Below are 122,084 nucleotides of genomic sequence, written 5' to 3'. Positions count from 1 at the left end.
AAAAAAATTTCATATACATACGTTGGGTTGTTTTTAAGGCTTACCGCTTCGGCTACAAACCTGTAAGTAGTGTAAGCTTCCAATCCTGCTACTGGAAAGCGTCGCGTAGGGGATTTATGAGGAAAAGTGCTAACTCTCCTGACTGTTATACGTGTTCGCGCCATAAAAGCTCCACCACTCGCCGCTCCTAGACTTGTGTGCATCGCTGCTGTCGTGGCATGCATTGGACAAGACTGCGACCCATCCTTGAAATAATTATTGTTGACATGCAATTTGACCGTTGGGCGCTTAAAAATTGGAAAGTGTGTCCCCACTGATACTGGACTGATTTCCAGTCTGGCTCTACCATACTGGTACTAATTCTAAAGTTAGCCTGATCTGGTTCTGAAATTGGAACTGGTTGCACATGAAAAAGTCCAAAAATGTCTGATTCTGGTATCTCTTGATCAACAAGTTCCGGTTTCTTAGTACCTTGTTCTGGCCCAGTTTCTCTGGTCTCTGAATAATAAAGCTTGATCTTTGCCCCATTATATACTCCTAGCAACAACAATCCAGATAAATCCTTCAATCTGACTGTGCCATTGGAGAAGGCCCAGTCTACCTCAAATGGTCCTGCCCAGGCAATCTTCAGGTTTGGCTTCTTTGGACCCAGTCTAGACTGATATAGAAACACTAAGTCTCCTTTCTGGAATTCTTGAACTTTAATTCGGCGATCATGTCAGTGCTTCCTTCGTTGTTGAACAATTTCTTGTTCCAACATAGCACTTTGCCTGAGTTCATCTAATTGCATTAGTTCATCTAGCCTCTTTTTAAGATTATAGTTGAAGTCTAACCCATACATCTTAGACTGGGGATCACAAACTCCATAGGAACCACAACTTCAGTGCCATACACCATTCTGAATGGTGTCATTCCAGTAGTTACCTTATAAGCTGTCCTATAAGCCCATAGAGCAGTTTGAAGTTTCAAATCCCATTGGTCTGGTTTCTTTTGCACCACCTTAGTGAGAATAGTCTTTATTGTCTTGTTGCTACTCTCAGCCTATCCATTGGATCTGGGATAGTAAGGAGTCGATTTCCGATGCTTGACTGAAAGTATATCCAATAGGATTTCCATAGTGTCATTGATAAAATGTGTTCCTTGATTGGTCACAATCTCTACTGGACATCCATATTGGCAGACAATATTCTCAAATAGAAACCTTGCTGTTGACTTGGCTGTGTTGTCAGGAAGAGCCTTAGCTTCAACCCACTTGGTTACATAACAAGTAGCCATAACTATGTACTTGTTCTTCCTGGGAGTAACCTTCTTTAAAGGTCCCATAAAATCTAGTCCCCATTTCATGAATACTCCCAGTGGTTGTACTGGCATCAAGGGAGTCATATCTGCAGCTATTGGTCGACCCATTCTTTGGCATATGTCACAAGTTTTACAAAAACTTCTGACATCAGCAATCAATGTTTGCCACCACAGACCAGCTTGCAGAATCTTCTTATAGGTTACTTCGTTGGAAAAGTGTCCACCAGATTCACCATTATGCGCTTCTAAAATTACTTGCATTCTTCCTTCCATAGGGACACATCGTCGAAGTATACCATCAACACCCAGTCGATAAAGTAATCCTCCTATGATAGTAAATTTCAGGCTTTTTATGATCAAAGCTTTCTTCTGATTCTGCTTCCAATCCTCTGGAAAGGCACCTGGGAAAGGAATTGATAAATATCATACCTTTCAGGATCCACTGATTCTTCTGTCTCGAACTGAAATAAATCAGCTCATTTCTTAAGGGTGATTCTGAATATCCTTCCTTACTTCTTGAAAGAAAATCAGCTCCACAATGGTTTCGGCCAGGCTTATGGAAACTTCTGAATTCAAATTCCATAAGGAACATCATCCATCTTATTAGCCTGCCTTGAATAATGACTTTATTAATCAGAAACAGAAGGGCTTGATGGTCCACATAAAAATGGAATAACTTTCCCAACAGGTAATGCCTGAACTTTGTAGCACTGAAAACCATTCCAAGGGCTTCTCTCTCAGTAGTCGTATAGCCTTGTTCAGCCTGACTGAATCTGCGACTAGCAAAATAAACCGGATAGTCTGTTCTTCCATCTGGCTGAGCTAATATTGCCCCCATTGCCAATCCCGAAGCATCGACATGTACGTGGAAAATAATATCCCAATTTGGCTGCCTAAGGTCTAGTTTGCTAGTAATGGCTTTTTTCAAATTTTGGAAACTCTCCTCACATTCAACAATCCATTTAAACTTACTGGTATACTTTGTAAGCTCATATAGTGGTACTGCTTGAGAAGCAAACTTCTGTACAAATCTTCTATAGAAATTCACATAACCCAAGAAAGAACTCAACTCTGAAGCAGTTTTGGGTGCTTTAGCCTGATGAACACATTGTATTTTGTCATTGGCGATCTCTATTCCATTGTGGGAAACTACATGTCCCAGTAGATGTCCCTTCCAGACTAGAAAAACAGATTTGAATGGATTCAAACAAATCCTCTTCTCCTGATAGCGTTTGAAAACCATTTCTAGGAATAGAAGGTCTTGTTCCTCATCTGAATAAACAATGAAGTCATCCATGAAAATGGCGAGGAACGATGAAGAAATTCATTAAACATCTCCATCATACATCGTTGAAAGATAGCTGGTGCATTGCATAGGCCAAAAGGCATGACCGGATACATGAAAGCTCCCTACTCAGTGATGAAAGTGGTCTTGGCCCTATCTTCAGGAGCGATCTGTAACTGGTTATAGCCGCTATAACCATCCATGAAACTATACATCTCATATCTTGCGATCTCATCAAGCAACATATCAATAAAAGGTAAGGGAAATGGATCCTTAATAGTTTGGGCATTTAGTTTCCTATAGTCGACACAAAATCTCAATTTTCCATTCTTCTTGGGGACGACGACTATGGGAAATAGTGTAAGGATCGGGAGGGGAAAGGGAGCTCAAGGAGGTTCAAAGTTGAAAGGCTCCATTGTTACACAGTGAGCTACACACACTTAATAAAAGATGCACTACCACTAAAGGGACAAATTGATGTACACACAAAAGTAGGATATCATATTGCATGGCCTATACTATATGTACAGCACAAGGCTTTATATAGGGCCTTGATATTACACGGCTGGCACAAATGCCTATACATGGCTTATTCTTGTGTTTACAGCAAATATGCTAAGGTGTCAACATCAACTCAAATGAGGTGTAGAGGGATGTCCCATGCCTATCTCAACAATCCTCCCCTTAGGCATGGACTATACTGAATGAAGCTAAATCGAGACCTAAGGCCACACAGGCTAATGGTCACACAGACCGAGGTAGTCGCACAGACTATAGTCACACAGACTGAGTAGTCTCATTACATGGTGTCACACAGACTGAGTAGTCTCATTACATGGTGTCACACAGACTGAGTAGTCTCATTACATGGTGTCACACAGACTAAGAAGTCCTCCCCTTAAACAGAGAAGGTGGAAGACTATCCATTTTACAGTACATCAGTATATTCGCAAAAGTAGTTGGGGGAGGCACACACATGGAGACAATTCTCTTCCTTTTCAGCTGTATCTCCGTCCTTTTCTTCTGCAAGATTGACTCTATTTTTGTTGCTTCCTTGGAACTTTGATGGTGGGTGACCTTTGATACCTCAATTGCTACAATATTTGTTCTTGTAGCAGTCCTTGGAGAAGTGTCCAGGCTTGCCACATTCATAACACTTCTTGTTATTTAATCTAGGTGATGATGATGACACCCTAGATTATGATGATGATGATGATGTGAAATAAGCTCCTCCCACTGATTCAGATTTCTTCTTATTTTTCTTTTCTTCTTCATGGATTGCCCCTGTAACATATTGCAGAGAAGGTATGGGTTCCTTTTGCTCTAAGACTGTTACTATGTTGTCAAAACTTTCAGGTAGAGCACTTAGCAGCACAACGACTTGATCTTCTTCTGGGACTTGGCACTGAATGTAAGTGAGTTGCGTGATTATGCTCATTAGTCTATTAACGAGGCTTGAAACATCCTCCTCTTGAAGCATAGTAAGTTTGTAAAGATTTTTCTTTAAGCTAATCTTACTTTTCTTTTGTTTAGCACCGAGTTATGTTCCAGAATATCCCATGCTTGGATTGCAGTGGTACAGCTATCTGTAAAATGCACATAATTATCATGCAGTGATGTGATAATTATGCCGAGTGCCTGTTCATCTTTAGCTTGTGCTTGTGTGATTTGGGCTCTAGTGAGAGTGCCTTCAGCAGAAGTGGATGGTTCACTTATTCCCGGTTTTACAACAGACCATAGTTGTTTTTTCATAAGGTATCCTCGCAGCTTGGTCTGCCAAGTGTGGAAATCGTCTCCATTGAATTTTTCAATCCCCTTCTCTCCCATGATGCAAAGTGGTTCCAAATGCAGAGGGTCTCGATCTTACCAGCAGAGAGACTCTCTCTACGGTAGTGTCTTGCCCAAAGAAAAAGTACACAACGCGGATATTTTGACCAATAGGTGAAGTCACTCTTCACTGTGTGGTTAAAAGAAAAGAATACCGTCGTGTGTAGACAAAATTAATCTGCTGCCGTGGGCTCTTGAACGGTCCGCAAGTCAATGAAAAATTGCCGTATAAATTTGATGCTTCGAGTGGCGTTGTTTAAGAAGTTGAAGTCGAGCCTTGAATTTGATGAGCCGAGCCGGGAAGACGGAAAGACGGGAAGCCGAGCCGGGAAGACGAAGCCATTTCTTGTGTGGCTTGAGAGTGAAGCCGAGCCGAGACTAAAACAACTTGAGAACCTTTTTATTTTTGAGGTTTTTAAATGAGGTTAAAGTAATCTTTAAAAGGCTAATGTAAAACCAAAAAAGTGAATGAAAAGCTTCACACAGAATGACGAGGTTGGCACAGAAATGAGCATAACCGTCCACTAGATGGGCAAATCCAGATGGCGTTGCAGCTCGATCAAGCTCCGCAGATGGAGGGCTCTAGCAGAGGCGAAATCAAGGGACACATTTCATCAATGATACTATGGAAATCCTATTGGATATGCTTTTAGTCAAGCATCGGAAATCTACTCCTTACTATCCCAGATGCAATGGATAGGCTGAAAGTAGCAATAAGACAATTAAGACTATTCTCACTAAGGTGGTGCAAAAGAAACCAGACCAGTGGGATTTGAAGCTTCAGACTGCTCTATGGGCTTATAGGACAGCTTATAAGGTAACAACTGGAATGACACCATTTAGAATGGTGTATGGTACTGAAGCTGTGGTTCCTATGGAGTTTGTAATTCCCAGTCTGAGAATGGCTATAAAGTATGGACTGGACTTCAACCATAATCTTAAGAAACGACTGGATGAACTGATGCAGTTAGATGAACTCAGGCAAAGAGCTATATTGGAACAGGAAATTGTTCAACAAAGAAGGAAGCACTGGCATGATCGCCGAATTAAAGTCCGAGAATTCCAGAAGGGAGACTTAGTGCTTCTATATCAGTCTAAATTGGGTCGAAAGAAGCCGAATTTGAAGATTGCCTGGGCAGGACTTTTTGAGGTTGATTGGGTCTTCTCCAATGGCACAGTCAGATTAAAAGACTTATCTGGACTGATGTTGCCGGGAGTATATAATGGAGCAAAGATCAAACTTTATTATTCAGAGACCAGAGAAACTGGGCTAGAAGAAGTCACTAAGGAACTGGAGCTTGTTGATCAAGAGATACCCGAATCAGATATTTTTGGTCTTTTCCATGTGCAACCAGTTCCAGCTTCAGAACCAGTACTACCAGAAGAATCAGATCAAGTTGATTTAAGAACTAGTACCAGTATGGTCCAGCCAGAGTGGGAATCAGTTCAGAACTAGTATGAACACACTTTCCAAAATTTAAGTGGCCAACGGTCAAGTGGTGTGCCAGTGATAATTATTACAAGGATGGGTTGCAGTCTTGTCCAATGCATGTTTGCCACGACAGCAACGACGCACACAAGTCTAGGAGCGGCGAGTGGTGGAGCTTTTATGGCGCGAACACGTATAACAGTCAAGAGAGTTAGCATTTTTCCTCATAAATCTCCTGCGCGACGCTTTCCTCCTGTCAACCATTCGCCATCGCCGAGCTCCGAGGTTTCTTCACTACAACCGCAAACTTCGACCTCTGACGAGACAGTTCACTGTCACACAGCCTTACCAGCGACACCAGGAAACGGCTTTAACACAAGTAAGTCCTCTTCACCTTCGTCTGTTTCATCGTCGTCGACCTCACAGTGTATGGGTAGAAGGAAACTCTCAGAGAAGATGCAGGAAACTCTTGAAGAAACCGAGGCTATAGTTGCGGAGGCAAAGGCAAGCCTTCCTGTTCTTTCATACAGTAAAATCCAAAGATATGTCTTTACTGATCATGCAATGACTCTGCTACAACTCTGGGATTTGCGAGTTGTGTTGCAAGCCACAAGGATTGCTTTTCAGGCAGATATTATTAAGCAAGTTCTTGATTCCTTTGATGCTGAAACTAGCAGTGCTGTGATAAATAATAGAAAGGTGTCAGTGACACCAGAAGCCATTGCATTTGCATTTCGGATGCCTAATGAGCCCAAACCGTCTGTGGCAACTGCACAACAAATAAGTACTGCTCTAAAGGAGGACGAAACAGCTAGAAAGAAGCGCAAGGCAAGTGCTCAAGGAGTTCCAGTAGCAGGACTGGAAGCCTCCGCTGCTTACAGGTTTGTCGCTGAAGTAGCCAGTCTTAAGAATAACCCAACGTATGTGTCCGAGAAATTATTTGCTATGCTGTTGGCCAAGATACTGGATCCACAAGTCCATATCAACCTGTGTCAAATACTCTCGCATAATGTACTCCAACAGACTGCCAAGCTGAAATCTCAAACCGTTTTCAAGGCATGGTATGTTTGGCAAGTTCTGTATTGGGCTACTGCTGCAGATGTTAATGAGCAGGTAAAGCAGGCATGGAGTGAGCAACCCATTTTTGAACCAAAGAAGATTGAACTGTCCTCAGACGACGAGGAAACGGACAGTCAAACGATTTCCAATGACCTGAAAAGGAAAGCCACTGCAGAGGAAGCTGGCAGTTCAAAGAAACCAAGAATCACACTGACAAAAAGCAGTGAATTCTTGAAGCAAATCGAAAGCCAGGTTAAGGCAGCAAGCACTGAGAAAACTGTACCTGATCAGTCAGTTGTCAAACATACAGTTGCTACTGGATCTGGGAAAGATAAGGTAAAGCCAGTCACTGAGACAAAGGTACCAGACCAGCCAGGAGATAAAGGCAAGAATCAACTGGATAAGGGGAAAGGTCCAGCGACCTCAACATTGTCTGAAATAGTTCTTGCTACTTATGGAAACCCTTTGCAACTCGTTAAAAAGGATAAGTTGCAGCAAATGAAAACTCAGCAATTGAGAGGGCATCTCTTGCTCACCAAAACTGATTATGCAACTCTACCTTATGTGGCTCTTGTGGCAATATATGAACCTGTCGATTCTGATCCAACCACGGTCCAAAGACAGATGTTCAGTACTGATACAGTCTTCTTGGAATACCATTGTCACATGTATGGGACAATTGGTGGAGGATGCTGGATCAGAAGACGAGATCAATAAGCTCAAGGCTGACTTGGCAGAAGCACAGCATCAGATTGCAACACTCCAGAAAGCCCAGGAAATGCAGAACATACAACACAGGGTATTGGAAGCTCAATCAGAAAGAGCTCAGGAGTTTTTGAACAAAAAGCTAGCCAAGGCTAAGTCTGAAATTATGATCATGAAGAGTCAAAGGAATGAGGCACTGAGAGCTAAGTTTCAATGAGTTTGGAGTTATTTTGACAAAATTAGGACCAAAAATCAATTTTATGGCCTACTTTGCGTCTTTTTGGTTTTCCTTGGGTTTTCTAACTCCAATTCTCATGATACTTGGTTCATAGGATGTGATTAACATGTGGAATGAGGCTATGCAAACAAATGTTGAAATGGATGTGAAATGCATGCTGTGAGACATCATACGCGTATGATGTCTTTTCTTGAAATGTTGGTCCTTTTGTGCAAAGAATGCTTTGTGCTAGTGCCCTAAGCCATGCTAACTAGTTTTCAACTTAAGAAGTCATCAGTTTAGCTAAAAAGCCCCCTTATAGGCATTTCAGTCTCCGAAGTCGTCTTTTTGCCTTGGAGTTGAATCTCTTTAACTTTTCTTCTCGAGAGTTGCATTTCTAGCTCATTGGATATGTTGTGAAGCCATCTATTTGGTTGAACTTGACTTTGGCTCCCCGTTCTCCATCTTTCTCCATTTGGTTGTCCGAAAGCGTCTTTTTCACCATCGATAAGTGAATCAGCTTTCTTTTGGGTTTTGCTTGCAAACATAAGTCATCAATAGTTACTTGAAGCTGCTTGTGAAGTTTCATTTCATTCGGTCGTCAATTTCAGCCGTTATGCCAAAATGACGCTTTGTGTGTCTGTCGTTGAATCGGTTTTTTTGACCCACTTTTGGTGGTCCAAACGTGGAGATACTCCATGGTTGCATTGCCCTCGATGTTGTTAAGCTTCCTGAGAAGTTTTGTGTCGTTTCGACAACTTTTTCTTGTTTGCCTCTTGCAGGCTCTGTTGACCTAGGGTTTTTCCAGTCGTTCTTTCTCGAGCTTTGAGTGTTAGAAACCCATCTTCTATACTAGGGTAACCCACCTATAAGTTCTTGCAAGGTTTGGTTAGGCTGTTGTGCCACTACCTAGCATTCTACCGCATTCCCCGTCTGCTCTTGTTTCTTGGTTTTGCTCAGTTTTCGCGACAAAAGTTAATGATAAGCATCAAAAGCTTATGGCAACGAGTCTACCTCTCATGTCTGGTGTCCTCTGAGCTCTCGTAGCAGTCGTAGAAGGCTGTAGAAGGTTGGATGCTCCTGTGTGCTCTTTGCTCTCTCCAAGTGGGTAATAGTGCAAATGAGCCTGTAAGTGAAGTCAAAAATACTTAACTTTGGACTTCCTGGATCACTTGTTACCAAATTTGACATGTGCTCCTATCTCATCGTGAAATGCACTTTAGGATTTGAAATTTCTCAATTTGGACTCCGTTTGACCTTTTTCTGAGAAATCTGTCCACTTTGCCAAAATTCTGTCATTTCGGGCTTTCCGCAACTTTTCCCGAATTGTACTCAATTTTTACCATGGTTGCCCTTGTCATTAGGATCATCACCATCTATTCTTTTCTTTTTTCTGATCTCGTTTTACCTGCTTTTTTATTTTTCTTTTACTTTTATCAAGAAAATCATAAAAAATAAAGGAAAATAGCAAATTGAAGCCAAAAAATTCCAAACATACACAATAAATAGCTGGTAACCCTGTGTATATGAATATACACTTATTTGTGATTTCTGGACTTGGATTACCACTTTTTTCCACTTTTTAGCTCCAAAAACACTCTTATTTAGTGATATTTACACGTCTAGAGACCCAAATTCATCATTTGATCTCTTCTTGTTGCAAAACAAGGTATATAAGGGCATAAATATTATCAATATCCACAATCAAACATAAAAATTGCGAAATCATGTAAGACACTGCCCTTGTAATATATTTTTTTTTTAAAAAATTTTTTTGTCGCTTGTAGCTGCTTTGTAGCTCCTGTATACCTGTATACCTCCCCCCCTCCTAGTCTGAGTCCTCCTGGACGACTATGAAGTGTCTGTGGGCGAAGCATTGTAGTTGTTTTGGTCACAAGTTCCCAATGCAATTGTAGAGCGATGATACAACAGTCTTTCCAATAAAGCTACTCTTTGTTTGATTGAAGGATTGGTGGTCGGGTTTTGGGTTGGTTTTGGCACTTCGGTAGTAGAATCAGTAGATGGATTCTTCTTTACCTTGTTGTTCTTTTTCACAATCCAAATCTGCTTCCGCTTCGCTTGTGCTTGCCACAAACTCTTTGCGACCCAAACCTGCTTTGTTCTTTGTGTTGATTTCCTCGCCTTGAAATACCTAGGAGTTTCCGTGGATTGTACTGAAGGGAGTTCCTGTTTACAAATCCTTGGGATCCAAATTTGCTTGCTATAGCTTTGTGCCGTCATGAACTTCTTTGGAATCCAGATCTGTTTCACTGTCCTTGATTGTTTGGAATCACTCTGTTGTCTGGTATTGAAGACTCCGTTTTCCACCTTTGTGTTCCCTGGCACAACCTTTTTTGGTCTCCATACCAACTTTGACTCCGTTTTTTCCCAAGGTTGAGCTGTTATATTATTGCTTGTCTTCCTTATCCAATGTTGAGAGTTCCTCGTCGAAGAGCAATCCAGTTGTATAGAAACTTTTGGTTGCCATTGCTTCTTCTTTTTCTCTGGTTGTTGTTTACCTTTGTTCTTGGATTCTTCCTTTGGAGTTGGCTCTGCTCCTTTGGTGAACTTAACTGATTGACTTTCACCTTCGTATTTGATAAGCACTAATTTAGAACTCTAGTCAATCATTGTATTGTATTGCTTCTGCCATGGTTGTCCTAGCAATAACGGATGTTGTGTAGCTTGGTCTTCAACCACGTAAAACATATGAGGATACACATACTGGTTAATCTGTATATGTAAAACTGTGCATCCGATAGTTTTGATTGAATTCTCAGAGTAACTCTTTAACTCTTGCTTGGCAGTTTGTAATTTAGTGTCATTTGTCAATTGTCTATACAAACTGAGTGAAAGTAGTTTAGTTTGAGCTCCTGAATCCAATAGTGCTCTGGCTTTGATTTGGTTGGTTCCTACTTTGCATTCAATGATGGGTTCTTCTTTGTCATTATCCATTTCTGTTATACTGACTGCGTTTATTCGTATTGCTCCTTCATTGCGCTGTTTCTCACGTAGTAGTCTTCTTTTCTCCATTCTTTCCTTCGCCTCGGCTTGCGCTTCCTCCACAATCTTTTTCTTTTTCTGGACACGCAGCTTTTCTTGATGTATTTTGAGAAGCATGTCTTGGGTTAGCGGCAAAAGATACCTTTTCACTCTGCATCCACTAATCCAATTGGGCATTTCTTCTCCGTCTAATGTAGCAAGCTTGACGGCTCCACTTGGTGATAGATCTTTAATCACCAGAGGTCCCATCCCTCGCTTTTTAAGCTTCTTAGCATGTTGTTTCAGAGTGTAAACTAGGACATAGTCCCCAACCTTAAACTCTTTAGTCCGCACATGCTTATCAAAAAATTCCTTTTGTCGCCTTTTTTGAGCGTAGATAGAAGCTACTGCTTTTAGGCGAAGCTCGTCTAGCTTTTCCAGGTCATCTATTCTATCAGAAAGCTCGTGCCCTGTCCACTCTAGATCCTTAGCCACCCTTAAGGTTGAAATCAAGAATTCTTTTGGTAAGATAGCATTTAGCCCAAAAACCATGTTATACGGGGTCGTTCCTATTGATGTTTTATATGCTACCCTATATGCCCATAATGTTGAATGCAACTTCTGGTCCCAGTCAGTTCTCGACTCAGATACAATCTTCGTAAGGACCGTGCATATGGTTTTGTTTGTTGCTTCAGCTTGTCCGTTTGCTTGTGGATGATACGGGGCTGATTTCCTATGGATTACCATGAATTCATCTAGAAGGATCTCTATCACTTCATTTATAAAATGTGTGCCTCGATCACTCACAATTTCTATTGGCAATCCATATCGTACAAAGACGTATTCATATAGAAATTGTGTCGTGGTCCTGGCATTTACTTTTTGAGTTGCCTTTGCTTCGACCCACTTTGTTAGATAGTCTGTAGCCACAACTATGTATTGTGCATGAGTCTTATATGCAGGAGGTGAAATGGGTCCGACATAATCAATCCCCCATTTTGCAAAAGCTCTTGCCCCCATCATTGGTCTAAGCGGCATATCATCTCTTTTAAGTGGTACTTTGGTCCGCTGACAGTCATCACACCGTTTAACGTATTCCTCAGCGTCCATATGTAATGTTGGCCACCATATTCCTGCGGCTAAGACAAGTTTTGTTGTCTTATCACCTGAGAAATGGCCTCCACCTACTCCTCCATGAGCTTGCTCCAGGATTATCACATACTCAGACTCTGATGCGCAAATCCTAAGCTGGTTGTCTTTACCTCTCTTATAGAGTTGATCTCCTATTAAAGCGTAATCTCTAGCTTCTGTCTCTACAGATTTCTGACGAGCTTTTGACGTTCCTTCTGGGAAAGTTCTATTTGTGAGATATTCAACAATATACTGACTCCATTCCGGAGCGATCATTATCTGATATAATGTCGAATACTCTGCTGGCGGTTTTGATGAACATACAATACATACAGTGACATATTCATGTACGCTTTCTTTCATTCCTGGCCAATAGACTCCCAATTGTAACAAATTCCTATATGTGTTCCTTCTTGAACAATGAAATGCACATTCCTGAACATGTGCTTCGCACAGATATATATTATATTCCTCAGGATTGATGCATAGTCGTAAAACATGATCATTTCCCAATTGATACAACCTTCCTGCAACCAATTGAAGATTCTTGGATTGCTGAATAGCAATATGTTTTTGGTTGTATTCTCTTCTATCAAACTCTCCTCCATAGGTTAATAGGCTAACGACATTTTGAGACCACTTCGGTATCATTTCTATGTTGAACAAGTACGCGTCTGGCATGTCGTCATCTACTCCTATAGGGTCTTCTCCATTCGTCAATCGCGAAAGATGATCAGCTCTAAGATGTGTTTTTCCTTTCTTTACTACTACCGTGAAGTCGAATTCCAGTAAGATAATGAACCATCTCACTATTCTCCCGGTATTCCATGGTTTATTCACTAGGTAGAGCAAGGCTTGGTGATCCGTAAAAAACACAAACTTGTTGGCTAGAAGATAATGCCGAAATTTCTTCACAGCATATATCATTCCTAATCCTTCTCGCTCTGTTGTGGTGTAATTCTTCTCTGCATTGTTGAGCTGTCGACTGGCGTAACAGATAGGAAAATCCATGTTTCCTTCTTCTGGCTGAGCCAGAATGCATCCTATTGCATATGTCGAAGCATCTATATGCACATGGAATATCTTCTCCCAATCTGGTGATTTCAAGACTGGAGCAGTAATGAGTGCCTCTTTCAATTTCTTGAATGATTCCTCACACTCCTCTGTCCATTCAAAGTTCACTATTAGCCTGTAAAGTGGTTGGCCTATTATAGCGTACATGTAAATGAATCGTCTATAATATCCGCAATGTCCCATAAAGCTCTGTACTTGTTTCGCATTGGTTGGTCTAGGCATATCCACTATAACTTTTATCTTCTCTAAATCCGTGGATATTCCGTTTTGTGAGACAATATGTCCCAGAATTCTGCCCTGTCGAACCATAAACACACATTTCTCAGGATTGAGACAAATGCGATATGTCCTACATTTCTCAAATACTTTTCTTAGGTGTTCTAAATGCTCATCTCTCAGAAGAGAATGTACACATAAGTCATCCATGTATATTTCTAGAAACAACCTTAAGTATTCTTTGAAAGCATGCGTCATCAGCCTCTGGAAGGTTGCGGAAGCATTGGTTAGACCAAAAGTCATAACCCGATAAGCATAAATTTCCCACTCCGTTGCAAAAGCTGTTTTATGTTGATCTGCCGGTGCTATGGCTAGCTGGTTATATCCTGAAAAACCATCAAGAAAGGAGTATGCTGTTTTCCCTGATACACGCTCTAGAACATGATCAGTTATCGGCAGGGGATAATTGTCCCTGATTGTTGCAGCATTCACTTTCTTTAAGTTGACACACACTCGGAGTTTTCCGTTCTTCTTGGGTACCACCACAATTGGAGATACCCAATCGGTGTGTTCAATCTCGTATATGAATTCAGCTTCCATTAGCTTATCTATCTCTTCTTTGATTCGCTTAGCAAACGTATCATTATATGTGTATGGTCTCTGTCTGCTAGGCTTTGCATCTTGTTTTAGTGGGATTGTGTGTTGGCATATCGATGGGTCAACTCCCTTTAAGTCCTTATAAGACCATGCAAACACATCCCTGTACTCTCTGAGAAGACTCAAAAGTCTCTCTTCCTCGCCTGGAGACAAATCTGTGGCTATGTACACCGGTCTAGGTGTCTCACCTGGAGCTGCTAAATCAACTTTTTTTGCATCCTCCGGTCCGTCATAAGATTCGTTCTCCTTTCTCTCTCGAATAGGTTGGGTTAATACCACCTTCCTATCCTCTATTGTGAATTTCCTGTAGTGAGAGGGAACATCCATGTTTTCCTTGATTTTGGCGTTTTCGTCCTCTCCACTCTCAATTTCTGTCGTCCAAACTTCTTTCAGAGTTTTCTTGAGCTCTCTGTACTTGTTTCTACGTTCTAACTTGGACTCCGTGTGTTCTCTGTTGCGCTTGTTCTTTTCTGATTTTTCTGTTTCAGTTTTCGTTTCATTCCTTTGAACTTGATTTCTTGAGCTTCTTTTGTCTTTTCGTAAGCTCTTTTGATCATTGCCTCTCATTCTTCCAGACATCTTGTCCTTAACACAATCTTCCGCCTTTACTAGCATTAGGAATTGATTTTTTCCTCTTATTCTAGGCATCGGATTGGTTCTAACCCCCTTTGTTTTTCTCTTTGCTCTATAGCGTTTCTGGCGTTGTTTAGTTTGGTTCGGAAAATCATAAAATCTGACATCCGTTATAGTTTCTTCGTTTTCGCTTGAATTGTCCGTTGACTCGTTGTCTGCTTTATTTCCCCACTCTGCATGATCGGGAATGTCGTGAAACACCTCTTCTTCATCTTCCTTTTCCAGTGTATCGTTCTTTTCAGTTTCTTTTTCGAGTACAGTTCTCAACATGAAGTACGGAACCACGTCATACCCGTCCTTGTCGCAGAATTTTGTTGTGGGACCATCCGGAATTGCACAAACATCTAGGGTTGCTAGAATGTGTGTCCATTCTAATGGTTCAAGCGTGTCCTATGGAAAGGGTTCTCCTATATAAGTTTCTTCTTCGATAGCCCTTTCTAAAACATATTCTTCTCGCCTCAGACTTCCACATTTCGAGGCTCCACACATCCATAACTCCTTGGGATTACCTAACCAAGCTGGAAATTCGGATCCCGCGAAAGTAGCTGAATCAAACTCCTCTACCGGTGTTCGGTTAACATCTTTGTAGCTATGGTCTTTCAGGTTCACACGTGTAGTGGTTTCCATATTTCTCAAGTATATGTGATCGTAGCCCCAATCCTGGACCATTTTCAATTGTCTCATGAATGGTCTTCCCAGTATGATATCATAGTTATTCTCCTTGCCAAAATCGACAATAGCAAAAGTATGTTCGTATTCAATGCCGCAAGAAGTCACTACGACTTTCTCTAATAACCCCATAGGTTTCTCCATGTGTCCATTTGCTAATTGGAGTTTCAACCTAGTCTTCCTTATTGCTGGTTTCCCCCATTTTTTCCAGATTTCTTTTGTAGCAATGGCTACCCCAGCTCCGCTGTCTAGTATTGCCATCGTGTTCACGCCTTGGAATTCAACTGGTAAGGTTGTATTCCCCTCTTCACCTTCGCAATACTCTTCGACCTTGTTTAAGGGTACAGGCTTAGCGTTCTTTTGTGGTTTGCTCAGCTCTTGTATACCCTCTTGTAGTCTCGATGTTGGGTCTTTTATCCCAAATTTCTCCAAGCATTTTCCTACAATGGTCCACATATGTGGTCTTAGCCTCAAAAGCTCAGCTAGAGTGATAGTGCATGTCATTGGTGTTGACAAGATATCTATAAATCCTTGCGAGTCCATGACTTTTTCTGATGAAATTCTTCGTGAGGGAAGTGCTCTAATCTCGGATTTTGCTTCATACTCTCCTAAGTATGAAGGTAAGGTATTCAGTGAATGAGGTTTGCTCTCCATTGTTCTAACAGCGCCCCCATCTCCCCAGTAAGATTGCAGATCCAAGTCCACTTGAGATCCTGCCTCAAATTCCACTATGGGAGGATTCCTGATGTCCTTTTCCCAATTTCTCTGATTAGCTTGGCAACTTAGCTCGTTTGTAAAGTTTGCCTCTCTCACTTGTTTCCAAAATTCATTGTAATCCTCATCTCTTCCGTAAGACCTCTGTATGACTGGATGAAAACTCTCTATCTCCTGATCGGTTGTGTTCAATACTATACGGTCATCCTTGTGTGTATTTTCAGGCTTTTGTGCACTGGGAGTCTTTTCAGCTACCCGTGAAATGATAGTCTCTTGCTGAATTGGGTTTTCCGTTCCACAATTCATTGTTTCTCTTGGTGGTTCTAATAAGGCTTGTGCAGTCTCGATCATTCTCTGGCACATTTCAAGTCTCTGCTTTTCCAATTCCACGTTTGGGTATGTCATCCACCTCTGTTCTTGTGTTTGGTTGTTCTTTAACCTAGCTTCGTAAGCTCTCATCAGTGCGTCCAATGGTTCGTGTACTTTGTCGACTAGCACTGATCCCCCTGAGCTTAAGCTCGTTGTCTCTTTGATACTCTTTTGTTTCGTTCTTTCCGGGCTCATCTCTCGTTTCTCGTTTTGACTCTCAAGTTTTTCTAATCTATCTTTAGTTTGCTTTAGTTCCTCAGCTAGAATAGGGTCTTCACGTTCTTTTCTCAACTTCATGCGTGCTTTTCTAGCTTTCCATGTGTTTCTCTGACTCCGCGGTCCTTGACTAACCACTTCAGTCGCTAACTTTCCATTCTCAGGTTCTCTAGTGGTTTTCTTAGCTTGAGCTCTAGTAACAACTTGCGTTGGTATCAGAGTTTCATTTTCAGACCCACTGCTGGTAGGAATAGTTTCTAGCATATTCAATGTCGTCTTTTGCACTTTGTTTGGATTCTTTGAACAATCCTCAATGAAGTGAGTAACCCCACACTCAGTGCAATAAGCGTTAATTCTAATGATTTCCGTATGTGGACAAACATTCATCAGATGGTCACCTCCACACTTGTAACAGGGTCCTAGTGCTGGTCTTGGTCCCACTTGATTCGTCCTTTGTGGATAGGATGGTCTTTGTCCTGTTAACCCTCCATGAGCTATGAACATCAATGTTCTTGCGTCCGAATTGTATCTCTCTTCATCAGAAGCACTTGTAACTGTTGGTGTTCCAACATTCCCAATCATGCCCCATGGTTCTGGTTGTTTGGGTTCTTCTGGTGGGTAATACACAGTTGGAGACATGTGTGCACCAGATTCTTCATAATAGGCTTGAATAGGCACTAAGGCTTGTTCTTCCTGATTCTCTAAGGTTGGTGCATATCTAATGCCCACTGGTCTTGCTCTTGGTAAAGGTGGTTGTTGTCCCAATACCGGTTGCGGTCTTTCTATCCCCATAGGTCCTGGTACATTTCCCGTTGGGTATCGAGGTACTGGATGTACCTGAGGTGGTGCTAATTGTGCAGGAGGTGCATAATGACGCTCCCTTACATACCCTTTGTTGTAATAGCACTCCTCTGTTGGATGGTTTGTCCATTTTTGTTCAATAGCACACCATTTCAATGGTTTTGGCATGGTTTTTGGTATGGTGCCATCCTTTTTAGAGCATCTTCTATCATTTGCTCTACATTTGGCATGGTTGTTGTTTGAACATTCTTTTTAGTGGTAGTCTCGCTCGCTATGGAGGAAGAGCTACTGGATGCAAAATCTGTATCCGCTGACACCTCTCCATAAACCGTACAGTTATCCACTAAGTACTTGCTCGAAACTTGTACAAGCTTTCAAGTGCAAGTCCTTCTTGAGAGTGTCGTTTCTCAATCCTTCAATAAAGAGAACAGATAGTCTGTCATCTTGTGGTCGTTCACGTACTGGACATCTCTCAATGTATTGTTTGAAGCGAAGTGAAGCTTCCTTCACTTTTTCGTGTTCTCTCTGTTTAAAAGCATATATTTGTGAGACCGTATTGTGCTTAATCCCTCGTTTTGAGAATTCCTCAGCAAACTCTCTTAGCAAATGGTCAATGTCATGGAATCCCCCTCTGTTCAGTGGTTGAAACCATGTCAATGCCGTACCTTCTAGAGTAAGACCAAATCCCTCGTATTGTGTATGGAAATCTATTATCTGCTCAGCTCTTAAGACTTGCTTAAAGAGTGACAGATGTGCATACGGATCTCCTGAACCACCATACTTCTTTGGCATACACTTGGCTACTTGAGATGGTCTCATACGTCTATGGTCTGCTACCAATCTCATTGCTCTTGTGTCCCGGCTAAAGATTTCTCTAGCATCATGGACTTCATGGGTTACCCTTGTCGGTTCCCCTGCCCTGAGTCTACTACTAGGAGGTAAATGTGATGGTTCCTCTTTGAACCTTGGACCTGGAGTGGTATACGTGGGGATTGGAACTGCACTACCTCGATTCGTATCCATTGACTCTCTGGAATGTAATGATCCCATTGGTCCGGGCTTTGAGTACTGAGGTTGACTAAAAGAGTCAGCAGCCTGAGTTCTTTGTCCTCCTGTTGTCATTGGGTTTTGCACTCCATTTGTTGGTGCTGGTCTTTGTGAGATAGTAGTAACATAATACTGATGTAGTGGTCCCCCAAAGTATGTATATCCTTCTAATTCTTTCTTGCCCATTGTTGAGTATTGCCTCCCATACTTATCGTAAGCGGAAATTTTCACTTCCGATCCCTCTGTGTAGGTAAAGACATAAAGTCTTTTTTGGTCTTTCAACTCTGGTGTAGGGTTCTTCACATCTATAATAGAGATCTTGCTCCCCATTATTATATTTGTATAGCCCCACATAGATGTTATCAGTGTTGATCCTTGTAGTTTCATTCTCTCTTCTTAACCTCGCATCAGGGAAGTTCATTATTGGTGCTTTCTCCTGAAGTTCTTCATCTACTTTGGCTTTGGTGCCCATCAATCCCCACTTGTCCACAATGTTAGGGTTTAGGACTACCAAGTACATGGTACCCTCTTCATCTAGATATCTATCTTCGCTATAGCTCACAGGCACTAAGTCCTTGAACTCACTAGGTCTATCTTCTATCTTTACACAATAGCGGTCCATTCCATCTTTGTAGATCTTGGCACCTTGCTCATTGTTGTACTGGTATTTTATGAACAATAGCTTCATTGTGGCGGAAGGGTTTGATGATCCTGCTACCATATTTTCTCTGTTGTTCAGGTTCAAGTGTTCCAAGTGTTCGGTGAAAATCTCGTAAGATCTCTCTGAAGAAGTATCGGAAACACTTCCTTCAAAGATCGGCTCTAATGGTTGCACCCAACTTTGGTTTACACTTCCCTCGGTTAATATGACACTTGCTTGTTCCCCTTGTTTTGGTTGGTTATTCTGGAGATTCCTGCCCGATCTCAAATTCATCAATTCCCCTAAAGAACTTTAACTTTTCCGTCTCAGCAATTTGTTTTCCCAAGTTTTTGTGGTCAGAATTGATCCAAACTGATTGATACTTGGTCAATTGTTTAATCTTGTTAGTTGGACAACTTCTGTTTCATCAAGTGAGAATTTTGTTGCAGTTATGCTGAAAAAGACATTATACGCGTATGATGTCTTTTTTCACAGATTTGGACTATTTTGGTTATGCTCACTCTCAGTAGTCCCCTTATGCTCTGTCCACTCACAAAATTCAGTTTGAACTATGTTTGAGCAAGTTATGGCTAATTTAGTCTTTTCTTGGCAATTTTCCGCTTTTGACTTGTTTTGGGTCAATTGTGATCCAAATGGGATGAAACTTGAAATATAACCTCTAGACAGCTATTACAATGGATCTGTGTTGGCAAAGTATCAAAATATGTCCAAAATTAGGTCAAAGACATCATACGCATATAATGTCTTTTTCATCAATTTGGGTCAATACTTGATATTTATGCTTTCTACAGTGTTTGTAACAATCTTGTCAGGTCAGATATAAAAAATAAGCAGTGGATGCGCTAAAAGACATTATACGCGTATGATGTCTTTTGTCCCAGATTTTGACTATTCTTGGTTTTAAGCCTTCTCCAATGTTTATAATTGAGTTTCAAGCGTTTTTGTCAGGTTTGAATGTAAAAACAAGATCTGAATCCAAAATTTCCTATTCTTTGCGTTTCTTGGACTCCTGCTTGTCTTTTTGGGTTTCTTTGAGTGTTAATGCTCTTGTTTTAAGTTGAAATTAGGGTATAACCCCCCTTTTGAACACTCTAGTAAAGTCAAAATTTCTGTTTTGGTCCGTGTTTGGTCATTTAGACATCATACGCGTATGATGTCTAGAGTTGCAGATTTCCAGTTTTTTGGCACAGAATCCTCCCTAAGCTTTCTCAAGTGCTCAGCAACTCCCAGATACACAAAAAATTTCTCTGAGTTTTGTTAATTGCAACTTTCACTACTAACTCGACGGTTTAGTGATCTAACATGCAATCAACCATATCAAGCAAATACTCCAATGATTACTAGCTCTAGATCAAGATCAAATGAAGTCCTACCTAAGCTATTCCTAATCATAAAATGGGATTGGTAATTGTGATTTTAAAGAGATCCACTGCCACTCGCGGACTAGCAAATTCTTCTTCTATCAACAACTACTCAACACCAACAAAACAACAAACAAATCTAAGCTAAACTAAAAATACTGTCAACACGGAAGACCCAGGAATACCCCACTTCCTAGTATCTCTCGAGATCTTCGGAGTCCACCACTCCTAGATCTTTTCTAACTAAAGTATACAAAGTAGTTTATACGACTCACCTCGTAGGATTAGTCTAAGGTCACCTACTTAGGGCTCTCGTCCCCGGCAGCGGCGCCAAATGTTAAGGCGGTTACACCGCTAGCAGAAGCTAAATAGCGAGAACTCAACCAACAACAGAATTTGTCAGACGAGGACGGAGCTTGACCCGCAGGCGCATGGAAACAACTAGGTGGGTGTCAAATCACCTCCTCGACCTTCTAATGACAATCACTACTAAGGAAATCAAATCTAAGTTCTAAAATACGCAAGTGACTGAAATCCGTACTACAAACGAATGCTATACGAAACAGGATCTAGAATCATTGAATCGATCTCAAACTCAAGGGGAAGTCTATACACTAGGTAAGAACAACACCCTAAAGACTTGAACTGCAAAATCAACCTATAACCACTCCGTGCGGTAAACGCGTATGAAGACAGGCCGAAAAATACAGGTGATTGAAACTTGACCCCGATGGTACCAATGTGTAGCTCTACTCGTTGTGGTTCTATAGATATGCTGCACGCTCCATTCCGACACACGAGTTGGAAGAAAACTCACACCGAAGCTCGTAGGAACTTACCACACATAGAAGCCGATAGCGCGCACTCTTGGTATCTGTGCGTAGATCTCGCCGTTGCTAACACAATGGCGGTGTCGCTTCTCCAATGGCGGCTCCGTAGCTCGCGTAGCAAGTAGATAAGACTCTCTCTCTCTCTCTCTCTCTCTCTCTCTCTCTCTCTCTCTCTCTCTCTCTCTCTCTCTCTCTCTCTCTCAGACACAGTCACGGCGCTCCAAAAAACTCACTTTGATTAATAATCTGCTCCCCCTCTTTAGGTTACAAAAACTTTGGCTTATATACCTCAGCCTTGGAGGTGAGAACATCTCTAACTAATTACATCGGCAAGTGAAATTACTTCGGGATTACAAGCTGGAAACTCAATTGAGTCCCGTTACTTAATGAATGGCTCAAATCAAAATTAATGTCGGAAAGACATTTATTACAATCAATGGTTACAAAATGATGAGTGTGAGCAAAAATGTGGGTGTGATCCTCTGCTGGCTCAACATTTATCTGTGGGGTTGTCCTCCCCTTCCTCATCCTGCTCTTCTTACCTCTCAGAATCCTCATCAGGATCATTTTGCTTATCTATATAATCCATGATGGCCTGATTTGCTAAGGCTGTGTTATACTCAGACAAATTTTCTTGCAGATCACTCTGCATAGTCTCCATGAGTGTCTTCAAAATTTTCCATATCCATAGTTACATTGCCTTGTGGAGTCTGAATATCAACAAGGTTATTATAGATATATCTCTCTATAAGGGAAGCCTTCAATGCAGTGTGGGTTGTCAGCAACGTGTTGAAGTCTACCTGCTTCTTTCATAGCATGGGCTAAAATCTATCAGCATTTCTTAAGGCTTCTGCCTTGTCTTCATTTAACTGCCGATTCTCTGTTTCGAGCTTGCACAACTTTGTTTGCAGCTCCTTAATTGTTCTTGCTAACTGATTCTCAGCAATACCATGCCTAAGAGATTGTGCCCTGATATCCTTCTTGAGTTTCTGAATCTGCTCTCCTGGTTGCTTTCTAGTTCTTCACCTCTTCATTGGAAGCTGACACATCCATCATCTGTCCTAAGGCATTAACAATGGTGTTCCATGATGTTTGGATAAGCACCGAGCATCCATCAGCTATTATTGTTGAATCAGATTGAACTGGCTCTCATAAACCATGATGGGATCCATGTATGGTAATGCTGCGAAATCTGGTTTTTGAAAAATCAATCGGCCTTTGAGAGGGTTATGTTGTAATTGCTGCAGTCGATCCTTCTTGTCTATGGATAACGCCAATTCGCTGAAGGGAATTTTGGTAGCTGGACTGGCAGGTGATGGGCCCTTTTCTTTGTCATTATTGACCACCACCTGTTCAGTGGTTGTCGTTTTTTGCTGGCCTTTTCCAGTGCTGGAGTCTGTTCTTTAGGTATGGTTGAAGTCTGGTCTGCTGAGGATTTTTCAGTAGGAAAGGGCTTGACGTGACTCTCTAGTTGCTTTAGTAAAGCAATGCTCTTGGCCAACGTAATTCTTGGTCTCTATGAACCACTGGACTCCACCTGTGTGGCCTTCCTCTTCTGTCCAGCTAGGGCCAATTGATTGCCTGGAGCCTCTTCGTCTGAAGATAGCTCTACATTGTTAGTGGCTGGAATGGGTTTCAAACTCCAAGTCATCTTTACTTGGAAAGAGGCTTCTGGAGCAGTTGCCCAATATAGAAATTACCAGACATACCAAGCCTTAAATACATTTTGAGATTTCAGCTTGGCAATTTGCTGTAACACATTGTGAGACAAGATCTGACACAAATTAATTTTGGCTTTATCATTTAACCTCTTTGTGAGCAGAATGGAAAACAACGTTTCTGGCACATATGTGGGATTATTGTTCAAAGTGACAGCCTCAACAACAAACCTATAGGCTGAGGGGACGTCCAGTCCTGCTACTGGAACCCCTTGTGCACCAGCCTTTCATTTCTTTTTGGTTGCTTCATCCTCCTTCAAAGCCAGACTTATCTGCTCTGCAGTCGCTGTGGTTGGCTTTGTCTCATAGGGCATTTTGAAAGCATAGGCAATGTCGTTAGGTGTTGCTGTGATTTTTACACCATTGACCATGGCACTACCTTCCTCAACATTAAAAGAATCAAGAACCTGCTTGATAATGTTTGTGTCAAAATACAACCTTGTAGCTTGTACAACCACATGCAAATCCCATAGCTGCAGCAACGCTTCTGCCGTCTCAGTAGACACATATATTTGTATCTTGCTATGTGGGATAAGTGGTAGAGAGGCTTGAAGAGAGTTGATAATAGTTGTGTTCTCTGCGGTTGTATCCTGCATCTTCTTCGATATTTTCCTTCTACCCATACACTGTGAGGTGGTAAGCCTGTAGAGGAAGAAGACTTACTTGTATATTCAAAGCCGCAGTAAGGTGTTTGGGTAAGGACAAATAGGGATCAATAGAGTCTTCTGACGAGGAGGTTTTTGGTTGTAGTGAAGAGTCTTCAGAGCTTGGTGATGGCGAGTGTGTAACAGAAGGTAGGCATTGCGCAAGAGACTTGTGAGGAAGAAGGCCCATCCGTCTTACTATTATATGCGTTTGCGCCATAAAAGCTCCACTACTTACCGTTCCTAGAGTGTTGTGCACCATCGGCGAGGTGGCACACATGCATTGTCCAATTCTTCCCATGTTCCCTTTAATGATTATTACATGCATTCCCACTGGCCCTTTTCCCCATAAGAATTAGTACTGACTCTGAAAATTTACTGACTCTGTCATTGGCACTGTTTTATTACACTGAGACTTTTCTGGCACTTTCATTGGCTCTTGTACTGGTTGTATATGGAAGAGGTTTAGAATGGTTGGGTCTGAAAGTTCCTATTCATCAGTGCCCAGAAGACCAGTATCTTCTCCTCTGGAAGTCTCTTTTTCATTAGAATAATATAGCTTGATCTTGGCCCCATTGTAAACTCCTGGCAGCAGTAATCCAGATAAGTCCTTTAACCTTACCGTGCCATTGGAAAATACCCATTCAACTTCATATGGACTAGCCCAAGCTATCTTCAAATTTGGTTTCTTAGGGCCCAATTTAAATTGATAAAGCAAAACTAAGTCTCACTTCTAGAACTCCCTAACCTTGATTCTTCTATCATGCTAGTGCTTTCTTCATTGCTGAACAATATCCTGTTCTAGCATAGCTCGTTGTTGCAACTCATCCAACTGTACTAATTCTTACAGTCTATGTTTTGAGAATGGGAATCACGAATTCAATAGGCACTACAACTTCAGTACCATACACCATTATGAAAGGCGTCATTCTAGTGGTGACTTTATAAGCTGTTCTGTAGGCCCATAGAGCAATATGGAGCTTAAGATCCCAGTGATGTGGTTCCTTATTAACAATCTTGGTGATAATATTCTTGATGGTTTTGTTACTGCTCTCTGCTTGACCATTGCACCTAGAATAATAAGGAGTTGATTTCATGTGCTTAACTGAGAGCATTTCCATCAAAATTTCCATTGTATCATTGATAAAATGTGTCCCTTGATCAGACACAATCTCAATGGGACATCCATAGCGGCAGATAATGTTTTATAGGAAGACAACAATGGACTTTGCAGTATTATCTGGAAGAGCCTTGGCCTCTACCCATTTAGTGACATAACACGTAGCCATCAAAATATACCAGTCTTCCTTGGAGTGACCTTCTTGCATGGTCCCAAGAAGTCCAAACCCCATTTCATGAATACTCCTAGTGGTTTACTGAGTCAGTGGAGTCATATCAGCCTGCTGTTGGTCTGCCCATTCTCTGACATATATCACAAGTTTTGCAAAAACTTTGAACATCAGGTATCAAAGTTTGCCACCACAATCCAGCCTGCAAAATCTTCTTATTAGTAATATAACTAGAGAAGTGTCCTCGAGAATCCCCATCGTGTGCTTCAAAAATAACTTGCATTTTGCCTTCCATTGGCACACACCTTTGAAGAACCCCATCTACTCCCAGTCTATAGAGAAATTCTCCTATGATGGTGAACTTCAAACTCTTAATAATCAGAGCTTTCTTCCGACTCCGAGTCCAGTTTTCTGGGAATCCTCCTTTTGAAAGGAAGTGATATACATCATACCATTCTGGATCTATATTTTCCTCAGCTGTCAGCTGAAACAGTTTTGCATCAACTGGATCATCCCTCAAGGATATTTTTGAGTAGCCTTTAGTACTTCTAGATAAAAAATGAGCACCACAATGAGATTTTTTGGGCTTGTGGAATATGCGGAATTCAAACTCCATCAGGAACATCATCCATTTGATCAATCTTCGTTGGATAATGACTTTGTTAATAAAAAATAATAAAGCCTGATGATCAATATAGAAATGAAATAGCTTTCCCAGCAAATAATGTCGGAACTTGGTGGCACTGAAAACCATTTCTAAGGCTTCTCTCTCCGTGGTAGTATATCCTTGTTCAGCTTGACTGAATCTTCGACTAGCAAAATACACTGGATAATTATTCCTCTCTTCTGGTTGAGCCAGTATTGCTCCCATTGCCAGCCCTGAAGCATCGACATGCACATGGAATATAACATCCCAATCTGGTTGTCGGAGTACTGGCTTACTAATAATGGCATTTTTAAGACATTGGAAACTCTCCTCACATTCAACAGTCCAGATGAACTTGCTGGTTTTCTTCCTGAGCTCATATAAAGGTAATGCCTTGGAAGCAAACATATGAATAAATCTTCTATAAAAACTGATATATCCCAAGAATGAACTTAGTTCTGATTTTGTGCGGGGTGCCTTGGCCTATTGGACACACTGGATTTTATCATTGGCCATCTCTATGCCATTCCTGGACACTATATACCTCAGTAATTGTCCCTTCCAGACAAGGAAAACAGATTTAAATGGATTCAAACAGATCCTCTTCTCCTTACATGTCTAGAAAACCATTTCCAAAAATGACAAATGCTTCTCCTCGGTTGAGAATACAGTGAAATCATCCATAAACATGGGTAGAAGTTGGTGCAGGAATTCACTGAATATCTCCATCATGCAACGTTGGAATGTTGCTGGAGCATTCCAAAGACCAAATGGAATGACTAAATACATGAATACACACCATTCAATAATAAAAGTGGTTTTACTCCGATCTTTAGGAGCAATCGTTAACTGATTATAACCACTGTAGTCATCCATAAAGCTATACATCTCATGGCCTACAATCTCATCAAGAAGCATGTCCGAAAAAGGTAATCAAAAAGGATCTTTGATGGTTTGAGCATTCAACTTTGGATAATCCACACAGACTTTGAGCTTTCCATGCTTCTTTGGTACTACCACAATAGGGAATAGCCAGTCACTACTGGCGACTTCTGTGATGAATCCAGCCTTCAAAAGGTTGTCAATTTACTCTTTGACCTTCTTAGCGTAGTTCGGATTCATTCTGTACCTTTGCAGCCGCACTTTTCTAGCATTTGGATTTAGAGGTATTCTGTGTTGGCAAACCTCTGGATCTACACCTTTTAAATCAATATGTTCCCATGCGAATACGTCTTTGTATTTCTAGAACATAAGTCGGGCTGTTTCTTTCATTCCTGGGTTTAGATGCTTATTTACTTTGATCAATCCAGGACTTTCCTCAGAACCCAGATTCCATGCTTCGATTTCTTGATCATGTGGAAGCAACCAATTTGGCCCACCTCCCTTCCTTTTGGTTGACTCCTCAGCATAATCCCAGGACGGACCTGCTAGTTCTGAATTGTCATTCTGAGCTCTAGTAACTTCTTCAACGTGCACTGCTTCAGTGGCCGCTGGTGTAGAGGAATCTGAGCATTCTTCTTTGGAGTCAGTTGTTTTTTCTGGCCATCCAGTTAACTGAAGTGGTTGTTCTCCAGGATTCAGTTCAGTGAACTGATCTGGAATTGCTTCCGTTCTTTTCAGCTTGATCTTTGTCGAATAGTACTGCATTTAAGTCTATCTTGGCCAATTGAAAAATATTCATTGCTGCCAGCATCCTCTCAATCTTCTTTACCCCATACTTTTGGTAAAGCTCTTCTGGTTGCAATGCCTTCTTCCAGCTTCTAGTGTTATTTGTTTGGATCTGAATTCTCCTACTGGTGGCCTGTATTGTCAGAGTTTGATTGGCATAATGATGAATAGCTTGTGTCGTCCGCAGCCATAGGCATCCCAATAGCATCCCATATGCTCCTTAAACATCTAGTACCAGAAAGCTGGTCTCAAACTTTTCTTTCCCCATCCTTATCTGCATATTTTCGATCATACAGTTGCCTAAACAACCCTATGATCAGCCATTCGAACCTGAAAGGGTACTGGTTTCAAATCTGTGATGCCCATCCTTTGTTGAAGATATGCCCCCAGGATATTTACACATGCCCCTCCATCCAGTATGACACCAAATAGCGGCTCCCATTGTTTTTTGACTTTGTAGTCTACCTGGATTATTGACACTTCATCATCTTTGAGAGCTGCCAAGTCAACTGCTCTAGCATCGGCCTCAGCCTTTCTTCGTTGTTTGATAAATTTAGCTACTTCATGCAAAGTCTTCCTAATGTCTTCTAATTCAATTGTCAATTTTTGAATTCTTTCACAGATTTTGACATGAATTTCTTCTCTCTCTTGATCAGAGTTATTATCAGAACCCGAGGAATCAGGGTTGTCTTCACAGTGCCATTCCTCTGTTCTAGTGTCTGTTTTGCCCACTTCTTTGTTTCCCATTACAATTAGATTGGATTTGATATTTCCTAGATCTTCCACTAGTCCTTGGACTGCAGCAAGCATAGTCTCAGAGATTCCAGATCCTGACTGATTTGGCTATCTTTTCTCAGAAGACTGGGCTGGTATCTTCTCAATGATTCGAGCATCAGAACTTTCTGGTTGCTCTGGTAGCTTCTTAGCCAGGTCTTCTGTGATCTTAGCCGCCAATTCTCTTTGCTCTTGCGATTCATCTACTACCTTCTCTTTGCCCTTTGCCTTCCATACCTCTCTCTGCTGAGTCCATTTGCTAGTTTCATGACTGACTAGTTTCACCGGCTCATCTGGGATTTGTTCAATGATGACCCCTTTATTGCGTGTAACCGCCCGTACTGGAACTGATTCTAGGGCTTTCGTCTCAGTAGCCGTAGTACTGGGTGCTTCTAGACACTGAGTCGCAAAGTGCCCATACTTCCCACAAGTATAGCAGTTAAGGTTTCGGTTTTGAAAATTACCACAACCTTGGCCTCGGCCAGTACCCCCTTGATTTCTGCCGCGCCTAGTACCAGTGCCACTAGTACTTGATTTCTCCTCTTAAGGTACACTGGTTGTCTCTACCTTAGCTGGTTCAGCATTGGTAAATGCCACTAGAGACAAATCCTTTTCCTTCTTGAAGTGATGAATTCGAATGCCACAATTTTTCCATAAATGACCATATGCTTTACACTAGGTACATTGTGGGACATTCATTGGCAACATGATCTTTAGATTTGCACTTTGAGCACCAAGTTTCCATTCTCCTAACTGGTTGTTTGGTCTGGCTGATTTCGGGAATCTACCTGGCCATTTCATCAAGCTTCCTGGACCAAGACCCTTTCTTAGCCTTGTCCTTTCTCTTTTCATCTGAGCTGTTGTCAGAGCTGCTGGAGGTCTCACTAGAATCGGAATTCTCAGTGGAAGAACTGCTATTGCTGGACCTCCGCTTCTTGTGGCTTCTCTCTTTCTTAGCTTGCTATTCAAGCTTTAGAGCTCTCTGCACCAAATCATTAAACTTCTTTGTTGGTGCAGTTACCTCTTGTTCTCTGAGCTTCTTACTGCAGAACCCATTTAGAAACCATGCATGTAGCCTCTTTTCTGATGGTGGCTCTTGCAAAGTGCCTGGTTAACTCCTTGATCTTCTCAACATAACTTCTCACAGACAGTTTTCCTTGTCTAATAGTGTCTAGCTCACAGAGGATGTCTTCATCACCTATGTTGTCTGAATACTCAAGTTTGAAAGCCTTGAGTAGTTTGTTGCATGACTTGAGCTGGCAAGCTGGCTAATGGTAATACCACTTTCTTGCCGCATCTCTCAATGTTGGAGGAAAATATTCTCCCCGGTCATCTTCATCAATATTCTTCAACTCACCATACTGCTCAAAAGCTTAAATATGAACAACTGGATCATCTTTCTTTCCACCTTTGAACACTAGGAAACTTTCCGCCTTTGAACACTGGGAAAGTGATCTTCAATGAAGAATTATAATCATGCTGGTCGGCATCGTCTCTGCTTCCTCTGACCTTGGAAGCCTGACTGCATCTTGAGTATTTTTGTAGTGATCCGTGTCAGCATTCCAGTCAACTTCCTCTTTAGTTTCAATCAATGTCTCTTCTTTGGCTTTCCTGCTGGAACTGCGACGACTGCCCTGACTGCCCTTGGCCTCAGATGCCTTGTGTGTGGACCAAGAACTGAACCCTTCTCCTTCTTGAGTGACGGGAATGCTGAGAGTCTCTGGCCTATTCAGCATTAGTGTGCTCCTCCTAAGCCTCAGTCTCACTCTCAGGGTCCTTCTTAGTATCACACTCTCTTTTTGATACTTCAAGAATAGGGTCGACACCAGTAGAATCAATGCCCAACCAGGTTGACAGTTTGCACCCACGACTGACTTTGGTCGCCATGTGTGTAGCTAGAAATGCTAACTGGGAGATAAGAGTTCTCTAGTCGAAGAGCGATCAACTCTAATCACTGTGATTGCCAAAATGGAATGGGAGCTAGTCTCTTCAGATAGCTTATTCTAGTGTTAGAATTTAGAGCTACTGGCTATGTCGTCAGTTCAGTTAGTGAGAACTGGAAAAGAGTACTGGACTGAAATAGAGAACTAAACTGGAATGTTATATTGAAATGAAAGATGCAACTGAAGACTCGAAATGGTATTTGTAGACTCAGAATAATAGCTCAAGGATAACCATTACAATGTACAATGGTTTTAAGCTTAGATGATTACAGAAGCAATGATTACCGAGTGAATCTAGAAGCTAAGAGCTCGTAAACTTGAAAGTGTTTAGAAAGCCAAAAGCCAAAAAGGACAAGAAGCCAAGAAGCCCGGTTATAGTGTAGCGGGTCCTATTTATAGCTCCGAAGAGTTACTACAGTAACTGCCTACGGTAAGTACTGCCACTGTGGCTGCTCCCGCTTCCCGCTAGTTGGCCTTATAAGGGGTAGTTCCGACTTTTTGACGGTGCCTACCAAGCCCATGGTCTGGGAAACTTGTTTTCAAATGTTAATTTGCAAGCAAATCAATCGAAGCTAGACCAGTGTTGGATGTATAAAGCTAGATACAATGTGGTGTTGATGGATTGTATGGGATTCTACAATCGGACCAATCTGAACAAGGTACAAGAGGTCCTACAGGATGGTTCCTATGATCATTTGCAATAGATGTTGGATGAATGCAAAACTAAAGTGATGTTGTAGCAGACCAATATATTGTTGGCATGAAGCTGGTGAATTGGATTGATGATATGATTGATAACCTTCTAGAGGATTCTAATTAAGCCTTCAGATCCAAAAAACTTCTTGTAAGACTTTATGGCGAGGAAAGTTGTATGTATCGGTCCAATGTATATGGTCATTTATATGTCTAAAAACAATATCTTCCAAACACATTAATTTGATACATAAATCAAAGTCATCTTGGGGAATTTCTATTTCAAAATTGTTCATAAAGTCATAAAGCAAAATATTGTCAGCACATCAGTATCCCTTTGAGTTTCCTTTTTCAGTATCTAATCTGGAGCAAGTATCTCCACGCCTGGTTCTATTTCAATATGTCAGTTGCTCTCATTCTTCTGCCTTTTTAGAAGTGAAAACTAGTACATTTGACAACTACACCACATCAATTTCCCAATGGCAGTGCTTGAGAAAAACGTAGACATTGTGGTAGATGTGTGAGACTGAGGGACCATAGCATGCCACTTTCCACCCAGTTGTGCCCTATATAGGCCTTGCCTAGCTAATTATAGGGACCCCATGTGTACCGCATGTTTGTCATGGCCCTTGGCCTACCCAGTCTTACCCTAGCCTGACATTACCCCCCCCTTGGAGAAGCATTTTCGTCCCCAAAAACAAAAGTGGTTGTATCTTCATAAGAACTTCATGGATCCAATTGTCCGCTAGATCGAAACACAGTTTAGTAGTAGGTTCAATGAAATCAAGAATAAAATCTTGATTTTCCCCATTGTTGTCTGTTTGCAACCGTCTTGTGTAACCGGCCCATATCCAACTTAGCATGTAGAGTCCATTTAGAACTCACTTGAGTATGCGAAGCGAGTTATCACACCTAAGATGTACCCAAAAGAGTACCTCTTTTCACTTTCTATGAAAGTAAGTGACTGTCGTAACTCATTAGCAAAGTTTAAGTCCTTGAATTGTTATCAATTTTCATTAGTAAACGAACCCACCATAAATAGTGTTCAAGGTTGACAACCTGATTTACACCTAAAAAGACTAAACGTAGTCGCAAACATGCTTTACCTTATGGTAAACAAACTCCAACTAGAGCGATACATGCTTGATAAATGGATTTCTTGGTGCTAACGTACACACTTTTCATATCCTTTTGTACAAGATTGCGCTTGTAATTAGCCTATCCTCTTTGGATAAATTCCAGTATTGAGGTGTGTTTCCGCACGGTTTATAGATAGTCTTCCAAAATGACTGGTAAATAGGGATCATAGTGCCTTACAACATTGCTGAGGAATCAACAATGTTACCACAATTGAGCCATGATCTTTATTGGTGATTGTTAGATCTATGTCATGAATGTGCATGCCGCTCCAAATCCACCTTTGCTAAAGACTAGGGGCCAAATTACACTTAGTGTGCATGCATTTAGCAAAAATAGATCCAAAATTTCATAGCCATAATCATACTTGGCAATACTTATGGCGAATATGATGCTCATAGCACACATGAAGGAGGAGTGTAAATAGGTCTGAAAAGAAACTAAATACTTTTGATTGCAATCATTTGCAAGAATTACTGAAACATTTGAACCATAATAGAATGTGAAACATAAGGTCACTTCTAGGTACAAACAATGAAACATTTTTATTTGGCACTTGTAACCTTAACAAGTTGTTCTAAGTATCCAAATAATTTTTGGCCTTTGAAAATTGTTCGTGATACTAAGTGTTCAAAATGGTCTATAAAATGAATTTGACTAGCACCTATGGACTTTGTGTCGCAACACATAATTGAAATAGCATGCTGGTGTTAGTCCCAGAGACTCATATTCTCCACATGTGGAATATGTCTTCGATAAGGATGTCCATAAGAAGAATGTCCTTCAAGTACGATATGGACTTGCTAAGTATGGAGCCTGATTTACCCTTTGTAAATTTTTGTATTAAAAATGCACATTTGTAAGGCTCTCATTATGAGGAGAAACATTGTGCCGAAAAACCAAAAAATTTACGATCGAAATATTCCTTTTTATCGGAATATTATGGTCTATCGACGACCAAAAAGTGGTCAAAAAACAACCGGTCAATGCTGGTAGTCAATGGCAGGTGGCCGATGGCCTAATTCAATGGTTGGTGGCTGATTTCAAATTTGGACTTGTCTTCTCAAGGGCGACCACACATGGGCAGATTGGGAGTCCAATTTGGACTTGTCTACACAAGGGAGGCTACACAAGTTTGCCTCTTATTAGAGAATGCATCCCTTTTGGCCTATAAAAGGATGCCTTTTCTACACACATTTTTTATTGTGAAGGTAATGCAACAAGGTGGGTGTGAGGTGGTGAGAGTGAAGCAAGGTGGGAGCTCTATTAAGTATATAATCCCTTTGTAACCTACTTCTTGTTTGAAGTACTAAAGCCATTGAGTGGCTGCTTTCCCATGGATGTAGCCCACATTGGGTGAACCACATATATTGTGCTCTCTCTCTCTCTCTCTCTCTCTCTCTCTCTCTAATCTCTCGTGTGAAAAAATTTGTCTCTCTCCATTAAGTAAGCTACTCTACTATCTATTTTTAGCTACTTCCTATTTCCTAACAAATGGTATCAAAGCAAGGTTTCCTTGTAGCTAAATTTTCTCAAGGAAAGGATTCCTTGAACTAAGTGGGAGTAATGGCGGAGGAAGGGAAGCTCAAGATCAAGAAGTTCAACGGCAAGAACTACCAACAGTGGAAGGTGTAGATTGAAGACTATCTCTACCAGAAGAACCTCTATTTGCCACTAGGCGATCTTGCAAAGAAGCCCACAACAATGGGAGATGAAGAATGGATTTTCCTTGACCAAAAGGCACTAGGAACAATCCGGCTAAGCTTGGAGTCAACGATGGCCTTCAAAATTTCGGAGATGAAGACCACATAGGACTTGATGAAGTCACTTTAGAGCCTCTACGAGTTACCATCGGCATCCAATAAGGTATTTCTTATGAAGCATTTGTTCAATCTAAAGATGACAGAGAATGGTTCAGTTGCAGAACACCTAAATGAATGTAACACCAACATAAGTAAACTTTGATTGGTGAAAGTCAATTTCGATGTGACGAAGTGCGAGCTCTCCTTATACTATCGTCTCTATCGGATAGTTGGGACAACCTTTGATGGCTATAAGTAACTCTATATTTGACACAAATACTCTTAAGTTTGATGATGTTGTGGGTGTTCTCCTAAGCAAGGAAATGCGAAGGAGAAGCACAAGTGAATCAGCAAGTACTGCACTATCAGTGGAAACAAGAGGAAGACCTAAGGAGAGGTTCAAAAACCAAAAGGGTCGTGATCGCTCAAGGCGGAGCAAGTCACGTACAAAGTCAGTTCTTGAATGTTGGAACTGTGGCAAGAAGGTCCACGTCAAGAAGGATTGTTGATTCAAGAAGAAGAAGGAGTCAGAGTCTCAAGACAACAAGCCAACATCAAAGGACAATGTGGCAGGTAAAGTAGAGCAAGATGCTCTAATTCTCTCATTAGACAATGTGTCTAATTATTGGATAGTAGATTCCAGGGCTTCATTCCATGCGACACCGCACAAGCAACATTGGGTATGTATACTTGGGAGATGATGAAGCTTGTGAAATTGTCGGCAAACGTACAATTTGTGTCAAAACTGCTAATGGAAATGAATGGAATCTTAAAGATGTTAGGCATGTTCCTTAAAATTTGATCTCTACAGGACGATAATTGGACGATGATGCATCCGAAAACAAATGGTGAAAGATCTCAAAGGAATATTTGGTGGTTGCCAAAGGTGAAAAGGTTGGTAATCGTTACTTGTGTACTGTCAGCACGCAATCTTCAACTTGTGCAATAGCTACAGAAGTTGACACTACGATGTGGCACTACCGGCTTGGGTATATGAGTGCCAAAGGAATGCAAATCCTTCAATTGAAGAAGCTTCTACTAGGCTTGAAAGAAGTGGACTTAGAGTTCTGTGAAGATTGTGTTTATGGTAAACAAAAGAGGGTAAAAATCCTAAAAGGAAAAAAACTTGAAGTGATTCATTCTGATGTTTAGGGTCCTGCAAGTACACCATCCCTTGGTGGCTCATTGTACTATGTAGCATTCATAGACAATGCAACTAGGAAAACATGGGTTTATGTAATGAATAATAAATCTGATGTGTTTTCCATATTTCAAAGGTGGAAAGCCTTTGTGGAGAATGAAACAAGTACCAAGGTTAAATGCCTTAGATTCGACAATGAAGGTGAGTATTGCGGCCAAGCTTTTGTGCTAGTAATGGCATTCGGAGGCAAAGGACAACCCCAAGGACACCTCAACAAAATGGAATTTTCAAAAGGATGAATAGAACAATCATGGAGCGAGCACGAAGCATGGGGCTACATGCAAGCTTACCACTTGAATTTTGGGCGGAAGCAGTAGGTACGTCTGTGTACTTAATCAATCGGTCACCCTCAACGGCATTGGATGGGGGAGTTCCATAGGAGGCATGGATAGGTAAGCCAGTGAGTTATTCATTCCTCAAAGTGTTTGGGGGTGAGGCTTTCATGCACAAAGATAGAAGGCTAAGGTCAAAGCTAGATGCAAAGTCTAAAAATTGTTTCATCATTGGCTATGGAGAAGGTGACTTTGGGTATCGCCTATGGAATCCTGAAGATAGTAAAATATTTAGAAGTAGGGATGTAATTTTCAACAAACAAAATATGTACAAAGATTACTTGGAAAGAAAATAAACAAAAGAAACAGGTGATGAGTACATGGAGCTTGAAGACGGTGAAGACTCAAGGACTGCAAATGGTGACAATGTGCAACAACGTCAACCAAATGAGGAGCCTCAACCTATTCCCCAAAGATCTACAAGAGTAAGTAGACCTCTAGAAAGGTTCGTTCCTTCCTTCAATCATCTCTTGGTCTTAGATTCTGGAGGGCCAGAATCATACGAAGAAGCTACACATCACGAATCCAAAGAAGAATGGATGAAGAGCATGCAAGTGGACATGGACTCATTATATCGCAACCAAACATGGAAGTTGGTTGAGTTGCCTAAAGGTAAGCAATAACAAATGGGTGTATAAGCTGAAGGAAGAAGAAGGTGGCGAGAAAAGGTACAAGTCCACGTTTGTGATAAAAGGGTTTTTTCAAAAGAAAGTTATTGACTTCAATGAAATATTTTCTCCCGTTGTAAAAGTGAACTCAAGTAGGTTTGTCTTAAGCCTTGTGGTTGCTCATGATTTAAATCTTGAGAAAATGGATGTAAATACGGCATTCCCTAATGGTGACTTAGAGGAGGAAATTTACATGCTTCAACCAAAGGGGTATGAAGTAAAAGGTAAGGAGAAAATGGTTTGCAGTCTAAAGAAGAACTTGTATGGTTTAAAGCAAGCATCAAGAGAGTGGCACTTGAAGTTCGATCGATGGATGTTGGATCATCGATTCAAAAGATGCAACTCAGATCACCGTGTTTACACAAAGAACTTGGGAGATGGGAAGTTCATCATCATAATGTTGTATGTTGATGACAGGCTAATTGCAAGTGCTAACATGCACGACATCAAAGAACTAAAAGAGGAGATTTCTAAATCTTTTCTTATGAAAGATTTAAGTGCTTGCAAAGAGGATACTTGGTATGAAGATATCAAGGGACAGGACAAAGAATACAATAAAGCTATCTCAAGAGGATTACATCAAGAAGGTACTAGAAAGGTTTGCAATGCAAGAAGCAAAATTGATTTCTACACCTTTGACTGCTCATTTAAAACTAACCAAGGATATGTGTCCAAAGACACAAGAGGAGATAGCCTATATGTCTAAAGTTCCATATGCTGCAACAGTAGGTTCTCTAATGTATGCTATGGTCTGGACAAGGCCAGAAATTGCACATGTAGTGGGAGTTGTAAGTAGATTCATGGACAATCCAGGTAGAGAGCATTGGCTGTGAAGTGGATACTTAGGTATCTAAAAGAGACAACAACAAATGCTTTGTATTTTAGGGGCATTGATATTTTTTTGCAAGGGTATGCTGATGCAGATATGACAAGTGACAAAGATACCCAAAGGAGCACTACTGGCTATGTCCTCACAATTGGAGACATAGCAATAAGTTGGACTTCAAAGCTGTAGAAAGTGGTCTCGCTTTCTACCACGGAAGCAGAATATCTAGCAATGACAAAGGCGAGTAAAGAGATTTTGTGGCTTCAAAGATTCTTGGAGGAGATTGGATACAAGAAATACAATTGTGTCTTGTACAGTGACAGTCAAAATGCCATTCATCTTGCAAAGAATTCAACCTTTCAATCAAGGACAAAGCACATTGAGGTAAGGTATCACTTTTTACGTACTCTTTTGGAAGAGGGACATCTAAAGCTAGGAAAGGTGCACACAAGTGAAAATCGTGGATACATGTTTACAAAGGTGGTCAACAAGGAGAAGTTGAGATTCTGATTATATTCAATCAACATTCAAGGATAAGAAGCCAGGATGAAAAACAGTCATAGATTTGGTGTGGAGATTAGTCTCCAAGTGGGAGATTGTTAAGTATGGAGCCTGATTTATCCCTTGTAATATTTTTTTAATTAAAAATGCACATTTTTAAGGCCCCCATTATGAGGAGAATCCATCATGCATGAAGAAAAACACTCGCCGATTAACCAAAATTTCCTCGATCAGAATATTCCTTTATGCCGGAATATTATGGCCGAACAGCGGATCGAAAAGTGGTCGGAAAACGGCCGGTTAGTTGGCCGGTGGTCGATGGTCGGAAGTCAATGGCTGATGGCCGATGGCCGAATTTAATGACCTGTGGCCAATTTCTAAGGTGGACTTGTCTTCTCAAGGGCGGCCACACATGGGCGGATTGAGGAGTCCAATTTGGACTTGTCTACACAAGGGAGGCTACACATGGCTGTCTCTCATGACAGAGGGCAACCCTTTGGCCTATAAAAGGAGGACTTTTCTACACAGGTTTGGAATTGTGAAGTTGATGCAACAAGGTGGGTGTGAGGTGGTGAGAGTGAAACAAGGTGGGAGCTCTATTAAGGGTATAATCCTTTTGTAACCTACTTCTTGTTTGAAGTACTAAAGCCATTGAGTGGCTACTTTCCTGTGGATGTAGCCCACATTGGGTGAACCACGGATATCATGTGTGCTCTCTCTCTCTCTCTCTCTCTCTACTCTATAATCTCTCGTGTGAAAAAATTTGTCTCTCTCCATTAAGTAAGCTACTCTACTATCTATTTAGCTACGTCCTATTTCCTAACAGTACTTGTGTGTGGAGTAATTGCAAACACTCTGCAATGTGAGTGAGAGGGACCCTCCTTAACCTTGATCCACATTCGCTAAACAAAACTCCCTGAGTTCCTAGACCATGATGTATCCCATGTGACAACATGTGCCAAAGAAAACCCTACATATAGGTCCATAATTGCATAATGCAGAAATGTATTTGGGAAACTGTGGCCCAAAATTATTTGCTCTTACATGACCTCGTCATGTTTCTGAAAAGCAAAAAAAGGATGAAACCATTCAAGCTTATTCATCCAAATGGTAACCCTAGGTGTTGCTCTTGCAATCCAAACCCCTTGGTTAGGTTTTGCAATGCCAAACAACTTCGTTAGATTTTGCATGAAAACTGCTCAACCTAGCAGGCAACGGGGACGAAGACAGTCTACCGTGGTCAAAAGTGGATGTAGTGCCATCTGATTTGCATGCCATGCATGCATATGAGAAAAAGAGATTGATAGCCCTTGGTTTCAATGAAAATCTCAACTTTGTGATCTATTGCTATACGTGCCTTGCACGATAACATGGGCATGTATACATCACAATGCGTTGTTGCCAAACTGGGACTGTGAGCTTATATCTAGTTAGTGTCAAATATGTGTGCAATTCGTTACCATATACATGTGGTAGTGATGTGTGTGAACACACTAGGACCACCGGGGCATTTTTTCCCTCTTTAGGAGGTTTCCCCCCCGTGCATTGTATATACGCCCATCACTCTAGGGCTATCTATCTTTCCATTGCACACTAAGTAACACACTCTCTATTGTGTGCCTTGAGCTTTCTCTTCTCCAAGGTGTGTGCGTTTCTCTGCAACCCTAATTCCAACAATTAGTATCAGAGCAGGTTGCGTCCTCCCGGGCTCAGTCGCTCGCCAGCAGCTCCAACACACGCCTGCTCACTTTCTCCAATTTTTGTGAACGTTCGTAGAGGTCGACAAAAAATTCGAGAAATCTCGTAAAGCTCAGTCTGCTTAGATTTTTGATTTGGGCTCATTTCTGTCTCTGTTTCCACTACAGCCAGGTTTGCACAAGCAATTTCGTCATTTTGTGCAGAATTTTTGTCAGTACCAAATACTGCATAACAGGTCCCATACAGTCTACTGCGGGTTGTGCTATATAGCACATGTTGGTCTTACTCAGTTTCTCCTCATTTTGGGCAGTTTTCACATCAGGTGCAAGCATTTTCCATGGCTAACAACAACACAGATGTGTTCAAGATGTTTGCTACTGGGAACAAGTTGGATGGGGAAAATTACCCTATGTGGGTTTACATGATGCAACATGTTCTTGTGTCAAAGGGCGTCTTGTACGTCCTGGTTCTGAGGATGTAGGCGATGTTGAGGATGTTGGAGGTCTTGCTGCAAGGATTGCTGCTCTTAGAGTTGTTTTACCTACGACAGAACAAGCTCGTTAGGATGTAAAGAATGTGCAGGCTCATGCATTGATTGCGTTGTCTGTGAAGCGCACCATTGTTCCTCACATTCGTTCAGCAAAATCTGCAAAATAGGCTTGGGATATTCTAGCAGGTCTTTATGCAAGTCGCAATGAGGCTAAATTTTCTTTGCTATGTAAAGAGCTGGAATCGAAGATTATGCATGAGGAAGATGATATGGACACTTTCCTTGTTGGTGTCAAGGATATCAATGAGCAACTTATTTCTGCAGGTGAAGTCATTTCAAACAGTTCCCTTGTGCAGACTGTTCTTGATGCCTTACCAGATTCTTACCAGATTTTTGCTAGTACTTGGAGACTTATGACCCAAGGAAATCCTGAAGTTGTCAAGTTTGATGCATTATGCACATTGCTGTTGCAAGAGTCACTTTCCAAAAAAAACAGGACTAGGCAGTGTAGTTGAACAAGCTTTTATTGCTTCTCAAAGAAAGGGTGGTAACAGCAATGCAGCCACTTCTTCTGGCTCTGCTGTGAGTGGCAAAACTTCTATTCCTAATGCTTCTGTTGGGAGCAACTTGTCTAGAAATGCTGGTGATAAGGGAAAAAAAATATGCGTTGCCATTATTGTAAAGCTAATGATCACTTGATCAAGCAGTGTCCTAAGTTGAAGAGGCTAAGAAGAAGAGGGTGGTTCCACTGCAAATGTTGGTTCCACTACAAATGCAGCCATTGATAAGTCTTCTTTTAAAGGAGACTGTGATGTTGATGTTGATGCAGAATGGGCTTTTAGTGCAGACTGCACTTACAATCCGGATGTCCATGTGATGCTACATGTGTGCTATTTCGACAGTGGTGCTACAAAGCACATTACCTCACATCCTGAATTGTTCACCTCTCTCGAGTATGTCCCTCATGGGAATTCAATCACTTGTGCCAACAATGCCTCATGTCTTGTTCAAGGGGTTGGAAAGATTGTTCTTACTGCTGCAAATGGCAGTTCTTTCACACTTGTTGATGCACTTTATGTACCTGGGATCAAGAAAAATCTTTTGTCTGTATCCGCACTTGCTAGACTTGGAAGTGTAGTCAAATTTGTGGATGACAGATGTACAGTTCATGATCTAAGTTTTGGTGATGAAATTGTTGCATCTGGCCTTTTGCGCCGTGGGCTATATAAGCTCACTTTGTAAGACAAGTGTGGTCAAAATTTTGTGAATGCAATTGCAGATTCAAGGGCTATTTCAGATGCAAAACTTTGGCATGCATATTTTGGTCATCTGAATTTTGTCAGTCTGCTATTGTGTTTGTAGAAATCTGATATGGTTGCTTCTTTGCCGCCTCTTGAAGCACCTGTCAAACATGTTTGTGAAGGATGTATTTTGGGTAAAATGCAGTGATCTAAGTTTACAAAGGATGGTTCAGTTAGGGCCGCATGCACGTTGCTATCAGGACAAGGGTTCCCTAGGGGCAAGGCCCAAACCTAAGGACTAGGGTGGTCATGGACTACGGCCAGGGGCCCGACTAGACAATGTGGACAAGGGATCCGTCTAGGGCAAGGGGCTAGGAGCCTACCTATATAATTGGGGGTTGGGAGGAGGATCCTATGGTCTAGGATTCCTAGTTCTTACATTGGTATTAGAGCTTTAGGCTAAGAATAGAAAGTAAAGAACGTTTTTGGCTTTCATGCACGTTGTATGCAACCAATCGGGGAGGAAGAAGGCCGAAGCCTGGCGCGTGCAAGTACCCTAAGTTGGGAACGAGAAGTTTTTTGCCTTGCACAGAACTGAACGAGGTTAGGCTCATTGGGAGCGCTGTGGAAAACCAGCAAATTCACGAGCTTGCATCGGTGCCAGATCCTTATCCATCGCGAGCTCTGTCGTCTTCTTGAATCGCGCAGTTGGCCGATTTCAACTGTAGATAGAGTTCTTCAATTCTTTTTTTAGAAACCATAGGTTGGCCCTCCACACTTGGCCATTGCAAGAGCCTCTACATACGCTATTTTGGGCGGCAAGCCTTCCCTTAGTTCTCTTGATCCGGTGGAAGGCAAACGAGCACAAATTCTTGTTGATCAGGAATAACTCATTATTCAGAGCCTGCTGAAAACCAGATTTTGCAGTTTTGAAAACTCACAAATTAGTCACAAATTTCAATCGATTTGGCAATTGCATAAGATGCAAACCCAGTTGTTGGCCACTATGAATTGATCGGTGCTTTCAAGTGCATCCTCGACTGCAAGTTAATTGTTGATTTCATGGTTGCTTGGGATTTACAATCTGGCTTTGAATTCAACATTCAGTTCAATTGAAGGCATAATTATCCAGTTAATTATCGCAAACTGCTATGAGCTTGTTGAGAATCAGGGTTTCAAAACCAGAAATTTTTGATAAAAAATTATCGACTAACGTTTGCAAGATCGTTCATCAAGTCTACATTCGACGACTTGCAACTTGCTGGACTGCATACAATGCGAGCAAGTTATTTGGGAAGCTCAAATTTTTCAACACCTTCAATTTCATCAACGATTTGAAGTTCACCTTCTTTACGACCACAGTTGTAATTAGCACAGCTAATCACCGGCCTCTGCTACGAGTTTCTGCGTTCGGTACAGCTATGCGCATTTCTGTACTCCAAGGTATTGTTTTCTCTTTTGTTCGCACACCACGTTTTCACCATGAGTGTGGAAATTGATGATCAACACATGTTTGACTTCGAATACTTGGAGTGTGCTCCACATGTGGATGCCGCGTGGCCGGATACTGTCACGGAGGGTACCCACGTGTCAACAGGGACGGGCATACCCAGGCAATCCATGTTTCTCTCCACGAGTATCTACACCTGCTCCTCAGAGCGTGTTTGATATTCTGGAGGATGATAGTAACTTACCGGATGCCAGGGAGTTTGTCACTCGACAGGACTGGCAAACTTTTGAGGCCCGATTTTTCAAGCTAGTTGTATGGGTCCAAATATTGGCTACACAAGTGGAAAATCTCACACGATTAATTTACAATATATTACAAGAATTAACTTCTCACTTGCCGGAAACCCAAGAGGTTGTCTACCCACCAGTTATGACCAAAGAGGTCCGACATCCACAAGATAATTCGGTTGTAGGAACAGATCTGGTCATGACCAACGTGGTCAGGAAGCAACTATCACAATTTGACTTTCGACGTGCAAAAAGTCAAAAATTATGTTTTATTTGCTTAGGAACGCATCAAAAAAAGTCCACATGTCCGACAACGCAAGCATGATGCAATAGTTCGTGATTCGACATAAACTCTAGTTTTGGTGCACGGCACAATAGTTGTATGTCCTCATACGTGCATGTGGCTTTTCAGAGTATTGTCAATTTTTGAATTGGGTAGTGCTATGCCCTGTAATGGAAGTGGTCTATGAACTTTGAGGGTAGAGGAATTAGGAAATTCGGTGAAGCACTTTTGAGAGATTACTTTGTGAGCATAGCGGGTGAACTTAATTGAAGGTATCAACATAAACATGGTACTTACCTAACTTGGCATGAACAATAATTTTGCAAGAGAGAGAGTTTAGAGAACATGACAATAGTTGAGAACTGGATTCATATGGAGCCGGTCCCCCCTCCAATAGGAATTTGTATTATAGTTTCTCCCATAAGAGAGACTTGGTACAATACAATCTTTGTGTTCCTTGTGACCTACGTGATGCAATGAAGATGGAAAGATTCATGCATCACAAGCATAACATAAACTTGTAGAAAGCATTAACTATCCCACGCAAGCCTCAATCCCAAGGCCTCAAACACCTTCGAAGGTGGAGAGAGCTAGCGGGGAATGAGGATAGGGAAGAGGAAGAAGAAACATTCCATAGGAGAAAGAAATAGTTCCTCACTTACGATTACTCTTCTTGCTAGCATATATAATAGCATAGTAATGAAGATGGCAAGCTTAAGCATTGAAGCATGGCTCTTGGTTGGATTTGCATTCCATAGCCAAGGGTGTTGATGTAGGCTCTTAACTCACAGGCTTGGAGAAGGAGGTGGTATTCCTCAACTTTCACCAAGTGAGAAAGCCCTTTTAAAATGAGTGTGTGTGTGTGTGGAGTATATCCCCCTAGCACCCCCCGTCCTTGCTTTGGGTGAAATTTCTACATGCTGCAAGCTCATTGGGCCCCTCTCCCCTTAGCCAATCACATGCAGCATGTAGTCAAGCACATGGGTAGTCTTTTGATAAGTGTCCTCCTTACCCCTTAGAGAGAGAGAGAGCTTGAAAATATCTAGATATTTGTTAGATGGAAGTAGAAGCTCATTGGACCCCTCTTTAGCCCAACCAATAGCATTCAAGCACACCATGTGGTTAAGCTTAGTGAGAGTCTAACATGTGTCCCATGTGCTCTTTTAGAATTCCCCTAACTTTGAGATTTTTATGCATAGGAAGTTTCTCAAGCAACTTCCTCATTAAGTGTGTAGGTTCTTTTTTTGGCTCAAGCATCTTACCCCCCATGCATAGGAAGCTTCTCAAGCAACTTCCTCATTAAATGTGACAAGTAACTCAAGTACCTTAGTCATCAAGCATGACAAGCACCTTAGGTGGAGTCCCCACCTCAAGCACATCCCTAGCTTGTTTAAGTTTAGTTCGGGTTCCCACCTCAAGCATAGCCCTAGCTTGCTTAAGTTTAGGTCGGTTCCTACCTGAAGCTCAACCCTAGCTTGCTTAAGGCCAAAGGAATTTTAACACTAACCATTGGAGGTCTTTAATGAAGCTAACATTAAGGTCTTTTAAGGTTCATTAGTTAATCTTGCTCTTTGACAGACCTCTCTCATTTGGGCCCCTTTACCATTGGCCCCGTGTTCAGATAGATCCGTAAGCACATGTCTATATTCTAACCCTTGTTCTCGTTTATTATCCCATATTAAATGATCAATTTAATATGGGAAAATCATTTGGGTTGGTTAGATATTAGATATTTAATGACATTACCTCTCTCTTGAAATCATAGTCGTCCTCGACTATGAGGTAAAAGAGATAAAGTCATAGTCATTAGTCAATTTGTCTTAGTGGGTAGAGGATCCCTTTTTACCCTATGACATCATTCCAAAATGGATGACTAATCCATTTGGTGCTTGCGAGACATATTTGCCGCAAGAATGTCTGCTCTTTAGTCCATTTCATCCTCCCAAGTAGAGTGACAAATTTTACATGGTGTTTGAGAGACGTTGTCGAGAAATTTGCGGTCTTGCCAGGAAAGCACCGGGCTTATGGCTGTGAGAGTTTGTGAGAGAACCCAACAAAAACTATATGAAGGAGTTAAACCATAGATGCCATGAAGACTAGGGTTTGGAAAGAAGTGCAATCAAAGAAGACTCACTCTTTCTCTCTTGCATTCACACACACAAAGAAAGAACGCAAAAGAGAATGTCAAAACAATACGAAGATGAAAACATCAAGGCTATGGTCATATCGTATCATGGGTAATATGAAAGGGTTAATAGATGAGTTAATGGCATTCAACCTTGGCTGGCCAAATAGGCTACGAATTGTTCTTTGGAATTGTAGTTTTGTGCTTACCATAATATATATATTTTGTTTAGTGATTGGGATTAATTATGTGTACAAATCCTCTTGGTTCATAGCAAGATAACTACGCTTACATCAAAAGAAAAATTATAGTCTATGAGAGGTAGTATGATGGGATCCGGTGATAGAAGTATTTCATTGAGCCTTTCTGGGCCAAAGAGAAACACTATACGTTGTTGAAAGTGTATTTTACGGCTAATCCATATGTTAATTCTAATAGATCGTACAGAGTGAAAGCGATAGAAATTATCATCATGTGGGTTATTCATCTAGGATAGTATGTGAGAAATGTAGATATGAGAGAAGTGAAGAGATGAGAATTTTCCCTCCCAAGCCCTATTCTTGCCCGTAGACAATAAGGATACTGCGGGGAGAGATGTACCTGTAGCAAAGAGAACCTAAAATTTGTAGAGAGGATGAATTACTAAGAGTGAGAGAGATAGATTTGGTTAAGGAGATGAGATTAGATACATATATATATATATATGTCGGATTAGAGATGAAAAAGAAAACAATAAGAAATCAAGAAAACATCAATGTAGAACACATCTTGCTTGACAAACCCTTCGGCACCATTATTGATGGAGAGAGAAGAAGAGGGGAGCACTCCACTTTGATTGATACGCCAAGTACAACACCTTCTTTGATTAGAGTTGATCTTCCAAGGATAGTGTACAAGAATGGCTAGTCTTCCTCTAGGAGAAAGTGTAGGCTTGGGCTTATGTTAATGGGGCTAAGTACAATTAGGCATTACTACTCACTCCCTCAAGAATTCCTCTCATCAATGGCTTGAATGCTTGAGTTCCTTTCAAGGAAGAAGAGGTCCCCTTTTATAGGTGAAGGGAACCCCCAAGGGTTTACACAAGAAGAGAGGAGCCAGTGTGAATAGGAATTGGAAAAGTTGGAAATGAGCTGCCCCTGCATGATGTGGGCAGACTGGGGTCCAGTATTTTGATCATATCTCCTCAACCGTGGCTCCAAATAAAAAGGTAAAAATATGGGCAGAAACTTCAGCTCATTAGCTACGATTTTCATTTTAAAATCGTTTTCCATTTCGGATTGGAACCTTGTGTAAAAAATTCATCAAAATAGGATCCATTTATGGCAGCAAAAGTCTTCATGTGGTCTCCTTAGCTTAGACTTTCATTTAATTCCAAAGGACACCTCATGCCATATGAAAGCATGACATTGCTCCTTCACAAAGTTTTGTAATCATGCTTGCAATAATGCATTAAAATAAGTGTATCTTTGAAATCATGCCACCTAGTGTCCCACTAGGATTTGATTCTCTCCTAGTAGCTATTTAAAAAGAAATATAAGAAAAGTATAAAAAATACATAGAATATATATATATTGGAGTTTACCCTAGATATAGGATCTAGCTAGGGTGTGAGATGATAATGAAATAGTAGAAATAAAGAATCAATGCTTTTTGCCCCAAGTTAAAGAGGCGGAGCTATTGATGCTTTTCCCATAGTATTTTCTGATGGTAAAGTAAGGATATGTTACCCTTGAGAAAAATAATAGGATGAGATAGAAGGCTTATTATTATACTTAAATATGCATATGTACACTATAGGAAATATAATTATGTATCTAAAAAAATACAAGATAGATCTTGTAGCATGCGTTCCCACTATGTACGTGTCACAGCACGACAACGTCATCATCCCAAACATGATTTTAAGCATGCATACTTCTCAAATTTGTGCACAATAAAAAGAGAACTAGTCTTATAAGACAAAAAGATTTTTCATTTAAAATGCATTTTCATATGCTTACTCTAGTGTAGCATTGTAAGCATTCACAAGGTTCATATTATCCTTAAGCTAGGTTCTTTGCATCCATTGAGCATCTTAAAAATGATAATTCTTTAACTTAATAAGATATCGTCAGATAATCTTACCATTTCTTAATACCTTGTCTTCATGTCATAGGATGGACTTAGATTGAAGTACTTCTTCTTGATCTTCGATTTTTGGAGGGTCTGCAAATATTGCTTCTTTTGATGACGCTCCTTTGTAAGGCTTATGTAGGTTCTCATGGAAAACATTGTGCACGAGCCAATGGTAGGGCAACGTCAATTGATAAGCCATCTCATTGACTGGCTTAAGAATTTTAAGGACCATAGTATCTTTTTTCTAGTTTAGCATCATACTCTTGGTGGTCCGTAGGACTCTTGTCCGTAGTCTGCCTCATATGAGCCTTGAGAAACTTTAGCAAGACCCAATCATTTTCCTTAAAGGCTAAGGCTCTTTTTTGCTTATTAGCAGCATCCCTTTTTGCCTTTCCTGTGAGATGGATATAACCCCTTTAATCTTTGGAAAATATTCTTGTAGGTCTCAGCTATATTTATCAGCAAAACGAAGATCTTCCCATGTACTTGAAGTAGTAAGGGACTTTTGAATCTTCCCTCTTTAACCTCGAAAGGTGCTTTCCCCATAGAAGTATGTACAATATCATTGTACGCATACTCTATAAGAGGTAGGTACTTCTATCATTGAGAACATTGATCTACTTCCATGACATAGGCATTTAGTATATCAAGAATCATTAGATTAGTTATTTCGCTTTGGTCATCCGTTTGTGGATGATAGGCCGATAGAGAATTTTAATCTACTTCCTAGATTCTCAAAGAGACCCTTCTAGAACTTACTGTCATTCTAGGATCTTTGTCCGACACTATGGATGTTGGAAACCCATGATGCTTGAAAATTTGAGATCTGAAGAGGGTTGCCATTTGATGTGCCTTAATAGTCTTTTTGACAAGCATAGAGTGTGTTTTCTTGTTAAGTCCGTCGAGACTGAAACAATCCAAGTTGCTTCCCCCGATCAATTTTCAACTTTTGGTATACCACACATTTTGAAACATACTTTTGTATGTTTACTTTTCATGGTAGACCAACAAAAATACATTTCTACTCCTCGAAGAGTAGACTATGTTATCCCTCTTTGCCTCGCATAAGGAGAAGTATGGGATTCATACATGACTTTCGTATTGTATGGGTGATTAACACATAGCCTATTGTTGTTTGGAAGATAACCATCCTTCAAGGTGAATAGTTATTTTTTCTTCCCTATTGCAAAGGATGTAATTATATACTTAAATTCTTGGTCAGTAGCATACTCATATATCATAAAAGATAGATCATTGTCAGTTGCTATAAACACCACATTTACCCTTGGTCGTTGTGAAAGTGCATCGTCCACTTGATTGTGCTTGCCAACAATGTGAGCAATATGAAATTTAAATTGCAAACAAAAATTTTCCCACCTCATTTGTTTGTCGGAGAGCTTGGTTTGCGTCATGAAGTTCTTGAGGCTTTATGATCCATTCATAGGATGAATGGAGTCCACAAGAGACAGTGTTTCCACGTGTTTAGGGCATATAGAATAGCTAGTAGCTCTTTTTCGTATTTGCCCAATACTCACTTATCCAAGTTGAGTATTTGAATCTCAAATGCTATGACGTGCCCTTCTTGAAGCAAAATAGATCCAAGGCAATTACCACAAGCATCACATTGGACCTCAAATGGCTTTGAGAGATCTAATAGTGTGAGCACATGTTGAGAGATAAGATTCTCCTTAAGCTTCTCAAAAGCTTCTTGCACTTTTGCAGTCCATGAATACTTAACGTTTCTTTTTGTTAAGTCATGTAATGGGCCTGCTATTAGCGAGAATTTTTTCCATGAAGCATCTATAGTATGCACACATACCTATGAAGCTTCATACCTCATGTAAATTCCTTGGATTAGGCCATCCTTTTATTATCTCTAACTTTGTTGGATCCATACGGGTGCCATCATTAGAGATAATGTGACCTAAATATTGAATCTCTTTTAGAAAAAAATCCCTTGTCTTTTGATTAATGAAAAGCTTATTCTCTCTCACAACTTGAAAGGTTACCTGGAGGTGTCGCATATACTCTTCAAGAGAATTTGGATGGCCTGAAGATTTTTGTCCATCATGAGTTTGAATGCGTCTGGAGAATTTGTCAGGCCAAAACTTATAAATTATCAAATCGATCTTCTACCTGCGGCACGGGAATTCTATTTTTGATAGTGATCTTATTTGGTGCTCTATAGTCTACACACATGTGATATGTGTCGTCTTTTTTTGGCACTAAAAGCAATGGTGAACAAAATGGAGAGGAGCTAGACCTCACCATCCCCTTTTTTTTCACCAATTCATGCACTTGCCTTATGATCTCCTCTTGTTGAGCTTGTGAAACGCAATAAGGAGGCTTGTTAGGCGGTGAACTTCTTGATAGGAGCTCAATTGCATGGTCATCATCCCTCAATTTAGAGATAGATCACTAGGGATGTCATCAATGAAAACATCTTGGAATACATTTAGGAAATTAGACAACGCTAATTCCTCTTGATTCCCTTTATTGCAGGGATATGGTGTTCTTCAACTCATCAGTATCTATGTACATGCTCTTTTCCCTATAGGTGAAGTAGATGCTCCTTTCAAGAAACTTCATGTTGGAAGCCATGCGGTTAAACCATGGTGCCCCAACGATAACATTCTCATGTTTCAGAGGGAAGATGAAGAAATCCTTTTTGTCCACATAGATTTGGACATGAAGCCTTAATTTTCCAAGTAAGGAAGTAATTGAGACGTCGTGTCCCTTGATCTAGCTCCATTGGCTTTCAATGTATCTCCCATCTCGTGGGCTTGTATGCCTAGCTTAGTGGTCAACTCCAAGGTGAGTAGAACCAGGGTCAAACAAAATAAAGGAATCATACTCTTGCATCTTTCCCCAAGCATAGGAAAGGAGAAATCCTTGGCAATGAGCATCCTCTTTTTGGAGCTTCAAACATAGAGGCTCTAGGAGTCACATTGGGGGAAATTCTCTTGCGGTAAGGACGATAACCATGGCCTTGCTTCCCACACTTAAAAAATTTGTGGTCCTTACAAAAAGCTTCTAGCTATTTAGGAGAGAGTTTATATTTACCTTTGTAAAGTCCCTTCTCCTTGGACCGATTGTTTTTGTTGTTGTTGGAATGGCCTTGGGAAGAATTTTGGGCATTGGATTTCCCCTTGGCATCACTTTTGTCTTTATTTTCCATGGGTTTGACATTCCATCTAGACCCTTGTTGGAAATTGATGCGCGAAGCAAACATGGTGTGGTGGATTACCTTGGTGATAGAACTAGGCCATTGAGAGTTGACATACTCGGCCATCTCTTTGGGTAATCCCGCACAGAATTGTTTCTTTTGCACGGCAAAGTCTATCTGTTAAAAGATAGTAGTCTTGAGATGTAAATCCCAAAACTTGTCCACATATTTGTGGATAGACTCATGAGAGAGAAGCTTTAAACTTCACCATTTGGTAAGCACTGTGTCCTTTGCATCACTCACAAGGAATTGCTTCATGATGGAAACTCGTAGAGTTTTCCATGTCTTTGGGGCTTCACCGTTGCCACGGAGGCTAGCCCATCATTGATGAGCCGATTTTTGGAAGTGCATAGCTACATGGTGTAGCATCATAGGTGAGAAAAGAGATACTCTTTCCTCCCTCTTTGAACTTCTTTAACTTTTGTGACCTTTGCCATGCAGGATAAGATTTGTGATGTCCTCCCCTCTTGTATTCTCAAGGAGAATAGCCATAGCTTTCATCAGTAGAGGAAGGTGAAGAAGAAGGAGAAGAGGGGGACCTCTTTCTTGCCCTTTTATTCCTTTGTTTCCTCTCTTCCCTTTTGGAGTGACGAGGAGAAGGACTATGGGTTAACCGTTTTCTCTTGGGAGGAGTTGGCGATCTTCTAGACCGCCATCTTCATGGAGCCACATCTTTTGAGGAACCTAGGAAGTCATTACTTTATCGTTCTTTAGATTCCTCCTCTCGAATGGGAGAGAGTCTTCTTTTGGGGGTCTCACCAAGAGGCCTACTAAGCTCTCTCTCCTCTTTGAGAGGAAAGGAAATCCCATAAGCACGAAGTTGTCGAGTAACTTCGGCTTGCAAAGAGGGGTTGCCCATAGCTTGTTGCAACCTAGTAACAAGATAATTAACAAACATAGGGGCATCATCATTAGCACCTTCATGTGCAAAATCAAAGTTATCAATGTTCATTCTACTCTCTTGGTTATTGTCAGCCATGTTAATTGAACTTATGTGTTTACTTAGTGTATGCTTTCGCAATTCAAAACCTTAGTTGCTACTCCTCTTAGTCTTTGAAAATAGGCACTTAAGTATCTACACCCATGGCTCGAATTGGTTAATTATAGAGAGTAGTGGAGTGAGTCTACATAGCAAAGTTACTAAGAGATAGCTCATTTCAGACTTCTTATGGCTCAATAATGGTAAAGCTATAGGTAAGTTTAAAAAGACTCCATTATTAAGACCAAAGCTCCTGAGGTGTGCACCATATCCCACATAGTGGGCTCAACAAAATGGATAATAGATCCCAGTCCCACTTACGCTAATATAATTAACAAAATCAACCATTAATAGGCTACTTAAGGACCCCTCTTCTCAAGCAAGAAAAGAGAAACCAAATGCTCTGATACCAATGTAATGGAAATGGCCTATGAACTTTGAGGGTAGTGGAATTAAGAAATTAGGTGAAGCACTTTTGAGAGATTACTTTGTGAGCATAGCGGGTGAACTCACACTATGGGAGAATGCTGCTGTTACCGCACAACATTACCGCATAAGAGGAGAGAGAGAGCTTCAAGAAAGAGAGAGATTGTATGCTACAGCCCCGTCGGCGCGTTTTCTGATTTTTCCACGATTATTACCGCACGTATTACCGCATATATAGCCGCCCAAATTACCGCAATAGAAAAATAATCCACGCGGCCCATTCCTCTCCCACTTTTCCCTTTCTATAAATCCTATTCTATTTTGTTACTTTTCAGAAATTGGTACCCCCTTTTTGCATGGAGTGTAAGAAATCCCATTCTCATTGGGATTTTTTGTACCTCTCTTCTCTTTTCTTGCCTCATCTATTGGTATGATTCTCCTACTCTACTCATTTGTACTCCATGAGATTTTATATCAAAAAATATTTTGTTTCCAGCTCAAAATCTTATGTCAACTATGCATTCATATGGAAATGGCAAGCGAACGATGATCAAAATTGTAATGTCACCCCCTTTTTGCATGGAGTGTAAGAAATCGCATTCTCATTGGGATTTTTAGTACCTCTCTTCTCTTTGCTTGCCTCATCTATTGGTATGATTCTCCTACTCTACTCATTTGTACTCCATGAGATTCTATAAACAAAAATATTTTGTTTCCACCTCAAAATCTTATGTCAACTATGCATTCATATGGAAATGGCAAGCGAACGATGATCAAAATTGTATTGTCTTGCGTTCAAGAACAAAAAGCCCTTTTGTACAGCATAAGTAGAGAAAGAAGAAAAAATCCAAAAGATATTTATTAATTTTCATCCTCCAAGAGATCTCTACAAGTGCTTACATCCATGTCCAACCCCATGGTAGCTAAATCAACAAATAAATCTATTGATTCATCCTCTATAGCCTCTCCTATTGAATCATCATCATCCTCTCCATCCTCGTCCTCCTCCTCACTATGGTTGGTTACTGGGAATGGTTGGTTCTCCTTAACCTCAACTGCATCATCGTCATTGGCGTCTTCTTGAGATAGTATGGTGGGATATGCCGAACTCTCTATGTTCGTATCTGCAAACGTAGATCTGCTCCGTGGTGTGACTGGAATAACATACCAAAGTCATCTTCGACACATACAAGGCACATAAAACACCTGTAGGTCATAGAGCAAACAACAACATGAATGTAGTTTTATACGTATCATATAATGTTTTAGTGAGTTGCACATGGACTTTACCTGCTCACAACTACTAGGTTGCACCAAGTTGTCGGTCTTCCCGCGATGAAATTGCCCTAAGTCTACCATATAGAGCCCATTCTCATGTCTCTTAACCTCACCCGCAAATCATCGGCAGTCAAAGAGATATTTGTGAAATGTTATGAAATCCACTTTGATTATCCTCTCTATTGTTCCACATTCCCTCACCTCTTGTGTTGTCGTGTCAAAGTTGCCCATAAATCCACTATCATGAGTGGTTCGATGTTCATCTAACTTGCGGGTTCGAAAATGACGTCCTTCGGACCACATAGAGTTGAATGTGAAGGCCTGCAAAAACCAATCAAGATAGATGAGAGAGAGAGAGAGAGAGAGAGAGAGAGAGAGAGAGAGAGAGAGAGAGAGAGAGAGAGAGAGAGAGAGAGAGAGAGATGACACACACACACCCACACACACACACACTCGCACTCACACACACACACACTAAACACATTGAGTATATTACCCTTGGTAGACATCCTCGCGCGTACTCCCATTCTTTAGGGCTTATTTGTTCTCCTTGTGCCTTGGCCTTGGTCATGGCATTGTGTATCCACCCAACTAGAATCAGGGTATTCGGAAAGCTCTTTAAGAAAGGGAGGTGCTCGCCTACCGCCATGCGACCTCTTCCATGCTTCCCTCTCCCTTTCTCTCGTTGTACGCACCTCCACATACATATCCACCCATTTACCCATGATGGGAGCATTGAGTAGACAATGGTTGTTGACTATGGCTTGAAATTCCCTATCCAAAATCAAGAGAGAACCTTTCCCACTTGGAATGTTTGCGTGTTTTTTTGGATCCTCTTCCTCCGTCTTTAAATGAGGCAACGATGGGTCTATTGTGAAAAGATATTGAGAGACAGACACAAAAGCCTCTTGTACAATCCAACCCTCTGCCATGCTTGCCTGAACACATGAAACCATTAGTGATTAAAGTAATAAAAAGCGTTGTAAATACAATCCAATCCTAATAAGGTTTAAGGCTTAAGATCGATGAATACCTCTGGTTGTGATTGTAGCCTTACAAAGTCTTTCAAGGTCTTTAGGAACCTCTCAAGAAAGAACATCCACCTGGAGTGAACCACACCACAAATGGCTATCTCCTCAACAAGATGGAGCAATAGGTGAACTTGGCTAACAAGGATAGAACGTGGGAATGCATCCTCAATAGCACAAGTTGCTTCAATCGCTAGAAGTCGAGCTGTTGGAATGACTGAAACTTTGATTTCTTTGAAACTCACAAACCTGTAACCAAAAAACCCTTCATAATCTTCATAGTAAAGCTAGTTTTCAAAGTAAAGTTTAGGAGGGAGGATCAAATGTGCTATACCTGACAACTTCTCCCACCTTGAATATTGTAGTCTTTACCTTCGTGTCCGCAAATCCACTAATGCTAATTGGAAGCACAAACTATTGCACAAACAAAAAGACTTATTAGTATCCAGAACCCTAAACCACATACACACACACTCACATATACACACACATACACACACACACACATTACCTGAAGAATCTTGTGCCAATCATGGGATTTGAGCCCATACAGTTGTGTGGATCCTCCTATTTTAGTTTTAGTGAAGGCACCCTTGAGCGAACGCATATAACCTGTTGGAGTACGGATGGATGCAATGACTTGTTTCATCCGCTTTTGATCCACCCTTGATAGAATCCAAGGTGCCTTTGGAAGAACCATCTTCCCCCGAGGCCCCATGCGAGGTGTGGCTGAAGGAGGGAGTCTCCTTATGGCCCTCATGTCCTCTCTAGCCCCCAATGAATCTTTCTTGCCTACTATGTGATCCCATATAGCTTGTCCAACATTTTTGAACACATGCATTGGATCCAATAGGTGTTGGATTTTCAATGAATCCCAATAGGGTAGTGATAAGAAAATAGAGTACCTAGACATTCCCCTAGGTGGATCATTGGGAGGAGGCAATGTGTTGTGATGCTCGTTCCAATGTCTTGCCCAATCGGCCATGGTCCAATGGAGTGGCTCCATCCCATTGCACGATGGAGCATACGATTGATGTGTGGGCGGCAAGATGCGATGGTTATTGGGGTAGATCACCTTACCAAGTAGAGCGGGTCTCTCTGTCAACACGAGTGAGGGTCCACAAGTTGGGTATGCCCTATGTCCAGATGTCGATAGTCCTACAAAAACAAAAGACATAACCGTATATAAGTGACCAATGCAAAGACATTAAAGAGCGTCACAAAGTATAAGCTTACCAGAAATCTCTCCAAGCCCGGGGTAATCATGCATGGTCCACATGAGAATGCACTTGATCATTGTGCGCCGATCATGAAGTGGTCTCAATACATCAAAAACATCTATGCCGTTCCATAGCTCTTGAAGCTCTTCAATCAAAGGTGCTAAATATACATCCATGTTCTTCCTCTTGTGTTTTCCTGGGACTAGAAGAGAGAGAAAAATGTTCCCCTTCTTGGTTGACTCCCATGGTGGAATGTTGTAGTTCACAACAACCACTGGCCAAGTACTCCATGAGGTAGACCGATGCCCAAATGGGTTTACCCCATCACTAGCCAGACCAAGCCTCAAGTGACGAGGATCTTCTCTAAACTCCGGCCATGTCTGCTCAATGTGTTGCCATGCCGGCGAGTCAGTCAGCACTCTCATAACCCCATCGGTGGAGCGATTTGTCATATGCCATGTTGTTAAGTATGGAGCCTGATTTACTCTTGTAATTTTTTGTGGTAAAAGCGCACATTTGTAAGGCCCCCATTATGAGGAGAAGCCATCGTGCGTGAAGGAAAATCACTCACCGGAAACCAAAATTTTCACGGACAAGAATCAGGGGCAACTTTAGAGGCCTTGGGGACGGAGGCCCCTGAGACTTTTTTTTCGTCGGAATATTCCTTTTCACCGGAATATTATGGCCGGACGGTGGCCGGAAAGTGGTCGGAAAACAACCGGTCGGTTGGCCGGTGGTCGGAAGTCAATGGCCGGTGGCCAGTGGCCGAATTCAATGGCCGGTGGTCGAATTCAAAAGCAAACTTGTCTTCTCAAGGGCGGCCACACATGGGCGGATTGGAGGATCCGATTTGGACTTATTCGCACAAGGGCGGCTACACATGGCTGTCTCTCATAAGAGAGGGCAGCCCTTTTGGCCTATAAAAGGAGGCCATTTATACACACATTTCATAGTGTGAAGTTGATGCAACAAGGTGAGTGTGAGGTGGTGAGAGTGAAGCAAGGCGGGAGCTCTATTAAGGGTTTAATCCCTTTGTAAACTACTTCTTCTTTTGAAGTGCTAAAGCCATTGAGTGGTTGCTTTCTCGTGGACGTAGCCCACATTGGGTGAACCACGTATATCGTGTGTACTCTCTCTCTCTCTCTACTCTATAATCTCTTGTGTGTGAAATCTATCTCTCTCCATTAAGTTATCTACTCAAAAATCTATTTAGCTATGTCTTATTTCCTAACACATGTAAGAAGCTCGCTTGTTCCTTTGGTGCTGACCATGTGCTTGATGCGGGGAATGATGGGGAAATGACGAAGAACCTTGTGAGGTATTGTGGTTCCTTGCATTCCCTCTTTGTACCTTGATTCTCCACACTCGGGGTAAGCATCAAGCCCTGCATGTTCATTGCGGAATAGCACGCAATCATTGACACATGCATGTATGCGATCATAGTCCATCCCAAGCCCTGTCACCACCTGTCATGCCTTCCTTCGATTTTCTGGAAGATGATTGCCTTTAGGCATCATCTTGCCTAATAGCCTATGACATAATTAAAGAACACTCGTTATTGCATATAACCACGAAAAAAAATCACAACTAACACTTATTACACTTAAACGTACCTCAATAGTGCATGGACCCCTGCATTGCTCCATTCAAACATTGCTTGAATATTCAAGATCTCAAGAGACGCTTGTAATATGGAGTAGGAGCATCCCTCGTAAAGAGCGGTGTGTGCTGCCTCTAGCAATGAATCTTTGGTTTTTTGGGCGGCTTCTTTACATGCACACTCAGGCTCACACTCATTCACCGCCTCACGTGCAAGAAGATCCTCACCCATATTGTGCAAACGATCTTCCTCCACCTCCATGTGGGGCGGGGTGGTGGGGAGATCCCCATATGTGGTGGATGTAGGATGCACATGCGCTCGTGTGGACCCACCCACATCCAATGGCGGGTGTGACCCCCCTCCCATGACTGCTTCCTGGCGCAATCGCTCTTTCGTCCTCCTCCCGTCTCTGCCCCCAATCACACTCCAATGGGGAGCAACATCAATGGATGCCAAAACCCTTGGATCGCTAGTTTCCATTCGAGCGTGTTTTCTGGGATCGTCCCATAGTCCACAATCATCCATGTGAGACAAGCATATACGCCGAAGCCATGCAATCACACGCTTACATCGCGTACATGGACATGGTAGTCGCTCGCTCAACCATCGAGTTCGTTCCGCGCCAACCGGCGGACCCACGTCATCCCAATCGACCTGCACACACGACCACACACTAAATAAGAAAAAATTAAATAAGAAAAAGAAGAATTAAGAATGTTGGTACTAACATGACTGACACTCATTAAAGATAGAGGGGAGGTGGATACAAGAGGTCATGTAGTCGGCGTAACATTAATGTCTCATCAGAGATTTTCGCGGTAATACACGCGGTAATACAGGCGGGAACAGGCGCGGTAATACACACGGTAAAATCTCCAACAAATTTTTTTATATAAAGGGGGCACCTGCGTACCCCCGCGAAATTGAATGCCAAAAATTCAAAAATGAGCTTCTCTTCTGTGCGGGCCTATTTCCCTCTCCATCTCCAAGCTCTCTCTCCTTCTCCCTCTCCATATCCATCCCCACCATATCCAAGCGATCGAGGTCACGACTGTAAGTGCTCGAACTCTCTCTCTTTCTTCTCGTTCTTTTACACACACACACACACACACACAAATACACATACACACACACACACACACACAATGCATATACATTGCACACACACACACAATGCATACACACACATGCACTAACATGCACACACACAGATTGCACACACACACACAATGCATACACACACATGCACACAAACATTGTACACACACGCACACACACACATAATTTTGTGCACAATCACACACTAATGCTTGCATTAGTGTGTGCATGCATTATACACACACTAATGCTTGCATTAGTGTGTGATTGTGCACAAAATAGTGTGTTTTCACACACTATTTTGTACACAATCACACACTAATGCCCCCATTAGTGTGTGCATGGGTTACAAGCACACACTAATGATTGCATTAGGGTGTGCTTGTGCATGAATTAGTGTGTAAAAACACTAATGCATGCACAAGCACACCCTAATGCAAGCATTAGTGTGTGCAAGCATTATACACACACACACACACTAATGCAAGCATTAGTGTGTGATTGTGCACAAATTAATACATTTTCACACACTATTTTGTGCACAATCACACAATAATGCCTGCATTAGTGTGTGCATGCGTTACAAGCACACACTAATGCTTGCATTAGTGTGTGCATGCATAATACACACACACACTAATGCAAGCATTAGTGCGAGCATGCATTATACACACACACTAATTTGTGCACAATCACACACTAATGCAAGCATTAGTGTGTGGATGCATTAGTTAGTTTTTACACACTTATTTGTGCCAAAGCACACACTAATGCTTTCATTAGTGTGTGCATGCATTATACACACACCAATGCTTGCATTAGTGTGTGATTGTGCACAAATTAGTGTGTTTTCACACACTATTTTGTGCACCATCACACACTAATGCCCGTATTAGTGTGTGCCTGCATTATACACGCACGCATTAGTTAGTTTCTACACACTAATTTGTGTCCAAGCACACACTAATGCAAGCATTAGTGTGTGCATGTACTATACACACACTAATGCTTGCATTAGTGTGTGATTGTGCACAAATTAGTGTGTTTTCATACATTATTTTGTGCACAATGCATGCATTATACACACACACACTAATGCTTGCATTAGTGTGTGATTGTGCACAAATTAGTGTGTTTTCACACACTATTTTGTGCACAATGCATGCATTACACACACACACACACACACACACTAATGCAAGCATTAGTGTGTTTCCACACACTAATTTGTGGCCAAGCACACACTAATGCAAGCGTTAGTGTGTGCATACTTCTCTAGCATACACTAATGCTTGCATTAGTGTGAGCTTGTGTACTAATTAGTGTGTTTTCACACAATATTTTGTGCACAATGCATGCATTATACACACACACACACACACACACACACTAATGCTTGCATTAGTGTGTGATTGTGCACAAATTAGTGTGTTCACATGACATTCACACGACATTGCTCATGCGGTTCCCTAATCCAGAAGTGAAGAGTTTTCCAGGCAGTGGCTCGAGGAGTACGTCAAGAATTTCTTGAAAAATAAGAAGTCCAGTGTGCGGATGGCGGCAAAGCGAACATTTGAATCTGAGGGTCACAACTATCACCCTGAAAATGTTCACGACGAGGAGTGGGAGAAAGCCCAGGGCGAGCTGGAGGACGAGAGAGCGGCAGGTGCTAAGGCGCACACTCGTCAGGTGGAGGCGAGGGCGCAACAAACACCCACGCATTACGGCTCGGGTGGAAAAGCAGCATGGAAAGATAAATTTGTGAGTGTGCGTATTTTCATTTGAATTGATTTAATTTGTGGGAATAAGGTTAGGTTTGTGATATTTTTTAATTGATATACAACAAAATATTACTATGACCCCCCCAAGCCGAGAGATCCAGAGATACAGAGAGAGCCACTCCGAATATCAGACATGGTGCTGGCTGTATGAAAACAACGAAATCAATCGTGAAGAATTTGAAAATGCATGTCGTACACTACAACCTATAAGTGTGAACTTTAAAAAAAAAAATGAGTGCATGCAGAATTATGTATCCATTTGTATTAATTAAAGGTTTTGTTGTTTTTTTCTTTTCCAGAGTCAAGGAGTCCCTCGAGAGGTCCCAGGATCTGAGTAGCTCAATCCTCCAAGTGTTTTTGGGCCCGTCTTCTTTTGGCCACAGTTGTATAGCCCCCATGTATCGTCTATTTGGGCAATTTTGTAATATCCAATATGATTAAACACTTGATTTTGACCCAAAGTTTTCTTTTGGCCATAGTTGTATAGCCGCCATGCATCGCCTATTTGGGCAATTTTGTAATGAACAGTTTCTCCAATATAATCAAACATTTGATTTTGGTCCAAAGTTTTTGTGCAATGAAATTGTTGTTTTTTTATTTATTAAATGTATAGGAAAAAAAAGGCAAATGACCATTTGGATGGGTCCTACCAAGGACCATCCAAATGGTCGTCTGCTTTTTTAAAAAAATACTCGCGTGCGCGGTAATGGTTGCGGTAATCCTTGCGGTAAGTCCCACGGAAATAAGCGCGGAAATATAGCCGGACCCATTACCGCGTGCATTGCTGAAGGACCATTATCGCGAGCATTACCGCCCCTGAGATTTTTTTACTTGAGCTTTTCCTTTGTTTTTGTGCGTCTATCTGAGCGGTAATGTGCTCCAAATGTCATAGTGTTAATTGATGGTAGCAACATAAACATGGTACTTAGTTAACTTGGCATGAACAATACTTTTGCAAGAGAGAGAGTTTAGAGAATATGACAATAGTTGAGGACCGGATTCATATCGAGCCGGTCCCCCCTCCAATAGGCATTTGTATTATAGTTTCTCCCATCAAGAGAGACTTGGTACAATACAATCTTTGTGTTCCTTGTGACCTACGTGATGCAATGAAGATGGAAAGCTTCATGCGGTCGGGTTCCCACCTCAAGCTCAACCCTAGCTTGCTTAAGGCCAAAGGACTTTTAACACTAACCATTGGAGGTCTTTAACGAAGTTAACCCTAAGGTCTTTTAAGCTTCATTAGTTAACCTTGCTCTTTGACAGACCTCTCTCATTTGGGCCCCTTTACCATTGGCCCCGTGTTGAGATAGATCCATAAGCACGTCTATATTCTAACCCTTGTTCCCATTTATTATCCCATATTAAATGATGAGTTTAATATGAGAAAATCATTTGGGTTGGTTAGATATTAGATATTTAATGACATGTCCCAATTTCTTTTCTGATATAATCATTTTTGGTATGACCAGTTTCATAATCGCGGCTTATACGATTAGCCGACAATATTATGAAATGAATACAAGATTAGTGAATTAGGGTGTATATGATATACCTGTCACAATTTTTTTTGTTGTGCACAACCAAATGCTTGGCCAATTTCATGTGAAGCACGGCTTCTAATTTGTGCTACGATTGACTTGGCGTCAAGAGCAGTGGCAACCAAGTTTGGGGCACCTACATTAATCGGGATATCATCTCACCTAATCCCTACCAGTCCAGCCAATGCAAGGCACTTCTGGTGTTAACTTTTATGTTTATGACTGTCATGGTAGCCATGGGATTCCATTTTTGTATGCAAGGCATGCTACCGAGGTGGTATAAAGTACACTTCCGTCCTCACACACTCACTCTGTGAAGGACAATATTAGTTATGAATTGTTTCCCATAATTTTCTATTTGTTGTTGTCATCGTTACACACCACAAAAAGGAACCTATATTTAGGCTTTACTTCATAGGCGAAGTGCCATATTTAAGTTCTCTTCGTCCCCTACACAGTAGGACGGTCCCGCTATGATTTTAGTTACCTCTCTCGATGTGAGCGTCATCAGGATAGGCTGTTACATGCTTATAGGAAGAGCTATACGCTAGGCATAAGATGCACATGAGCATGGGCACATCGTATACAAGCTAGTAACTTACAGAATGTTCCTCACCCTAGCATGATCTCTCTCTCTCTCTCTCTCTCTCTCTCTCTCTATCTATCTTTCCTAAAAAATTTAAAGTAAATAATGCAAAACCTTCTGAATAAGATTATGAAATATGTTTTGCTTGTGAGTCATCCTGAGCCAAGGTGCTCTCACTTTTAGCTAGAATTTGGCCAAGACACCATTCAAATTAAAAGTGGAAATATCTATGTCACCTTCAGGATCACAAAAAACTGCCAGAAGAGGAGCTATTAATCAAATACATGCTTTAACCTTGGGAACTTAGACTAATCATCAAAAGAACCTCACTCTTTCATCAAGATCTAGCCTGGACTCTCTCTTGTAGTGACCAGCTTTCCCCAAAAGGGGGTTTTAAACTCTCTCACTCTCCTTCAATTCTTCCAACTCTAGAAGCTCGTCTAGAAGAGCCTCTCCATGTCACCCTCAATAGGAGATGGCACACTAGTTATGACAAAAATCAATGGAATCTCAAATTCCAAAACATATGGGATAAAAGTATCCCGGCTAAGCATTATATACTTCTGTGGCTGCTCCTACACAAGGCTACTTGGACGGACAAGAGGATGAGAGAGTCCAACTTAAGTGATGGGATATGTTGCAGATGCAGCAGAGCAATAGAGGATATTCTCCACATGTTTATCAATTGTCCTTGGTAAAAAAAAAGTTATATCATTGTTAAATGCTGCCCTGGGGTATACCCCCAACGGGAAACAAATGCTTTTAGGGGATTCACTGAAAACTTTTGCTGCATTATGGAACATAAGAAGAGATGGATTCTTGTGGAATGTATAAAAATATAGGAACAACAGGCTTTTTGATGGTGCATACCAGGCCCATGGTATGATAAACTTGTTTTAAAATGTTAATATGCAAGCAAATCAATGGAAGCTAGACCAATGTCCGATATATAAAGCTAGCTACAAGGTGGTGTTGATAGACTGTATGGGATTGTACAATCAAACCAATCTGAACAAGGTACAAGAGATCCTATAGGATGGTTCCTATGATCATTTGCAATAGATGTTGGATGAATGCAGAACTAAAGGTGATATTGTAGCATACTAGTATATTGTTGGCATGAAGTTGGTGAATCTGATTGAGGATATGATTGATAACCTTCCAGAGGGTTTCGATTAAGCCTTTTGATCCAAATTTTTTTTTGTAAGCCTTTATGGTGAGGACAGTCGTATGTATTGGTCCAGTGTATATGGTCATGTATATATCTATAGTCTGCTCAGGTCTATGGACCTCAGTGTTTTTGTAATTTTGTTCTCTCTTTAATCTAACTTATCTCGCACCTTGTTATGGTAAAAAAAGAAAATCATGTCAATAGTAAAAATTCCTAAGAAAATTCTTGGCACATTGTTTTTGTGTGTCATAGACGAGCCAGGTAAATTGCAAAAAACTCATACTAAAAAATCCCCGAGAAAATTCTTAGCAATTTTTTTATTGTTTCATAGAGACAAACTTGCCTTTAAAGAAAATTGATAATATCTTACAAGTTTCCGCGTGAAAGTTGGCATATCCTTCAAATTTTTTACCTACAATAGGGGGATCTTGAAACATATAGTTCAGGTGGGCAAAATTGCAAGAACACCAGCTAGATTTTGGGGGTTTTAATTTTGCGAGCTTTCAGTTTCGAGCTTTTACAATTGGAACTGTTTTTTCGAGCTTTTAAACCCAAATTTTACACCAATGATATCTTTAAATATCATTGTATAGCGGAAAAACTCAAAACCTTACAGTACAATCCTTCAACTACCAAACACTTTTAAGAAATATGGAAGCATGTCTATGCTTATACAAAATGAAAATTTATAAAAAGCACCATTTGTATGTATTTTTGAGGCTGTACTGAAAACGTGGGCTCCCACATGGGATTTATTTCACATAAACTCTTATTTCCATCACTTTAATGATTTTGTTATCTCACAAAAATCAACACACAAGCCAATGGTGTCAACATAATCTAACTACAAAAGAAAGCTCCAATCAAAGTCATCTCCACATCATGTGGCGGTCATGTACCAAACAAACACAAATGAAATATCCAAATGAAATGTATGGAGCATACCAAAATGCCATGTCAATGTCATATGGCTGCCATGTACATAAAAACATAAATCAAAACATGAAGATGTGTACTGTTAGAATAGAGTTTCCTCAACCAAATGTGCATCCGCAATCAACATTTCACAGGTCCACATGAAATATCGGTCAAACATCTTTCATAGAGCACATGATCTAGCTCTAGACACATGCAATGCCTCATATCTTCCGCAGAAGCTCGGCCCAAACCACCACACCCTGCAAACAAGTCCAAAACATAGTCATGAGGCTAAGTAAATGTTGCCAGCAACCACCTGACCATATAAAAAATAAATTAGAAACCGAATGCAAACAAATATATACCATAACTTTCACTAGTATCATACTTTGGACTAGTCTTACCGAAAGAACAAAGAATACCGCTCTGCCCCGCCTCTAAGAATAACACCATCAATCTCAATGGGGAAGACTACATCATCTATCATGTAGCTACAATATGCTGGAAACAATCTCTCAGCAATTTTCTCCCCTGCCTCTCTATCATAGTGTGGCACAGGATGGCCAATACGATACCAAAGACACATGGTAAGATCAAGTACCTGCATGAATAAAAAACTCAAAGAATGAATGGCATAGCTACAATGTTTTTAGTTAGGAAATTAAACTATGAAACTAAGTTTGTTATCTTACTGCCTCTCTAGTGAGTGGATGCCGATATGCCTTCTTATTACACATGAGAGTCCATGTACGTAAGAGCACAAGTCCTACCCTAGTTGCATCTGCAATAAATCTCCAATATGCTCGGCCATGCACATGGTCACTAAAAACCCCTCATTGGCCAAAAACTTACGAGCAACATCCATGCACCCTGTCACTAGACCCCTGGAAAATGTGTTCCACTTGGGAACACTCATGCCCTCTACAAAAGTGAATGATGACATGTAAGAATAAAACCATAGTTAGTTGTAGGTACTAGTCCAAAGAAAAGTTACTTACCCAATGGGATTGGTCCTAGACCATCCACAAGAAAACTTGTAGGAAAATCTGCAAAGATAAGCCTAGCAACCTCATGACATGGCACACCATCTTTGCTATATAGATTTGTATTCTGTGTCGCAAAAAATTTGTTGATGCTATAAGAAAACCAAACATGAATTATGTTCAAAATCATAGAACAATGCAAGAAGAAAATGCAAATAAGTAAGCACTATGAAAATCTACCTATCAGGGGCAAACTTATCAATTTGTGATATATCCACAAGCAAAACATCTACAATAGTTTGGTAATGGAACTCTGCAAGAATTATCCAAATTAGCTTTGAATTAGGAAATATGGAAGACAGATATGCTAACAATTTTCTTAAACTTACCAACAGATCGTGTGATCGGCCTTCTCTCCCAAGCCTCTCGCCCAAGTGAAAACTCTGCAACAAACGAAGTAGTGTGCACCAATGAGGATGTAGTGGGCACATTAGAAGAGGGTGCCATATGGGGTATAGTGGTTCCCAAAGAGGACATGCCGGGCTCTGCAGATGGCACAATGGGAGGCATTGAAGAAGGAGTGGATTTCCTTGATGTACTTGGAGGCTCCATTTTCCCTTTACCCTTCTTGAGTACATTGCCTGCTAGTGGAGTACCTTGAGAGCCACTCTCAATGGTGTTTTGAGTAACTCCTTGAGAAACGGGAGGGAGAGACTCTTCTTGTGTCTCCTGTAAGTACTCATCACTCTCATTTTGAAACCCTTCACTCAACAACCATATAGCACAATATCACATAAATTAGTACTAAAGTAATACATATACATTCTCAAAATAAAAGAGCCACTAGTGTTAAGATACTTACTCTTACGTAATTCCAACTCTTGCTTTGGAATAACTCCTAGTGGATAATCCAACCACCAAGGACAAACCTTGGCTTCCCATGTTGTCAGATTCCTTTCAATCAAAGAGGGAGAGAACATTGTATTCTCATCATGTACATCAATCCATTGATCTCTAGTGAATAATGGGGCTTCATTCAATTCCTGCGCCTCAACACATTGCATAACCCATCTACACAATTTTTAGAGCATCATCCACTTTGAAAAGCATATAAACGCAATGGCATAATAGATGTCATGTATCCAAAAAAAAAATGTCAGAGTCTCCTTTGTATGGAGAATACTTTTTCAAAATAAACCATAAACCCTATCTTGGGCTCCCACAAGGGATTTAAGTGTTTTCAACATAGACATTCTACACACGCATATTGTCAAAAGAACCATCCACCCCATATCCAGGGCTTCCACAGGGAATTTAAGGATTTTTTGTAAACACAAAATGAAATTTCATCATTCTCAAAATGACCCACTATCACCAAACCATGACAAAAAAATGAAATTCTCTTTTTTTTTGCAAAGAGTGCAAGTGGAAGAGGAAAACCTGTAAATCACTCTCTTAGTCGACAACACAAGCTCAGGCATCTTCTCACTAGAGTCGGAAGACTTCACCGCATCCAATAGATAAATAAAAGCCTACATACATAGTAACAATCAAAAAGCACACTCAACTTGATCTTGTGTAAATTAAAACATGTCTATATTCTTTTAAAAACAATGGTCAAACGTCTACCTGCAAAATATGATTCTTCATGCTCATCTTGTAGAATAGGTCAAAAGAATTAGGAAGTTGTGGACCTTCTACTTGCATCCTTTCAATCATAAGTGTAGCCTCCCCATGCAAGTGAGCCCAATAAGTCTCCTTTTTCATGTAACTTTTAAAAATCTTGTAATCACCAAAATGAAGATATTGTGGATCCTTAGACTTAGTGAGGCTCATGAGGTGCAAAATTATCTTCTTTCTACAAGCAATAAGAACAACATACCACTTAATCATATAGAAAAACAAAATTGAATGAATACAAATAAAAATGAGAAACTAATAGCTTCAATACCTCTTAGGAGTGATTTTAGAGCTTGTCAAACAATAGAGCTTACCTCTAGTGATCTTTAGCATTCCAGGTTCATCCCATTTAATGCTAAAAATCAACTTGAAGAACTCATCACCATTAAGAGGATTGGCGATTGACAAGTACTTGTAGCCCCTATCTTTCAACCGTTCCTCTTCTACCTTTGTGGCCTTGTCCAGTCTCTTCTTCTTCTCAACATCATTTAGTCCAAGTGCATCTAGCTTTGCTCTTTCTTTGGACATAAATGCAGTGAACTCATCCTAATACAAAACACTGTATTGAAACCATAATAAAATTTTACATTAATTACCCAACATGTAGAGTAGGTATCACCTTCCACACAAGTTGAGATATCAATCCACATGGAGTGTTGTACCATGGTGCAGCACCATGGTACTACCTTGCCTCCACAGTCTTCTCCACCCTAGCCCATTCTCTCATATCAGGTGTCAATTTTTGAAGGATTGCATCTTTATTTGCCATGCCAAATCTTTGAAACATAAAAACTTCATGAGTGATGTTTGGCATGACATGTACCCTAGAAATGCTGCAGAAAAATTGAAAACAAAGAGTTGAACACAAGCATTTTTTGCAAAAAAATGAGAGTCCACATGCAATTAACAAACTTACGCATTGGAAGTGTCAAGTGCAAGAAGAAACTCTTCTTCTTTTGCTCTGGACAACTCAAGGAATTGGCAATGAACACTAACATGGTATTGACCATTGTCCGAGTACTCTATCACACACAAAAAAATCATCATTTGTAAAAACAAAGATTTACAACAAAAGAGTGAAAAAGGTGAAAGATCTTACTATCTTTGATTCTCTTCCACCATGTTTTTAGCCTATGGTTTCCATCCCATACCAGAAACTTTTTTCCTTTGAGCTCCTGCCATTCTCTACCAAGTGATCTCTCGAACTCAGCATTTCTTTCCCGCCAAAGTGGTCCCCATTCCTCCAAATCCGTTGCGGTCACGGGAATGATATCTCCTCTAGAATCCCCAACGGACACAAGGAAATGCCCCATAGTTTCTAAATACCCAGCAGAATCAAATGAGAAAATGAGCCATTCTACATCATCCCTAGCAAACCTAACAGCCTCATGCACCATGAGTCGACAAAGTGGAACTGGAGGAGGCAATGTCTTCTTCTTTACATAAAACTGACTTAGAACATCTTTCATCAAGCCAAGCGAAATTTGCTTGCCTATGTGTTTGGAATGCTTATTCTCCTCATCCCCTTCAGGGTCACTATTTTCTTCATTGACATGATGATCTTCAATGTGAACATTGGTCTCTGCATAGAGATAACCAGTGACAAACATTCAATTGTCCAAAAACATATGCAATAAGGATTAGATAGTGTAAAGTATTTAATTTACAGAAATTTTGCCAGAGTCTCCTTTGTTTGGAGACAACTTTTTTTTTAAAAAAAACCGCACACCCTATATAGGGCTCTCACATGAGATTTAAGGACCTTTTCTCCAACATAAACAAACTTTCCAAACGAAAAAAAACGTCCATCAAATTTAACAATCTAAATGAGAAAAATTTATAATATAAACTACGTATTGACATAAAATTATAGCATACACTCATAATTTACCTGTGATCTCTACGTCATCTTCGATGTTGTTGGAGTCTTCATCAACTTGAGCCTCATCATCAATAAAAACACACCTTTTGAGAATCCTGTTCTTTTTATTTGGTGGAGTGTCCAAATGTCGGACTCCTGATGATGCCTCCTGATAGATAGCTCCCTTTGGTATACAACCGGACCTAAGATTCATGCTCACTTGACGGTTGCTAAAAGGAGAGACTGGAGATTTTCTTTTCTTGCTATCCCTCTTTGGTGCCATTATCTACACAACACATATAATATAGTTTTTAGTTTATATAAGACCACATAAAAAATGCAAAAAAAGGGGGAGGTAGAGCTTCCCTATCATCCGCATGCAAGCGGATCATGGGGGAGCTCTGCCTCCCCTTTTTTTGTCGACAACGATGATGGGGGAAAAACATTTCAAAAACCTTAATCAAAAGACTATTTCCAGCAACACCATTGACAAAGCTCACCAAATCTACAAAAAAAAGGGGGAGGTAGAGCTCCCCAATCATCGGCGCGCGCGGATGATGGGGTTGCTTTGTCTTCTCTTTTTTTTTTTGCGTTTTTGATGTGTTTATTGAACAAATAATTTAGGTTTTATTTCAGTAACCTCAAGCAAAAGCATTTTTCCTACAAAAACCGTTGACAAAGCTCACCGAATCTACAAAAAAAGGGGGAGGCAGAGCTGATGGGGGAGCTCTGCCTCTCTCTTTTTTTGTAGATTTGGTGAGCTTTGTGCTATTTTCATTAATTTTGTGGAGTTAATCCCAAAATTTAATGACATCTATCTGATAGATTGTATGCTTTAATCCAAAATTTCCAAAAAAAGGGGGGGAGGGCAGAGCTCCCCCATCATCCGCGCGCGCGCGGATGATGGGGGAGCTCTGCCCTCCCCCCCTTTTTTTGGTAATTTCTAATTAAAGCATACAATTTATCATATAGATTTGTTATGAACACCAAAATCATTTTTAATCAGAACTTGAAGAAAGCCAGTCATCGTAAGAAGATAGACCGCAGAGAACCGTTCAATGCGGAAAAAAAGGGGGGTGCAGAGCCCGTCCATCATCCGCGCGCGCGCGGATGATAGGCGGGCTCTGCGTCCCCCTTTTTTTCCGCGTTGAACAGTTCTCTGCAGTCTATCTTCCGGCGCCGCAACGACAATAGTGTGTGTGTGTGTGTGTGTGAGAGAGAGAGAGAGAGAGAGAGAGAGAGAGAGAGAGAGAGAGAGAGGGAGAGAGAGAGAGAGAGAGAGAGAGAGAGAGAGAGAGAGAGAGAGAGAGAGAGAGAGAGAGGAGGCACCAACCTGATGCGCGCACGATGGTACTGGACTGTGTTAGTTCGAGTAGGTAGACGACTGGTTCTCGAAGTAGTAATGCTTCAAACCTAAGCTTTGACATTCACTATTTTTGACCTCTTTTTAGTCCACGATTCTTGGCCATTTTCAGCGAGCCGTAACTCCCAAATGGTTTAGAATTTGCTCGGGGCCAACTTACATGAATTTGTTTGCCTTGTCAAGCTCTTCGTCAATTGTGTGATACAAAAAATTCATATCCAGCTCAGTTTGGCTGAAAATTCACCTGCAAGTTGACAATTTCTACAAAAACAGCGCAAAACAGCATTTTCTCACTTTTTCCCTAATCTACGGGCTGAAACGAGCATCAAAATAAAGGAATCTGAAAAAACTTAAAGAAGCAATATTTTTCCTCGTATTGAGGACTACAATTCCTACATACAAAACTTTTCCAAATTTTGACCTTAGCATCCTCAAAACTAGCTCCCAACAGGTGTCTCGGGTCAAAATTTGGAACTTCACGAAAACGATTAGAATAAAGTCCTAGACTGTGGAAAATGGTGAAATGAACGATAAATATTATATAACATTACTATACTCTGTATTATGTACAATATATGTATAATCACAATATATATATATATATATATATATATATATATATATATATATATATATATATATATATATATATAATATACTCTATATACTATATAGTCTATTTACTATATACTTTTTACTGTAAGTATAACATTATATACTATATAATCTATATATACTATATAACGTACTGTAGAGCTACTGGACTGGATTGGTATTGGACTGAAGTTATCCTCGACTAGACTGGACTAGTACTGGACTGAACTTATCCTGGATTGGGATTGGTACTGGAGTGGATTATCCTGGACTGGTACTAGTAATGGATTGGAACTGGAGCTGGTACTGGTACTGTACTGGACTAGACTTGACTGATACTGGACTGGACTAATACTGGATTGGACTGATACTGGTACTGCACTGAACTTGACTGGTACAGTACAACTACTGGACTGGACTTGATTGGTACTTGACTGGACTGGGACTGGGTGGACTGGTACTCAATTGGTCTAGTACTAGACTAGATTGGACCGGACTACTACTAGATTGGACTTCATTGGTACTGGACTAGACTGATATTAGACTGGACTGGACTTGACTGGTACTGGGTGGACTAGTACTAGATTGGACTTGACTGGTACTAGACTGGACTCGTATTATACTGGACTGGACTGCTACTAGACTGGACTTGATTGGTACTGGACTGGACTAGTACTGTACTGCTACTGGACTGGACTTGATTGGTACTCGACTGGACTGGACTTGATTGGTATTGGATTGGACTGGTACTATATTGCTACTGGACTGGACTTGATTGGTACTCGACTGGACTGGACTTGACTGGTACTGGTATTGTACTGGACTGGACTTGACTGGTACTGGACTGCAGTTGATTGGTACTGGACTGGACTGGTACTGTACTGGATTGGATTGCTACTAGACTGGACTTGATTGGTACTGGACTGGACTGGTACTGTACTGCTACTGGACTGGACTTGATTGATATTGGACTAGACTGGACTTGGACTTGATTGGTACTGGACTGGACTACACTGAACTTGACTGGTACTGGACTGGACTGGTATTGTACTGGACTGGACTAGTACTAGACTAGACTAGACTGCTACTAGACTAGACTTGATTGGTACTGAACTGGACTGGTACTGTACTGCTACTGGACTGGACTGGCTCGGTACTAGTGCTGGTATAATGTAATATAACTATATATACTATACTATGTCCATTTTAATTTTAAAGCGCTTAATTGGGAATATAAAAAACTATACTCTATACTATATATATATATATATATATATATATATATATATATATATATATATATATATATATATATAGATATATATACATACATATATTATAAATAATTTTTAAAACATCGTATATTTTATAACTCCTATGTTCATTTTCTTAATATGCGCGTATTTGGGGAGATTTTGAAAGCTCGATAGGTGAACATATGGATTTGACAACATGCTGATTCAAATGTATCTTAATGGCTATGACTGTGCATATCTTGAAGAGTGAATATTCCAAATCTATTTAGAACAGTTTTCAATGAATGAATTAAATTTCGAACAGTTTTCAATGAACGCACCAATAACTTTTTGCAGTTGCATGCTTTTACACTTTCTTTGTACCTTATGCACATTCTCTTCCTTCTCTTTTCGTCAATTTTTTTACCTCAAGTATTATTTCTCCCTGTCTGTCTCAAACATGACAGCTACAACTACAGCAATGCTTTCATGGACGATTAATGGTGCTCATATGGATTATAGAGTGTCATTAAGAAATGGAGAGCTTCTACTTAGTGAATATTTTCTTCAAAGCCTATTACCTCCTATTCAGTTTGAAGGCTTGCAAGTAGTCGTTCAGACAGGGAGCTCTGAGTCTAAGGTCAATGTGTTGCATAGATGGGATCATGAAGATCAAAAGCATTACCTTCTTGACCATTCTCTGTCCTCAGCTTACCACATTCTTCATTCAGATGGCTATGTTTATGTGGCTGACAGTTTAGAAACAAATGAAGAAGTCGGTGATTCTTCTATGTTCGCTACACCATGTAACAAAAGCTCGACTCCATCACATTTAAATGTTGATATTGATGAAGGTACAGACACAGTTGTTTTGGAGATAGTGGCACTAACCAGGTCACTAGGACCCTTTCAAGACACACAAGATGGGGTGGAGCATACAATGCAGGAGTATTCAAAGGATATATCCATCATTTCATGGATGAAAGACAAAGGTAAATCGTGTAGGTTGTCTAAACTTTTAGAGATTTGTGGAACTCCCAAAAAGGTTGATGAGCTCCCAAATTTTTATAATGGCAATGTTTGTTTCGATCTTCCTCCAATTCACAACAATAAAAGGATGCTCGGTATGGAGCAAAAGTACGACGGTCACCTTTGGTCTCGCCCAGCATCGACCAACATGGCCATAGATTGCACAGTGCGTTTGAGTTATTGTCTTGGAAGCCTTCAATGTTGCAGAGTGACATGCCCTTTTTACCTTGGTGAAAGGAAATACAATGATGCCTTCTTTCATGGACATCTGGACAGACAAATCAGACCTGCTAGCGAAGGTAAATCTAAAATAAGCTGCCACTATTGTGATAGAACGGTCACTTGTTCAAATGTTTGCAAGTGTATGATCTATTATGTGATGCCAAAGGAAACAACAATAACACGTTTGGTGATCCATCTGGGAGTGCATGACCACAATGTATAGCCAGGTACTAGAAGGGCAGCGCTTGAAAAAGTGCACAATCTTGTTAAGACAGTTTTAAAGATTGAGAAGGGGGGTCCTAGAAAAGTACAGATGTTAGTTGCTCGTCAAATGCTATTTCAATAATTCACTAAAGAAGATGATTTAGAAGCCACTGATGTAGAGCTTAACCATTTTCTTGAGGATGATGCCCCTTGTTCAAAATAGGGGATTCAAAAGTATTTTGTCAAATGAGAAAGCTAAACAGGGTCAGGTTGTTGGTGATGGATACGACAATATACTATTGCTACAGAAACGGTGTGTTTTTCCATTCTTTCATGGAAGTCGTTTTCCAGGCGAAGGTGGACCTAACGACAAATGTTATGTATTCAAAATGTCCACAAAAGGACCTGCTTCTGGAGTTGAACTAGTCAATAGAATGAGGCGAGGAGGGACAGGAGATTTGAGTAGTGCTTGGGTGCACTTTGATCATACTCATCGAATTGAAGGCTGGGCAACTATGTCCTGCTCGGTTTATGATCCTGGGTAAGTGAATTTATAAAAATATGTTAGATAGAATGTTTGATATAAGACACATGTTATTACTTATTTGTTCTATGTGTACAGCATGCGAGCATTGCAAGTGATTGCAATGCTCGCATTCACATATTGCAAGTGATTTCAATATGTGAATGTAAAGAAGAAGACGAAGAAACACAAATCTTGTTTTGGAGAAATTTAAACACAGTTATGGAGAGGTGTGGGCATGAACCAACAGACTTTGTTGGATTTATGTCTGATGAAGCTGGGGCTTATTGGCTAGCAATAAGAGTTGTATACAATGGTGGACGGCATAATGTAATGGAGGGAAGGGAGCGCTCGTGTCTTTTCCATTGGGAGCAGAGTCTACACAAACATACAAAAAAACATGTCGCTACAGATAGACAAATGCATCACATTGAAATGTGTGAAGCATGGCGCTTAGCAAAGACTACAAATGAGACCTCTCGTATAGCTTCCACAATACGAGAATGGTGGGTGAAATATGTGATAGGGGATAATAAAAAGGCTTTAGAGAGATGGTTTAATTGGTGGGAGCAACGGATTGCCCATTGGGGAAGCGCTGAGACAATGGTATATCAATCATTTTTTTGGTTCTTATTAAATACTTGAAAACAGAGATTTACATTTATATGGTTTTAATTGTTTTGTATTTATAGGTCAGTAAGAGTCCATGGGAGAGAGCTCAAATTCCAAGTATAAACTTGTCAGAGAGCATCCATGCTAGTTGGCTGGCAGGTGAAGGTGGTAAACGTAAAATCTCACTTTATGATGCATGTGTCAGTGATGTTTTGAATGCATATATTCAATGTGCAAAACGATTGGGATACACCACAAGCAGATACATCGGAACGGGCCCTTCCATAGAAGCAATGATGGCCAGTTCCAAACGCAGAGAATCTCCAAATCCAAATCATTTTAGGAGTACATTAAAAGGATTGGTTGTATGAGGAGCCTGTGATGGAAGGTGACAAAGAGACAGTACAACGGAAGAAGAAAACATGTGAAGTCGGTACAAGCTCACATAAACCTAGATATGTAATGGAAGCAAGACAACGAAAAACCAGAGGGAGACCACGGAGTATACATTTTGATAGAGAGGATAATGAAGAAGTATATATTGTCACTGACAGTGAAGTAAGAGATAGCATTCCAGTGCAGCCTGGGGAGAATTCAACAAGGTGTATTCAAGAGGTCCAAGTTGCCCGTGAAGAGTGGGCTTTACGAAGGATGCCAGCCAATTGCATGAGGAAATGTTTTGGAATGGTAGGGTAGAAAAGTTGTGGTAACAAATTACAAAGCCATAATGTGGGAATGGTTGCTCCTTGTTTTTGGTCTGAGAGAACTTTTAAAGACAAGACAATTGCACAGTGGATATGGTTCTGTAATTATGAAGTAGGCCACACACAACAAGTACAGAGGCAAGTTAAATTCTCACCTGTCGTTCCTAATTTCTGGCAAGTGGATATTGGAACCAATTTATCAAAGGAAGAGAGTGAGAGCTTGGTACAAAGTAGATTTCAGTTTGCAGATTTTGCAACACCACTACGACGCATGAACAATACAAATGCTACTCTTACACAAGGAGGCTCCAGTAGTAGCAGGAAGCATAAGTGGAGACATGGTATTTCCAAAGAAGCGCAAAAGAGATTGGAGTCAGCTGCAAGCATGGTTGCAACGTTCTTGGACGAGAAATTAGAAAGTGAGCAACACATAGTTTTTTGAATATTGACAGAGAGTTGTTATGATGTACACATTAAGGTAGAACCTAGTTGCACCTGTCCCGATTTTCAGAAGAGAGAATCTACACATAAAGCGTTTTTGGCATGTAAGCACATGTACTATGTGTATGTACATATTCTAGGGCTTCAACCAAAAGAGCACATGGTCATTCATCAGCCTGCACTAACTCCCACAGACCTTGCATTTGTATTAGGGCAAACCCACAAGATAAAGCCTGTGGTGTAGTGAGCCTAAATCTTAGAGATTGCCCTGTAGAGGTATGCATTGAAGTAGATTTCTCTTTTGTATTAGATGTGGAGTAGCTTTTCTAGACATATGAGACTTTATTTCTCCTTTTAGTAAGAGAAGCATGCTTTGTGGTATCTATCCAAACAATTGTACAAGCTCAAAATTAGGGCTTTTGGAATCTTGTACATGTTTTTGGTGTGTATCGTTAAAAGAGACTCAAAATCTTAAGCCAATTTTTTGTGAGATTATAGATCTTTTTGGTCGTGTATAATATTTTGATGTCTTTGTTTTGGATTAATTTTTTGTGTCGTTAGAAAAGGCTCTAAATCTAAAATCAAAAAGCTCGCAAAATTGGGTTTGATTGCAAAAGCTCGAAATTGAAAGCTCGCAAATAAAACGCACTCCTAGATTTTGAGCTTTTCTCGAAGAAAATTGATTTTTGGCATGAAAATTAGCAAATTATTCCAATTTTGATCTAAAAATAGGGAGAGTTTGAAAGTGTCCTTTTTCTTTCTAGTTCTTTTTGTTGGTGAGCCTTGGTAATCTCTACTTCCTAGCATTTGTAAATCTTTGCATTGTCATTCTCATCAAACAATATAGACAATTTTGCATAAATGACTTTCTCTTTTGCATCACAATTGTCTCAGATTGAGGAAGTGATGTGGTAATGTGATAGTCTATGTTATAGGGCTGAGCTTGATGCATTTATAAGGTCAAACACTCTTCCTTGTATGCAATCTATGCAACCAAAAATAGGAAAAGATTGTTTTGGGCTTGATCAAAGTGATAGGGCAGTTTTGTACCTTGATTTATGTTATACGATGACAGTATACACAAGAGATGTGGACATCTCTAGTGTGTATGTGTACTGCTTTCCATCCTTCTAGGTCAATACTAGTTTTATGTGTAAGAAGGGTGATGTGCAATCATGGTGCATCATTTGTATATGGTTAATTACTCTTAAATTGGTGATTTGAGATTATGTTTAGTCACTGATTGGACTCTTTTGTATGCAAAAAAATATGATCTTTAAGGGCCGCATGTGTTGGATTAGTTGTCTGCAATAAATACAATCAAAGCTCCAAGTATGGGAGTCGGGTTCGGTGATGAATATGGTTTATGGTCAAGGGTTGAAGATTCCCTATAATTATGGTTGTGATTTTTTGTTGTAGACGTAGATGTGGCTCTTGTAATATTTTTTTGGTTATGGTTATGGTTATGTTGTTGAAATGCTATCAAATTCTAACAACTATGTTATGTGCTACAATGGTTTGTAGGATGCTTGTGCATCAACCATAGTAGGGTAGAGTGCTCACCCATGTCATTAGAATTATGTTAGATGCACAAGGTTTGGAATTGTGTTTTATGATTTTGGGTTGGATTATAATGTGGCTTTGATGAATTATGTCAGATGCATAAGGGTGGAGACCCTGCACAATTGATTTCCTTGGAGTCATCTATGAAAGTCAAGAAATATAATGCTCTTGTTAGATACTTATGCGGCAAAAGGCTATGTGTTACTCACCCATACAATAAGCTATGTGCTACTCACCCATCCAAAAGAGGATGCTCATTGACAAGGATTTCTCCTTTCCTATGCTTGGGGAAAGATGGAAGAGCATGATGCCTTTATTTTGTTTGACCCTGGTTGAACTCACAACTTCATATCCACGGAGTTGACCACTAAGCTAGGCATACAAGTCCACGACATGGGAGATGCATTGAAAGGCAATGGAGCTATCAAGGGACAAGACGTCGCTTTTACTTACTTAATTGGAAAATTAAGGCTACAATAAAGGGAATCAAGAGGAATTAGAGTTGTCTAATTTCCTAAATGGATTCCAAGATGTTTTCATTGATGACATCCATAGTGAGCTACCTCTAAAATGAGGTATGATGACCATGCAATTGAGCTCCTACCAAGAAGCTCACCGCCTAACAAGCCTCCTTATCGAGTTTCACAAGCTCAACAAGAGGAGATCATGATGCAAGTGCATGAATTGGTGAAAAAAGGGATGGTGAGGTCTAGCTCCTCTCCATTTTTTTCACCATTGCTTATAGTGAAAAAGAAAGATGACACATATCACATGTGTGTCGACTATAGAGCACTAAATAAGATCACTATCAAAAATATATTTCCCGTGCAGCAGGTAGAAGATCTATTTGATAATTTTCAAGTTTTGGCCTGACAAATTCTCTAGACGCATTCAAACTCATGATGGACAAAAATCTTCAAGCCATTCAAATTCTCTTGAGGAGTACAAGGGACACCTCTAGGTAATCTTTCAAGTTGTGAGAGAGAATAAGATTTTCATTAATAAAAAATAAAAAGTGAATTTTTCCTACAAGAGATTCAATATTTAGGTCACATTATCTCTAAGGATGGCACCTATATGGATCCAACAAAGTTAGGGACAATAAAAGGATGGCCTAATCCAAGGAATCTATAGGAGGTATGAAGCTGCATAGGTATGTGTGCATACTATAGATGCTTCATAGAAAAAATTCTCGCTAATAGCAGGCCCATTACATGACTTAACAAAAAAAAGAACGTTAAGTATTCATGGACTGCAAAAGTGCAAGAATCTTTTGAGAAGCTTATCTCTCAACGTGTGCTCACACTACTAGATCTCTCAAAGCCATTTGAGGTCCAATGTGATGCTTGTGGTAATTGCCTTGGAGCTATTTTGCTTCAAGAAAGGCATGCCATAGCATATGAGAGTCAAAGACTCAACTTTGATAAGTGAGTATTGGGAAAATACAAAAAAGAGCTACTAGCTATTCTATATGCCTAAACACGTGGAAACACTATCTCTTGGGGACTCCATTCATCCTACAAATGGATCACAAAGCCTCAAGAACTTCATGACACAAATCAAGTTCTCCGACAAACAAATGAGGTGGGAAAATTTTCTTTTTCAATTTAAATTTCATATTGCTCACATTGCTAACAAGCACAATCAAGTGGTCGATGCAATTTCACAACGACCAAGGGTAAATGTGGTGTCTATAGCAAGTCACAATGATCTATAATTTATGATAGATGAGTATGCTATTGACTGAGACTTTAAAGACGTAATTACAGCCTTTGCAATAGGGAAGAGAAGAGAAAAAGAACCATTCACCTTGAAGGATGATTATCTTCCAAACAGCAATAAGCTATGTGTTACTCACCCATACAAAAAGAAAGTCATGTATAAATCCATACTTCTCCTTATGCGAGGCAAAGAGGGAATCCATATTCTACTCTTCAAGGAGTAGAAATGTATTTCTGTTGGTCTACCATGAAAAGTAAACATACAAGAGTATGTTTCAAAATGTGTGGTATACCAAAAGTTGAAATTTGATCAAGGGAAGCAACTTGGATTGTTTCTGTTTACAGGCTTAACAAGAAAACACACTCTATGCCTATCAAAAAGACTATTAAGGCACATCAAATGGCAACCTGCTTCAGATCTCAAATTTTTGAGCATCGTGGCTTTCCATCATCCATAGTTTTGGAAAAAGATCCTAAAATGACCAGTAATTTCTAGAAGTGTCTCTTTGAGAATCTAGGAAGTAGATTAAATTTCTGTTTCGGCCTATCATCCACAAACGGATGACCAAAGTGAAATAACTAATCTAACGACTCTTCATCTACTAAAAGCCTATGTCATGGAAGTAGATCAATGTTATCAATGATAGAAGTACCTACCTCTTATAGAGTATGCATACAATGATATTCTACATACTTCTATGGGGAAAGTACCTTTTGAGGTTAAAGAAAGAAGATCCAAAAGTCCCTTACTACTTTAAGTACATGGGAAGATCTTTGTTGCTGATCTAACTTTACCAAATGATTTTCTCATGTTAAACTGATCATTTAATGTGGGAGAATAAACGGGAACAAGAGTTAGAATAGAGACATGTGCTTCTAGACCTATCAAAAGATGGTTGCATCTCAATAGGGGTCCAAAATGAGATGGTCCATCAAAGAGAAGTGTGCAATAAGCTCTTCTAGAATTACCTCAACAGGGGACCAAGAGGAGACATGGTTACATCTCAACAGGGGGTCCAAAAGGAGGTAGTCTATCAAAGAGCAATGTCCATCTAATGGAGCGTAAAAGACCTTAGGTTTAGCTTCATTAAAGACCTCCAATGATTAGTGTTAAAAGTCCTTTGACCTTAGGCAAGCTAGGAGCTTGAGCTGGGAACCCGACCTAAGCTTGAGGTGCTTGTCGTGCTTGACGACTAAGGTTCTTGAGGTGCTTGTCATTCTTGATGACTAAGGTGCTTGAGGTGCTTGTCCTACTTAATGAGGATGGTTCTTGAGAAGCTTCCTATGCATGGGGGATAAGGTGCTTGAGTAAAAAAGAGACCCTACAAACTTAATGAGGAAGGTGCTTGAAAAGCTTCCGATGCATGCGAGAAAGGTGCTTGAGTCAAAAAGAGACTCTACAAACTTAAAGAGGAAGGTGCTTTAGAAGCTTCCCATGCATGGGGGGGTAAGTTGCTTAGTAAAAAAGATGTTGAGATGTTGAGCTCTACACCTTGAGCTGGCATCCACTACGGGTCTTGGCCGCTTACGGCATTTACTCACTGGCGTGTTAGGTGACCGACACGGAGGATCTCTACCAGTGATTCTACAGCTGGACTACACTTATAGTGCCAGCCTAGTACGCTTCTAGCGAGTTCACACTTAGTGACCGCATGTACATATGTGCTACTTTTCAGCTTTAGCACTTAGTCATTTTGTACTCTCTTTTCTGTAAAAAAGAAGAAGAATCTTTCCATCTCTGTGTGCTTTGTGCTTGTCTTGTGTATCTCTCTTGCATCCTCATTCTTTACATGGTATCAGAGCCTGGTGCAGGCAAGAGAGGCTAAGAGAGAAAGAGCATCACAATCCCTTCGTTCGCAATCCACGACCAGATGCCGAAGGCGTCTCGCACAAGTTTTTCGCACAAGTTTCTGAACAGGTCTCCAAAGTGCAGTATACAGAGATTTACTGTACAAGTACAGTGGTTGTATGTACGCTTGATTGTGGACACTCGTTGAGTGTAGAAAGAGTTACAGGTACCATGATAGCAGGTTCAACAGATTTGTAGGTTTTTGCAGATTACAGCTATTTTGTCTTAGTGCTTCAAGATGTCTGACGGTTTCAGTCAGATTGTTACTGAGAAGCTTGAGAAAAATAACTACCCTGCATGGAAGTTCAGAATAACAAATTTCCTAAAAGGAAAAGGTTATTGGGACTATGTAGAAGGAGACAATGAAAAGGAACCAGAGATTCCCGAGGCAAATGCTACAGCAGAACAAAGGAAAGCTTTGAGGGACTGGAAACAAGGCCAGAGCAAAGTGATGTATTGGCTTTCTATGAGCATCACAGATGGCATGATGGGCTATCTACAGGATGCTGAAACCTCCGCCATTGCATGGAGAAACTTAGGCAGAGTGTTCGAGGTGAACACCAAGGCCAGGAAGCTTCAACTAAAGTCGGAGCTAAATCAGGTTAAGAGGAACAACCTCTCAATCAATGATTATGCCTTGAAGATCAAGAGTATCATTGAGGCTCTTGGATCTATTAAAGTCTCAGTGGAAGACGATGACATTGTCCGTGCATGCTTGGATGGTCTAGGAGATGAGTATGTACATTTTAGGTCTTCCATGAATACAAGAGATGACATCCCCGTGTTCCAAGATTTGATTTCTATGCTTATTCTTGAGGAGAAGAACCTTGACACATCTTCTTCTCATGGCAGAAATAATTCTGAACATGCCTTCTATTCTAACTCCAACAGAGGTAGAGGTAGAGGTCGTGGTCGAGGACCAAGGGGTTACAGGGGCCAATTTCTAGAAGGTCAATCAAATCAAAACAATACAGGTGGCAGGGGAAACCAGTCTCAAGGAAGGGGGAGTCAAAGAGGTCGTGGTGCAGGATCAAGCAGGCAGCAACATACTCCAGATAGCAGAGAATGTTGGACTTGTGGTGAAAGAGGTCTCATGTCACGTGACTGTCCAAAGGGAAAAGCAAGTGGAAAGAGAGAACAGGGAAACTATGCATCTACTAGCAGAGATGCAGATGATAGCAAAAACGAGCGCATGTTTGTTATGCAGCATGTAATGAATACAATGACTGCAGAGAATTCCACCCAAGATGATGTTTGGTATGTGGATTCAGGTGCCTCTAATCACATGACGTCTCGTGGAGAGTGGTTTAGAGATATGCGCAAACCAGATGTGTCAGGCTATGTGCAGACAGGAGATGACACATCTCACCCCATTGCTCATTTAGGGGACATACCTCTAAATACGAAGAGTGGGAAATCAAAGTACTTAGCAAATGTACTTCATGTCCCAAACATTACAAAGAATCTTGTTTCTGTTGGAAAAATGGTTGAGCAGGGTTTGCAGGTTCGCTTCAATCCAAATGGCTGTTATGTAGAAGATTTCCAGAATGTTGATCACAGAGGGCAAATGTGTGGGCAGAATGTTTACGCTGAATGTAGACATGCCTGAGGTAAAAGCTGCATTATTTGCACAGGGCACAGGTGTTGTGGCTGATGTTGACATTTGGCACAAACGCATCGGCCATGTCAATGAGCAGAGATTGCGTAGCATGCAATCAAAATAGATTGTAAAAGGTTTGCCCAAATTCAAGGTGGATGGTATGCATAAAGTGTGTGCAGCATGCCAGTTTGGAAAACAGTCAAAGGGCTCATTTCCACATGAGCGCAATGTATGTAAAAAGCCACTTGAGGTGGTGCACACAGATGTTTGGGGTCCAACCGATACTGCAAGTATACATGGTTGCAGGTATTATGTCTCTTTCATTGATGACCATACAAGGAAAGTATGGGTCTACTTCATGCGTAACAAAAGTGAAGTGTTTGGTCACTTTCAAGACTTCAAAGTCATGATTGAGAAGGAGACAGATATGCAAATCAAGACATTGAGGTCAGATGGAGGGGGAGAGTACTTCTCCAATGATTTTTCAGATTTTCTGCGAATGCATGGTATACGTAGGCAGTTTACATGCAGATATACTCCACAACAGAATGGGGTCGCAGAAAGAAAAAACAGGCACATTGCAGAGGTTGCACGTGCATTGATGAATGAGAAGAACATGCCTCATCATTTCTGGGCTGAAGCCGTAAATACAGTTGTGTACATTATGAACAGGACACCTACAGCTGCGGTGCATGATGTAACACCTGAGGAAAAGTTTACAGGTACAAAGCCTGATTTGGCACACTTGAAAGTGTTTGGCTGCATAGCTTACGTGCATGTACCAGATGAGTTGCGTAGGAAATTGGATCCTAAAGCAGAGAAATGTATTCTTGTGGGATATTCCCTTGAACAAAAGGGGTACAGGTGCTACAATCCTACTACACGAGAATTATGAGTGAGTAGAGATGTAGTCTTTGATGAGATGAGCAGCTGGTACAGTAATGCACATGGCACTATTGGGGCTGATGTAAAAGATGATGTGGTTGTACAAAATGTGAGGCCACAGTCACAGGTTTTGAGTGGACCACAAGAGTCGTCTTCTCGTGGCTCTGTTGAGAAACCATGGAATGGTAGACTATGTACGCAGGTTACTCCACCAACAGGTACAGGGAATGTATCACGAAAAGGAAAGGAAAAGGTTGATGAACCTCCCTTTATGGCTGATGCATCATCAGGTTTTTCACATGTAGACATGGATTCAGATGGTTTTGAATAAAGTCTTGATGAGGAATTTGGAATTCCGGCTGTCAGGACACCTGGTGTAAGGAAAGTACAAGAAGATGCTAGAGGGCAAAGGAGTGACCCAGGACCACGCAGATCTAATAGAGTCAAAAATCAAGTTCAGAAATTGACTTATGATGGGTATCTAGTGCATCACCAAGCCTACATGGCTAAGGTGATACACGATGTGGAGCCCACATGTTTTGAGGATGCAGTTGGAAATGTGCATTGGGATGATGCAATGAATGAAGAGATGGCTGCATTGGAAGCAAACGACACATGGGAGTTGGTGCCATTGCCAAGTGGCAAGAAAGTTATTGGCTGTAAATGGGTGTATAAAACCAAGCATAAGGCTGATGGTAACATTGAGCGTCACAAGGCAAGGCTGGTCGCAAAGGGTTATGCACAGACGTATGGCATAGACTATGAGGAGACCTTTGCTCCAGTGGCAAAGATGACGACTGTGAGAGCTGTCATAGCAGTGGCTGCATCTAGAGGATGGATTATGCATCAAATGGATGTAAAGAATGCCTTCTTGAATGGTGAGTTGCAAGAGGAAGTGTATATGGATCAGCCACCTGGTTATGTCGATCCAGGTTACCCAAATTATGTATGCAGACTTCTCAAAGCTTTGTATGGTTTGAAGCAGGGCTCTAGAGCATGGTATGACAGGATTGCCAAGTATCTTGTCAGTATTGGTTTTAGGAGAGCTCATGCTGATCATTCACTCTATGTATGTAAGAGTGATGTGGGGATTGTGGTCATTACCATATATGTAGATGACCTTATTATTGTGGGTGACAATGCTATGGAGATTGACCATGTGAAGGGTCTTCTCAAACAGGAGTTTGAAATGAAAGATTTGGGCGAGTTGCGCTACTTTCTTGGCATTGAGGTGATCAGGACTCCAGAGGGTGTATGGCTGTCACAGAGACAGTATGCTTTGGACATGTTGTCAAAGTATGGTATGGTTGATTGTAAGCCAATTTCTATTACCTTGGATGTGAATGCAAAGTTGAGTGCAGAGAAGGGTGATGTTGTTGAGGATGTCAATATGTACAGGAAGATGGTGGGTAGTCTAATCTACTTGACTATCACGAGGCCAGACTTGAGCTACACAGTAGGCTTGGAGAGTCAGTTCATGCAGCTTCCGAGGAAGCCACATTTGGATGGAGTACGACGCACACTTAGGTATGTGCAAGGGACTCTTGACTACGCATTGTTCTATGTAGCAGATGCACCATTAGCATTGTATGGGTATATAGATGCAGATTGGTCAGGTAGCATTGTTGATAGGAGATCTACGAGTGGCTTCAAGTTCTCTTTTGGGAGTGCTGCTGTTACTTGGAGCAGCAAAAAGCAGCCTACGGTTGCTTTATCGAGCACAGAGGCCGAGTACAGAGGTGCAGCAGTTGCGGCGTGCGAGGTAGCTTGGCTACGCACATTACTTGAGGATTTGGGAGTGCAGGTGGACCAGCAGATTTTCATTCATTGTGACAACCTCAGCAGCATGTAGTTGGCTAGGAACCCAGTGTTCCATGCTAGGACCAAACACATAGAGGTCCATTACCACTACGTTCGAGAGCGAGTGTTGGCGGGCGACATCGACTTGGTCTACGTCAGCACAGAGGAGCAGATAGTGGATATCTTTACCAAGGCCCTCGGAGCTGAGAAGCTTCGACGTTTCCGGACTATGCTTGGACTCTGCGACATGCAGAGCTCGAGGGGGAGTGTTGAGATGTCGAGCTCTACACCTTGAGCTGGCATCCACTACAAGTCTTGGCCGCTTACGACATTTACTCACTAGCGTGTTAGGTGACCGACACGGAGGATCTCTGCCAGTGATTCTACAGCTGGACTACACTTATAGTGCCAGTCTAGTACGCTTCTAGCGAGTTCACACTTAGTGACCGCATGTACATATCTGCTACTTTTCAGCTTTAGCACTTAGTCATTTTGTACTCTCTTTTCTGTAAAGAAGAAGAAGAAGCTTTCCATCTCTGTGTGCTTTGTGCTTGTCTTGTGTATCTCTCTTGCATCCTCATTCTTTACAAAAGAGACCCTACAAACTTAATGAGGAAGGTGCTTGAGACGTTTCCTGTGCATGAAAGTCCCAAAGTCAGGGGAATCTTTGACTTAACCTTCCACTCACCCAAAGGGCACCCCTTTTCTCAAAGGGCACATGGGACACATGTCAGACTCTCCCTATGCTTAACCACATGGTGTGCTTGAATGCTATTGGTTGGTCTAAAGAGGGGTCCAATGAGATTCTAGCTCCATCCAAAAAATATTTAGATATTTTCAAGCTCTCTTTCTCTAAGGGGTAAGGAGGACACTTGTCCAAAGACTACCCATGTACCTGAATGCATGCTGCATGTGATTGGCTAGGGGGGAGAGGGGTCCAATGAGCTTGAAACATGTGTAAAAGCTACAACTTGCCCCAAGAAAGCAAGGGGGGTGCTGGGGGGATATACACCACACACACACACACACATTTTGGGATTTATTCTCACTTGGTGAAAGTTGAGGAACTCCACCTCCTTCTCCAAGCTTGTGAGAAGTGAGAGCCTACACCAACACTCTTGGCTATGGAATGCAAATCCAACCAAGAGCCATGCTTCAATGCTTAAGCTTGCCATCTTCTCCATCTTCATTACTATGCTATCATGTATGCTAGCAAGAAGAGTGATGATAAGTGAGGAACTATTTCTTTCTCCTATGGAATGTTTCTTCTTCATCTTCCATATCCTCATTCCCCGCTAGCTCTCTCCACCTTCGAAGGTATTTGAGGCCTTGGGACTGAGGCTTGGGATAGTTAATGCTTTCTACGAAGTTTATGTTATGCTTGTGATGCATGAAGCTTTCCATCTTCATTGCATCACCTAGGTCACAAGGAACACTAAGATTGTATTGTACCAAGTCTCTTGATGGGAGAAACTATAATACAAATGCCTATTGGAGGGGGGACCGGCTCCGTATGAAGCCGGTCCTCAACTATTGTCATGTTCTCTAAACTCTCTCTCTTGCAAAAGTATTGTTCATGCCAAGCGAGCTAAGTACCATCTTTATGTTGCTACCATCAATCAAGTCCACCCGCTATGGTCACAAAGTAATCTCACAAAAGTGCTTCACCTTATTTCTTAATTCCGCTACTCTGAATTTCATAGGCCATTTCCATCACATTGATAAACTACCTCCTTTTGGATTCCTATTGAGATGCAACCATCTCTCCTCTTGGGCCCATGTTGAGATAGGTCTAGAAGCACATGTCTCTATTCTAGCTCTTGTTCCCGTTTATTATCTGACATTAAATGATCAGTTTAACATGAGAAAATCATTTGGTAGAGTTAGATATTATATTTTATGACAAGAGAGACAAAGTTTTGCACATGAGAGACTATATATATATATATATATATATATATATATATATATATATATATATATATATATATATATATATATATATATATATATAGAGAGAGAGAGAGAGAGAGAGAGAGAGAGAGAGCACAAAATATATGTGGTTCACCAAATGTGGGCTACATCCACGGGAAACCAGCCACTCAATGGCTTTAGTACTTCAAACAAGAAGTAGGTTACAAAGGGATCATACCCTTAATAGAATATATATATATATATATATAGAGAGAGAGAGAGAGAGCACAAAATATATGTGGTTCACCAAATGTGGGCTACATCCATGGGAAACCAGCCACTCAATGGCTTTAGTACTTCAAACAAGAAGTAGGTTACAAAGGGATCATACCCTTAATAGATCTCCCGCCTTGTTTCACTCTCACCACCTCACACCCATCTTGTTGCATCAACTTCACAATACCAAATGTGCGTAGAAAAGGCCTCTTTTATAAGCCAAAAGGGATGCCATCTCTCATGAGAGGCAGTCGTGTGTATTCTCCCTTGTGTAGACAAGTCCAATTTGGACTCCTCAATCCGCCCATGTGTATGTGGCCACCCTTGAGAAGACAAGTCCGCCTTACAAATTGGACAGCGTTCATTGAATTCGGCCATCGGCCATTGACTACCGGCCCTCGGCCAATCGATTGGTTTTATTACAACCACTTTTCGACCGTCGTTCGGCCATAATATTTCGGCAAAAAGGAATATTCCAGTCGCAATTTTTTTGGTTTTTTGACGAATGTTTTTCTTCATGGACGATGGCTTCTCCTCATAACGGGGCCTTACACGTGTGCATTTTTAATACAAAAAATTACAAGGGGTAAATTAGGTTCCATACTTAACAATCTCTCACTTGGAGATTGACATCCACACCAAATCTGTGAATGCTTTCCATCCTGGCTTCTTATCCTTGAATGCCGATTGAATATGAGTGAAAGCTCAACTTCTCCTTGTTAATCACCTTTGTAAACATGTCTGCAGGATTTTCACTTGTGTGCACCTTTCCGAGCTTTAGTTGTCCCTCTTCCAAAAGAGTATGTATGAAGTGATATCTCACCTCAATGTGCTTTGTCCTTGAGTAAGACCGAATTCTTTGCAAGATGAATCACGATTTGACTATCATTGTACAAGAATCTGTGAAGCCGCTGAATCTCCTTGCTGGCCTTCATTGTTGTTACATATTATGCTTCTGTGATAGAAAGTGAGACCACTTTTTACAGCTTTGAAGCCCAACTTATTGCTATGCCTCCAGCTGTGAAGACGTAGCCAGTAGTGCTTCTTCGAGTATCTTTGTCACATGCCATATCTGCATCAACATTCCCTTACAAAAAAATAACAGTTCCTCAAAAGTAAAAATCATTTGTTGTTGTCCTTTTTAGATACCTAAGTATCCACTTCACAGCTTGCCAGTGCCGTTTACTTGGATTCTCCATGAATCTACTTACAACTCTCACTGCATGTGCAATTTTTGGCCTTGTCCAGACCATAGCATACATTAGAGAACCTATTGCTACATCATATGGAACTTTAGATATATAGGCTATCTCCTCTTGTGTCTTTGGACACGTATCCTTGGTTAGTTTAAAATGACCGGTCAAAGGTGTAGAAAACGGTTTTGCATCTTGCATTGCAAACCTTTCTAGTACCTTCTTGATGTAATCCTCTTGAGGTAGCTTTATTGTCTTCTTCATCCTATCCCTTGATATCTTCATACCAAGTATCCTCTTTGCAACACCTAAATCTTTCATCAAAAAAGATTTAGACAGCTCCTCTTTTAAGTCTTTGATGTCCTGCATGTTAGCACTTGCAATCAGCATGTCATCAACATAAAACATTAGAATGATGAACTTCCCATCTCCCATGTTGTATAGATGCAGTGATCTGAGTTGAATCTTCTGAATCCATGATCCAGCATCCATTGCTCAAACTTCAAGTACCATTATCTTGATGCTTGCTTTAAACCATACAGGCTCTTCTTTAGACTGCAAACCATTTTCTCCTTACCTTTTCCTTCATACCCCTTTGGTTGAAGCATGTAAATTTTCTCCTCTAAGTCACCATGAGGGAATGTCGTATTTACATGCATTTTCTCGAGATTTAAATCATGAGCATCCACAAGGCTTAAGCCAAGCCTAATTGAGTTCATTTGTACAATGGGAGAAAATATTTCATTGAAGTCAATACCTTTCTTTTGAGAAAACCCTTTTATCACAAGCGTGGACTTGTACCTTTTCTCGCCAGCTTTGCCCTATATAGGCCTTGCCTAGCTAATTATAGGAATCCCCCCTGTACCGCATGTTCGTCCTGGCCCTTGGCCTACCCGGTTGTGCACGTATGTTGCACGTGTCAATGCAAGGAACTTGCCGATACATTGTGTGCGAGCCACAAATTGCTCCAAGCACACAACAAGCCTAAACTAGTAAGCTCAAGATGGCGATGGTGTGTCACTCACCGCTCTACGCTTGCTGTCATGGAGGATTCCTCGCTGCGAAGAAGAAGAAGACGCCGCTATGTCGCGCTCAACCGCTTCACCGCCGTCGTGCCATTGTAATGCTTGATCGCACTCTCTCTCTCTCTCTCTCTCTCTCTCTCTCACGCATACACACACACAAGGAGATGAAGAAGAAGAAGATGGAGATGGAGCAAGAGCACTCTTCAATTGCACAAATGAGAGAATGAGTGAATTTTAGGTTTAGTTGACTTTTATATGAGCTCGCCCCATTCACACTTGGGCGCCCATGCTTAGCCAACTAATCCCTTGAATGTTCCAGTTAGAGTACGCCTCTCATCGGCAATCACTCTTACCCTTTTCCTATTGGACCGACAAGCCCGGTACCTGACTCTACCAAGTAAATAATACAACGTCCTTCGTAGGTGATATGGTGTCTGTGAGCCATGAGGGTTAACACCGGTCTTACCCTAGGCCTGACATTACTCCCCCCTTGGAGAAGCATTTTTGTCCCCAAAACTAAAGTGGTTGAATCTTCATAAGAACACTCATGTTTTCCACAGTGGCATCCTTCATGGATCCAATTGTCTGTTTGACCAGAACACACTTCAGTAGGAGATTCAATGAAATCAAGAATAAAATCTTGATTTTCCCCATTGTTGTCCCTTTGCAACCGTCTTGTGTAACCGGCCCATATCCAACGTAGCATGTAGAGTCCATTTAGAACTCACTTGAGTATGCTAAACTAGTTATCACAACTAAGATGTGCCCTAAAGAGTATCTCTTTTCACTTTCTATGAAAGTAAGTGGCTGACGTAACTTATTAGCAAAGTATAAGTCCTTGACTTGTTATCAATTTTCATCAGTAAACAACCCCACCATAACTAGTGTTCAAGGTTGACAACTTGATTTACACCTGGAAAGACTAAACTTAGTCGTCGCAAACATGTTTTACCTTATGGTAAACAGACTCCAACTAGAGTGATACATGCTTGCTAAATGGATTTCTTGGTGCTAACATACACGCTTTGCATATCCTTTAGCACAAGATTACACTTGTAATCTGCCTATCCTCTTTGGATAAATGATAGTATTGAGGTGTATTTCCCCACCGTTTACAGACAGTCTTCCAAAATGACGGGTAAACAGGGATCACAGTGCCTTACAACATTGCTGAGGAATCAAGAATGTTATGAATAACCATCTTGGTAACTTGACAGATCCACAAGTACCAAAACCAAGCCATGACCTCTATTGCTAATTGTTAGATCTATGCCATGAATGTGCATGCCGCAGCCTTTGCTAAACACTAGGGGCCATAACACCTAGTGTGCATGCATTTAGCAAAAATAGATCCAAAATTGCATATCCATGATCATACTCGGCAATACTTATGGAAATATGATTCTCATAGAACACATGAAAGAGGAGTGTAAATAGGTCTAAAAAGAAACTATATACGTTCGATTGCAATCATTTGCAAGCGTTACTGAAATGTTTGAACCATAATAGAATTTGATTCATAATAGAATGTGAAACATAAGTCACTTCTAGGTACAAACAATGAAACATTTTTATTAACAACACATAGCCTTGCTATATGCATAAACAACCATCCGCTAATGTTGTTTAGTATCACTTGTAACCTTCACAAGTTGTTCTAAGTATCCAAACAGTTTCTGGCCTCTAAAAATTGTTCCTGATACTAAGCGCTCAAAATAATCTATAAAACAGATTTGACTAGCACCTAGGGACTTTGTGTCGCAACACACAATTGAAATAGCATGCCAGTGTTCGTCCCAGACACTCATATTCTCCACATGTGGAGTATGTCTAATAAGGATGTCCGTAAGAAGAACGTCCTTCAAGGACAAGATGTACTTGTTAAGTATGGAGCCTGATTTACCCTTTGTAATTTTTGTATTAAAAACGCACATTTATAAGGCCCTCGTTATGAGGAGAGGCCATCATGCGTGAAGAAAAACACTCGCCAAAAAACCAAAATTTCTACGGTCGGAATATTCCTTTTCGTCGAAATATTATGGCCGGTCAACGGTCGAAAAGTGGTTGAAAAACAGCCGATTGGTTGGTTGACAGCCGGTAGTCAATGGCCGGTGGTCGATCATCGGAAGTCATGGCTGGTGGCCAATGGCCTAATTCAATGGCCGGTGGCTGATTTCAAAGGCGATCTTGTCTTCTCAAGGGCAGCTACACATGGGTGGATTGGGGAGTCCAATTTGAACTTTTCTACACAAGGGAGGCTACACACGACTGCCTCTCATTAGAGAACGCAACCCTTTTGGTCCATAAAAGGATGTCTTTTCTACACACATTTTGTATTGTGAAGTTGATGCAACAAGGTGGGTGTGAGGTGGTGAGAGTGAAACAAGGCGGGAGCTCTATTAAGGGTATGATCCCTTTGTAACCTACTTCTTATTTGAAGTACTAAAGCCATTGAGTGGCGCTTTCCCGTGGATGTAGCCCACATTGGGTGAACCACGTATATCATGTGCTCTCTCTCTCTCTCTCTCTCTCTCTCTCTCTCTCTCTACTCTATAATCTCTCATGTGCAAAAATTTGTCTCTCTCCATTAAGTAAGCTACTCTATTATTTATTTAGCTACATCCTATTTCCTAACAAATTGTATCAGAGCAAGGTTTGCTCATGGCTAAAGTTTCTTAACAAGGAAATGATTCTTTGAATTGAGTGGGAGTAATGGCGGAGGAAGGGAAGCTCAAGATTGAGAAGCTCAATGGCAAGAACTACCAACACTGAAAGATGAAAATTGAAGACTATCTCTACCATAAGGAACTCTATTTGCCACTAGGCAGTCTTGCAAAGAATCCCACAATGATGGAAAATGAAGAATGGATTGTCCTTGATCGAAAGGCACTAGGAAAAATCCAGCTAAGCTTGGCGTCAAAGGTGGCCTTCAAAATGAAGACCACGGTGAACTTGATGAAGTCACTTTACAGACTCTACCAGAAAACCATCGGCATCCAATAAGGTATTTCTTATGAAGCTCTTGTTCAATCTAAAGATGACAAAGAATGGCTCAGTTGCAAAACACCTAAATTAAATTAACACCAACATAAGTCAACTTCAATCGATGAAAGTCAATTTTGATGACGAAGTCCGAGCTCTAATTATACTATCATCTCTACCAGATAGTTGGGACACCCTTGTGATGACTGTAAGTAACTCTATCTCTGACACAAATACTCTTAAGTTTGACGATGTTGTGGGTGTTGTCCTAAGCAAGAAAATGAAAAGGAGAAGCACAAGTGAATCATCAAGTGATATACTGTCAGTGGAAACAAGAGGAAGACCTAAGGAGAGGATCAAAAACCAAAAGGGTCGTGATTGCTCAAGGCGGAGCAAGTCACACACAAAGTCAGTTCTTGAATTTTGAAACTGCAACAAGAAGGGCCACATCAAGAAGGATTGTTGGTCCAAGAAAAAGGAAGCAGAGTCTCAAGACAACAAGCCAACATCGGAGGCCAATGTGGTAGGTAAAGTAGAGCAAGATGCTCTTCTCTCATTAGACAATGTATCTAATCACTAGATAGTAGATTCCGGGGCTTCATTCCATGTGACACTGCACAAGAAATATTTCCAAGATTACACCAAAGGTAATTTTGGGTATGTATACTTGGAAGGGATGAAGCTTGCGAAATTGTTGGCAAAGGTACAGTTTGGGTCAAAATTGCTATCGGAAATGAATGGAAGCTTAAAGATGTTAGGCATGTTCCTTCTCTTTGCCAAAATTTGATCTCTACAGGACAATTGGACGATGAAGGTCACAACATTGCATTAAAAAACAAACGGTGAAATATCTCAAAGGAATATTTGGTGGTTGCCAACGGTGAAAAGGTTCGTACTCTTTACTTGTGTACTGTCAGCACACAATCTTCAACTTGTACAATAGACACAAAAGTTGACAGTGTGGTGTAACACTACCGGCTTGGACATATGAGTGCCATAGGAATGCAAATCCTTCAATTGAAGAAGCTTCTACCAGGCTTGAAAGAAGGTGGTCTTAGAATTCTATGAAGATTGTGTGTATGGAAACAAAAGAGGATAAAATTCCTAAAAGCAAAAAATGAAAGAAAAATTAAATAACTTGATTTGGTTTATCTGATGTTTGGGGTCTTGCAAGTACACCATCCCTTGGTGGCTCATTGTACTATGTAACATTCATAAACAATACATCTAAGAAAACATGGGTTTATGTAATGAAGAATAAATCCAATGTGTTTTCCATATTTCAAAGGTGGAAAGCCTTTGTGGAGAATGAAATAGGTACCAAGGTTAAATGTCTTAAATTCGACAATGGAGGCAAGTATTGCAGCCAAGATTTTGAAAGCTTTTGTGCTAGCAATGGAATTCGGAGACAAAGGACAACTGCAAGGACACCTCAACAAAATAGCATTTCCAAAGGATGAATAGAACAATCATGGATCGAGCACAAAGCATGCAGCTACATGCAAGCTTATCGCTTGAGCTTTGGGCAGAAGTAGTAAGTACGTTTGTGTACTTAATCAACTTGTCACCTTCAATGGATTAGATGGGGAGTTTCAGAGGAGGCATGGATAGGTAAACCAGTGAATTATTCATTTCTCAAAGTGTTTGGGTGTGAGGCTTTCATGCACATAGATAGAAGCCTAAGGCCAAAGCTATATGCAAAGTCCAAAAAGTGTTTCTTCATTGGCTATGGAGAAGGTGACTTAAGGTATCGCCTATGGAATCCAGAAGATGGTAAAATCTTTAGAATTAGGAATGTAATTTTCAACGAACAAGATATGTACAAAGATTACTTGGAAAGAAAATAAACAAAAGAAACAGGTGATGAGTATATGGAGCTTGAATACGGTGAAGACTCAAGGACCACAAATGGTGACAATGTGACAACGTCAACCAAAGATCTACAAGAGCAAGTAGACCTCCAAAAATGTTCTTTCCTTCCTTCAATCATATGTTAATCTTAGATTTTGGAGAGTTGGAATCATAGGAAGAAGCTATGCTTCAAGAATCCAAAGAAGAATGGATGTAGAGCATGCACATGAACACGTTGTCTGTTAATAGTGCCATGCATGTAAATCAAATCATGGGGACCAAAGGTGAGCTGCCACATTAAAGCAGGCACACAACACTTGTGCTTTTCTTCCATATGAAGAACCTCTACAACACAATATTTAGGAGATGAATCTAATGTGAGGCGTTGTACCATGTGCATGGCCTTTTCTTTGCCTTGCAAAAGAGGACAATCTTTCTTGTTATGTTGGTCCGAAAGACATCTAAAACACAAACTGTGTTTCTTTGCACGCTCAAAATCAACAGTGCTGAGAGACTCACGTGGAGTATCTCGTGATTGCTTAGGCTTCTTAGCCTCTTGTGGACGTAGAGAGGTAGATTGTCTCTTATTCCTCTTGGAACGTGTGGGAGATCTATCTTGCCATTGGCTCTTAGCCACATTACTCTTAACAAAAGTATTCTTAGCGTAGGGAACATTTCCTTTCCTCTCTGGTCATCATCATATCTTTGGGCATGACTGATGGCTTCTTCCAAAGATATTGGATGTTGGGTCTTGACATGAAGACGATAGTCTTTGTCGAGACCCCTATTAAAACCCCGTATCTTTTGGAATTCATCTAGACCTTCTAGTTTTAATATGATTTCTCGATACTTTGAAAGGTACTGTGTGAAAGAGAGGCCAGACATGCGGCATGCATCCCATGCTAACCAATTCTTATCTTCTTCATTGGAGTCCGAAAACTCTTTGGAGAAAGAAGCTTGAAACACAGCCCAAGACAGAGGAAGAGCATCTATTGGCAATGTCATCCACCACTTATAGGCCTTGCCTTTAAGAGATAGACTTGTTTCCATAACCGTCTTTATATCCGAGGTGTGTCTCAATCTATGAATATCACTCCATTTGTGTAAGAACGTATTGACCGCATCCTTGTTGCGATCACGCTCTTCCCCGTGAAGCTCAGGAATGGTGATATTCTTAAGTAATGTATTTCTACCTTCTTCATCTTCTGCAATACTTGTCTCTTGGACTCCTTCAGTCATGCGAGCTTGGTTCCCTTGAATTGTGCCACTTGTGGCTCCTTGAGTCATTTGTGAATTCATAAATTTCACAAGTAACTCCGTAAGATTGGTAACCTTTGAATTGAGTGCAGAGAGGTTTCTTTCAAGTAAGCTTTGGCAATGTTCCAAAGTCTTGAAAGAAACCATATCTACAAGCCCATGATCTCCTAGATCATCATCATCATGCATATTAGTGTCAGCAACACCCGTGGTGCCCTGATTTTAATCTACGTGCTCAAAATCAAACATGTGTGTAGGTGGAATATCCTCATTGGCCATGGTAAACACACACTAATGTAAAGAGAGAGAAAAAAAATGACAACTTGTACCTTGAGAAATTGAAGTCTGTGTTTTGTATGCTCCGCGATTTGTGTTGCATGCGAACCTCGCCTTGTGGGAATTTGAGCGCTTCACTTGTCGTTCATTGTAAGAACACCTTTGTTGATTCTTCACAAAAACCCGTCGTTTTTGTGAAGGCTTTTGTTAACTTTGAAGCTACCTCCTTGAGGAAAAATGAATTTTTGTAGGAAAACTTGCCTTTCTCCAAGAAGTGAAAAGGAAGGGTGAAGCTACTTCCTTGAAGTTTGAAGCTTTCCCTTTCCTTCTAGTTTTCCTTTCAACACAAGTAGGCTATGTTTCCTTCTTATACACAACAAGGGTCAATAGCTTGATGGTAAAGTGTTGGTCTCTTACCCTCATGGGGTGGGTTCAACCCTCCTTCGTGCAAGGGTTAAGCGGGCCTTCCTACGTGCACAGCCAACGATGCCAACGGAAGCCTTTGGAGCCTCAGTGCCGTCGAGTTGCCTTGGTCGTGCGTTGTGGAGGCTTGAGATGGGGCCGTCACGATCGGATGTTGTTGTCTGACCACGAGCTGCGCACAAGAAAGCATGCCTGTCTTATTTTGCTGCACAGCGAAGACGTCGCTGTCTGCGGAACGTGGGAGAGAAGCAGAGTGTCACATGCACATGCAACCCGCTTTTTGTCTCCTCCCAAAAATAGCTCGAATACTAGTGAAAGGGTGGTGGAACTGCGTGTGCTAGTCTCCACCCAACGGTGCAATCTTATAGCCTCCCCCTAGCGTACACACTATCCACCCGTGCCGGTGGCCTTGCCCATAAGACTCATGCCCTTACATCAAGGGTGGCCACACATGGACAGATTGAGGAGTCCAATTTGGACTTGTCTACACAAGGGAGAATACACACAATTGCCTCTCATGAGAGAGAGTATCCCTTTTGGCCTATAAAAGGAGGCCTTTTCTACAAACATTTGGTATTGTCAAGTTCATGCAACAAGATGTGTGTGAGGTGGTGAGAGTGAAACAAGGCGGGAGATCTATTAAGGGTATGATCCCTTTCTAACCTACTTCTTGTTTGAAGTACTAGATCCATTTAGTGGCTGCTTTCACATGGATGTAGCCCACATTGGGTGAACCACGTATATCATGTGTGCTCTCTCTCTCTCTCTCTCTCTCTCTCTCTCTCTCTCTCTCTCTCTCTCTCCTCTATAATCTCTCATGTGCAAAAATTTGTCTCTCTTGTCATAAAATATAATATCTAACTTTACCAAATGATTTTCTCATGTTAAACTGATCATTTATTGTGGGAGAATAAATGGGAACAAGAGTTAGAATAGAGACATGTGCTTCTAATCTCAACACGGGACCAAAAGAAGAGATGGTTGCATCTCAATAGAAATCCAAAAGGAGGTAGTTTATCAATGTAATGCAAATGGCCTATGAACTTTGAGAGTAGCAGAATTAGAAAATTAGGTGAAGCACTTTTGTGAGATTACTTTGTGAGCATAGTGGGTGAACTTGATTGATGGTACCAACAAAAACATGGTACTTAGTTAACTTGGCATGAACAATACTTTTGCAAGAGAGAGAGTTTAGAGAACATGACAATAGTTGAGGACCTGATTCATACAAAGCTGGTCCTCCCTCCAATAGGCATTTGTATTATAGTTTCTCCCATCAAGAGAGACTTGGTACAGTACAATCTTAGTGTTCCTTGTGACCTAGGTGATGCAATGAAGACGGAAAGCTTCATACATCACAATCATTACATAAACTTTGTAGAAAGCATTAACTATCCCAAGCCTTACTCCCAAGGCCTCAAACACCTTCGAGGTGGAGAGAGCTAGCGCAAAATGAGGATAGGGAAGAGGAAGAAGAAACATTTCATAGGAGAAAGAAATAGTTCCTCATTTATCATCGCTCTTCTTTCTAGCATACATAATAGCATAGTAATGAAGATGGAGAAGATGGAAATCTTAAGAATTGAAGCATGGCTCTTGATTGAATTTGCATTCCATAGCCAAGAGTGTTGGTGTACGCTCTCACTTCTCAGAAGCTTGGAGAAGGAGGTGGAGCTCGTCAACTTTCACCGAGTGAGAAGAATCCCAAAATGAGTGTGTGTGTGTGTGTGTGTGTGTGTGTGTGTGTGTGTGTGTGTGTGTGTGTGTGTGTGTGTGTGTGTGTGGTGTATATCCCCTCAGCACCCCCCTTGCTTGCTTGGGGCAAGTTGTAGCTTTTACACATGTTTCAAGCTCATTGGGCCCCTCACCCCCCTAGCTAATCACATGCAGCATGCATTCAAGTACATGGGTAGTCTTTGGACAAGTGTCCTCCTTACCCCTTAGAGAGAGAGCTTGAAAATATCAAGATATTTGTTGGATGGAACTAGAAGCTCATTGGACACCTCTTTAGACCAATCAATAGCATTCAAGCACACCATGTGGTGAAGCATAGGGAGAGTCTGACATGTGTCCCATGTGCCCTTTGAGAAAAGGGGTGCCCTTTGGGTGAGTGGAAGGTTAAGTAAAAGATTCCCCTAACTTTGGGACTTTTATGCATAGGAAGCTTCAAAGCACCTTCCTCATTAAGTTTGTAGGGTCTCTTTTTGACTCAAGCACCTTACGCCCCCATGCATGGGAAGATTCTCAAGCACCTTCCTCATTAAGTTTGTAGGATCTCTTTTTGACTCAAGCACGTTACCCCCCATGCATGGGAAGTTTCTCAAGCACCTTCCTCATTAAGTTTGTAGGGTCTCTTTTTGACTCAAGCACCTTACCCCCCATGCATGGAAAGCTTCTCAAGCACCATCCTCATTAAGTATGACAAGCACCTCAAGTACCTTAGTCATCAAGCATGACAAGCACCTCAAGCACCTTAGTCATCAAGCACGACAAGCACCTTAATCTTAGGTCGGGTTCCCACCTCAAGCTTGCCTAAGGTCAAAGGACTTTTAACACTATTTATTGGAGGTCTTTAATGAAGCTAACCCTAAGGTCTTTTAAGCTTCATTAGATGCACATTTCTCTTTGATAGACTACCTCATTTTCGACCCCCTATTGAAATGTAACCATCTCTCCTCTTGGTCCCCTACTGAGGTAAGTCTAGAAGCACTTATTGCACATTGCTCTTTGATAGACCATCTTCTTTTGGACCTCTATTGAGATGCAACCATCTCTCCTTTTGGTCCCGTGTTGAGATAGGTCTAGAAGCACATGTCTCTATTCTAACTCTTGTTCCCGTTTATTCTCCCACATTAAATGATCAGTTTAACATGAGAAAATCATTTGGTAAAGTTAGATTTTATATTTTATGACATTACCTCTCTCTTGAAATCATAGTCGTCCTTGACTATGAGGTAGAGAAGATAAATCTTAGTCATTAGTCCATGTTTCTTAGCGGGTAGAGGATCCTTTTTTACCCTATGACATCATTCCAAGATAAATGACTAGTCCATTTGGTGCTTGGGAGATGTAGCTGCCGCATGAATGTCTGCTTTTTAGTCCATATCATACTTCCAAATTAGAGTGACAAATTCCACTTGGTGCATGAGCCAATGGTTGGGTTGTTTCAACTGATAAGCCATCTCATTGACTAGCTTAAGAATTTTAAGGACCAAAGTATCTTTTTGCTAGTTTAGCATCATACTCTTGGTGGTCCATAGCACTCTTGCCCGTAGTATGCCTTAGCATTGAGTAACTTTAGCAAGACCCAATCATTTTCCTTAAAGGCAACCATTTTTGCCTTCCCTATGAGATGGATGTAATCCCTTTAATCTTTGTAAAAGATTCTTGTAGGTCTCGACTATGTTCATCAACAGCGAAGATCTTCCCATGTACTTTAAGTAGTAAGAGACTTTTGGATCTTCTTTCTTTAACCTCAAAAGGTACTTTCCCCATAGAAGTATGTACAATATCATTGTATGCATACTCTATAAGAAGTAGGTACTTCTATCATTGAGAAAATTGATCCACTTTTATGACATAGGCTTTTAGTAGATGAAGAGTCGTTAGATTAGTTATTTCACTTTGGTCATCCGTTTGTGGATGATAGGCCAAAAGAGAAATTTAATCTACTTCCTAGATTCTCAAAGAGACCCTTCTAGAAATTACTAGTCATTCTAGGATCTTTGTCCGACACTATGGGTGTTGGAAAGCCATGATGCTTGAAAATTTGAGATCTGAAGCAGGCTGCCATTTGATGTGCCTTAATAGTCTTTTTGACAGGCATAGAGTGCGTTTTCTTATTAAGTCTGCCGAGACTGAAACAATCCAAGTTTCTTCCCTCGATCAAATTTCAACTTTTGGTATACCACACATTTTGAAACATACTCTTGTATGTTTACTTTTCATGGTAGACCAACAGAAATATATCTCTACTCCTTGAAGAGTAGATTATGGATTCCCTCTTTGCCCCACATAAGGAGAAGTATGGGATTCATACATGACTTTCTTTTTGTATGGGTGAGTAACACATAGCTTATTGTCGTTTGGAAGATAACCATCCTTCAAGGTGAGTGGTTATTTTTCTCTTCTCTTCCCTATTGCAAAGGCTATAATTATGTACTTAAAGTCTCAGTCAGTAGCATACTCATCTATCATAAAAGATAGATCATTGTGAGTTGCTATAGACACCACATTTACCCTTGGTTGTTGTGAAAGTGCATCGACCACTTGATTGTGCTTGTTAGAAATTTGAGCAATATGAAATTTAAATTGAAAAAGAAAAATTTCCCACCTCATTTGTTTGTCGGAGAGCCTGGTTTGGGTGGGGATAATAAATATGTGAGCTTTTCAATTAGAGCTTTTTTGAGAAATATATAGTTTTTTTGGTTGGGAGCTTAAGTTCACCTTTCATAGTTAATAAAACCGTCTTTTTTGTGAAAACAATTCTTATATGTATGAAAGTATGCGTGTTTGTGAATACATGGTTGAACTCATGTTTATAGCATAGCAATGAATAAACATTAAAAGTTTCTACCAAAGTAGTGAAACAATATATAATAGGCATGAATGACAAGGAATGGATAGTATATTATGACTAGATTATTTTATGTAACGGGTCTTATCAAACACATAATGATGTCATTGAGAATAAATTATATAGGGAGACACTTGTACAAGGTGGGATGTCTTTTTTTTAAAGCATCTTATGCAAAGTCTTACTCCAAATGGTTCTACATAGATTCCTACCTCTCAAGATGGTCGTCCCATTAAAACTGATTACTTAAAGCTAAAAAAAGGTTCTCTTTTAAGTTTGTCTGAGCAATGAAGAAAGGAGGATTGACAAATCCAAAAGAGTGATTGAATTAGAGAAAAGGCAAGGAGGGGGCTCCAAAAGAAGGTGAGTGGGAAGGGACGGATTGATGCAAGGAGGAGATGGGAAAGATAATAATTTGTGAGTATTGATATGGCCGTCTTAATAGTGGTGCTAAGAAATATGATTCATATGTTCAATGGATGTGTTATCAAAACAAGGTGGGGTATTAGAAGAGCCTCCATATGGAAAGGCAAAACCTTTTGCTATATGAAACCTTCCTCTATCTTGAAGCTTCCTACTGGTTTCAATAAATCACCTAGATAAACATCAAGTAAATGCTTGATCTCAATGACAAAGAGAAAGAGAAAGGCCAACATTGAAAACAAACCTTCCATCCCACCATAAAAAAGAGAAAAAACATGCATATTCATAAAACCCACGCATACACATATACCTCACCAAAAGAACTAACTCAACATTGGACCATGCTCAATTATGCAACACTCAAGTATGCAATAAGATTACACATATAGTAGCCATATTAATGGAAAATTTAGGCATAATAAAACTTTAAAATATTTATAATATAATCCCATATAGTGTTTCATAACATCATGAGATATGACAAAGGCTTGGCCTACATACCTAACAAGGAGACCAACAAATAAAGTCAAGGACATGCACCATGGAAAACATGTATATGAGAAAGATTAAACATAGGTAGCATTCAGACTACCTATACCATAAGCTATGTCATCGATGTGATAGTTTGGTATTGGGCAAAAAAAACGTGACGACATTCTATACCTACCATGATAATCCCACATGTAGGATCTAGTCGCATGTGCTGCTCGTCATGCTCCTCAGCTGGTTACCAAGAGGTAACGTAGAGAGAGAAAATACAATCACATCACCTCGTAAGAAACATTTGGACCTCATGAGCTACAAGATACTCAATAATCACCTTGTATGAAGTGAGATAATTATTTGGCAAATGGAAACCGGGTGACAGGGCAGACTCACTACTTGGCAGCCTCTCGTGACCAGACTCATAGTGTTTCATAACATCATGAGCTACTACAAAGGAGGGCCCACATAGCTAGCACAAAGACTAAGGACCTGGCCATGTGACCATATATCCTGCCTTTCAGGTGATTGCTAGCTAATCAAGTAGAGAGAGAACGAAGCCATTAAATCTTTGTCATGTCATTTAAAAAGTCAACTTTTTTTCTCTTATGCCCTCAAATTCAATGGGAACCTCGATAAATTGCAAAAATTGCCTTCATTTGGACATAGCAACAAGGCAAAAATCCTGCCACAATAGCAAACTCTTTTCACAACCTTCCCTAGCGACTTCTACCCCATCCTATCTAACGTAATCATGGGACTCCATGGCTACCAGCAAACACGACAGGCGGGCTACACAAAGGCTGGAAGCAACTAGGTCCTTAGAAATATGGTCAATGGCACTCACCTTAAACAACATGCCAATGAAAATGGTTAGACATAAGCAACATTCAGACTACCTGGACCACGAGCTATGCCATTTACATGGAAGGTTTCAATCATTAGAAAAATTTTGTGGACGTCCCAAACATGCTGCTATAATCCCACCTATTATTTCATAACATCATGAGCCACAACAACAGAGGGCCCGTAGAGCTAGCAAGGAGACCAAGAAATAAGGTCAATGGCACTCACCTTGGAAATAATGCCTATGAGAAAGGTTAGACATAGGAATGTTCAATGAGCCTGGACCATGATAGACATGGTAGCTTGCAACTCACCAAAATAGTCTTCATGACATTCCAGAACTGCAATGAATGCCACTGGCCTTTAACCTTTGAAACAAAAGGATGTCCACGTTGTTTGCAATGGGAATTGTTGGTGTATGTTGAACCTCTGCCAATCGTGTAACCAGTAGACGTGTCTCCAGTTGATCCTTCTTGTGAGGCTATGCCATAAAATATTTGTTTGTCTTGCAGTGCGCAATGGGCTAGAGAGTGGAAAAGAGCATGGACATGTGTGCAGTCTAAACTCATTCATTGATAGACTAATAAATGATTTTTTTTTTAAATCTACAATGTTTCACCTTTGACTTTAATTTAATTTCAATTTTTGATACTTCATAGCTGACATGCGGTCCATGTGCACTTATCCTCCTACGGGTATATAGGACCTCCTACATGCAATGAGCTCGTAGAGCATCCGGGCACGCGCAGATGGTCGCCGTACTATGGGACCTGAGTCTAGAAATGAATAGGACAAAAATGTATCAAATTAGTGCAAAAACTTGCTAGAAGATTATGAGCTCGCAAAGCGTCAGCGCGCACACAGACGATTTGTGTGCTCATCTGGAGGTGTTTCCTTCAAATGACTCGACAATTGTAAGATTCGCTTGACGCCATGGATGTATGCAGTGGTGTGCAAGAGTAGTAGAAGTTGTGAATTGGCGGGGTGTGCTTCACCTTTGCCAGAGTCAAGGCGCATCCAAAAACTATGTACGGAGGCATATTGTACCTCATAAATCATGCAATCCATTTCCGAGAGAGACTACAAGATTGCAGTACAATGGGGGGGAGGGAGCCAGAGGATCTCCTGTTGTCAACGTAAGTCTGTCAAGGCAGTGCATCAGGGCATAGGCGAGCGCATGGGAGTAAGGAGTTGCATGAGGCCGTTTGCCCATCCTATCATTGGAGCTCTGATCCCGCCTTGTCTCCCCACCTGTTAGACTCGCAGAACGCTGCCTGCTACGTGTGCAGCTGCCAACAACTTGGGCACCTTGCAACATGACCTCTGTTGTTAATTACCTCTGTTGCAACGAAGGAGGTTGGGCTGAGCAAGGTGAAATGCGGTGAGGTTATGGCCATCCACCGGATGTTTTTCCAGTTGGATACCTTGTCCCAAGATCTTCTGCAGCAACCTGAGCTGGTTGAGTGGTGGAGATTGAGGGCTCTCTTGGCTGCCGGGCTCCTACATTGTCCTCATCTTCTGCCGCATCCTCCTCTTAAAAAGCAAGAACGTGGTGCTGGACTTGGCAGTTGGGATTTGAGGATTGCTACCACTCAGTGTTTGAGAAAAACGTGCCTCAGATTAATGTCCTGCCGTTTTCCATTTCGAAAATGCCGGTTGAGGGCAACCGCAAAAGGAGAAATTCCACGCCAAAATAGAGAAAAGTAGTGTAAAAATTTTAAATAAAAGCTTAATTTTTAAAATTTTCCTCTTTGCAAATTCAAGAAAAGGAATTTTGTATGTTTTGAAAATTGGTTTTGCCCCGACACTGCTACCACTTCTCCGCTCCCTCAATGCTCCATTCGCGCTCAACATGTTGTCATCTCCATTCGTGCTCAACAACGTGTTGAGCGTGAATTGGAGCTCCATTCGTGCTCAACACGTTGTCATCTCTTCCGGCTCCCATGAGGAAATGTCTGGGCTGGCCTTTCTTTTCTATGTGGAGCCTGGAAGCGAAGGAATGAATATTTCGATAAAATTAATGGAATATCAAAGTAGAGTAGAAAGTGTTTCAGAAAACCAAATTAAGGACTCTCCATAAGGAGGGTACAATTGCTACTCTCAGACACCAGGGAATTCAGGCTCATGAAGTTGTGGTATCTCTTCCCAGGGCTCGAATATGCTACAATCCATTTGGTAGCATAAATGATGGAACCAACACACGAATTGTCATAGAAACAATCCACAAGACCTAAAAGGTCTATCCAAGGATTCTTGTACTTAGAGGAGAGAGAGAGAGAGAGAGAGAGAGAGAGAGAGAGAGAGAGAGAGAGAGAGAGAGAGAGAGAGAGAGAGATGGAACATTATCAACAAATAAAATTCATATTTCCAAATATCTTAGACAGGGTTACCCCCTTAATCCCTTTCTTTTTGTTGTGGCTTTTCATCCTCTGTTTACTTATTTGGCCGAGGGTTTGCGGTCTTTTTGTGAAGGCTAATAATGTCAACATCTCTAGAAGTTTGCAATTTTTGAACTCCTTTTCCTTTGTTGTTGGTTACATCTAAACCTTGGGAGATCTTACCTCATTTAGGTCTTTGCGAGATCCTTTAAAAGCCTTATCTATGCTGGTCAAAAAATTCATAAAGGTCATATAGTGGGTTCTCTATAAGCTATCCTCTTAAAGCGGAAGCCTTTCAAAAAATATTGTAATAGTGGTTCTCGACAGGATTCTCACTAAGATAGCTAGTTGGCCTTTGCAAGTTAGGCTTGGGATCTTGCAATCAAATTTTATTCCCTATTTTCTATACTTTCTCGTATTGGTGGACTAGTCTGCTAGAATGCTCCAAAAATATACTTTTTTGATGTCCAAATTTCTATGGAATACTCCAAGGGATGTATCAATATTGGTTGCATGGGATAAATCAACACTACCTTATGCTATGGGGGATTTAATATTTAAATATAAAAGCACATGTAATGGAAATGGAGCTTACTCTCATCAAACATGTTTTGCATACTAATACTGATTTATGTTTTTTTTTGGAAAGTGATGGATGCTTTATTTGTTTACTCTCATCGTACTTGGCTTCTATCTACTTGGGATAAATTACTCATTGTCGCTCCTATCAAAACTTGTTATGATGTATCAAATATGCTTCTTAAATCTCAAAGACACCTAGGCACCTCTTTGGTATGCCAAGGAAGAGCCAGATACACTAGGGACTCCATAGGCTTAGAAATCTATTTTTTGGAGTTTTGTATTTAAACTTCCACGTGGTGTGGCTACTTAGGATGGGACTCATTCCCTAATCATAAACAACTTTTCACACCTTTCCTCAGGAGCATGTTTATGACCCCCCCCCCCCCCCCCCCCCCCCCCAGATCATTAAATGTTGTAGGGTTGGCCATGAGGTCAATGGTCTCAATATACGCCCTATTGTGATCGTAGTCTTGTGTGAGGTAGTAAGTGCAAAGCAAGCTTTTGTATCATGTGGACACAGACAAACATGATAGGCTTTTCAATGATAGGTGGTGAAAAGAATGTATAAAACTTCTAAAGGGATTTGTTGAATTTCAATCCCTATACAGAAATTTGACATTTCCATAGAATCAGAGAAGGAGAGCAGCCTCATGCAACAAGGTGGAAAATTTCTTTGACCTAATTGTGTTAGAAAATATAATGTTTAGATATAAACATTATATAAAGCTTAAACTAGAAAAGATCTAAATTTCTTGGAAAAGCTCTAAATCAAAAGCTTACAAAAACATCACACTCGGTTTGCGTCCTGAAGTTCTTGACGCTTTGTGATCCATTTGTAAGATGAATGGAGTCTTCCACGTGTTTGGGGCATATAGAATAGCTAGTATCTCTTTTTCGTATTTACCCAATACTCACTTATCGAACTTGAGTCTTTGACTCTCATATGCTATGGCATGCCCTTCTTGAAGCAAAATAGCTCCAAGGCAACCACAAGCATCACATTGGACCTAAAATGGCTTTGAGAGATCTAGTAGTGTGAGCACAAGTTGAGAGATAAGATTCTCAAAAGCTTCTTGCACTTTTGCAGTCCATGAATACTTAACGTTCTTTTTTTTTCTTAAGTCATGTAATGGGCCTGCTATTAGCGAGAATTTTTTTCTATGAAGCATCTATAGTATGCACACATACCTATGCATCTTTGTACCTCCTATAGATTCCTTGGATTAGGCCATCCTTTTATTATCTCTAACTTTGTTGGATCCATATGGGTGCCATCTTTAGAGATAATGTGACCTAAATATTGAATCTCTTGTAGGAAAAATTCACTTTTTTAAAAATTAATGAAAAGCTTATTCTCTCTCACAACTTGAAAGATTACCTGGAGGTGTCCCTTGCACTCCTCAAGAGAATTTGAATGGCCTGAAGATTTTTTTCCATCACGATCTTCTACCCGTAGCAAGGGAAATATATTTTTGATAGTGATCTTATTTAGTGCTCTATAGTCGACACACATGTGATATGTGATCTTTCTTTTGCACTAAAAGCAATGGTGAACAAAATGGAGACGAGCTAGACCTCACCATCCCTTTTTTCACCAATTTATGCACTTGCCTCATGATCTCCTCTTGTTGAGCTTGTGAAACTCAATAAGGAGGCTTGCTAGGTGGTGAGCTTCTTGGTAGGAGCTCAATTGCATGGTCAACATCCCTCATTTTAAAGGTATCTCACTAGGGATGTCATCAATGAAAACATCTTGGAATCCATTTAGGAAATTAGACAACTCTAATTCTTCTTGATTCCCTTTATTGCAGGGATATGGTGTTCCCCAACTATAACATTATGATGTTTGAGAGGGGAGATGAATAAATCCTTTTTGTCCACATAGCTTCGGACATGAAGCCGTAATTTTCCAATTAAGGAAGTAATAGAGACGTCTTGTCCTTTGATAGCTCCATTGGCTTTCAGTGCATCTCCCATCTCGTGGGCTTGTATACCTAGCTTAGTGGCCAACTCCGTGGATATGAACTTGTGAGTTGAGAACCAGGGTCAAAAAAAATAAAGGCATCATGCTTTGCCACCTTTCCCCAAGCATAGGAAAGGAGAAATACTTGGCAATGAGCATCCTCTTTTGGAGCTTCAAACATAGAGGCTGTAGGAGTCTCATTGTGGGCAATTCTCTTAGGGCAAGGACGATAATCATGGTCTTGCTTCCCACACTTAAAACATTTGTGGTCCTTACAAAAAGCTTCTAGATCTTTAGGAGAGAGTTTATATTTACCTTTGTAAACTCCCTTCTCCTTGGACCGATTGTTGTTGTTCTTGGAATAGCCTTGGTAAGAATTTTGGGCATTGGTTTTCCTCTTGGCATCACTTTTGTCTTTATTTTCCACAGGCTTGACATTTTGTCTAGCCCCTTGTTGGAAATTGATGCGCAAAGCAACCATGGTGTGGTGGATTACTTTGGGGATAGAACCATGCCGTTGAGAGTTGACATACTCGGACGTATCTTTGGGTAATCCCTCATAGAATTGTTGCTTTTGCTCGGCAAAGTCTATCTTTTGAAAGACAATAGCCTTGAGCTATAAATCCCAAAGCTTGTCCACAGATTTGTGGATAGAATCATGAGAGAGAAGACTCAAACTCCGCCATTTTGTAAGAACTTTGTCCTTTGCATGACTTGCAAGGAATTTCTTCATGATGGGAACTTGTAGAGTTTTCCATGTCTTTGGGGCTTCGCCGTTGCCACGAAGGCTAGCCCACCATTGACGGGTCGATTTTTGGAAGTGCATAGCTACATGGTGTAGCTTGGACGACTTCGAGAAGCCCTCGTCTTCAAAGGCCGCATCAAATTGTTGGATGAAGGCCAATACTTGCGGTAGCACCAAAGGTGCCATCATAGGTGAGAAAAGAGATACTCTTTCCTCCCTCTTTGAACTTCTTTAGCTTTTGTGACCTTCGCCATGCAGGGTAAGGATTTTATTCCTCCCCTCTTGTATTCTCTTGAAGAATAGCCATAGATTTTATCGGTAGATGAGGAAGGTGAAGAAGAAGGAGAACAGGGTGACCTCTTTCTTGCCAGTTTCTTCCTTTGTTTCCTCTCTTCCCTTTTGGAGTGATGACGAGAAGGACTATGGGTTAACCATTTCCTCTTGGGAGGAGTTGGCAATCCTTTAGTCCGCCTTCTTCGTGGAGCCAAATCTTTGGAGGAATTTAGGGATTCATTACTTTCTTGATCTTTGGATTCCTCCTCTCGTATGGGAGAGAGTCTTCTTTTGGGGGTCTCATCAAGAGGCCTCCTAAGCTCTCTCTCCTCTTGGAGAGGAAAAGAAATCCGATAAGCACGAAGTAATGGAAATGGCCTATGAACTTTGAGAGTAGCGGAATTAGGTAATTAGGTGAAGCACTTTTGTGAGATTACTTTGTAATCATAGCGGGTGAACTTGATTGATGGTAGCAACATAAATGTTAACTTGACATGAACAATACTTTTTCAAGAGAGAGAGTTTAGAGAACATGACAATAGTTGAGGACCGGATTCATATGGAGCCGGTCCCCCCTCCAATAGGAATTTGTATTATAGTTTCTCCCATCAAGACAGACTTGATACAATACAGTCTTAGTGTTCCTTGTGACCTAGGTGATGCAATGAAGATGGAAAGCTTCATGCATCACAATCATGAAATAAAATTTGTAGAAAGCATTAACTATCCCACGCCTCAGTCCCAAGGCCTCAAACACCTTTGAAGGTGGAGAGAGCTAGCGGGGAATGAGGATAGGGAAGAGGAAAAAGAAACATTCCATAGGAGAAAGAAATAGCTCCTCACTTATCATCACTCTTCTTGCTAGCATACATAATAGCATAGTAATGAAGATGGAGAAGATGGAAAGCTTAAGCATCGAAGAATGGCTCTTGGTTGGATTTGCATTCCATAGCCAAGAGTGTTGGTGTAGGCTCTCACTTCTCACAAGGTTGGAGAGGATGTGGAGTTTCTCAACTTTCACCAAGTGAGAATGAATCCCAAATTGAGCGTGTGTGTGTGGTGTATATCCCCCTAGCAACCCCCTTGCTTGCTTGGGGCGAGTTGCAGCTTTTACACATGTTTCAAACTCATTGGACCCCTCTCCCCCCTAGCTAATCACATGCATCATGCATTCAAGTACATGGGTAGTCTTTGAAAAAGTGTCCTTCTTACCCCTTAGAGAGAGAGAGCTTGAAAATATCTAGATAATTGTTGGATGGAGCTAGAATCTCATTGGACCCGTCTTTAGACAAACCAATAGTATTCAAGTACACCATGTGGTTAAGCATAGGGAGAGTCTGACATGCATCCCATGTGCCCTTTGAGAAAAGGGGTGCCCTTTGGGTGAGTGGAAGGCTAAGTCAAAGATTCCCCTACCTTTGGTATTTCATGCATAGGAAGCTTCTCAAGCACCTTCCTCATTAAGTTTGTAGGGTCTCTTTTTTACTCAAGCACCTTACCCACCCCATGCATGGGAAGCTTCTCAAGAATCTTCCTCATTAAGTTTTGTAGGGTCTCATTTTGACTCAAGCACCTTACCCCCCATGCATGGGAAGCTTCTCAAGCACCTTCCTCATTAAGTTTGTAGGGTCTCTTTTTGCCTCAAGCACCTTACCCCCCATGCATGGGAAGCTTCTCAAGCACCATCCTCATTAAGTATGACAGGCACCTCTAGTACCTTAGTCATCAAGCATGACAAGCACCTCAAGCACCTTAGCACGACAAGCACCTTAAGCTTAGGTCGGGTTCCCACCTCAAGCTCAGTCCTAGTTTGCCTAAGGTCAAAGGACTTTTAACACTATTTATTGGAGGTCTTTAATGAAGCTAACCCTAAGGTCTTTTAAGCTCCATTAGATGCACATTGCTCTTTGATAGACTACTTCCTTTTGGACCCCTATTGAGATGTAGCCATCTCTCCTCTTGGTCCCCTGCTGAGGTAAGTTTAGAAGTACTTATTGCACATTGCTCTTTGATAGACCATCTCCTTTTGATCCTGTGTTGAGATAGGTCTAGAAGCACATGTATCTATTCTAACTCTTGTTCCCGTTTATTCACCCACATTAAATGATCAGTTTAACATGAGAAAAACATTTGGTAAATTTAGATATTATATTTTATGACACTCTCCATTATGTAAGATACTCTATTATCTATTTAGCTACGTCCTTTTTCCTAACAGTACTTGTGTGTGAGGTAATTGCAGACACTCTGCGATGTGAGTGAGAGGGACCCTCCTTAACCTTGATCCACATTGGCTAAACAAAACTCTTTGAGTTCCTAGACTATGTTGTATCCCATGTGACAACATGTGCCAAAGAAAACCCTACATATAGATCCATAATCACGTAATGCAGAAATGTGTTTGGGACACTGTGGCCCAGAATTCTTTGCTCTTACATGTTTCTAAAGAGCAAAATGGATGAAACCATTCAAGCTTATTCATCCAACTGGTAATTCTGGGTGTTTCTCTTGCAATCCAAACCCCTTGGTTAGCTTCTGCAATCCAAACCACCTGGTTAGATTTTTCATGAGAACTGCTCAACCTAGCAGACAACGGGGACGAAGACAGTTTACCATGGTCAAAAGTGGATGCACTGCCATCTGATTCGCATGCCATGCATGCATATGAGAAAAAGAGATTGATAAGTCCTTGGCTTCAATGACAGTCTCAACTTTGTGAGCTATTGTGCCTTGCAGGATAACACGGGCATGTATACATCACAGTGCGTTGTTGCCAAACTAAAACTGTGAGCTTATATCCACTTAGTGTCAAATATGTGTGCCATTATCTTTGATTTGAAGTCAATTGATTTTACCACGGAACATAAGAGAAGCCTTGATTTGCATTGATGGGGGCTTTTCACAAGCCAAGCTCCCATACCCCTCTTCTCTCGTCCCCACCCCATGAAAACCCCCTCTTAGGGAGGGAGTGATAAAAGGCATTGGAAAAAGTAAGCAAAAAATAAAGTATGATTATGTAAATATATAAGAAAGGTAAAATAGGCCACCTCATGCCTGCGGGGTAGCCCATCCCCACCTTGCCTCCTTTTTCTTCATTGTTGCCCCGCCGGGTGTCCCTTTTCCTCTCCTCCACTCAAAAGGTCAACCCCCTCTCTCTTCCCCTTGTCCTTTCTCCTTTCTCTCTCTCCTCAAGCTACCCCACATCTCACCAATAATGCATTATAACTCACCAATAATGCACCCTAACTCACATGCAACGTACCCTATCTTCCAAAATAGTATACCCCACCCCCTCTTTCTCTCTCCTATCATATCCCATGACCCAAATACCCCCATCTCTCTCTAAAGGGTGCCATGTCTCTTGTCTTGTAGCTAAATAACCTCCCCCACACTCACACACACTCAGTTTCACTGAAAAAAGGTGCCCAGAGACCCATCCCCACCCGGTGGTTACCTGATTTTTCTTGTGTTCACACACATTTGCACACAGATTCACCTCTGAACACACTCCCCTCTCTCCCCTCTTGTAATTACTTTATTCTCCATGTCACCTCTCACTTTTTTTTATCAACCCATCTCTCTCTCATGAGACTGCTGTTCTGACACATATACACACAGCCAGACAAGTGGGGCCCACAGTCACATGGCCTATGTAGATAATGATTTCTTCATTTCTAAATTCTAGAATTTCTCCCCCCTCCTCCCCTATATAAAGAGGGGTCACCATCACACTAAGGACACACACCATCACCAAAGAGTACACTGTGCACTGTGTGTGCCTAGTGCACACACACACACCCACACCATCACCATCACCGCAATCACCATGCTCGTCTTGAGCATGACCTCTACACCCTTGGGCTATGGAAGATGAAGGGAAACTAAATGAAGGATGATGGCCATAACCCTCATGCGAGTCTTCGCCATCAACTCCCACCTATCCGCCATGTGCTCTACCACGCTCTCCCTTCTCATTCCCCTACCCTATGCTTCCCATTTCATCGCCTTATTCTCTAAATAAAGCTTGAGGTTTTGTGAGTATGTTTTCTTGCAATGTTTTGCCTATGTGAGGTGTGCGGAATCGCCACCTAGTCTTGTGTTTGGAGTGAGCTTGTGTATGTGTGAAGGACGTGCGGATTCGCCATCCTTTTGTGGTGCCTAAGTACTAAGCCGCTATACCCTCTCTCTCTCTCTCTCTCTCTCTCTCTCTCTCTCTCTCTCTCTCTCTCACTCACTCACTTGATCTCATTCCCTTTCCTCTTCATCATTACTCCCAAGCTTCCATCTCTCTTGGATGAAAACTTTGTTATGGTGGTGTTTTTTTTGCGTCCTAGCCGCTGAAGCTAGGTGGTGCCCCCTGTTTGCTTTACCATGACAGGCTCGAGGCGCGCCATTCGGTCCCCGGTGTTTTAGAGGCCGTCGGGGTTCGGGGTTCGCTTTGCTCCCGTCATTTGGTGCCCCCACTGAGGATCTTTTCATGAAACCCTTCAATTTACAAGACTGAAACCCCTAAACTATTGTGAATGGATGAATGGCTAGTAGGATTTGCAAATTGGACGACAGAAGAAGAAGAGCTCGAAGCACAACTAGACGAACTCCTCATCTCCATCGAAGCTCGAGTGCCAGGCGTAACGGTAATCAATTTGCAGTGGGAGAGTCAACCAACACGCCAAACCCAGTGGATATACATAGGCCAAGTGCCAAGAAGAAGAAGGAGAAGGTCGAAACCATGTCCGCAACCTACAACCAACCCACAACAACAAAATGGAAGGATCTCTACACAATAGAGAATCAACACTATTCTACTTTGAGAATCGGGTAACTCAAGTCACCGAGGTAATTATCACAGTCAGTTTTCAAGTCGCACCTAATGCTGCAGCACAGATAACGGAATCATTGGCTCACACTCTCACTAGAGAAACTAGGGATCTACTGAGTTTGTTTCAGGAAAGAACACCACCCTCTCCCACAAGCTTGGACAGTAACTAAGCACCTCTAAGCTTCACATGAATCATTACAACCTACCTCAAGAAAGATCACACATACCAACACGTGTACGCTCAATCAAGGTAATACTGGATTTGAAGGCTTACTACCAGCACGTCATTGACACCATGCTGGGTGGGGAGCAATTTTTTGAGGTTCTGGCATCAGATCAACCATTTGTCCTACCTTTGGTACAAGGCAATGTACCGTTTGAAGTTTTAATCTATGTCCTAGTATAAGAGGGTATACACACCTCCTTGTAAAGAAGAAAAAAACTTTTTCAAGTTAAGCACTGTGTCTTTCTAGCTCTCTCTCAGTAATCATGGCAAGTGTAGCATTTCCAACATTTAAAGGAAAGAAGGGGGAGGATTTGGTAACAGACTTCCTAGATGACTTTGAAGTAGCATGTATAGTGAGCAACAAAGATACGGATGAATCCCGGGTTAGAATCTTTAAGCATCTCATGAAGCTAGAAGCTAGATCATGGTACAATGCACTTCCACAAGCAACCAAGAATGACTGGGAACCCTTAAAAACCGCTTTTAAGAGGCGCTTTGGGGGAGGTACCACTTCAAAAAAGTTGTGGGACAAGTTGAGAGACTTGAAGCAGGAGGGTCTTTTAGAATATGCCACCTATGAGTCCAAATTTGTGGATTTGTGGGAACGGTGGGTTGAGTCACTGGCAAGGGGGGAAGCCTCACCCGATTTCCTAAAAAAAGATCGTTTCACGCATGGCTTATGGCCGCTTCTCAAGGAGAAGGTGAAAGGTAGATTCCCGGCTACGTACGAGTTAGCCGTTGAGATTGCTCGCCTTAAGGACAAGAAGCTGTGAATGAAAGCCAAAGAAACCGAATCAACAGAAGCAGGAACATCGCGTCGACCAGCAACTACGACAACCACCACCACCGGCTCTTGGGGTAAGAGATGACCAACAAGATATGTTGGCCCATATTACTGACCAACTGTAGAATTTGTCTGTCCACTTAATACAACAAGGGAGGAGTCAAGAAAGAGATCAAGACCCTGGAAGAGCACGATGACAAAACAGGGAGTATCATTGCTACAACTGCGGAGAAGATGGTCACGGTATGTACTACTATCCCAAACCACGACAAAACTATAATAGAGGAGGTAGGAGGAACCAATTGTCACCCCCTAGAGAAAGAACACCCCCACCCCGAGCACCACCCCCACCAACAAAAATTCTACATCCACCCCAGACACCACTACAAGCATCCATCCCACCTCTTCCACCAGCCCCACCACCTGATCGCCCTGTAAACATCAAAAGGCTAGAAGAGAAAGGAAAAGCCGTAGTAGTGGATCCACCCAGAGCAAAGGAGAGGGACAAGGGTAAGGAGAAGGTAACCTTTTTAGAACCACTTGAAGCCATGACTGTGAAAAGAGTTAGGAGGGAGAAAGCTACACAATCAGATGATGAGAGAAGCATGAGAGGAGAAACTAGCAAGAGGCCATCCAGGCCATGAAGGAAATTGGGCATCACGGACTTCCAGTTAGGGGAAAGTTCTAAGCCCTATGATCTAACATTGGATGTGGCAGAGCAAGGACCGAAGATTACATGGCCACAGCTGCTACATCTTGCACCAAAAGTAAGGCGACAATGGTCTAAAATGGTAAGTACAAGACGCTCCAAAACAAAGGTAGCCGGAGCAATTTCGGGATGCAACATGGATGACATCCTTCCAATTGTCGACGTAAACATAAAAGGAAAGAGGGTTGGAAACACCTACATTGATGGAGGTGCACAAATCTGTGTAATGCGCGAAGCTATGATGCTTTGATTAGGGCTCGAGGTTGACACGCCTTCTCCATGCAAGGCAAAGATGGCAAACAACGCAAAAGTAAAGTGTGTGGGTGTGGTAAGTGCCGTGAAAATAAAAGCTTTCAACACTGAGGTAGAGGTAGATGTTTTTGTAATGCGTACTAAGGGGGAGGGCTATCCACTAATTTTGGGGAGGCCATGGTTGATGGCCATGAAGGCAAAACAGGACTGGGGTACTCGCCTTCTACGCATGACCGGTAAGAAAGGGGAGACAATCTACTATGACATGAGGATTGGCAAGCAGAAGCAAATGAATCTGGAAACATCGGCAGATGAAACCACTAGCGAATCTTCCAGTTCTGAGGAGGAGACCACATCCACCGACGAAAGTGACAGTTCCATTGATGTGATGTGTATCATTATGAAGGATCCACAAAGGGTAAGCACAACTGGTGATCCATCACCAAAAGGGCAACCCAATGAAGAGGAGAGCAAATCACCTGGCCTAGGAGGAAGTAGGTTGAAGGGTATGTTGTCTACGGAATTAACACTTGAGGAGAAAGATAGTTTTTTGCAAATGTTGATGGGATTTCCTAACCTGTTCATTGACAACTATGAAAGAATCACAGGCATTACAGTGGTGGAACATCATATTAAGCTGAAGGAAGGGGTAAAACCAGTTGTGCAAAAGCTACGACGACTGGGGGTCATACAAGAAAAGGCACTCTTGGCCGAGGTAAGGAAGCTGCTGGAGGCGGGATTCATCTATCCTGTAGAAAACTCAGAATGGGTGTCACCTGTAGTGGTGAAGCCTAAAAAGAATGGTAAGTGGAGGGTCTGTGTTGACTACAAACCACTAAATGCAGCTACAAAGAGAGACCACTTTCCTCTCCCTTTCTTGGATGAAATTCTGAATGAAGTAGCGGGTTTTGAATGCTATACCGTCTGTGATGGTTATTCAGGATACTTTCAAATACGCATAGCCTTGGAAGATCAGCTAAAAACCACTTTTATCACGCCATGGGGTTGTTTTGCATACAGGGTTATGCCATTTGGTCTCACAAATGCACCTGCCACATTCCAAAGATATGTCACATATGTTTTTCAACCGTTCTTTGGAACATCCATAAGAGTGTTCATTGATGATTTTTGTATATATAGCTCCCGTATTTCACATTTAGAAAAGGTAACTGAAGGTTTGGCCAGGTTGCAGAGCCTAGGTGGGCAATTAAATGTGGATAAATGCCACATTGGGGAGAGTAAAGTCATTCTACTAGGACATGAAATTTCAGCAAAAGGCATCAACGCCGACCCAAGTAAGGTGTCCGCACTCATAGCCTACCTTCACCAACGACCGCACGTCAACTGGTCTCTTTTCTACAGAAGGTGAGGTACTTAAGTAGATTCATACATCTACTATCACAACTTGTTCTACCACTGCAACAACTCACTCAAAGATCAACTTTCACTTGGGACGAGGAAAGCGAACATCACTACAACAAGGTAAAGGAGGTCTTAGCCACTCTACCAACTATCTCACCACCTAAGTGGGATGAAAAATTCTATGTTACCTCAAGTGTTGGTGATGACTCATTGGGGGCTGTGCTACTCCAAAAGGATACGACGACATCTTTCATGAGGCCAATCTACTTCTCTAGTCGAATGATGACAGCAGGAGAGAAAGGTTTCACCCATGTGGAACACTTAGTCCTAGCTCTTAGATTTGCAACTACAAAGTTTAGGTCATATTTGCTGCCTAAGCAATTTGTGATTCTAACCACGGATGAAATATTTCCCTATGTTGTACAACACATGGATGTGTCTGCTAGAATTACTAAATGGCTAGTTCGTCTGCAAGAGTTTGACTACACGGTACAGGTAGAAAGCACGACAAGGGCAAGTTTGGGGGGACTCATGACCTACCAAGTCTTTGAAGGGAAGGAGAAGCAATCTAAGGAAGGAGAAGTCCGATTACCTCCAGTACCACCGATGGTAGAAGGAGCATACTCTCTCTACTTTGATGGAGCCTACAAGCGAGCGTCCGACAAAGCAGCTGCAGGCATAGTGGTCTTTGATGACAAAGGGACAAAGGTATTTTCGTTGGGCCAATTGTTAGATTCACATTCTAACAATGAAGCTGAGTATGCAGCACTAACCAAGGGTCTACAATGGTGTGTCTCACAAGGTGTACAACGCCTTAATGTATTTGGGGATGCTCTACTTCTGGTAAGGCAAGTAAATGGAGCATGGACATGCAAGAATCCTAGTTTAAGGACTCACTTAAGTGGTGTAAAAACCTTGTTGGGTAAGTTTGAAGAAGTTCAAATACACCATATCCCAAGGGCTCAAAACCAAGAAGCAGATGCCCTAGCAAGTGAAAGACTACAGGAAGTGGTGGTTGGAGCAATAAAGCTAAAGCTCCCTCTATTTCAAGGCAGTGATGCCTTGCCTGACATCATGCATTTTTTGGAAACAGGAGAATGCCCATTAGATTTAACAAAGGGATAGAAGCAATGGCTGACGCGGAAGGCCACAAGGTATCGACTCATCAACGATGGTTTGTACTGTAAGGGTAAGGACCAAATACTCAGGAAGGTCCCTCTCTCTCAGGAAATCACGGGAGTAATTGCTAGTTGTCACGACGGGGTTTGTGGTGGTCACTTTGCCCTAGACATAACAAGTAGGAAAATCTTGCAGGCAGGCTTCATATGGCCTAGCCTCAACCGTGATGTACACCACTGGTGCAAAACGTGTAAGTTGTGTCAAAAGGCCGGCACTAGGTCACTTATGCCTGAACCAGAGACACCTATTCTCTCATATGGCCCATTTGAAAAATGGGGTATTGATGCCATTGGGCCATTACCTAGGGCCAACTCAGGAAAATTCTACATTATCATGGGGGTCGACTACATGACTAGATGGGCAGAGGCTACAGCCACCACTAGAATCACAGCGGTAGAGGTAGCTAAATTTATCTACGAGCACATATGTTGTAGGTTTGGCACACCTTTAGAGATCATCTCGGATAGAGGGCCAGGTTTCAGAGCAGACTTGGTAGGAGAATTAATGCAGAAACTGGGCATTACAAAGAGGCACTCTTCACCATATTACCCTCAATGTAATGGCCTAGTTGAAAAGGTAAATGGAATGGTTTCTAAAATTATTACCAAGCAGGTAAACAATCATCCTGGAGACTGGGATAAGTATCTACTACCAGCTTTATGGGCCTACAAAACTTCATTTCGTACATCCTTGGGATTCACACCGTATCATCTAGTATTTGGTAAGGAAGCAATCTTGCCCATTGAAGTGCAACTACAAAGTCTCAGAGTAATGGCAAGCCAGCTTTTGAGAGATCACATCATCAACTTGGAAAGACTGCAGCTGGACAGAGAAGAAGCAATAAATTATTATGCAGCACAAGCAGAGCATAGACGGCTTAGTTTTAACGAGCATCTCTGGAAAAAAGAATTGAAGAAAGGAATGTTGGTGCTCCGCTACGACAATCGCTTCGACACGCGCAAGGATAAGAAACTCCTACTCCGATGGAAAGGTCCTTTCATCATCAGGAAAAAGTATGCCAATGGAAGCTACCAGCTTATGGAGGCTGATGGAAAACTTCATAAAACCAGGGTAAATGGTTGGCGACTTAAACCTTATTTTTTTCGATTTGACCAGGCTCCACCAATTAACATTCTAGATGAGGACACACCATCAGCCGCCACCTCTGACGATAATGATCAAACAGATGAGCTAGAGACATGAATGCCTCTAGCCAAAAGGGGAGGGCTAATGATGGGGGCTTTTCACAAGCCAAACTCCCATACCCCTCTTCTCTCGTCCCCACCCCATGAAAACCCCCTCTTAGGGAGGGAGTGATAAAAGTCATTGGGAAAAGTAAGCAAAAAATAACGTATGATTATGTAAATATATAAGAAAGGTAAAATAGGCCACCTCATGCCTGCGAGGTAGCCCATCCCCACCTTGCCTCCTTTTTCTTCATTGTTGCCCCGCCGGGTGTCCCTTTTCCTCTCCTCCACTCAAAAGGTCAACCCCCGCTCTCTTCCCCTTGTCCTTTCTCCTTTCTCTATCCCCTCAAGCTACCCCACCTCTCACCAATAATGCATTATAACTCACCAATAATGCACCCTAACTCACATGCAACTTACCCTATCTTCCAAAATAGTATACCCCACCCCCTCTTTCTCTCTCCTATCATATCCCATGACCCAAATACCCCCCTCTCTCTCTAAAGGGCGCCATGTCTCTTGTCTTGTAGCTAAATAACCTCCCCCACACTCACACACACTCAGTTTCACTGAAAAAAGGTGCCCACAGACCCATCCCTACCCGGTGGTTACCTGATTTTTCTTGTGTTTACACACATTTGCACACAGATTCACCTCTGAACACACTCCCCTCTCTCCCCTCTTGTAATTACTTTATTCTCCATGTCACCTCTCACTTTTTTTTATCAACCCATCTCTCTCTCATGAGACTGCTGTTCTGACACATATACACACAACCAGACAAGTGGGGCCCACAGTCACATGGCCTATGTAGATAATGATTTCTTCATTTCTAAATTCTAGAATTTCTCCCCCCTCCTCCCCTATATAAAGAGGGGTCACCATCACACTAAGGACACACACCATCACCAAAGAGTACACTATGCACTGTGTGTGCCTAGTGCACACACACACACCCACACCATCACCATCACCGCAATCACCATGCTCGTCTTGAGCATGACCTCTACACCCTTGGGCTATGGAAGATGAAGGGAAACTAAATGAAGTATGATGGCCATAACCCTCATGCGAGTCTTCGCCATCAACTCCCACCTATCCGCCATGTGCTCTACCACGCTCTCCCTTCTCATTCCCCTACCCTATGCTCCCCATTTCATCGCCTTATTCTCTAAATAAAGCTTGAGGTTTTGCGAGTATGTTTTCTTGCAATGTTTTGCCCATGTGAGGTGTGCAGAATCGCCACCTAGTCTTGTGTTTGGAGTGAGCTTGTGTATGTGTGAAGGGTGTGCGGATTCGCCATCCTTTTGGGGTGCCTAAGTACTAAGCCGCTATACCTCTCTCTCTCTCTCTCTCTCTCTCTCTCTCTCTCTCTCTCTCTCTCTCTCTCTCTCTCACTTGATCTCATTCCCTTTCCTCTTCATCATTACTCCCAAGCATCCATCTCTCTTGGATGAAAACTTTGTTATGGTGGTGTGTTGTTTGCGTCCTAGCCGCTGAAGCTAGGTGGTGCCCCCTGTTTGCTTTACCATGATAGGCTCGAGGCGCGCCATTCGGTCCCCGGTGTTTTAGAGGCTGTCGGGGTTCGGGGTTCGCTTTGCTCCCGTCAGCATGAAGTGTGGCAAAGCACGTTTCTTTACAAAATAGAGAAATCTTTTGCAAACAAAAGGTTAAAGCACAGGAAAAAACAAGTATAACTTGAAATGTACAAGCTTTGTTGCCTCTCTGAGAGTGGTTGGCTTGGCTTAAAGCTGGCTTGTAGCCCTGTGTATGCTAAGAAATCTAGAGCTATTGGATGTATCCTACATGCCATCGTGGCTTGGGTCATACCGACCTCCAAGGGAAACTTTGGAAGTGTCCAGGATAAATGCCGAAAATTGAAGCCTTGCTTCACATAAGTTCATCAAGGAGATGAGATAGACCGAGTGTAATTGCCCTGAGCGAACAGGTACCCATATCAAGAAAAATAAAATTGACCTTGTTGAGTTTTCATAGTGAATCATGAGATTGCCCAATCTTGAAAGAGGTAGCCTGTGAAGCTTAGATATCAAATATCAGCAAACTCTCAAAGTCGATATGTTGTGACCACCGCCCTTGTCAGAAAAAATCATAGCATCCTGTGGTAGGATTGTGCTTTTACAATGCACTTCATGTATTGATTTTGTATGTACTCTGGCAAGCCGCTAATTACTATGGAGTGTTTATGGACCTAATGCATATGCATAAATATGGAGCCATGCTCTGTGGCCCAATCCACTTACAACCTTGCTGTAATTGAATGCAAGCCATGCTTGCTTGAAATGTTTTGCAAATTGTAAAATAACAATGCATCTTGGCATAATTCATATGCATGTGCAATTGTAAAAGTAACGATCATTTATACACACAAATCCATGTAGATAGAGGAAGGTACTAAATCTAGTCACAGCCTTTGCTATAACGAGAAGAAAATCAAGCTTTGTAAGCTTATATGTGTATCCCTTGGATGGTAGTCATTGCAAAAGGAATGCACAATTGACACTGAAACTAAAAAATGAGTACCTAGTATCTTGTCGGATATACCAATATGCCTCGTCATATACCAAAAAATCTTCAATAAATACCTTGGATATAGGTGAAAGGAATCCAGCCCGATTGTGTCATACACAATTTGAAAAAAGGATGCGAATTTATCCCCCAATTTCTTGCTCAATGCAAACCATGAGCATATCTCTTTGATGGGGGGCAGATTGACTATGGTGTACTCAAAGCCGTGCTTCGAATTGAGACCATTTTGTACTCAAGCTGCTTGATTTTGGTCTTCCAACTAAGCATTGGCCTTTGGATAGCCAAAGTTTGCTAAACAAAAACCTTGGCATGCCCAAGATTGCTGGGTTTTTATGCCTTTGAGAAGCCATGCTTGTATGTGAATTTGAGAACAAGCAATAACTATCATAATTTTATGAACAAAACATACCTGTACTCACTGTAAATTACCCTTAGAAACTCTTTGAATGCAGCATTCCAGATTCATAAATAAAAGCAGCTAGGCGGCCATGCCAAGAATCATTATTTCATGCCACAAGCCTTGCCTATACGTGCATGCCATTATTGAAAGGTAACCTTGTTGTTGCATCATTTTATTTTTGTGAAGATCCCTCTTTATAATCCTGAATATCTCTATTTTGCCAAATCTGTCGACTCTTGTTTGAACTTATGGAGACACTTTGTCCTCAATCTTGGCACCTTGCCAACTCTATATTGGGCTTTGTACTAACCTTGCATGTGGCCCTGAGGACCTGCACCATCCTCCAGTAGCCGTGCTCAAGTAAAATCATGTGCGATCGTCAGTGACTATGAAGTCGTGCTTTGCATTTAATGTTACCATATACATGAGGTAGTGATGTGTGTGAACACATTAGGACCGCCGAGGCATTTTTTCCCTCTTTAGGAGTTTTTTTCCCCCCGTGCATTGTATATACGCCCATCACTCTAGGACTATCTATCTTTCCATTGCACACTAAGTAACACACTCTCAGTTGTGTGCCTTGAGCTTCCTTCGTCTTCTCCAAGCTGTGTGCATTTCTCTGCAACCCTAATTCCAACAATTGGTATCAGAGCAGGTTGCATCCTCCCAGGCTAAGTCGCCAGCAGCTCCAACACATGCCTGCTCATTTTCTCCGATTT

The 122,084-nt window shown here is 41.2% G+C and overlaps 1 protein-coding gene and 1 pseudogene across 1 annotated transcript; both read right to left on the bottom strand.

The window, feature by feature from the left end:
- Positions 1-29,378: 29,378 nt before the first annotated feature.
- Positions 29,379-56,731, bottom strand: LOC147423238 (uncharacterized; annotated as a pseudogene).
- A 7,847-nt stretch (positions 56,732-64,578) lies between these two features.
- Positions 64,579-65,160, bottom strand: LOC147423237 (uncharacterized). Its single transcript, XM_086501827.1, has 3 exons — positions 64,938-65,160; positions 64,789-64,861; positions 64,579-64,675 (listed from the first exon to the last, which is right to left on the bottom strand). Exons 1-3 carry the CDS (start codon positions 65,158-65,160, stop codon positions 64,579-64,581), a joined length of 393 nt encoding a protein of 130 aa, XP_086357953.1.
- Between the last annotated feature and the right edge of the window lie 56,924 nt (positions 65,161-122,084).

Source organism: Adiantum capillus-veneris, chromosome 26 (assembly GCF_014529385.1).
Source record: "Adiantum capillus-veneris isolate H3 chromosome 26, ASM1452938v2, whole genome shotgun sequence".
NCBI classification, from domain to species: domain Eukaryota; kingdom Viridiplantae; phylum Streptophyta; class Polypodiopsida; order Polypodiales; family Pteridaceae; genus Adiantum; species Adiantum capillus-veneris.
This window is presented reverse-complemented; position numbering and strand designations above follow the sequence as displayed.

Coding starts and splice junctions, on each gene's coding strand:
- LOC147423237 (XM_086501827.1), bottom strand. CDS start 65,160: ATGGAGCCTCCAAGTACATCAAGGAAATCCACTCCTTCTTCAATGCCT. Junction 64,862..64,937: donor GCCGATCACACGATCTGTTG/GTAAGTTTAAGA, acceptor TAATTCTTGCAG/AGTTCCATTACCAAACTATT. Junction 64,676..64,788: donor GATAAGTTTGCCCCTGATAG/GTAGATTTTCAT, acceptor TTTGCGACACAG/AATACAAATCTATATAGCAA.